The sequence below is a fragment of the Peromyscus leucopus genome, unplaced genomic scaffold (genome assembly GCF_004664715.2).
Source record: "Peromyscus leucopus breed LL Stock unplaced genomic scaffold, UCI_PerLeu_2.1 scaffold_510, whole genome shotgun sequence".
Classification (NCBI taxonomy): Eukaryota; Metazoa; Chordata; class Mammalia; order Rodentia; family Cricetidae; genus Peromyscus; species Peromyscus leucopus.
This window is the reverse complement of record NW_023505410.1, coordinates 9,651-153,829: the sequence shown is the minus strand read 5'-3', so window position 1 is coordinate 153,829 and position 144,179 is coordinate 9,651. Positions and strand designations below refer to the sequence as shown.

General features: G+C 36.0%; 1 non-coding gene across 1 annotated transcript; it reads left to right on the top strand.

Moving 5' to 3' along the window:
- The first annotated feature begins 57,934 nt into the window (after nt 1–57,934).
- On the top strand, nt 57,935–58,101 carry LOC114701185. Its single transcript, XR_003735794.1, has one exon. It is a non-coding gene; the product is annotated as a U1 spliceosomal RNA (small nuclear RNA).
- Nucleotides 58,102–144,179: the final 86,078 nt, after the last annotated feature.

Genomic DNA, 144,179 nt, shown 5'->3' with positions numbered 1-144,179 from the left:
ACCATCATGAACTTCTCCCACTTCTAGCTCAGCTGCCCTAGAGGCTCCTAATACCTCCATCTTAAGTGAAATTACAGAAAGTTGCATGAATCTGTTGAAGCCAGAGTTTCCAAAGTCTGGCAAAGGTCCTACATGTTGATTGGAAACTATAGTGTGCCTATCAGCCACGAAGCTCAAAACAGATAAAAAAAACCTATATAGGACTTTAAAGAAAACTTTAATTAAATATATCCTTGAGGCTGCTGAAAATTGGGCCACTCCCTACCATTTTCCACCCTGAGGACTGGGTGCACCCTAAGTCAGGAAGGCTTCACACTATTTGAAATTTTGTTTGGGATGCTTCACCTGCTCCTCCCTTAACTAAGAGTTGTCCCTAAGGTGGAAATTACTAACCATTCCCTCCTCAAGTCCTTAGAGATCCAGCAATAGCTCAGAGAACTATTCATCAAATGGTTCAAGAGCTTGCATCTTATCTGTGTCTGAGCCTGCCTACAAATTCCAGCCTGGCTGGAGAGATGGCTCAGCCGTTAAAGGCTAGGCTCACAACCAAAAATTCCAGCCTGATGACCTTGTTTGGGTAAAGAGGATCCTGACCTTGAACTGAAGCCAATGTGGAAAGGCCCATATCCTGTGGTCTTCACTACTGCTATGACAGTGACGGTTGTCAGTGTCACCCTGTGGGTTCACCACACTCAGCTGAAGGAGGCTACAAAGGACAGGGATAGATGGGTCAAGGCCAGGTCCTATGACTCACTAAAGATAAAATTGATACAGTCTCCATGACTATAATTGCCCTATTTTGTCCTCTTTGTTTCACATTGGGAAAGGCCCATGACCTCCATATTATGCTGGGATTAGAATTAATCAATCAATAACCTCCATTTCTAATTCTGACAACTGAAAATGGGACCAATCTAAGCTCACCCTGGGGACCTGCAAGGAAAGGGTTCCTGCTTCATGTCATTAAGATACCTCAATAGTTCCCCTGTGCAAATTTATGTAGCCATATACAGCAGATTAACTCCAGGAATAGTGGTTGAGAATATTTCCAGAGACTATCCACCTTGTTTGTACTAACAGCTTAACCAAGTATACCTCTTCTGAATTGTGTTCACTGGAGGAGAGCTCATTCCTTTGCATCCTCTGTATGTCCATTCATAGGTGTTTATCCATAATAGAGAAGACAGTAGGCCCCACCTAAATCTAGATTCTGGATTTCCCTGTGCATGAAGAACCATGCCCATTCTGATTCCACAATGATGGGGCAGGTATCACTGACTCCACTGTAGTTGAGGTCTCCACAATGATGGGGGCAGGTATCACTGACTCCACTGTAGTTGAGGGTCTCAGCCCTAATTGTAGGGGATTAAAAACTTTAGGGAATTCAAGGAGACATAGACCTGAGATTTCTGTAAAAACTCTATTACCTGTCTGGAGAGTCAGATAGACTCCTGGAAGAAGTTGGTCTTCATAATGTAAAGGACTTGATCTCCTCTTAATGAAACAAGGAGATCTCTGTATGGCATTGGGAGAAACTTGTTTCTTCTAGGCCAAACAGTCAGGGGTAATTAGAGAAAGTATAGCCATAGTTAGAAATAATCTTCAGGAAAGAGAAAAGTGATACCAATAATATGACAACTGGTACTAATCCTTGTTCCCCTGGTCCTGCTGGTTAACAACTCTATTTATGGCCACTGGAGGACCATTAATCTTTTACTCCTAGCCCTTACTATAGAACCCTGCTTATTCAACTGTCTACTTAAGTATGTAAAATGGAGAGTAAATTCTATTAAATTGTTACTGCTAAGAGGACAATATAATCCCCCAGCCCAAGATGAGTCCATGATATGACTCATGCCATGGAACCAATGGAGGATGTGACAGGCCCTCAGACATTAGCACAACTGACATCCACCACGTTATAGGCAGCATTCTGACCTTAAAACCAGCATACAGACCCCTAACAGTTGCCAAAACAAGAGCAAAGACCTGATCTATCAAGGACCAGTCTATAGTTCTAGGAAAGCCCCTAAAATGTACTAACTTGTTTTTCAGCTTCTGTAGTTCTGCTTCTGGTAACTGATATGTGACAAACAGGCTGTGTTTTTTGCACATAAAGACAAAGTTCTGCAAAACTTGGAGTTGCATGATTGGGCAAGTTCTTATGCAGCTGCTGCTGGCAATAAAGACTTTCTTTTTGGCTGTAAAAGTTTCTGTGTGGTGGTATCTAGTGGGATTGCCTCAAAACAACAGGACTAATTATGGCAATAAAATTAAGCTTTCTAGAGTGAAAAATAAGGAAGACAAGAATTTTGCTATTGATTTGAATTAGGTATATTTATAAAGCTTGTTGAGGACAGTCTTTTCAGTGGATAAAATGAGGGCAATAATTCTAACTGGACAAGTTTAAGTTCTTTATTTTCTTCGTGAGTATAGTGATGAGTGCCTTCAGGTTGCCTCTCTTCAACTTCTGTATTTGTAAAAATGGGCATACTAAAAGTATCTATTTCATATGCTATAAGCAAGAGGCAACCAAAAATTTCCCAATTTTAGATAACACATTATAACTACATTGAATCTTAGAGAATCACTCAGTTAATGCATTTTCATCCACATGTTGGTACAAGAAGAAAATGCAAAAGTGTAGAAAGATTTACTTATGATTCACATTACAGCTTATACATGTGGGAGCTAAGCTTCAATCAATTCTCACGTACTTTCTGCAGATCCCAGTGCCCTGTGTGAGATGAATGTGCCCCTGGCCTCTCCTGTCTTATTTTATAGTCTTGATTTATGTTTTTATGCTTTATTGTGAGTTATATGTTTACAGAGAGTCAGAAAATTACAGCATTGAAGAAAAGAACAGAAGGGAGGTGGTTAGGTGTATAAAGCCAAATGTTTATGTCAATTTAGTCCAACACTTCTCGCATACTCTATCATCAAGCCTGAGAAAAACCACTCTCAGCTAACAGCTGAAATCCAAGGGACTTCCAATTTATTTCAGTTTTCAAATAGATTTTTATTGGACTTTATGTAAATGCAGACAATATTGTTACATAAACAAATAGGCAGAGCAGATTTAAAAGAAAACAACCACGGTTCTTGGAAGCATGGAAATAAAATTAAGTAAATTCTCCTTAAAAATTCTTTTGCAGTTTCAAATTCAGATTTCATAGAGAGCTTTATTTGCCAACATTCTTCACGCTGTTGCTTTCCAAAGCGATAGCTTGTTCTATTCATTATAGACAGAGAAACACCATTAAGCTTTAGAAAGCTAAATGCAGTTGCAAAGCCGCTGATCCCAGCCCTAGAGGATGTACTTTACACTTCTTGAAGGACTGACCCAGAAATCCCAACTGGGACACCATGCTGCTAGAATAGCTTAAAAGATTAAGCCGAAAGAAAGGACTTGTGAACTTCTGTTCTGCCCGTATTTATGGTGTTTTAGGTGAACACATCCAAGAGAATCAACTGCAAAGTAATTAATAAAAATATACCCAGATCTGTTCACTTGGCTGCTAAGAATAGTTCATATTCCATGACTTTTTTGTTTATTTTTCACTTAACTTGTCAAATGCCATGAACACTAACTCACATAAGCTTTGGTAGCCTAACAATTTTGCTAATCAGGAAAAAAATAAATAAAATCCACAGAACCTAAAAACACTTTAACTTTGAGATGTTTCAGAGACTACAAAAATTTATTTATCATGACAGCTAGGGTGTTCGGCCATCCGATCCCCAGGGTAGGTCAGCTCAGGCACTCTCTTGACCATTGCCAGTAGTCTACAGTGGAGGTATCTTTGTGGATTTCTGGGGGCCTCTCTAGCACTCTGCTTATTCCCATTTGGGGGGTGGGAGGAGGAAGGACAGGGGAATCTGTAGCTGATATGTAAAATTAAATTAATTATAAAATAAAAATATTTATAAAAATTATTTCAAATGCACGCAGCAAATATTTTGTCTTTGAAAAAAGAATCATTTCAATAAATAATCAATTACTTTGTTAAGTAAAATTGATCAAATCACCATTACTACTCTCTTGGATAGTTTTCTGAAAGGAGTAAGTTGTGATTACTTTTAAAGAATATTTCAACTGACTTTGTTGTATTACAGCACCCCGGCCAGGGAACCAGGTAGGCTAACTACATCTTCAGCTTCCCTCCTAGCTCCTCCAAGTCCAAACCCCGAGGCTCATGCCAGCTCTGTAACAGACCATCTGCTGCAGCCTCCCCTTCCTCTCTGTTCCCATCTCCAGTTCATCACACAGACCTTTCTACCCAACTTCCATCCTGAAATTCATTGCTTTATCCCAGCCCAGGCACTCTCTAGGAGCCCACTGGCTAGTCAGCCAGAGAAGCAGATAGGCTAACTGTAGGTCTTCACCTCTCCCTCAGCTCCTGTGAGGAAATATGAACAGTTTTGCTGCTCTGTGCCAGGAGACTGGACAAAGACTAGATGTAGTTTTCATCAGATCACATATGCTCATTTTATGTTTATCTAATGTCATAATTGATCTAGAGATTTTACTTTATTATTATGCCAAGTATATTTAACTTTATAATTATATTATACAGATAAAGGAGGAGTTTTAGTTGTAGCGACTTTTTTCCAAGGTAATAAATTACTCATGGGAAGGTTCATAAGCTCTTTCATACACGGGGATCTCTCCATTTGAGAAGCTTGTAATTATTGCGTTATGCTAAAGGTGGTTGAGAGGTAAGCAAATTGCAGGCCAAAAGAGCTCAGCTGGAAGAACATTAAACTGGAGATTAGCAAACTATAAGATCAAAGAATACCAAGTGTTCAAGAGCTGGATCTCCAAAGCATCCTTTGTGTCATCTCTGGAGCCAGAGGAACCTTAAGTGAGACAAAGCAACTGTGGGTGAACCTTTTGGGATGCTGAGGCTGTGGACATACAGTGGAAGCTTAGTGTTACTGCTGACCTGAGAAGAGCTACCCACACCATGTTCTGAGCTGTTGTATTGCTAACTGAACTGGGATTGCTGAGTCAGTCCCTCAGAGCCTTTCATGTAGGCAATTGTTTTGTCCTCTGGTCTTGTCAGAAATCTCAGTTCAGTGTTTTCCTCATTGTTGTGGCTTATTCTCAGCTACATTTTATTAGATTTTCATTTGCCTGATATAAGGTCCTAAATCCATCTGTGACTTAGAACTTGGTTGATGGTCTTAGTTCTACATTAGAATCAATATGTAAGGCTTCAGATATGCCAATGCCAGAGTCCACCTACCCTCTAGGTTCTTCATTCTGATCCCTGAAAATGAGTGTGTAGTATTTGCATGTATGTGTTTTAAGAACTCCTGGTTATATTAACATATGTCATTTCACTGGACTGACAAAGTCAAACTTCACACACAATAGTGAAGATAAAAGTTTTTATAGAAATTTGAGTTAATTTGCTTATTATTGCAAGGCACTAGACTAATTTTAATGCAGCTACTCAGGCCAACATTGCTCAGTGAATGACTAGCAACGGTACTTGTCTGAAACTTCTGGTTCTCTCCTTCCCTTCTTTTTGCCCACAGCTCTTCTCTAACAGTTCTCATTGAAGAGAAGTTCTGACTGATGTATGAGGCCCTTTCACACTCTAAGAAGGTTCCCCAACACCCCTACCATTTTGGCCTAGAGGAGAAAGGGTCTCTTGTTCTTGTCATCTGCATGACTAGGTGCTCACAGGCATTCTACATGAAAGGGGTCAAAGCTGTGATAATAAGAATAACAAAAGACAAAAGTAAATGATGTAAAAGCTAGAAATATTAGAAGAGCTGTGTGATAAGGAGGTCCAATGGTAATAAAGAAAATGCTAACACAAATTTTGCAACAGTAGATCCATGAGACTTGGTGGGGCCGTGGTTTCCATGGGGTAGATAAAAACATTTAAAATCATTTGTTTCTCCCCCTACTCCAAGTTTTACTCTCTGGAGGATGGAAAACTACCTTTCCTTTCTATCATTGATATAGTCCTTTTCTGTTAGAATGGTTATTATGTAGGAATATGAAACCTGTTTTAACAGATTTTGTCTTGTACATGGCTTTTGAGCAAATTAGTACCAATTATCAAGAGCCTTTAAACAACCATCTTGCATCAAAAGCTTAACATGCATGTGGACTATAAAAAAAGCATACTTTATTTCCAATTTCTTTTTAGTCATAGAACTATAGCTGAAAGTAATCCATCAACCAGGGTGTGGTTGGGAGGACTTAGATGATACATGCCAGAAACGAAAATCCCAAAAGAAAAAAAGCTGAAACAAATGATTACTTTCAAAACACATTTCTTGGGAATTTCAACCCTCTCCAACGACTCACTGTATTTCACAGCAGCCAGTCCCCCAAATGACTCAAACAAGTTCGGGATAGATCAGATTCTGAATTGGTTCCCAAGAAGACGAAGGAGGGACCAGTGGGATGGCTCCACAAGGAAAAGGGCTTTAGCTTTAGCTTGACTACCTAAGTTTGGTCCCTGCAAGCCATGCCTCACAAAGGCAGAAGGACTTCCTGCAAGTTGTCCTCTGATCTACACACACACACACACACACACACACACACACACACACACAGAGAGAGAGAGAGAGAGACAGACAGACAGACAGAAATAGAGAGAGAAAAAGAAATAAGTACACAAATACACAATGAATTAATAAATTTAATAAAATTTGAAAATGGGAAGATGGTGGCCGCTGCAGCAGGCCTGAAGTTGGGTAGTTGTGGAAAGGAGCAAAGGCCAGAGGATGGAACCAAATGAGGCGGTGGGAGCCAACTTTCCAGGCGCCAAACGTATGGCTTCACTACTGAGCACCTGGCTGCGGAGGGCATGGTATCTGACATGTACCCCTGGCTGATATTTGATTCCTGTACTATACCTGTTGCAGAACTGGGTGAGGGTGACTATTTGGTTAAGTACCCACCATCTCAAGTTACTTGCTATGAGAGGCAAGTTCACCCAATTGTGAACCCATTGGCTAGATTGTAGCCCATCAAGGCCTACAGGAAGCCTAGAAGGCTCTGTAGACCAATGAGTGGACTATCACACCAGATCTGTTGTAACATCATGCCATTACTTGCCATATGCTCTTCACAAAGAGAATAACTCATCTGGCCTCTAGCCTCAAGCTGGATCATGCTTGGGCTGGTATGCTCAGCTACAGCTGACAGCATCTTCAGGTTGCAAAGTGAGCCCATGGCACAAGAAGCATGGGTGCCAGTCATAAGTGTTCACACTAGGATTTCAGGGACCCTTGGGTGTACTGGAGGCAGATTTCAATGCAGGCTTTAAATGCTTCCTCACTTGTAAATATGTCTAGGGCATCTATTGAGCCAACCTCTGGTCCTTTTGTTTTCTTCATGAGGTTCATTTCCAGCTTGGAGCAATACCATGGCTTCCACATGCAGTCACAGTAGCAGCAAAGGGATAAAGCTAGTAGGTAATCAGCAAGGCTACTGGAAACAAATATGGGGTTCAATCTAGATTAATAGCAACCTTGATTTTCTAGAAAAGGAAACAAAGGAGTGTTTGGCCTTTGCACAGTCAGTGCAGAAAACCTTGGTTGGAACATTGATTTGATTGATATTGTCTCAGTTCTGGTTCTCCCTGGTGATGCTTCTGTTCTTGAAGGATGCAATCTGGTTCCAGTGACATGATTACACCTGTTCCAGCACACAGCTTCAACATTATGGAAGAGGTCCTTATTTGGATGGTAATTCCATTATAAGGTGGTCAGTCTGTCCTGAGGGCTCCCTGTTGCTTGTGGTAGTTTTGATCCTTTGTCACAAAGATGCTTATCAACGAATCCTGTTGTTTCTGGAATTTAATGTAACAGTATAAGAGAGTAACTCCAGAGGGGGAAAAATGTTAAAGGGACAAAAGAGAGACAAAGGGAGGCCATGTAGGTGGAGCTAGTTCAGCCAGTGCTTCCCTACTTCTAGGTCTTAGATGTGTAGAGTTGAGCTCATCTAGTTAGGAGGCACATTGGGTTTGAGCTTGGGTATGCTATAGCCTTGCTTGGGTACCACAGATTTAAACTTTCTCAGGAGATATTTTTAAGGATGGCAGCTGCTTTTTCAGAGGACTTTCCCTGTGTTTCTTCTCACCCTCATTCTTTAGTTAATCTCTGTGAAAAAGGTTAACACTTGTAGCTGACATCTCATCTCTCTGTGTATTTATCTTTCTCCCCTTAGATTTTAGGCCTTCTGATTGTCCTACTCAACTCTCAGGTAGATTCCAAAATTGTTGATAACTTGTTGTTCATCTAGACTCACATTATGACACCCACTTAATTTATCAATGTGTGTACTTGAAATCACCCAATAGGTAAAGAAAAAAATAAAAACTAGTTGTAATTTAGTCATAATAGAAAAATAATACTTTCTCCTATCATCATATCTGAAGGTGCAATCAATATTGGAAAATAAACGAATCAGGAATCAAGTCATTTTATTCCTAGAGTCAGTCATTTGTGGATGTGAGAACTCAAGGCTTCATCATTTTTTTTGACTAAAATTAGATGGGGGTGACAATTTTTGATTATTGTAGACTGTTTGGGAGGTAGGTTCTTCTCCTGCCACAGGGTTTGATCAAACATTCACTTGTAATTGAGGCACAGTTCATATGACATGGGTAATATGAGAAAGTATCAAGTTTGTTTCTACACATTTCCTGTGCATATTTGAGGCTGTATTAATGATTATGTAACTTTTTAATATAATATTCTCATTTTATGGCAGTTGGTGTGCTCAAATTTTTGCAATCTATCCTTTATTGTATTCCTAATGTATTATGGAATATTTCATTGTGGATATAAGGAACAAGACCTGATGTTTCAACAAAAATGTTTGATGTAACACTAAGAAGAGATATAAGTAATGTTAACCTATTCATAAAATCTTCTTGTCTCAGCATTCTTACCCTGTGAGATAGACTTTTGCATCCCAACCATTAGTATTTTCCCTTCTGTGATCAGCTTCCAGATTTGTGAACCTGTAAATTTCTATTCATTATAAATCACTCAGTCTATGGTATTCTGTTGTAGTGGCATAAAACAGATTAAGACAGGTATCCATTACATTAAGGATAATATGTAGTCTTATATCTCAGCCTCAATTTAGCTCCCATCAGTCAAAGAGACTAGAGTTTCAGAGACCGCATCGACCTGTCTCTCCCATAGGCTCACACAGGGTGTCTCTATTCCACAAAAATCCCCACTTATCTAATGTGTGCTTTCTTATTTATGTTTATGTGCTTCCTCCTTGGGGAACACATCTTGCTCCATCATTCGTACCTTTCTCATGATCTCCACTATCTCTGACCTGCTGTGACATTTTATTCTTCTAGTGCATTCTTTGACTCTTGATTTTATCCTGTCTTACATAGTTCTCCAAAACATTTCATGGATCACGTCTTTGCAAAATTACTTGATTCCCTAAAGGGAGAATGCTGCTGCTAGGCTTCTTTTGTTTTCCCAGGCTCCCTTGCATGGTGTCAGACATAGAGCAAGCATGTGACAATACAATTTGCATTCTTACCACAGGGAGAGAGTCAAGAGAAAGTCTGATGCTTGTATTAAGTGTGGTTATTCTCTGAATGTCTGTGTCCTCCAAAACCCTTTGAAATGTAATGGGCACTGTAACAAAATTAAGAGACTGGACTTCTGTGGGGTGATTTGGTCAGGGAGGCTCTACTCTCATGGATGAGACTAAGAGTGCTACCCTGGATTGCTTCCTCCTTTTCCTCCTCCCTGCACCCCTTCCCCGCTCAGCCCCTCCCACCACATGGTGTGACAAGCAAGATGACATGTTAGATGCCAGACCTTTGGCGTAAGACTTCTCAGTTTCGAGATGCGAGGCTCTGAATTTCTGTTCATTGTAAGTTGCCCAGTCTGCGGTATGTTGTTATTACATAACTAAACAGAACAAGACAGGTACCAATTACCTATGAAGAAGGGAAGAGCTTGCTGAGCGCCAGCCTACAGATTGCGAGTCAGTTGGCTGAAATTCCTCCAGCATTCCCCGCCTCTGACTCTGAGCTTCAGTCACCTGCCCGCCCTTCTCTTCGCTGGAAGGCGAGGTTGTCACTGCACATTAGTGAGACCGTTTCAATGCCTCTCCTCCCGTTCCTCCTCTCTTTGTTGTTGCAGACATTACACCTTCTCATGGAAGAGCTTCCACATGTTCATTTCTGTTTCCCATCTATCATCAGTTACCCTTTGATGCCACAGACACCTGTCCCGGTGTATGGGTAGGGAGCAGAATCAGCTTCACTAAGGGTACTTGCATTGCCAGGTTTCCAGAATGACTTTGTTGGAGACTGCTCTTTGTTGCTAAGTATGACTCATAAGTGACATGATACACTGTTCAAAGTGACAAATGGGGCATCTGGAGCAAAGCCCACCACACAGCTGCTGGTGTCATCTCAGCTTTGGGCATTCATGCAGCCACACCGTACTGACACCTTATTATGCCCAGCTCTTCAACAGTGCCCTCTCTCTGTCTGGTTTACTGAATCATATTTCAATCAGCAGATTGTTAGACACCGTGTCCCTGTGATGACACAAGCTGATGACAGCGTTTGCCACCCTCCTGCTAGGGAACATATGTTGAATAATACAAGATGCGTGTAATGTAAATTGCTACATGACCTCAGGCTTCTGCATGTTGATGGTTGTTCCCAGTATGATTCTCCCAGTAAAGTGGCTCAAAATTGCTGTCCGGGTACCTGGAGCCACAGTTCCTGTGTAACCTAGCAGCTGAGCACGTAGCCCAAGACAATGAAGAATTTGAGGAAAACTGTCACTCAACAGCAGCATTCTATGCTTTGTGGGTTTTTTGGTGATTATCTTTCTTTCTTTATAATTTTTTTTTTTTTTTTTTTTTTTTTTTTTTTTTTTTTTTTTTTTGCTGGTGGCGTTTAGCACACACCTTCAATCTGAGTCTGAGACTAGCCTGGTCTGCATAGTGAGTTCCAGGACAGCAATAGCTACACAGAGAAACTCTGCCTCAAAACAAACAAACAAACAAACAAGTAAATAAATAAATAGGTCTAGATCCAGTGTATACTTGTCCTCAAGTGCTAGCCAGAACATGATCAAGTATGTTTTGACCAATAATGCCACAAATTCTTTTCAGATTATCACTGGCACAAAGTTATACAAAACAAATCAGAAGAAAACATAAAACTGCCTAGTTGTAGCTACTCCCGTTAACACCTACTACTTTTTATTAAAAGATGGGAAATTTAGCCAACTGAAAAATCTGTGTGCATATGTATTGAAAACAACAATTATTTCTGGTAAGAAATTTGGATGTTGGGTGGGGGTGGGGAACCAAGAAAACAATAAGTTTGAATATTTTACTTTTTGAACTGAAACATAATTAAAATATGACAACTTCCTTTGCTATTTAAAGAGTCATTTGTTGTGCTATTTTAAATAAATGCCTAAAAATTCCTATTTAAAAATGGAGACACAATTAAAAATAGCTTCCCCCGAGGAAAATGTCAATAAAGCAAATCTTTGAAATCAATAACATATGGTACTTTTGAGCAACTGTATTTGTCAGCATGTAAAAGTAATTGATGAGTTTTATCAAAGCAATTTAAAATGTACTATTTTGGCACTGATATGCACATCTAGGAACTCTCACAATTGGGGAATAAATGATTGTCACTTTATAGCCTTGGGGTATTGATAACTCTGCTCTGCTGTGCTTTTAGCCATTGCTGTTATTTTTCTCTTTGGTGATGACTGGGAATCCAGCAGAGCCAGTCCTTTATCTTAGGTATCTGTGTCTTCTATGCTAACCACTTTCTTATAATGATTTCTCATCTCATGTCTTCTTCTCTCTTCTTCCATTCCTTATAGTCATGCTTCTTTCTCCTATTCCCTACCCTTTCTTCTTTTCTCTCCACTCCTCTTCTGTCCCCTCCCTCTCTCCCCTCTCCTTCTCTCTCTCACTCCCTCTCTCTCTTCTTTCCTCTTCTTTCTAGCATCCTTTCACACATGTACACACACACACATATTTATTACTTATGTATACATGGGCTCACTTCAAATATTCATGATTGAGCAGATAATTTCATTCATTTTAGAATGCTCTAAGCCTTGCTATAATCTGTCCTTCTATGAATGTTACGTTCTTTCACTCACTATGTGGGCTAGTACTCCATTGAATAGATGTACATAATTTGCTTATTGGCATTTTTATATGATACACTTCTTTAAATTTTAAATGTAATGGCTACTTGTGGGAAGAAGAATGCCAGATGGTCCAGAGAGAAGTGGTAGTGACAAGTAGTATGAACAGTTTTTAAACTGTGTGGTAAGCATTATAAACAGTGATACCTGTTTACTTGTTCGCCCATTTTTCAAGTTTACACGGTTATCTTTTCCCCTCCAACCTCTTTGTTACAATGAGAGTTTTAATGCCCACAAGACATCCGACTTCATCTGCTTTTGATTTATCTGCTTCTGTTTTTATCATCATTATTACTAATTATCATACTTGTAAATTTAGGGCTGGCTTTCATGATTTCAAACGACCCACTTAAATCTCTCACCCTTGACTCAGATTATCCAGTCTTTTTATATAAAGACAAGTCTAAATTTCATTAGAGACAATTCCCAAATCTCAGCAGGTTAACCCCATCAAAAGTTTACCCTTCACTTCCATTGTTGTTCTGTCCTGGCTCCAAACAATGCTAGCAACAGTATCTTTCTCTCTAACTATCTTCTGCTTTTCTGCTTTGTATCACAGTGTTGGAAATCTACGATGATTTCCAGTATTCCCATTATGATTTCTCTGTGCATCTGTTTTTCTTGCATCATTTTTACTTTTTCTTGTGTCTTCAACTAACTTTAGTATTTATACATTTTCTAATTTATGTGGTCTTATTTTTCTACATTTGGACTACTCAAGTGTCCTTGTAAAAATCCAGTAGATCCTTCAGAATTCCTTGTTGCAAGGAAGGAGGAATGCTAAGTCTTCCCTGTTCACCTGTACACCGGCCTCCACTTTTCTCTCTAGTTGTAAACTAGCTCTTTGTGGGTTTTATCTATGTGGCATAAAATGACATATCCGCACTTTCTCCAAACAGAAGCAGAAGCATCAATCAGAAATATGTCAACACAATCAACCCTTTGGTAGATAAGGTGGGAATGGGAAAGTAGAGAAACCCCATAAACCTGGGAGACCTTGCTTATTAGTTTTATTTTCCATATGGAAATGGACTCACTTTTTTTTTTTAACAAGGAAGGAGGGTAGAAAAAGGGGGCCAGACAGTACCATCAGAATCTATCCCTGGTGCATGAGCAGACTTTTTGGAGTCCGATGCCTATGATGGGGACACTGCACAACCTTGAGGCAGGAGGAGGGGCTTGGACCTGCCTCTACTAAATGTACCTCCTCCTGGGAGGCTTTACCTTCTGGTAGGAGGGAATAGGAGGTGGGTTGGAGGGGAAGTCTGGAGGAGCAGGAGGAGGGAAGAGGGGGATCTTTGATTGGTATGTAAATGAATAAAAAAAAATCTTAAAAGGGAGGGCAGAAACAGATGTGATTTTTTTTTTTCAATCTGGAGGAAGGAGAGTCATCCATGGTAGGTTGAAATGTTATATATGTGGTAGGGTTAAACATGTTTTAGAATTCAGACTGAGGCTAACCACCCATTTATGTTCAATAAAGGGACTGGTATCATCCTTACATGTTTCCATATCAGTATAGCTAGGACATTCAGTGTATCTTCTGCCTTCCAGATGCATAAATACAGCTTTTAAATAAACCCAGCATCCTTACATGAACAACACAGAGGACATGTCTAGTTAGTTTGTCTTTTTTAGAACTTTTTTTTTTTTGACAAACTGGCTCATTGCAAGTTGTACAAGAGGATACATAAAATCACATTAAGCAACATTTTGTATCTCTTTATAGATATCTTTAACCCTTAGCTTCTGAAGAAAATCAGAATTATTTTTTAAATGAGATGGCTTCTGAGTAAATGGGTTTTGAGATACTGATTTTACAAGTTGCAATTACACAATAATAAATGTGCTTATTTATCTATGGTGAAACTTAGTTTAAATTAGCCCTTGTTTTTACAAATCTATTGATTCTGATGTAGTCATTGATGGCAGCAAGTAGCTCAAACTTGACTCGACAGTTCACCACTTTTTAACAAGCTATTTAAAGTTTATCTTCTACCATGGTGAGGAGCATTTTCAATGCTTTAGGGTTTCTTCTCTTTCCTCTTTTTTCCCTTTAATTTGCAATGGACATCCTAAATAAAATGAAACTTAAAAATCAATTTGAAGAAATAAAGGGAAATTATTTATGATCCTATCTTCTACCTCTTCCTACTTTATTCCTTTGATTTCTTCCTTCAAATGAACTCTTTGAAGATTTTTTTCCCTCTGGTCTTTTGATTCTGGGTCTTGCTTCACAGTCCAGTACTTACAGTGGGTCCAGTCTATTGTCATCAAACTTGTGATCCTCCTTATTAACTTTCAAAATTCTGGAGTTACAGGCATGCACCACAATGCTGCCATGCCTAACATCTCAAGGATGTTAAAATGTATCTATTATGATGATACCTTTTCCTTATCTTCAGAGTTTCCTCCTTTTAAATATCTCCAACAGTAATAGTCTAAGAACAATCTCTCTCCAAGCTCCCTTACAGATAGATGATAAATATTCAACAGCTTTCCATCTCTTTCAGTATCACTGTGATCACTGACGGAGAAAACATTCCCCCATTCAATGTGGCTGTTGAAAATCACTGTTCGACGAATAGTGTTCATTGTTTTTTATTAATGTTCCCTAAAGCTGTACTGTTCCCTCTTTGGGATGAACATTTGATTGCAAAACAGGAGACCTGCATTTTCCTCCTGGCTTTACAAATGATTTATTTTTTTTCTGCTTGAGAACTTTGTATTAATGATTGCAAAATGATTAAGAATGGAGAGATGTAACTTAGTAACAGAGCATATTTCTACCATGCATGAGGTCTTAGGTAAGACGCCTGGGTGCTGAAACTCTATTTGTTATTTTGTAACTTCCTCTTGGTTAGGATCTCAGTTGTCTTCTGTTTCTTAAAAATTGTGACTGGAAATGTTGGATTTCTTTTTCTTCTTCCAGTTATGGGTTGAGTTGCAAGGTTTCCTCACATCATGCAATGCAACTTTTCTCTGACTTCAGCTGCTCATTGCATACAGAGAGGGAGGACACAAGCTGACTTTCCTGTAAGCAGTACTAAATGGATTCTGCTGGATGTGTGTGTGTGTGTGTGTGTGTAATTTATAAAAGAATATATATATATAATCTTATATATAATTATTTGATTCAATTATCATTGAATAATTGAAGAAAAAGGAACACTGAATTTGAGAGGGCACAATGGAGACATGGAAAGAGTTTGGCAAGTTTGTAAATACATTTCTCTTACATGATTTTCAGATAGTATACCCAGGACTTGTTTGTGATTATTTTTACTACCCTACTTGGCATTCTCTGAGTTTCCTGGACCTGGGGCTTGGTATTTGACAATCATTTGGCATGCAATCTCAAGCAGTATTATCTAAAATACTTACTTTTTAAATTTCTCCTTGTATTTCTATTACTTGTTATAACTTCTGTAGTTGTTACACAGTTTCCATATTTGTTTTTAACTGGTCATTATTTTCTTTGTTGTTCAATTTTAGAGGTTTCAAATAAAATTTTCTCTAGCTTTGCAATTCTTTCCTGGGTTTCAAGTCTCTTGGCAAGCCTGTCGATGTTATTATTCATTTTATTACCTTATTTATTTGAGCTCTTGGGATACTTGTCATAATTTAAAAATTCTCAATCTGATATTTTAACATTCATGACATTTTTTGGTTCTGATATTTGCCCTTTCCTTTCAAACTATGTTTGCTTTTTCCCTTGCATTATTTCTTGTCAGCTTATTGATAATCATACATGCTGCCCTGGGGAAAAGAGACTCATGAAAATATGTCTTAATAAAATAATGATATTGTTCAAGGAGAGAAGAAATCTTCTAATGTTTTATGATTATGTTCCCATGGTGTTAGTGAGTATAAGCTTCTGGACTATACATTTCAAAATTGCCTCTAAATATTTCTTCCTCCCATGAGTGGACAGAAAACCTCCATGTGCGGCAATGAGATGGCCCTTTCTCCTACTTGGCAGCATGGTGTGGGTTGGAGTTAAGGATATCTCTTCCTTCAGGAGATAAGGAAATCCCAACAAGTCAGGCTCCTGTTGACTAATTTCTTTTAGCAAAAAAACACAGTGTTATGCCCATCCCCAAACTGTTTCCAGCTCACACCCTCTGCTGCAAGCATGGGAGTAATATCTCCCGATATTCCATGAAAAGCCTAGTCTTCCTCCATGAGGAACAACCAGCAGAATTTTGGGAATTCCTCATATCGAACGTTTAGCATCCAGGTGTGCTCTCATCTACCACTCAACAATTCCTTAGTTATGGTTCTGGTTCCTTTCCCTGGAAGTACTTCCTGCAAGCAGTCTTGCTCCAGCGTGCCTTGCTTCTTTGCTTCTATCATCTCTCCCTAATTTGACCTATGATCTCATTCCCTTTATAGATCTGAGTGTAGTTAATGACTTTTCAATTTAGCTCAAGTATTTACTTGTTGGAATAGAGTGGCAACAGCCAAACCATTTTCCCACAGAATAATGAAGTACATAAATTCAGAGTTTAGTCCTTTTCTCACATTATCTATTTTCCATTTGACTTTTCTTTATATTATCTTATGGAAATTTAGCATTGATGGATTCTTAATCTGTTTTTGTTTTGAGATATTTTGCTTGTTTGTTTTTGTTTTTGGAACAAGGTTTCTCTGTGTAGCCCTGGCTGTCCTGGAACTCACCCTGTGGACCAGACTGGCCTTGAACTCAGAGATTCTCCTTCTTGTGCCTTCCAGTACTGGGATTAAAGGCATGCACCACACCAACCAGCTGGAATATTTTAATCTTATGTCACTTCCCATTATGCTTTCTTTGTTTTATCAAAATATTTAATGATGGTTGGAGGAAAGGTGGAGAGAGAGAGAGAGAGAGAGAGAGAGAGAGAGAGAGAGAGAGAGAGAGAGAGAGAAACTATCAGGAGCACATATAAAGAGGGATGAAGCTGGGTTGTGATTCAAACCTTTATCTCAGCATTCTGGAGGCAGGTACTTGTGAGTTTGGTCTAACAGTGAGTTCCAGGCCAGCCAGGGTTACATGGTGAGATCATATATGAAAATAAATACAAAGATACATACAAAAAATAGGGATGAACTGGCAAGGTGGGAAGTCCATGAGTGGCCAGTGGTCAGTTTTGTTCTTTATAAAAGTTTCTCATCAGAGTCAGGAACCCACAAGATCTACACTAAGGCCTTATGATGCCAATGCCCTTACCACTTTCTATTAAGCACTGAGTGTTAAAGATTCTTCTGTGTCCAATATCACCATACCTGACAACAAACAAAACCTTTAGGGTACATACTCAAACTATATCTAAACTAAAGTGTCTACCATCAGGAGCCTGGTTTTGTCAAAAGAGCTATCAATATAATTTATTTTATTTTCATCTTCACTAAAGAACCCAATTCAAAGTCAGAGGCTCTTATATTTAATTTTAAAAATCTGTTTTGTTTTCTTTAATCTAGAATATCTCTATATGATTGTTTGTTATGACTTTGGTTCAATAAACTAGAATGTTCTTATTAATTTGCTCAATAGTTTTCCACAATAAGATTAAGGTTACAAGTTCCTGATCCTATCAGGATCTAAGAGCTAAGTTCATATGCTGTCTCTCCTAAATGATATTAGTTTTGATCATGTCATTGAAATATATTTGAGATTTTAATAAATTTAATCATTTATTAAAAAACCCTCAGTATAAATAATAGAGAATAAACCTGAGATCTACTGAGTAAGCGCAACACAATCCTGCCCCTCTCTACTTCCTTAATTGAAAGGATCCCATAACCCCTTGGATCCTCCTCTTCTTTTCCCATGTGTCCTTCTGTCTCCCTCTGAGTCTGCCAGAAAACTCTTGGTCATTCTGAAACTCTCTCGCCAGTTGAATGTGGACTCTGCTCTCTGAACTGAGGTTGGACTCTATTGGTGGTCTTGGAGCAATCAACATAAACAGATCTCCTCCAACATTTCCCCCTTTTTTTTCTAAATAAACAGGAAGTTTTAACTCTACCATAGTAAAACTATATAAAATAAGAACAATTATCAGGTACTGGCCAAATAGAAAGGAAAGGTATTAAGTTTAAACACATTGAACTATATATTAAAAGAATAATTATCAATTAAGAATTACATTCACAATGTCCAGTCCATTTGTATTTGGCAAATTCAGAAAAAATACTTTATTATCTATCCTCTCTTGATGAGCCCAAAGTTTTTGTACCTAATTTACCTTCTATCATGACTAAGGAAAACTCTAACTATCTAGTTTTCAATCTCATCAAAGACCCAAGAAGAATATACAATACCTGAGTAAACAGGAAATGCAGGACAAGCAACTTCCAAAACTTTAAGAAATGACAGACACAACTGGCATGTCTACTAGAGGAATATTATATTTTCTAATGACGCTAATAATCAACCTATGTTTTTTGAAAACACTGGGTTTTGGAAATGAGTTGGGGGCAAAAAATAAAAAGAAACAGAGTTAAAATTTAGTCACTAGAACTAAAAAGGGGATTTTTTTTTGTTCTATAGCTATAATAATAGATATAAATGTGATTATTTGTTGGTCTTTGAAGAAAAACACAATTCTGAATGGTGTGTGTAAGGCGGCATCTTTTTTGTCAGTTATTAACTAATTTACATTGAGTCTATCTGAACCAATTGGAGACTGACTTTAGCACTAAATGCAATCATGGCCATAAAGGAAGCATTTGAAAGAATTAGAGACTACTAGTGTTAATGGATGACTTACAGATTTGCCCTCTGTCTTAGATCTTGCTCTTTCTTCTTCTGTTTATCCAGTCATTAAAGTAAGATAAAAAGAAGATATTTAGTTCTACTTGATTCTGTTGAATTTTTTGTTCTCTGACAGCCAAGTGCCTCTTATGCTATAGTGTTTGGCTCTTGTTGCCTCTGTGTAGCTCTTACTTCTTCCCAGAGCTTCCTGCCATGTGCATCCAAGCTACAAATTAAAAAAAGTAATGGAGATGCAAAATGGCCCTTTTATTTATTTATTTATTTTTTTTTTTTTTTTGGTTTTTCGAGACAGGTTTCTCTGTGTAGCTTTGCACCTTTCCTGGGACTCACTTGGTAGTCCAGGCTGGCCTCGAACTCACAGAGATCCGCCTGCCTCTGCCTCCCGAGTGCTGGGATTAAAGGCGTGCGCACACCACGCCCGGCAAAATGGCCCTTTTAAAGAATATTCTAACACAATATCTCAATTTGAAAATGTTTGATGCCAGAATTCTTTTAATGCCAAAGTAAAAGATTATACCAAAAAATTGTCAAAATAACCTTTGAGATTACTTAGCTAAAATATCTTAATAGAGTCTCTGAGAGTTACTGTATAGGAGTCCATATTCTGCCTGTGGTTATAGCTTAACAAAGAAAAATAAATTCTCTCTTAAGAAAGAGGACAGCAAAACATATGAGAGACCAGCCTGATGTACTGTAATCTCAGGAAAGAAGTTCCTTTCTCTAATAATAGGAAGTGGTACCTTCCCATCATGTCAAGCTGTATTTTGTCTCCTTTCCTAGAGACAACATTTGTTTATACATAAGATTTGGAGTTATTCTGAGTCCAAAAGTTGTGCTGTGCTTCTGACACGTGTATTTTTAAATTGCACATGATGACATGGGAAGAAGAGCTGAAGATAAATTCTGTTTTTTATGCATCTATTAGATGCTATAGAGTGGTATCAGTAGTGGTAGGCTAAGCCACGGTCCTGTGTCAGGGGAGTATCTTAAACAAATAAGCTGTGTCTCCAGAGCAGTGACATTGGTGCTCTAGCAAGGATCATATACTACCTCTATCTAGTGAGCATATTTGTGAAAAATGGATATTCAGTACATAAGCCAGAGCAAGAAGGCAATAGACGATGACCAGAAGAAATGATACCAAAAGTCCTAGGGACTCCAACAAATACAGCTGGATGTTTGCAATATAATCAGTACAATACAGACATGACTATTGGATGTCACTTTGTCTGCTACAGTGAATTCTCCCTCACTTGTTCCTTAGATAATTGCTTAGACTTTCTTTTTCAATGTGAAAGCCTGGCCAATATTAGGATCAGTGAGAGAATCATTAAGATAACTGACTTCATGTCTACATGCATCATGCATATACTTTTAAAAAATAGTTTAATGATTTAGCCGAGTTATAACTGAGTTATTAAAAGAATTCTTAGAAGCCATATAGAAAATTATAACAAACATGGAAGAAATTTGGAGAATAAGCAGAGAAAATTAATAGAACAGAAATTAGAGGAGAAGAGGGCAGCTTGGTGCCATGTTTGAGGACCAGACAAAGATAAGACCTAAAGTTGTAGTAAGAAGAAACTGTATATTTTGAAACATTGAAGCAAAATATAAAGAAACACTTATATTTTGTCTCTGGCCAATTATATACACTATTAGTTTTTGAGAAAGCTCACAAACTTTACCTGAAAACAAACTAGCTTACAGACAAGAAATCAAACATCCGACTGTGAATCTTACAATATTTCACAGCAACGACATAGACCAAACTCAAAAGCTTTGGAATGCCCCTAGAGAAATGGCCACACCAATGGAGGGCAGGGGTCAAAGTGACGCTGATGCTTATGACAGCGAGGTGATACTGATGGGCTATTTGAAAGTGATTGCCTGGCTGGTTCTAATCTCTGCTAGCCATAATTTAAAGGGACAGAAGCCATTAGTTTGCAGTGCTGCTCCGTTTATACCAATAACACTTTCATTTGATTTCTGTGCAAGTCTCATTGCTGGGTAACTGAATGTCAGCCAGTGAGTGAGACCTGTCTTAGTGACATTGGCAACCACAGATCTCAGCCAAGTAAATATGATACACCTGCAGCTGGTCTTCTGAAAATTAATCAAGTTGGGCTGTGTCCAGGTTGTGCCTTTCTTCTCAGTTTTGATAGAGAAGGGCAAAATACAAATGCTCTTTTATAATCCAGGATGTGTGCGGCACCTGTTTTCTAATCAGAGCAATCAAAGTTTTAGCACAGAAAGGAAACCGGAGTTGCAGCCTCTAGTCTAACTGAATCCATGCTTGATAATCAGATCAAAATCCAATCAAAGCAAATCTTCTGATTCGGTGGGATGTGATCTTGCAGTCAACTGTTAAATCCTTGCCCTTTGTAAAGGAACTAAATCAAGTTTGAAGCAGGCATTTGCAGAGCTAGGGTAGGTCTAAAGCTCCTGTTATGATTTCTGGGGTTACTATGAGCTTATGTTCACAAGGCCCATTTTCCTGACCCTGGCATACACATGTACTGCATTCTACCCTACTCCAATGAAAAAAGTTAATTTACAAACCCACTTTCAATAAGCATCCAGTGAAATTAGCATACTTTACTAAAAGTAGTGATTCTCTATAAACCTGTCGCTAAACGTGTGCTTCATTTTCTGTCCACTCAGTTGTGTCTGAAGGCCTGTTGGGAATGCTCCATTTCCTTTCTGCTTCTGGCAAAGAACAATTAATTTTTTTTCTTGATAATGATACACAGAGTCTACCAATAGCCTTTTAAAAAAATCTCAACTTTTTTTTTTTTTTTTTTTTTTTTTTCAAGACAGGGTTTCTCTGTGTAGCTTTGCGCCTTTCCTGGAACTCACTTGGCAGCCCAGGCTGGCCTCGAACTCACAGAGATCCGCCTGGCTCTGCCTCCCGAGTGCTGGGATTAAAGGCGTGCGCCACCAACGCCCGGCTATTAAAATCTCAACATTTATGTAAGATCTCACAATCTCTGCTTTTATTTTTTTTCTTAAGATGTTGTAAAAAGCCAGGTAGAAAAAAAATTGATTTCATTGTTATTTATGTATTAAGTCACTACCATTGAGTAACCAACATTATAAGCTTTGCTTGTGTTTGTAGCCTTATCTTGTTATCTAATTAATTATCAAGGTCATTCTTGTGGAAAGTACTACTTTACACTTGAAGAAAAAACTTACGTATTAACATCATTGAAATCGGGTGTAAAGCAGCCATTTCTACGGGACAGACTGGACTTGCTGTATTAGGTGCACTTTCTACATTCTCTGCTCTTTGTCTATACAGCTCTACCTTACCTGTTGTCATGGACGCTGCCACAGGGCAACATATTTGGGGTACCTGACTATTTTGAGTGTGACCAAATCCTTCTTAGGTTTTCCTTTAGGAGGTGAAAACATATTATTTCTTAAACTTGGACTGATCTTGCCACCCTCTTTGATAAGTTATGTGTATGTTTCATGACTTATAAATACCAGTAAAAGAAGACATGCAACTTCCTACCTCATTTTCCTGGAGTGCTTCTGATGGTTTGTAGAGAAGCCTAAAATAAGAGGCCATGTTTAAATAGAGGGCCGACTCTTTCAGCCATCCCAGTATCCACAAAAAGGCTTAAAAGTAGGACGGCAGCCAGAGACCCTTCTCCTTCAGCTAAGTGCCTGTTGATCACAGATGCAGGAATGAGAGCTCAGGAGGGCCAGCTTTGGAAATGTTCAGTTGACTCATAGACTCAATAGAAATTAAACAATAACAACAGCAACAAGATGTTGTTTTGAATGTTTTGCTATATAGCAATAGATATACAACTAATACGCATACATACATATACATACATACATATATATATAAACTAATGCAGAAAGAATTATTTCATTTAAGATTCATTATAACAAAATAAAAGTACTCGTATTCATATGGCTGCAAAGAAAGGTTCAGAAAGGTTATTTCATATGTTCAGGCTTTATTATTTCTATTTCCAGGGTACTGTATGAAGCATATTATGGATCACAGTTTTAATAAGGTCAAAAAGAACACATAACTCCACTATTAAAAACCAAAATAAATTTTATACTGAGATAGGATCTCAGTTGAATTTCAAGAATTCTAAGTCCTATAAAATGTTATATTTTCAGTAGAACTTAGCATAGCTATTTCATCATTTTGAACTTTTTACATTTTTAAGAGATTAAAACTAACAAGAAAAGAGTTGATAAATGGACTTTATCTTCCCTAAAATTTCAAACTTGATGCCGTTAACTGCTTTTGGGAGGATCTCAGAACCTATCAGATCTGGATTCATGTAAAGACCTTACTCACAAGTTGATGCTTGAATAAAGTGTAAGTTCATTAACACAGATCCAAACCAATGAGATTTATTTTTTATTTCATGTAGATCATATTTAAGAATGTCTGTTTCCTTTGTCTTAAGAATAAAAACACTTCCCCAAACCAGTCTTGGTGGAGAGATCCAGTAACAGAGAATACATTCCCTCCTCTGGCTTAAACTAACTTCTATAAATTTTCCTGGTTTTCCAAGTAAATAATAAAAGCACTTTCACATAATATCTATTTGATTTCATCTTTTTCTAAGTGTCAAACTTACTATTTATCTGTTTTCGGTTAGGTTATAGATTTGTGATTTTTGTACATTAATTTAGCTCAGGTCTTTTAATATGAATTATGATGAGGAAAAAGCTAGGTACCTAAGTCTTCTGGAAAAGGGATTACCAGAATTATAGAATTGAGCAGAAGTTACAGGCAGTGTTTCACAATTGGTAAGATGTGCTATGATATGACAGTAGGAAAGAGAGGTAGGATGATGCCCATGGTTAAAAAAAAACAAAAAACAAAAACAGGCCCATAATACTTAATGTGACTGTCAGCTTGGTTGGATAAAGAAGTGCTTGGGGACATTAATGTAGCATCCTTTGGGGTATGCCTTTGAGGACTTTCCAGAGATGATTGACTGAGTGGGATGACACCGAGCACTGCAGTCTCCGGATGGAGAAAAGGAGAAAAGGACAAAAGACAGCTGTGTTTGAATTCCCTTTTCTCTACTTTCTAATCTACTGAGATGTGAGCAAGAAGTTGTCATATGCTCCTGCCACCACAGAGCCATATACCATTGTGCCTTCACTGGAATGACAGACTGTATCCTCTTATGCTGGAGCCAAAGTAAACCCTTTTCCCCTTAAATTACTTCTTGGCTTTATAAACAGTGATACAGCAACTAATGCAAGTCAGTCTTGGGAAATAAATCAGGCTGGCCCCAAAATGGCTCTGTGGTATAAGATTGTGGTATCATTGGTCTCTAAAGGCAGTCCAGAGATCAGTGCAGTGTTAAAGAGTGCTTGCTCCTTTACACTCCACAGAGCACTAGACAAAATCTTAGCAACACCTAGGCTGCAACCACAGACATTCTGATTCATTAGACAGAAGTGGATTGTGAAACCTGAATTTTAAATGTGCCTCAGAATTTATTTGTGCAGACTGTTTGAAAACCAATGTGGTCTACAAGGCAATGGTTGAGGACTAGACAATAATTATAATGGATTTTAAAATGCATTATACTTTAAGTTAGGAGGCAATCCCTATGTATTTCTGAATTTTAAAGTATAAGTTCTAGTAATGGATTATTATTTCTTGGTTATAGTTTTATATTTTCTTCCTTTTTTGGAAGCAACTGTGTGTGAAATAAGTGAATTATTTGTGTGGCACATTTTAGTTTTATTCACAGTGACTTAAAAGCATATCATAGCAATTAGATCAGCACATAGTGATGAGTTGAACAAGTAGTCTGGTCTCACCTTGAGCTGAGGTCATCCTTATTCGAGAATCAGGAGAGTCTGAAATTGGCATCAAGACATTCTAAGTCACTTTCTACTTGTCTAAAGCTTCCTCATATGTGAAATGGTGCTACATCAGCACGTGAGTATCTTCCATCACCATTAAAAACCACTCATGGGGGACGTAAGCTGCTGCCCAAACCTATGGTACAAGTTGGCTGTGGTAGGAACACAATACCTAAATACCCTGCCAACAAGTTATACATCATTCTTTTTCTTTTCCTGGTCTATAACATGACTACTTGATTATTTTATGGAATTTAGTACCTATTCATCCTATCTTAAATTTCCATTGGGATCCTAATATATAACATGTAATAATGTCAAATAGCACCAAGTATATCATCAAGTGTTTCAGGGTGATTTTTTCATGGGGTCTCTGCATAGCCTTGGATAATCTCTTAAGGAATGCTTTCTGTAAAGCATTAAAGGCATTTTCCTTTGTCGTCTGCAAGTACGAGGTAGTCTACACAGCATAAGCTTTTTTCTCACAGGAAAGATCCTTCTACTCTTGCATTAGGACAGTCTGGAGACTTGTGCAGGGATAAGGTCACCAATCTGAAGTTCTTTCTCTTCAGTTTCTCAAGAGAAGTGGAACTGTCGAGAGTTAGTTCTGCTTGGGATGAAATTTCCCTAGGGAACAAGGAAGCTCATCTGCCCATTCTTGTCTTCCTCTGAGTAGGGGGTGGCACTTAACGATTTCTAAAGTTTCCCCTTTTTCTTTATTCACTGTTAGAGAGCCATGAACACATGCATGCCAAAGGTACATCACTTTAACTCTAGATGTATTAGAAATAGTAGTTGTACCTCACTAATCCATGCTCTTGAAATGTACAGAAAATGCTAACAAGTAGAAAATTACTCTTCCACCCGAATACGCTCTTGCTTCTTGTCTTTCTTTCTCCTAAATTGCCCTATAGTCTTTGTTCAACTCATTCTCAAGTTATGGCAATCCTCAAAGTGTCTAGCCTTTCCCCCAGAAAAAAGTCACAGTAACAGAGCACTTGAGCTTGCTTCGTATTAGCTAACACTAGCCACTTGCACTTCATCTAGGTGCACATTAATGTTTTCTACCTACAAAGTGGGCCAAGAAAGCTCTTCCAGGAGTGGTTTGTAATTAAAAATTTTTCCCATTCCTATTGCACTTATCTGCCACTGAGCACTACCATTGGTTTCTTTCCAAGTTACCTAAGAGCTTTTATTCTCCACAATGGCGATTATTCTCTAAAACAGAACAGAAATGATGGGGAATATGTATTTGGTCTCTGCCTCTGGTTCCTGGCACACATTCAAAAGTTCATGGACTGTCCATAGTACAGTAGTTCTCAAACTTCCTAATGATGCAGCCCTTTAATACAGTTCTTCATGCTGTATTGATCCCAACCATACAACTATTTTCTTTTGCTGCTTCATAACTGTAAAGTTTGCTACTGTTATGAATTGTAATGTAGATTTCTGATATACAGGATAGCTGATATGAGACCCCTGTGAAACGGTAACTCTACCTCCAAGGGGGTCACAATCCATAGTGTGAGGACCACTGGGATAGTAGTGAGTACATCTTCTTTAAGGTAGTGAGGTGACTGGTAACTAACTAGTGGGCCCTAGTTCACTCCAGAAGCGGCTCCTCACCAGAGAAGTGAAACACACATGAGAATGCTGGAGCTTTCAATTGAATTCCCTTCATTTCAAGGAAAAGAAAAGAAGGTGTGGGTTGCTGACCCATAATCTATCTAATCAGATCTGTATATTGAAATCTTCATATAACCTCAAAGGACAGGGTTCTGGGAACTTCCAGTGTGCTGAGCACATGGTATTCCTCAGAGTAAGGTGTGGCTGAAAGATGGGTGTCTCCAGTCCTTCTCCACGCCTCATCCTGTGGATGACTACTGTTATGGTTTGAAGGTGATATGTCCCCCACAGGCACACGTGTTTGAGAGCTTGTGAAAGCTTTGGCACATGGCAAATGGCAAATCCCTAACTGACAGAGATAGGATGTAGGGGCAGGATTCTCTGCTTACAGCCTCACCTTTGTTTGACCCCAGCCTCTGATTCCTGAGCCGCTGAGATGTGAGCAAGCCACTTCATGCTTCTGCCACAGACAGGAGCTGCCTGATCCCACTCCTTCCTGGCCAAGATGAACCTTAAACTAGGAGACAAAAGAGGTGACATTAGCTCCGTTTATGTATTTCAGTGAGAGAATGGTGCTGGCGGTACCTCTGCAGAGTCTGTGACCTTGAGCCGCCACATCAGTCAGCCACCTGATCACATCTGGGCAGCAGCACGCTCTTGTGTGGTCTATGTTTGACCAGGATGTTGGGTTTTGTATGGATGTTGAATGCATTTTCTGGCTTCTGTATTTTCAGCCCATCGCAAGTTGAAGAGTGTCTGCATGGTCAAGCAAGAGATTTTCTTAGATGGCTCCACATTCTGACACAGTGACATGCAAACTGGAAACACTCATAAATGTAAATATACTACTGTTCTTTCTTCTTTTAGGAGTCATCATAAATTTTAGATGTCTCTCCTTTTTCCTCTTGACAATACACTATAAAAATCATTTTTTTTGACCAACACATATATCTTTAACTGACTGTGGTTTTATGCTGATATAAATTAGTGAAGTATATTAGTCACAAAAATTCCTCTGTAAATGGCATGTGCCTTATTTTCAGGTTGTTTATTCCCTGAGGCTGGTCTTGAATCCAAGATCCTTCTGATTCAGCTTCAGGAGCAGCTGAGATTATAGATACATCATGATGCTCCACTATTTCCAGGCTTTTAACATTACAGGGGATGCTGACTTGAGCATTTTTACACACAAATCTTTAAAGCCGAGATTTTTCTTTGTGACAGAATTCAAGAAGTGGGGATATTAAATCACAAGTGTCTATTTGAAATTTTAATCGACATGAAATGATCACTAGTAATCACTAATAACTCTAAGTTAGGTAATGCCATGTACATTCCTCAAAGCTGAGATTGCCTTTGATTTTTCTCACAGAAATATGACTTCCTTTTCTATTTAAGGCTGGTTCATATAATGAGTATGATTGCACTTAAATATTCTTCCAAACTTTTGCTAGGAAGTGGAATTTTCTGTTTTGTGAATCCTTACTTTTATCATTTTCATTTCCATAAGATTATATAACATTATTCTTTTTTGATATAAAATATGACAAGAAATTTTTTTACTCTAGTGACTTCTATATCCCAGGATGTAAAACTAATACATTCAGTGAAAGTACTCTCTAGACAACAGAATTTTTAATTTTATTTTACAAATCCTACATTGTTCTTGTGTGCTAAATTTTATCAAGAAGCAACTAGGAAACCTGATGAAGGAATGTTATTAATAATAGGAAAGAAGTTGGAAACCCTGTTTTAAAAATGCAGAAATAAAACACAAGTATTTCAAAATAGTGACCTAGAAATGATGTCATGAATAGGAAGTTGCCAACTAACTTGTTCTGTATTCATGACTATGAAACAGGTATTAAGCCAGGCAGTGATAGTGCATGTCTTTAATCCCAGCACTCAGGAGGCAGAGCCTGGTGGATCTCTGTGAGTTCAAGGCCAGCCTGGTCTACAGAGAGAGAGGTCCAGGACAGGCACCAAAACTACATACAGAAAACCTGTCTCAAAGTCCCCCCCAAAAAATAAACAAATAAACAAAGAAAGAAACAGATATTAAATATTTTTGTCTAATTATAAGTCTAGCAACTTCTTTAATGATATTATTTCTCCTAGATCTTTTTTCCTTCCTACAGCACACAGAATCTTCTTGCTTGAGTGAATTCCTGGTGACAAAGTGCATCCCGGCATATCGAAAAGAAAGAAAGGGGAATTGTTGCTGACCTTATGGCCAACTATCTGTGAAGAAGCCATTTACAGTCAGGAAAACTGACTTGCTAAATGTTGCATATGTTCTTCAATAATAACTGGTTTGTATAAACAGAGGGACTGAGGACAATCATAATGCACTGTGGGAGACTCACATCATTTTCTCCCCAAGTACCAAATTGTACTCCAACTTTGTGTGTGTGTGTGTGTGTGTGTGTGTATGTGTGTGCATGTATGTATAAAGGTCTCACTGTACAGCTCTGGATATGAACCCCCTGCTTCAGTTTCCCTGAGACCTGAGATTACAGGTGTGTTTCTCCCTACCCCACAATAGTCCTTACAGATGGTTTCCATGAGGAGATTAAAGTTCGGGCTATGAGACTATCTGGATATGTGATACCTACACATTTCTAAAGAAACATACTTAAAAAAATAGTTATTTGGCTCAAGTTTTTAGCTTATGATCCTTAACTCATGACTGATTAGGATAATACTTCTTTATTGGAAAAACTGACCCTAGAATCCATTTGGACACAAAAGAATACAAGTCATGTCCCCACAAAGACAATGGCTTGCTCTGTCGCATCCCTGAGAACTCAGTGGCTTTGGAATGAAGCAGAAGTTTCTGCTTTCCCACAATATTGTGTTCTGCAGTAACCTGTCCTACTGGATGTTGGGGTGTGTGTGGACCTAAGTAGATTCTCAGTAAATGTTTCTTAATGAGTCAACGAACAAACTGTCACATTGCATTGTTAACTGAGTGAAAAGTTGAGCTTCCTGCAGACTAAATTGTGTATAAAAGAGAAGTCCGAGAGACAAGCGTGCTCAGATATCATAATGTTGCTGAAACCTCTTCAGAAATCACTTTTGCATTTTGGTTTACACTTTTCTAGATTTATAGTTTTTGTGTTCACTTCCTGCTACTGGAAATATAGTGTACTGAAGTCTTTAGTTGCCCCCCCCCATAAAATAATACTGTTTATTCCCTGTACTAGCTCTGCTTATAAAGCCTTATCCATTTATTGTTTTTCTTTATATTATTGGGCATTTTTTAACCATTCGATACATCACAATAAGTACAATTATAAAATTAGAATTTTTTTCTCCACGTATTTTTTCTTTTACTGGAAATAGATTATTTTTTGATCTTAGCCATCCTAACGAGTAAGACAAAATCTCAAAGTAATTTTCATTTGCGTTCTCTCTGATGACCAAAATTGTGAAAATTTCTTTAAGTGTTTCTCAGACATGTCTGTTTCCTCTTTTGAGAATTCCCTGTTTAGAACTGGACCTCATTTTTTAATCGGGTTTTGTTTTCTTGATTTTTTTAGTTCTTTATATATTTTAGATAATAAAATCAAATTAGAAACATGCCTTCAATTAAATTTTGTTGCATCCTATGTCATAGATAAACATAACTAAATATTATGAAGATGTTTTATTTGCAGTATTAACCTATTCTTATATTACTACTTTCAATTTTCAGTTTTATACTGAAAACTTTTAAATATGTAAAAAGGACTGGGTATTAAAGTATATCACAGATTTCTGTCACAGTTTTGTGTGTGTGTGTGTTGTGTGTATGTGTGTGTGTGATTAAACACTATCACTCAAAACAACTTGGGAAGGAAAGTATTTATTTCACCTTACAGTTGTAGTTGGTCACAAGGGGAAACAAGAGCAAGAACTCAAGGCAGGAACTCAGAGGCAGGAACTGAAGCAGAGTTCAATGAGGAATTCTCCCTGTTGGCTTGCTCAGCCTGCTTTCTTATACTTTCTAGGACGACCTACCCCAGGGTGGTACCTCCCACAGGGCTGGTCCCTCTTAAATTAATCCTTAATCAAGAAATTGCCCCAAAGACTTGCCTGAAGGCCAATCTTATGGAGACATTTTTTCAAAGGCCCACTTCCCAGATGACTGTAGCTTGAGTCAAGCTAGCAAAAGTACTAGACAGCAGAAATCTCAGGATACCTTCATATCCCTCCTATGAAATCTGGAAAATGAATTTTTTCCATTGAGAATTTACTTTATTGATACATTTACATATTGTGTGTGAGTATAGGGGGTATGTCAGCATGTGTGCTGAGATTACAGGACCACCTGTAGCGGTCCATTCTCTCCTTCATATATGTGCGATTCACGCACCATCTCGGGTTGCCAGGCTTTTCAAGTCCGTGTCTTTACTGGCTGAATCATCTTCCAGACTTGACTGGATTTTTTTCTGTTTTATTTATTTTTTGTGCAAAAGCACATCAAGAGTAGAACAATAATAAATAAATAAAACAAAACACATATTATCCATTATGTAGTGCAAATCTCTAAAAATAATAACCATATTTTATAATTTGTTGCTCAAAACTGCCAGGGAATACAATTTGAGGTGATGATAGAGCTCATTTCTCTAAGTTTAATTATTTTATCTTAGCCAATTTTGGAATGCCAAAAAAATTCCTATTAAAATCATATCTATTCATTATGATTCCTAGATCATCTGTTCCCATAGGAATTTTATGATCCAGTTATAAAATGTTGGTCTTTCTTACTCATGGTCCTTGAGGACTCAAAAGCAGTCATTTCAAGAAACTAATAGCAAAATCTTAACTGCACTTGACTCAATACATTTTAGATCAGAATGTTTCCCAGAGGCAGAAAAAGCAACTAATGAAAATCCCAATGAGCCAAGGCAGACAGTTATTTGAATTCATCCACTTAGCTTCCCATTCTCTGAGTGAGCCTTTTACTGAGTCCAATTCATAAATTGAACATTTTGGTTGAGTCAGCCCAAATAAATCAAACTGACTACACTTGTAACTAGGTTCACTTGAAAAAAGGAGACAAGAGTTCTGTGTTACAATGACTTTGCCATACCATAGGTGATCCACTTTTTTTTTCAAATAGGGTTTTAAAACAGTATGTGTCTCTATATCTATGTGTGTTTCCTTTTGCTTTTTTTTTGGCTTCTTTTCCTCTGTTTGTTGTCCTATTTTGTCTGTTTTTTTGTTTTATTGTATCTTAAATATTAAAAACATGTTAGACTTTAGCTGGGTAGTATTGTCACAGGCCTTTAATCTCAACATTCAGGAGGCAGAGGCAGGCATATCTCTGTGAGTTCAAGTCCAGCCTGGTTTGCAGAGCAAGTTCCAGGATAACAAGGACAGCTAAAGCTATATAGAGAAACCCTGTCTCGAAAAACCAAACCAACCAACCAACCAACAAACAAAAAAACCACATTAGATTTTTAATTCTGGTCTCTCTCTAAGCCTGGAGCTAACCAGTTTGGTGATGTAACCCACCTACATATGAGTTACCAATCACTACTTTGTATATGGCCATTAGGGATCCAAACTAAGATCCTGATGCTTTCATGGCAACTACTTTACTGACTATACCATCTCCCAACCCTTTAACTATCTTGAAATATTTTTAATCTAACATGTTGTTAATAGCATGTGCTACTAACAATTTCTTATCTTCAAAACATTTATAACTTAAAATCTTTTTTTCTAATACAAAGAAAATAAGTTTCCTTACTTAAGAAATAAAATAAGACACGATATTAGAAACTCTACGTTCAAATCCAAAAGGGCAGAGTTAAAGAAACTAACACTAGTAAGAGAAGATAATATTTCTTGTTATATAATAAATATTTTAAATAACAATATGCCATGGAGGGAACTTAATGTAGCACTTCTATTACTCTTGACATTTTTCACAGAAACCAAAGTTAGTCCTAAAATACTCAATGACAAGTAATTCCAGCCTTTGTCAGGAATTCTTTCTACACAAGTATCAAATATTCATGGGATAAGTCAGAAAGTCTTGACCACATCGACAAGGCCAAAATGAACATTACATTGCAGCTGTGTTACACTGCTCAACTGCCGTGGGTTTGCAGGCCTTCAAAAGAGATTCTTCCCTTTAACTCTCCGTAGGTCTTGGAGTTGCCCTGGACTGTTTACCCTAAGGAACACAGAATCTTGTCTTTGAGCTACATTATCATCCTGGCGTTGCTTTTCAGTACTTCAAGGGGGGCCCTTGCCTTTCCGTCTCACTAGTAACATTTAACTGCAGAAATCCTTGAATAGCAAGAACTACATTTAGGCTTGCTCTCTACTGCTTTCTTCTTTTCTTTTTCTCTCCTCATTTCTTTCTCTGATTCTTAAGTAGATTATGCATTCATATGCTAAAATAATTGAAAGGCTTCCCATGATAAAATTGGATCACTTCCTTGACATCTGTATTTCAATTTATTTCCAGAGACAAGGAAAAATTCTTTTTGTTTATTTTAATTTTTCCAAATCTACCTCATACTAAATGGATAGCTGAATATATTCATATGTTTCTTTTAAAAGTATGTTTTATTCTTTGACATTATCATACTTGTGTAGAGTTTATTAAGATCATATTCTCCTCAAAGTTAGTTATTCTGTATATGATTATTTTCACTATGACCACTATGAACTGTATAATCATTGTTTTTATTTTGGGTGATTGCATAATATACTTTAAAGAATAAAACTCCATGGGCCTGATGATGTCATCATTATTCATGTGGGTGTAGAAACACATTAGAAGATATGCATGTAGTTGTTGCCAAATTGTTGTCTGTAGGGATAATACTAGTTTCTATTCATGTCCATAATATATGAAATTGGTACTCACCACAAATTCAAGACAGAGAATTAATGAACATTTGCTGTTTGCTAATCTATTTTGACTTGGCTTTATGTAATAAGCAATGAGGCTTTTCATATGTCTTCATCCGTGTGCATACTCATATCTCTTACTCAGAATTATGGGACAGATATTCTCAATAATCCTATGAGAATCATTGGACATCAGTTCAAATACAGAAGTCTTTTTCCTGTTTTTTGAAATGAAATAAATGCATTAGTGATTATGGTTTGTTATGATCAGTTTTCTACTTTATATGATTTATTGCTGGCCATTTTCTTATCTCAGGCCACAGAGTATTTCTCTAATTAAATCCTGTAATCACTCTAAGCAATACTCCATTTCTGTGAAAACACTATATCTTACAAGCACAAATGCCATTGATAATAGAAAGAGAATTTAGAAGAAAGAAGAGTAGAAAGGAAAACTATGATGTGAACTCAGTTGTCAGCAAAAGGATACACTCAAATACAGAGATTAAATGATCTTCCCAGAATACTCTGTTAGTTGAAAGCAAAGTGGAGCAAAAGGAGGTGTCTTATATGTGCATGTTATGGTTGCATGGTGATTTACATCACAATGAATAAAGAAAATAACACTTCCCTAGAAGCAAAGCATGTAAAATGTGGATGAAAACATAGGCACTAGGAAGAGTACTTCTCTGGATTTACTCTCTCCATGTCATATGTGATCTTTCATAGCCTACAAAGACCTTTCAAAGGTCACACTTATTTTTATCTATAATTAAATGAAATATAGTAATTACTCTGCTATCTACTGATTAATCTGAATTAATCAGAGTTGGAACTAAAAGCTGATTGTATTGAAAATAAGAGAGCACACGTCAATACCTTAAATACCTATTTTTAAAGGATCACAAAACTAAAATTAGTAAAATATTTTTTTAAAAATCTCATTTTACATCTCAGAAGAGATCTTACACTCCACATTTTGTTGATGATACTTCTTGGAATAATCAATAGTGCCCATAGAACTCAATCTGGAAAATGTCATGATTGGGAATGCCTTTTATCTTAGCTCAAAAAGTGAAAAACATTCAACTAATAAGGATCATTAGTAGAGTAACCTTATCAACATTAAATACAATCCCCATTGTAACAGAAGGCTTTGTACTTAACATTTCCACTAGCCAATTAATAGATTAGAATACAAATCATTAATAATAAAATAATAAATATAATAATTTGTGGTTTGCATTGCTAAGTTTTTCTCTTATTTTTCTTAGTTCTTTGAGAATGTCATACAATGTGTTTTGTCATATTCGCCCCTTTCCCCAACTCTTCCCAAATTCATTCCCCTTTCTCTACCCACACAACTTTTTGTCCTTTTTCTTTTTAATCCCATCTGGTCTATTTGTGCTGTGCACAAAAACCTTGGACTTGTGGTCTTCCATAGTAGTTGATTTACCAGGGGCTAAACTACAATCTCTTTTGTCTCGTTCTCCCTCCCTTTCTCTCTCTCTCCCTGCCCTTCCCTTCTCTTTCCCCCTCATTTCTCCCTCTTTCTCTTTCTCTCTCCAGCAGCTATCAATTGCCAATTGTTTCTCAGCTAAGGGTGGGACTTTGTGCACACCTTCACTCATCGTACTTGGATTTGGTCTGACTTGAGCTTGCAAAGGTCTTGTGCATGCTATAACTAACTCTGTGTGTTTATTTGGTCAGTTGCCCTGCTGTGTCCTGAAAACAATTTCCTTGAAGTCATCCACTACTTCTGGATCTTAACAATCTCACCATCTCTCTTTCTGTAGTGACTCTTGAGCCCTGGGAGGAGAATATATATGATTCAGATGTCCCATTCAGTGTTTAGCATGCCATTGTTTCTCTTTATTTACACCTTGACCAGTTGTGATTTCCAGTGTTAATCAGTATTTACTGTAAATAAAATCTCCTCTGATGAAGGGTAAGGGATGTATTAATATTTGGATAATATGATAAGACAATACTTTAACTCTATACCCATTTAGCATAATATAGTGACAGGTTTTCCTTAATGCCTATCTAGCTACAGATTCTTGGCCTGACATTGGTGCCAGGTACAGGCTTCATCCATGAAGTATGCCTAAAACCCATTCAGGCCGGTTGTTATTGTAGCTCACAGTATTAAAGCTGGGAACTACTGATCGTTAGTTTACTTTTCTCCTCTGTGAGTGTGTGTAATAAGCTACTGGTGGAACAGAAACTTTCTGGTGAGGGTCAGCTTGATTTCTGTCAGAAAAGATTTTTACACTTGAAAAAGAATTGTTTTGGAGCAGCTCAATCAACATACATTTCAGTTATCTGATGCTCTTTGATCCTTCATGTTTTTAAGTATGTTCCTTCTTAGGTCTACTTCTTTCTTTTGGTAAAAACAAAACCCTAATTCTTACTGTTTAAAACTGTTGGTGTTGAAAATGAAACTTAAAGAGCTATGAAATAAGACATTTTCTTTTCCTTCAACAACTACAGAAAGAGTACTGTGCAACATATACTAACAATTAGTTGGCATTGTCCCTAATTATGGTTTGATAAGTATGAAAATGTATGCTCATCTAAACATTATTATTATTTATAATACTGTTTAATCTCTTTGAAGTTATAACTACATCATTTCCCAATTCCCTTTCTTCCTTTCAAATCCTTTTATGTATTTCTGTCACCTGTTCTCTCTCAGAAACATAACCCCTTATTCTTTGTTGTTACATATGTACACAAACTCACAATACGTACATATAACATTTATATATGTATGTATATAATGTTGTATACACACAATATTTATACATAATATGTTATATATGTGCATATATCTATATAAATGTTGTATACACATATACACACAAATGCACACAGAAATACACACACACACACACACACAACTTGTTCATTCTGTATAAATGGTAATTTTCTGTATAGGATTTCAGTGCTGCCCACTTGGTATTATATAACCAATGGGAGCTCTTCTCTGAGGAAAACTACTTCTGAGTTGCTCGTAGCTCTTTGTCTAAGATGTGGCCTCATGTTAGCACACTTCCCCTTCCCACACTAGCGTATCTTTTGGTGCTGTCTGTTTAGGTCTTGTTTAGGCAGTCATGTTGACAAGACTTCATGGGTGTAGCTTCTCTGACATATCTAGAAGCAAATCCAACAGCAAACTTCTTGTCCCTCTGGCTCTGAGAATTGTCCTTCCTTCCTTTTCACAATGATCCCGAGCTATCAGTGAAGGAGTTGTCCTGTAGATGTATCAGTTGGGAATGGGTACCACATGATTTCTCTGTATATTATTTTTGTATTATACACTGGTCTTAGTAAATACAGCAAAGATTTATATTAGGAACACAAAAGTGCTAGATTTTAGTAAAGTAGATATATTTGAAAAGTTATTTTTCCTGTATCTTACAAATATGCATATTATACAAAGATATTCATATTGTATGTGAATATATACATATATTTATTATATATGAATATACTCAAATGTTCATTATATATTCATATAAATATTTATATATAATAAAAGTATAGGGTTGATTCAAAAAAATAAATCCTTTAAAATGTTAAAATTCACATGTATCTTAGAAAACTATTATTTTACCATTCAAATTAGCAATGTGGTATAATGTGTAGTTATGAGCAGTTTCTGTAAATATATGAACTGAGTAAATGTTTTTTATTATAATAAAGTTTTTTGATGGATGGCTAGGCTTTAGAGAAACCATATTGTTGTCTTTAAAAGCAATGAATGGAAAATGTTGCAACTCTAAGGAAGAGAAATTTGTGGCTCATGTACGAATTTAGATTCTTTTTCTTTAGATCTGATAGATGAAGCTGTTAGGTTTGATCCTGGTCTGTACTAACGTAGGTCCTAGCTGTTAAAGCAAATGGTTTGATTACTATGATAACTCTAGTGAAGTCTGGTCTGAATTCTAAGTATTATTTTAGCTCATAGAATTGTATTTGAAGATTAATGCTACAGTAGATTATTGGAACTCAAGTACACATTTCCATGCCAATGGAAGTATATCTGTTAATTTCTTTTTTTTCTTCCAAATATATATATTTTTAATTTTATTTTACAATACTATTCAGTTCTACATAATAGCCACAGATTCCCTTCTTCTCCCCTTCCTGGCCCCCTCCCCTTCCCCAAGCCCATCCCCCATTCCCACCTCCTCCAGATCAAGGTCTCCCCGAGGACTGGGATCGACCTGGTAGACTCAGTCCAGGCAGGTCCAGTCCCCTCTCCCAGATTGAGCCAAGCATCCCTGCATAAGTCCCAGGTTTCAAACAGCCAACTCATGCAAGGAGCCCAGACCTGGTACCACTGCCTAGATGCTCCCAAACAGATCAAGTCAATCAACTGTCTCACCTATTCAGAGGGCCTGATCCAGTTGGGGGCCCCTCAGCCTTTGGTTCATAGTTCATGTGTTTCCATTCATTTGGTTATTTGTTCCTGTGCTTTATCCAACCTTGGTTTCAACAATTCTCACTCATATAAACCCTCCTCTTTCTCACTAATTAGACTCCCAGTGCTCCACCGGGGGCCTAACTGTATCAAGAAAAGAGAGGGAGAACAAGGAATAGGAGACCATGTAAATGAAGACCACATGAGAAAAGGAAGAAACAAAGAGCTAAAGAGGTCCACAGAAATCCACAAAGATACCCCCATGTAGCTAGAGTTTTCTTGCCTTGCCCACAGTCAGGACAAATCTTTGTCACCCTCCAGTCCCACAGCCGCTCAGACCCAACCAAGTAAACACAGAGACTTATATTGCTTACAAACTGTATGGCCGTGGCAGGCTTCTTGCTAACTGTTCTTATAGCTTAAATTAATCCATTTCCATAAATCTATACCTTGCCACGTGGCTGGTGGCTTACCGGTGTCTTCACATGTTGCTGGTCATGGAGGCAGCTGGCAGTGTCTCTCTGCCTCAGCCTTCTGCTTCCCAGAATTCTCCTCTCTCCTTGTCCCACCTACTTCCTGCCTGGCCACTGGTCAATCAGTGTTTTATTTATTGACCAATCAGAACAATTTGACATACAGACCATCCCACAGCACTTCCCCTTTTCTTTTTTTAAAAAAGGAAGGTTTTAACTTTTACACATCTGCAAAGCCAGCTTGGTATATTGGGAATTTGGGCGTAGCCCCCACAAAAGACTGATGGCAATGGTCGAGAGACAGCTGGGACTGACCTACTCTGGTGATGGGATGGCCAAACACCCTAATAGTTGTGCCATAAACCCCATCCAAGGACTGAGGAATCTGGATGCAGACATCTAATTTCAATCCTTTCATTCGAGTAAGTTAAAGTTACTGACTTGATCATATGTAGAAACACTAGAATTTTAATAACGTAATAAAATGCTTTATTATAGTATAAATTTGGAATAGACACATTATTTTCAGTCCCATCCTAACAATGTTTAGTATGTCTGTACCTATATGTTCAATTTAGAAAACTATGGGTATTTAGCTAATTATTTAACTTACCTTACTTCTCACCTGCAAGGTGATAAAAGCACTTGTGTTTTTGTATGAGGATGAATTCAATCATAATATTTAGATGGGTGACTGGCACATAAGAAGACCTCTGTGAAGATGGAGTTTCATGATTATTTATAAGATGGCCAGTGTTCTCCAATCCATAGTGAGGGAGGGCTTCTCAGTGAGCTTTTGCATTCATTTCATACGAGCATTTCAGTTCTTAAAACTGCTTTACATGTGGGAGGAAATAGCTGTCTGCCTTAGATGGTGAGCTTTCATCACAGTCAATGACTTCTTTCATTGTAAGGAAGTAATGCAAGTTATCACATGGGAAAATTTAGCATGACCTGAAGATCTAGCATGCCTTGTTGCATTTTCTCAGATGCACTTAATGAAGGGGAATATGATAATGTGAAAGACATTTCATGCCTTGTAAACATCTGAAAGTGGATTTCACATGGAGCCGGCATGTTAAATCAAAGACAGTATGAGAATCAATAACCACTCAGTGAAGCATTCTATGTGGAAAAATCATTTAGAGGGAAGGCTCTGCTATTACTAATGTGGGGAACTAATGTGAGAATGAAGTATTCTACACTACATATGTTTCAAAAAGGTGTTAACATCATGCTAGAAGGTGTGGATATTTTCCTAACTGTTCTGTGCTGAAAGCAACTTGGCCATATTCAACTGGATATACCACATTATAGTCAGTTCGTGAATTGTAGTGTGAGGGCCAAATTTGTTTTCTTTTCTGAAACTCTTTTGAAAAGTATGGCCTGATGAAGTTGTAATTTATATTCCATAAAATTTACCGGTGTGTAATTCAAAAGTTCTTTTAGAAAGTATAGTTCAGAGGCTTCAGTACACTTAAGGCATTATGCAGTCATCACCAAAAAATCTGATTGTATAATGTTTAATTGGTCCATAGAGATGATAACAGTCACATGAGTATTACCTCTCACTCTGCCCAGCTCCTTCAGCACCCAGATCAGAGTAATTTGATTTGTGTTTTATGGACTTATGTATTCTGAGACTATATACATATAATATATAATCATTTATATACATAAATAATATATCACAATACATATTTTGTATTCCATATTTTGTTTCTTCATGTGTTAGTTGATAGACAGTTGGGTTGTTTTCTTTGTTTATCTGTTATAAATAATTTTGAAGGACTAGGGAGAATCACTCACTTGGTAAAGTGCCCACTGAACACATGAGGGCATAGTGGTGGCCATACATACCAACCCATGTTGAGGGAATGCAGACAAGTTGATTCCCTGAGGCTTGCTGTTCATTGAATCTATCCAACAAAGAAGATCCAGATTTGATGAGAGACCTAATCTGTCTTTAAAAACTTAGGTGGAGCTAGCAAGAGGGTAAAGCAGGTAAAAACAAAATCCCAAACTCAAAAAGCCATTTGCCCTGAGCCGAATGAAGCTTCATGACCTGAATTTGAAGCCTGGGACCCAAATGGTAGAAAGAAACAAACTTTGTGAATTGTTTTCTGACCTCTGCACATAGTGTGGCATGAGTGTGTATACACATACACAAAAACTCTCTTGCCCCATAAGCAAAATAAGTAAATGAATGTAATAAAACAATTTTAAAAATAAAACAAAGTGGAGAGGAGTCTAGAAAAATACCAGAAGTTGACCTTTGGCCTTAAACCCTGTACTTATACACCTGCTTTCACATGTACACAGACATGAATACATAAGCCCGTCTTTCACACAATAATTCTGATTTGTGTGTGTGTGTGTGTGTGTGTTTTGTGTTCAACACAGATTTTTTGAGGGAACATCTCTAAAATTAAATTGATGGGATTTCCCATCCATTTCTCTGTCATTGGGTGATCCCCGTGTCTTTCTTGGGACCTGTTTTCCAGGTAGCCTCTCTGGATGTGAGTAGCAGTCCAGTCATCCTTGTTCCACATCTAGCATCCTCCTATGAGTGAGTACATACCATATTTGTCTTTCTGAGTCTGGGTTTCCTCACTCAGGATGATTTTTTCTAGATCCATCCATTTGCCTGTAAACCTCATGATGTCATTGTTTTTCTCTGCTGAGTAGTATTCCATTGTGTATATGTGCCACAATTTATTTATCCATTCTTCAGTTGAAGGGCATCTATGTTGTTTCCAGGTTTTGGCTATTACAAACAATGCTGATATAAACATAGCTGAGCAAGTGCTCTTGTGGTATGATTGAGCATTTCTTGGGTATATGCCCAAGAGTGGTATAGCTGGATCTTGGGGGAGATTGATTCCCAATTTTCTAAGAACTCACCATATTGATTTCCAAAGTGGTTGTACAAGCTTGCATTCCCATAAGCAGTGGAGGAGAGTTCCCCTAGTTCCACATCCTCTCCAGCATAAAGTGTCTTCAGTGTTTTTGATCTTAGCCATTCTGACAGGCGTAAGGTGGTATCTCAGAGTTGTTTTGATTTGCATTTCCCTGATGATTAGGGATGTTGAGCAATTCCTTAAATGTCTTTCAGCCATTTGAGTTTCCTCTGTTGAGAATTCTCTGTTTAGTTCTATAGCTCATTTCTTAATTGGACTGTTAGTCGTTTTGATGTCTAATTCTTGAGTTCCTTATATATTCTGGATATCAGTCCTCTGTCAGGCTAGGCCTGGGTGAGTGCTGGGAGTCTAATTAGCAAGAAAGAGGAGGGGTTATATGAGCAAGAATTGTTGAAACCAAGGTTGGATAAAGCACAGGGACAAATAGCCAAAGGAATGGAAACATTACAACTGGAAAGGCGGCCCCAACTGGATCAGGCCTCTGAATAGGTGAGACAGTTGATTGGCTTGATCTGTTTGGGAGGCATCTAGGCAGTGATACCAGGTCCTGGGCTCCTTGCATGAGTTAGCTGTTTGAAACCTGAGATTTATGCAGGGACACTTGGCTCAATCTGGGAGGAGGGACTGGACCTGCCTGGACTGAGTCTATCAGGTTGATCTCAGTCCTCGGGGGAGGCCTTGATCTAGAGGAGGTGGAATAGGGGGTGGGCTGGGGGAAGGGGAGGGGGCAGGAAGGGGGAGGAGAAGGGAATCTGTGGCTGTTATGTAGAACTGAATAGTATTGTAAAATAAAATAAAATAAAGAAATAAAAAAGGAAAAATAAATTGATGGGATTTATGAAATTTTATGTAATTTTCAAAGGAGCTACCTATGCTTTTCAGTCTCACTCCATCCTCTCCAATGGTTGTACATTTTCTAAATGATGGCATTTCCAATGTGAGTGAACTAATATGTTTGTGTGTGTGTGTGTGTGTGTGTGTGTGTGTTTGATTTTCATCCTCTGATTACTAAAAAGATGAGAATCTTATGTATCATGTTTAGAGAAGTATCTACAGAAAATGCTTTGTCTGTTTTGGTACATAGATTTATCTTTCATTATTGAAAGTGGAAAATTCTTGTGTGTTGATAGTCATTCTTTAAAATCAGATATATGCTTTTTAAAAATTACCAGCGTTCAGTGTCTGTGCCATGTGTTTCCATCATCTTGACCTCATATTGAAATGATGGAAATAACAGAGGACATGCATATTAAAACAATCACAAAACATTATTCAGTGTGAAGTGATACTATAGACCAGAAATACACTGTTAAGATTGACAGTGGTTCTCATGAATGCAGGTATTTAAAAGCGTCATTATTACCTACAACTTCTTTTTTTTTATATGGTTCAGGAGGAGTTTGGTTGTTAATGGGAATAGCAAAAGTAAATCTTTATTACTGTGCCATAACCTCTTTCTACTGTATATGTCCCATCCTGTATGCCTCTGATTTTCATCACATCCTTTCACAATTATGCGTAAACATACAATGGTAAAAAAAAAACTTCTACTAAAAGTTTGCTTTGAGGATACTTATAACCAGTTCAGACCAATCAGCATCCTACCATCTATCTCCACACACAACTGAGATAGGACTGATAGAATCCAAGTTTAATCATCATTAAGGTAAAAGGAAAAACTCATTCCATAGTTCAGAGTGAAGTGTGGGTGAAGTTTATAGTACAGGTGGGGTCTTACATTACTCCCAGGTCCCTAAGTGCATTGTTGCAGAGTGTGTGTGTGTGTGTGTGTGTGGTGTGTGTGTGTGTGTGTGTGTGTGTGTATGGTGTGTGTGTGGTTGTGTTGTGTATGTGTATGCATAGTACATGCAGTAAGGAATCATAGAAGGTGCATGCACATTGCTTAAAGGAAGTGATGTTCCTGCACCCTAGATTATTCCCTATTTTGTCTGCCTTATTTGAAAATATTTTGTATCATTTTGTGTTTTGTTTTCCGTTAATGGTCTTTTTGAGCACAGACTTCTTAATTTTCTCTGTTTGGGGTTTTGGTTTTAAAGTTAGATTAAAAAAACTAAAATCATATAATCCAAAGTATGAAGGCTTTTTCCTTTCATTACTTTCTCATAAGAGTTTTACAATGCACCTTGGATTTAGCTCTTTTTTAATTTAGAGCTCATTTTTGTATATCAATAAAATGAGTCATTTACATATGACTGTTGATTATTTTCTCAATCTCTTATTAAAAAGTTTCCTTTCTTCAATAGTTGTCTTGGTAGATTTTCCAAGTACCACTTGCTTATAAATACATAGATATATTTTTGGATTTTCAATTCTATTGAATTGAACACATGTCTACCCATTGTGATAGAACTGTGATGTTTAGATTATTATAACTGAATTTCTGAAATTGGACATTGTGTCTGCTAATTTACTCTTTAGAGATTTTTCACCTATTTGATGTCTCTATATTTCAATCTACGTTTATATTTTTTACCTTCTACAAACTCTACTGCTGTTTCCTAAGATTTAACATCTAACTATTCTATCGATTTTCTACTATCATATGAACACAAATATGCCTGAATGTAATTGTGACTGATGTGTAAGGGATGCATTTTTGAAAAATAATACGATCCTTTTTAATTTAATATCATATTCCATTTTCTTTTAATACCTCTGAACTTACAAATGTTGGCTATACAAAAAATATATATTTGTTTAATTTGAGAAGACAGACTCTCACTGTGTAATCCAGTCTGGTCTCAAACTCACAGTGAGTAGTACTATTACAGCCATGCACAACCATTCCTAGAAAAAAATGTCTTTTGAGTTGTTCAACAGTAAGCCTGATGATAGTATGTGTGAAAATCTGAGGCTGTTTGAAAAGCTATTTGATTTTTTTTCACTCTTTGTGGGCTCATCATCCAGCTCCCAAATAATACATGGAGACTTACTCTTACTTACGAATGTCCAGCCTTAGCTTGGGTTGTTTCTAGAGAGCTTCTTAAAGTATCCTGTTTCTCTTTAACTGTGTTGTGCCCCTGGGCTTTTTACTTTTGTTTATTGTATGCATATTTCTTTCCTTCTTACTGTGTGGCTGGGTGGCTGGCTCTTGTGTCCTCCTCTCCTCCTTCTCTTCTTGCTCTTCCCTCTTCTCTAGATTTCTCCTCTTATTTATTCTCTTGCTCACCACCCCTCCTACTTCTCTCTCCTGCCTTGCTATTGGTCATTCAGCTCTTTATTAGACGAATCAGATGTTTTAGACAGGCAAAGTAACACAGCTTTACAGAGTGAAACAAATGCAACATGAAAGACAACAACACATCTTTGTATCATTAAACAAATATTCCACAGCATAAATGAATGTAACGCATCTTAAACTAATATTCCATGACAGGAGAACACTTCTCAGTATTAATCTAATAATGCCTTTGTTCCTGTGCTTAAAAGATCTAGAGCTGAGTTTTTCCAAGTTTGTCTTATTTGTTAGGTGCTTGCCTTTATAATATCATTGTATTTCCATTATTTTGTTCATTTATTAATAGATGGTATTCTTTGCCTCTAATAAGAACTTAAAGCCTAAGATGTTAGGCGTGTAGGTTATGCCATGAAAGATGAAGAGAATATATTCTGTTTCTACTGGGAAAATCAATTAAACAACTTTTAATAAAACAATGCACTAATTCTAGTGAAGTCAATTTATGTGGTCTGAGGAAATAGTTACCATTGTAACATTTACTTGTAAATAACAGCAATCAAAATTTGCTACTATTTAGAGAAAACTAATGTTTTAAGTGTCCTTAAATTCAATAAAAAGTAAAAAAAAATATGAAGAAAAAAAGAAGCTATTCAAATAAATAGCACTAGAATGCTTACTGAAATTCTAAAGTCACTCTTAAAAATAAATCTGGATTGCTATAAAAATAGACATTTCTTGCATAATGAAATGACATGAAATTTAAGCAAAAAACAAAACATCAAGAGCAAATCAAATGCAGTTGAAATATCAAGTTGATAAACTGTACAAATTAAGCTGAAACATTTTTTTCAACGCAGTCATCATGGTAATTATGAACAAAAACCTAAATTCAAGAAGGAATTGTATCTACCCTGATAAAGATTATGAACCAGGAACCCAGGGTGAATTACACATGATAGTCTGATATTTTTCACTTTTTCAAAGCAGAAACAGGCAATGGTACTAATAGTAACATACTACTGAACTAGATGATAGACACAATGCACTGTAACAAAAATAAATAAAAAGGGATGACAAAATTATATTTGTATTAAAAATTATCTAAGTTGAAAATCTTGAGTTAATTCACTAAAAAAATGAAGAACTTCAAGTAAGTGGAAAATACTATATTAGAACATGCTAAATAAATTTCTCCAGTATAGCAAAATTAATTAGAAAACAAGATGAAACATAAATTCCACTCACTAGACTAATCAAGATTTTATTAAGAAATGAGACAGAATTAATGAAAAATGTGTGAGATAAAAGAAAGAAATTATGAACTCTATGAAAACCATCAGAATTGTAAAATGACTAACAAAAGCATGTCTAAATAGTTCAATAGAAACAAATACTTTCTGATTTCAAAAAAGTTGTCGAATTACTACCAATTAAATATAAATATGCTTTAAAAAACACAATTGAAGTCCCCTAAAGATTTTTAAAATAGAAATAAATTGTAATATTCATTCAGAAAAGACAAAAAAAAATCAACAAAGCAATGTTGTTAAATCAGCCCAGTTAGGTGTTATTGAGAATACTAACTATTATAATCCAGCAGTTGAAGCAGTTAACTTGAGGAAGAAAATATAGAAATAGGTCAATGAAGTAAAATTAGAAGCAAAAAAATGCAACATACATAGCATTTTGTGTTTAAAGCTTCATGAGAATGTTTGAAGCCTCTTCTATTGCTGTGCGTAGATATTTCCGAGATCATGAGGTGAAAGTATTTATGATTGGAGCATCATAGAATTAAGAGAGAATGTATTCCAGGCATGACACCTATTGCTACTGACCCTGACTCGGTCATGTATAAGTCATAAGACAGCATGTTATTGCTGTCTTAGTGACTTTCCTATTGTGATAAGACATCATGGCCAAGGCAATCATGACCAAGAAGAAGTTTCTATGATGAGGATGAGAGCTCTCTCTCTCTCCATATGTTTGTGTATACACACACACACACACACACACACACACACACACACACACACACACATATAACACACATACACATATATATGAAGAGTTCAACAAATTGTAACAAATGCTGCTGATATTAGCAGCATGGAGTCAGTGGTAATTTGACAAAAGCTTAGGTAAAAAGGAATCCAACTCACTGATATAAGTATCCTCATGAGAACTAAAAGAAAGACACTTGAAACAGTGTTGTTTTAAAAACATGTAAGCAGAAAAGAAACTAAGGAAATTCTGAACAAAGGGAGATGTGTGCTCATATAATAGAAGGAATTTTCAAGCATTATATGCTGATTGGATGATTAAAAAGAATGTAAACATTAATTTTTGTTTAGACAGTCTCACTGTGTAGCAATTACTAGAGCAACTACTTTGCATGGGCAGGAATTTACCTTCTAGGAGATGATTGAAAATGTTGGCTTAGAGAAAATCATAGTGAATATTGTGATTGCATGCTCTCTTGTGTAGATGAATTCTGTTTCCCCAGGCCAGTAACTGAGCTCTCCTGTAGAAAGAGGAAATGACAGGCCTTTTGAAAATAACAATTATTATCAATCTAATGAATTTGCTTTAAGTTAAACTACCTTCTGGTAAACACACTGCTCTATCCTCTGAATGTCCTGTGGAGAATATCAATAGATATGTATATATGGTTGAATTGCAAATTAGTACAACAAGTACCAGTAAGATAGAAGCTCATAAAAGAAGGTTTCATGATTACAGGATATGGAGTCAAGGTGTTACATGAATCTTAGAGTTTCAGAAACTTCTGTAGGACTTCATGGGTAGAAAATAATCAAACAAGGTCATGAACACAAATAAATCTCTTGTTCATGGATCAGTGGATCAGGAAATCACATTGTTTGATGATAAATCAGAAATCATTGGAGTGTTCTGTCCTTTGGTATGATTCATTTTTCTCTCGATACCAAAATTGATAGTGAAGGTGTACTTGTTCTCATCAAACCTAGTGCCCCATTTTCATTAAGATACAGACTTTTCACCTTCTATTCTGTTCATTGTTTGGGTTTCTGAAGATGAGGAGGTGAAAGTGAATAAAAAATACTTATGGAAACTTAGCTTCCAATTGATCACTGCTTGAGGGCTATTAGGCAATCCTGCTGCTAAGACTTATGTCACCCTACATCATGCAGAGTAAATTATGGTATGGAAATGAAGGAGGAGTGATTATAACCACCAGTAGAGGCTTTCTGAACTAAGAAATATTGAGTACATAGTCAAGGAGCTTTGGAACTGGAACCCTGATGATAAGGAGCACACAGATAGGTGCCTTTCAAGATCTGAGGAAAATATGGATGCTAGGGATCATATGAGACCTCAAGGAGAGATCAATGATGGGAATCAGTAACAGACATTTGACGGGTACAATAAACTATCAAGTGGCTGGGCAAAAATCTGACTTCATGGAAGTATGCATTTAAACTCTAAAAGATGCATCAATCCTTCATTCCCCAAGCAGTTTCAAATACAGAGAACAGGCCAGGAAAGCTATGGAGTAGTTTTCCAAGGGACCCAATCCTCCTCTGAGGAACTCTTTGCACCCACACTTGATGATGACACACAGGATGAACACAGTGCTGGGAAAGAGTAAATGGGGAGAGTGATGTTAGGTTTATCTCTGCTTTTCTTATAACAGATGGTTCTACAAATGTGGGAAGAATAAATGCTTCTTAAAAGCACCCCTGAAACAATATTTAATTTTAAAGAACATATATTACTGAAATTAAGTTGTTAGAATTAAAACCTGTTGGGGTTGGGGATATAGCTCAGTGGTAGAGCACTTACCTAGCAAGCAAGGCCCTGGGTTCGGTCCTCAGCTCTGAAAAAAAAAAAAAAAAAAAAAAAAAAAAGGAATTAAAACAAGTTATAGATCTGTCTAGAAACTGTCATTGTAAGTGGATATAATACTTATTCTTTGTATGTATTAAGGGAAACGCCATTTACTATCTGTCTAAAAACTGTCATTCTACATGGATATGAAGTTTACTTTTAGAAAGTATTAAAGATTAAAGAGCACATACCATTTGTTTTTTGATTATTGTCAACATGATGTATGGCTCATACGTATTATTTAGTTTAGTATTTGATAACCTGAGGAGTTGAATATAAGTATTTCTACTTCACAGAAACTCATTGACGCAACACAACAATTAATATTTGATGAAAGATATACAGCTTTTTATTTAAAATTATTTCTTTTTTAATTAGCAAAATTGTTCATATTTGGGGGACAGGAGAGATGGTTCAGCAATTAAGAGCACATGCTGCTCTTGTAGAGAGCGCAGATCAGGTCCCATCACCAGCATGACTCCTAATAACCACCATAACTCCAGGTCCACAGGATCCAACTCCCTCTCCAGGCCTCCACAGGTATTGCACATATATGTGGTGCATAGATAAACATGCAGGCCAACCACTCATGCATTTAAAAAATTTAATAATTTTTTTTAAAAAATGACACTTATTTGTAAGGATAACATTAGGATTAAAGCATAAAACAGACACTTTCATTTCAGAATTCACGGTCTTAACTGATCTTCTGAGTTTCTATCATTCATAGGGTGAAATACTTTTTAAAAGGCGCCTATAACCTTGTACTATTTACTCACAGCTGTGACTCAATAAGCATTGCATTCACACAACATCCATGTTTTCAGTTTGTGTTAAGAAAATTGCTAATACATTGTCTGATGATTCTTCTACAGCACCGTTAGTAACAATAATACAACAGTCAACTCACTGTAAGACACTAACGAAGCTACCATATCCTACAGGAATATTTTTTTAGGCAGTAGGAAAGTTAAACTTAAATTCCCAGTCTCATGTCACAATCTCCTTAAGTTTTAAAGTAAACAGTCAAGACAAAAATTATATAACACGCACATACTATCTTTTGGTTTGGGCCTATAAGTAAAATAAAATCATGAAATAAATAAATAGATAAATAAATAAATAAATAAATTTATTTTACTATTTTTGAAAGAAATTTTCCAGTCTTCCTTTATTACTAATTTAAAACTTAGAAATATGCATTATTGTGGTGCAGGACATAGGAAGGGAGCCTGTGCAATCACACACACTGGGGCCAGAGGACAGCTTCCTGGAGTCAGTTCTCGTTCCATCATTATGCAGTTCCAGGTATTGAAATCAGGCTGGCGAAGCAAGGCTTTTACCTACTGAGCTATTGTACTGCTCCCCCATATTTATTTATTAATTTATTTTTATTACATTTTTGCTTATATTTTTTACAGCCTTTTGTATGCATGCATATGTATGGCACAATGCCACGGTATGTGGTTGGAAGGTAGAGGACAGCAACTTATAGAAGGTTGGTTCTCTTATGCCCTATTTCTTGGGATCAGACTCAGGTCTTCCAGACTGGAACATGCACCTGTACCTGCTGAGCCATTCATCTGCCCTATGTATTATTTATTTTCTTTTAGCTTCTGGTATGGCATAATATGTCAGCATTGAGGTATCACAGTCAATTGAATGACTGGCCCTCCTAAATAGTTGCTCTGAGTTCTAAGAAGGAATTCTCAATCAACTGTGCCTGTCCTTCAATAAGATTATAATTGAAAGAACGTCTATCTGCCTGAGATGTTATCCATATTTTCAGACATCTCCCCACAAACAAGGCTTTCAAATGGTCATACAACACCACAAGTTTGTATTGTTTATCTTATATTAGGATTAACAAGCTGAGCTAAAAATCTGCTGAGAAGTGTGACTTTCACAGTCAATTCCTCACCTTCAGTTTTATTCCTGAGTCACTTGCAGTGAGGTTAATGTAGGAAGGCATTTGCAATAAACAGTGTAACATACTCCTGAGACCTCAGAGTTATTTCAAATATTGGGACTAATTCCTGGTGAGATGTGAGAAACCAAACAAAAATCTCCCACAATTAAACAATGGGGGTATGAGTCCCTAAAAGATGGAAATGTTCTGTATTAAAAGATGGTGATATTGGCTATGTTCTGTGGAAAAACAAATACATACATGATTTGAATGTACATAGGACATACACTTTGGTCCTGTGCAGGACCACAGCTTCATGAGAAACACATCATGAGATGTCTGAAGAAAACATGAGAGGATGGTGAAGAAATGGTTTCAAGCTCTCTACAATCTATTAATATTAAATGTCCTCTATGAGAGAAAAGTAGGTAGTGATTATAGGGCTGTTAATGGAGAAATTCCACGGAGTCCAATTGCAGGTCCAAGAGTTTATTCAGGGTTTAACACACAACAAGAACAATTGAGTTGATCGAGGATTTCAGGCGGGCGAGGTCCAACGCGGTTCTCTGGAGAACTCTGCCTTGGTCCGCAGCACCAGCATGCAAGACCACGAGGTAGCCAAGGGAGCCTGAGCAAGTATTCATCCCAGGTTTTAAGGGGTCCCAGTCTCGGCCACGCCCCAAGAGGGGCAGGTGCCTAGAAGTTACCTGCTGCCTAATAGGGGCGGTGCTTCAGGATACAGACAACCACCTTTACAGGCTATAGTGACGATGGAGTTTCTTTAAAGGTGACATAATCTGTTGCTTTAGGTTGGAAATTTTGCTTTGCAGGTGTTCACTTGGCACTATAACAGAAAGAAGTTATGAGAGGACCGAAGACTCATCCTTTTGGAGACTCTCACAGCTTTGGAGAATGGGCTGCTTCTCAGTGTTAGTACTTTTCACTCTTCACAATTTCGTTGTGCTACCCGTGTGCTTAAGTTGTATAAAAAATCACCTGTATTTAATAAGCATTATTTACTAGCTTATTTACTCTATCAGGTCTTTCTTCTTTTTATATAGATTTGTTCTGTCGTCTTTGCTCATATCTTCCTAATTTCTTTCCAGACAATTTCATTTTCACTGAGAGCCTAGAAATACAGATTTTTAAATTACCCAGGCAATTAAAATGGTGACATGCAATATACTCTCAGTAAGAGTAACAGTTACTGTTTTATTGTCATTAATTCTCTAAATGATGTGATGAAAATGTCCTTCCTCATCTATTAGGGCTATACATATCTAGTGGAAAATAAGGTCTTACAAAATTATGCTTTGCTTCTGTTAATTTTATGTTTATTTATTTATGGAGTTGTGTGTGTTGTGTGTGTGTGTGTGTGTGCCTGTGCCCACAAGCTTAGCATTGCATCCATGTGGAAGTCAGAGGACAATTTGTGGGTGTCTGAAACTACTTTTACCACGTGGATTCCAGGGACCTAGCTCAGGCAGCCAGGCTTGGCATCAAGCACCTTTACCTGCTGACCCATCATACCTCAAATACACAGGCTTCAAATGTCCAAGTCAGCGGTTATTGATAAATATACTGACTAATGAAATCAGTGTCATAATCCAGATGCAGAACATTTTTACCCCCCAAAAGATTCTGGCACATGTCAGCTTCTCAATACTCTTGCCCAAAGGCTACTTCCACCTCTACTGTGACAGATTGTGTTGATTATCCATCTTTCCTTCAATTATCACCAACAGCTTAAGGCAGTCCTTTAAAATTCATTTTTTCATTGCATTTTTCTCAATTTTATTTTTATTTTATTATTTCTGAATCCCATATTTCTGGATTTTGTTAATTATTATCACAAAATGAGAATTGCTAGGAAACAAACTTCAGGCTGGATAACAGAGGTGTAGCGTACTTCTTAAGAGAGCTGGGTGACAATTTTAGGAACATAAATACCATTTTTGGCAACATTGAAAAGAAAATGTAAAGATAAGTGGTTATAAGACTCAGATATTCTTGTTGCTGTGACAAAATATCTGATGGAAAAATCCTGAAGGACAAAGGATCTCCTTGGCTGGCTGTATCAGTGTGTACAGTCCATGGTAGAGATGGCCAGGTGATGGGACAGGCTTAGTCCACAATGTCAAGGGCTGTGCTTGCTTCTCACATTTTAGCAGACCAGGAGCTCTAACACACGTCTGCTAGCTGAGTCCCATTTTCAAAAAGTTGTACAGTTTCCTCATCTGGTGAACAATATATATTCACCCATGGAAACATTTCATATTCACGCCATAACAACCTGGTGGGTGTAGATAAACAAGACAGCAACAGTCTGGACACATTAAACAGAAGTAGATAGTTATTGACCTGGGAAAGACAAGTGGAAATATTTAGATTATGTAGTAGGTGTAAAGATCTGTTCCAATATCAAAGTGCCAAGAAATAATATTATCTTATTGTTTCTACTTAATGGAAGAACTTTGAAATATAATATATTCAATTTAACAGACTTTAAAGCATGCATATATTTATTCATTTCGGAGTCCCAGTATGGATGCAGATACTGAATTCTTTCTTCATATCTTAGCAGTATGTATTTGTTTGACTAGTAAATTTTCAAGGTACATGAGCATGATAATTAAGTACCTAAGTCAAGTTGTAAATTACTTCTTTCCATAAGAAAGAGAACATTTATATTCCCCTTCCCCCGTGAAATACTTATATAATAGCTGTTCTAATCATACAGCATATAACTTTTCAAAAGGCTTCTTCTTTTTATTCCCATGGCACATTCTAATGAAAGAAACATGTACATTTTAGTATATTATCTAAATAATGTTACTTTTTAAAAACCATCAGTGCCAAGTCAGAATCTTTGTCAATATTCTGAGAGTGAAATACACACACACACACACACACACACACACACACACACACACACTTCCAGAATTTAAGAAAATGCTTTTTTTCCAGAGTTAAAAACCTATCTAGAAAGCCTTCCATGGTTTGTTTTAGAAGGAAATTACAAAGTCTAAAGTTCTTTCTTTTTCTAAGCTTAGAGAACATATGTGCAGAGCATTTATTGCCTTTTTTGATATGACTCAGCTCGTGCTTTTTTTTCTTTCAGATGTAATCTGCAGTTTTTAACTCAAAATCTCATGTTCTTTCCTTTCTGCCCTTTGGTGCAGTATTGATGTCCAGTGAGTATTGGTGATGGATATGTAATGTCCACTGTACCTTATGTTGGGTAAAGATTTCTTCATGATTAATGCAATCATTCCATATAAAACCTCCTACTGGTTTTGTATAGGTTAAAAACTATTATGAGAAAGGATACTGGATTAACCACCCAGAACTGACACATCTTCTTAGGACACCACACATCATGAGGAATACTGATATTCCTCTCACAAATTTTATGGCTCAGCCAATGCCCCCAATTGCTAGGGAATCTGCTGCTGTACCCACATGTAGCTATTCTTGGCAGAGCAATCTCTATAAATAGTAGCAGTTATCAACAATAAACAAAGCAATAAGAAGTCAATCTTTCTAAAAACAATAGATCTTTCATTTAAAAATAGAATCAATATTGTAACAACTACATGAGTAGTGAGACCTATTAGGATTTTAAGCTCATTTAATTATTTATAATTCTTTAGAAATATGTAGCATACATGATAAGAACTGTTCTTGACATGAAAAGAAAATCTAGCATAAAATATTTTTAGAAATATCCTTTATGAGAATATGGATTGTTGCAAATTACTCAGGGGTTTACACAAAGATGATTGTTGTAGAATAATTGCATACATTTCTTAGTATATTTTATTTCTATTATGCTTGGCTTACACATTCACATCATTATAATAACTCTTAAAGATAAGTAATGAAAATAGGACTGTCTGTTATAAAGATGGAAGCATCTAAGCTTTAAAATAAGTGATTAATTTAAGATCCTATTTTAAAAAATCCTATAATAAAAATGATTGGCATAAAGACACACCAAAAGTCTCATGATGTGATTTTCACAATTTCATTTTAATTTTAATAGCCATCATTTACTTAAGGAACTGTGTTTTGTCAAGATAATTTCTCTATCTAGATTTAGGAAAAATACTAGGACAAGTGCCTTGTGGAAATTTTGTGTGTGTATATGTGTGTAAAGAAACCAGAAGTCAATGTTTGATGCTGTCTTAGAGTTACTATTGCTGTGAAGGGACACTATGACCATGGCAGCTCTTATGAATGAAGGTATTTAACTGGGGCTGGCTTACAGGTAGAGGTTTAGCCCATGGCAAGAAGCATGGCTAACACACAGGGAGACATGGTGCTACTGAGACAGCTGGGAGGTCTACATCTGGGTCCAAAGGCAGCAGGAAGAGGGTAAGCTGCCTGGCTTGAGCTTCTGAAAACTCAAAGTGTGCCCTTCAGTGACACACTTCATCTAACAAGGCCACACCTACTCCAACAAGGTCACATCTCCTAATAGTGCCATTCCCTATTGGTTTATGGGTTCCATTTTCTTTCTTTCTTTTTATTTATTTATTTATTTATTTTTTTTGTTTTTCGAGACAGGGTTTCTCTGTGTAGCTTTGTGCCTTTCCTGGGACTCACTTGGTAGCCCAGGCTGGCCTCGAACTCACAGAGATCCGCCTGGCTCTGCCTCCCGAGTGCTGGGATTAAAGGCGTGCACCACCACTGCCTGGGTTCCATTTTCATTCAAACCACCGAAGGTGCCCTTTTCAGCATTTTGACCTCATGTTTTGAGGAAGTGACTTTCACTGATTCAGCTAGACTGGCTAGCCAGCAAATTTCAAAGATCCTTTTGTCTCTACCTCCCCAGGGCTGAAATTGTAAGAGACAGTCACTCACTACTGCACCTAGATTTATATCTGGATCCTGGATATCTGAAATCAATTTGCCATGCTTCTGTGGCAAGCATCTCATTGACGAGTCTCCTTCGAGCTCTCACCATGGAGTTTATATTTCATCTGTCACTCTACTTGTGTAGTTATACAGGTTGAAAAATGCTTTAAAAGACTTACAAGACAAATTTAAAGCATTAAGTGGGATGATATTTAATCAATAATATATCTAAAATAATTTCTAAGACAATTTCCAGTGGTGTTTTATCTTAGACTTTCCAAATTATGTTTAAGTGTATTTTAATTTTTTTCATTTTGATTTTTTGTTTAATTATTTCTTGAGAATTTCAATCATGAGTGCTATATTTACATGAGTTGTCCCTGCTCTTTCCTTCTTCCAACTCCTCCCACACCCTCCACATCAACTCTTCTAAAAAAATTGGCCTCTTTTTCTTTAATTGTTATTATTATACATTACATATAATTGTAGTGGGTAGCCATTCCAGCTCTTGATCTGGAAGTTCCAACCTTCATTGAGGCTTTGGTAACTGTCATGCCTACAAGGCGGGGTCAAGAGAAGACCCGAAGACCCGAGATCTGGATGCGCAGCTCTGTTGGTTCCTGGAACCTGGACACTGGAGGTAGACTGATCAGAGTTCTCCAGAGAACACCACCAGACTGCGCTACACCTTTCGCAGACCCTGTTACCTATCCTTTCACTTGTGAGTTACCCACAAAATAAACCTCCCTTTTAACTACGTGGAGTTGCCTTAATAATTTCACCAATATATAACCTATTCAATGTTGCTCATATATATATATATATATATATATATATATATATATATATATATATATCATACATATATGTATATATATATATATAACATACATATATGTAAGACATATACACATAAACGCACGTGTACACACACAATATATGCTGTTATGTAGAAGTCGATCCTTCTGCGACCTTCCCCATCTACTCAGACATGTCAACTGGTGCTGTCATTTCAATTTTTGTTTTTCAAAGACTATTTAAAAAGTAACCTGCAAGCCCTGATAACTTCCATCAATTACATTTAGCATACTACAGACACTAGCCATTTCTGATGTCAGCATTTTTTAAACCACATTTGAGGCTATGTTTTTGCTTTGTATTGTTTCTATGCCATCAAAGTTCAGGTATGCAGATGGAGAGTGAACACATGTTTTCAGCTAAGTTTAGCCAAGTGTGAATAGATTAAGCTACATAATATCTAAAGTCAGTTGAACATAATCTTTATATAAATTATCATTAAAATGTTTATATATGAATCAATCTATAATTTAGCACCTTTCTTAGCTAATGTTAACTCTAATTAGCTAAATACTCTTCAAACATAAAACCTACATAACTAATTTGGGAAAATATGTGTGATAGATTATCAAATTGATTTCACTTAGTAGAAATATTTTAAACAAATTTTGGGGTATCAGAAAGAATATTTGCCCAAGCAACATGAATTCTTGGTCTTAATTGAACTCACTTGTTACATAATTAATTGATAAAAATTAAATGCATTTCAAAAAGCATCAGGTCTTACTTAGTGAGCCAGAGTTACCTAATATGTCTAATGAGAAATGAATCTTAGCCAAGCATGGGTTGGAGGATCACATGAAGACTCAAGCTATGGACAGTTTATTCCAAACAATCAGACTTTTTATACTCTTAAATGAAACAGAATAGAAAGGCAGTTGCCAGCATCAATACAACAGTACTTGCCAGTTCCTAATATATTAGTGAGCTATACAGAGTATATAAGATTAGTGTCTAAGACTAATAATCCAGCCAACCTTCTATATGCTTCTTTGACTTCTAGAGCACACAGAGAAACACAAGGTGACCTGAATCCTTCACTCCCTGGGGTGGTGGTGCCTCTGTTTCTCAGGAGCTGAAAAGCATGCAATGCCCCAGGAGCCATGCAATCTAACCTAAAAAACTATGATTATATGTTCAAGTTTTATCAACATTGATTATAAACATATCATCTCTGTATTGCTTTTCTAAGTTGATATCTTACAAACTTATGAGTACTTGAAACAGATTTGGGTAAAAATGCATCTTTTATTTTCATGTGAAATATCTCAAAGCCAATTAAAAATCTCTGGAGTCTTCTGACTAAAGAAACATTTGGAAAACACAAACTTGACCTTCCAACATGATTACCTATGGCAGATTTTGATTTGTTACTTGTTCTTTTCAACCAGAATGTAGATGGGCGTACTTGAGGAAAGACTTAGCTCAGGCAGTTATGAAACTAAGTCATCTTGTACGATCATTCATTGGAAGAGGAACTCTATGTTTCCCTCATACAGATGAGGAATGAATAAAAACATTTAAGGATAGAATTATTTCTTTATATCCTTTAAAAGTCTTTTAGAACAAAAGACAGAGAATTTAGTGTATGGCAGTATCTTAACGCCAAGCCACCTGCGTCCTCCAAGAAGCAGGAAGTTCTACAATCTATCAAATGGTCTGGTTCTCTTTGCTGACATTTGATAATGGTACAATTTTCCCTCCACCGCCTTCCACTCCACTCACCTACTTTCCTCAATTTCATCAGAGGTTTGGGAGTTCTGTAATCATTTTCCAGATAGTGCATTCTGGTTTCCCAGAATGATGCACAAAGCTGAGCACAGTTGTCTAAATGAGTTCCCACAAAGGCAAGCACTCTGTCATCACTGCAAATGGGAGTCATTATGTGGGGAATAGGATCCAAATGAAACGACCATTAGCAGATATATCTTGAGTAACACAGTGATTTCCTAGCTTGTGGACCTTCTCTGTGGTCTCCTTCCACAGTTAAAAGTGCAGTTTCAGAGTTCTAATTCTTTCGGTTTACATGTTAAATAAAACTTTTATAACTATGTTGTTATTTTCTCATTCACTATGTGCCAAGATATGATCAAAGAAGATAAAAATGTTCACATACCTGGCAGAGGGATACCATGGCCATGAAGGTTGTTTTCCAAGGATAAGTTTCTTCCATGGCATTAGAGATGCATTGACGATCCTTATGATTTTTCACAAATAGAGGAAACTTGACAAAATAATTTGTAGTAATGGAGGACTGTATTTGCCTTTTCCCCTAAGTTAAAACAGGGGAGAAAACATTCAGATTTTGACTCAGGCTGGCATAAATCCCACACTCCATACTTTTAGCATTAATTAGCCCACGCAACTGTCATAGTTACACATAGTTTAATCAGAAGGTTATTCATTAATCATTGAAAAATATTTAGCTTGGATTTGCTCTCTGCTAAAACATTTATAATTTTTTTCATTAATGTGAAAACAAATAACTCAGAGTAAAATTTATATTTCAGTGAGGTTAGCAAGTAAATGCTATATGTACTAAATGCAATAGTCTATCTATTGCATTGAGCTTGCCTACCAGTTTGCTAGCCCTGGTGAAGGAGAAAGAGGACGGTTTAATACAACATAGTCTTACTTAATACCTTATTCAAGTCATGATAACTCTGTCTTCTTCACTATTGTACTTTATATGATTTTCTGAAATATATATAAAAATCATTATGAGCCTGCTGTTGTTTGTGTTTCTTCTTTTGGGGACCCACCACCCAGCTCCCAAATAAATCACACATGGAGGCTTATTCTTATTTATAAATGCCCAGCCTTAGCTTGGCTTCTTTCTTGCCAGCTTTAAGCTTTCCTTAACTTAAATTAAGCCATCTACCTTTTGCCTCTGGGCTCTTCCTTTTTCTTACTACTGTGAATCTTACTTTTACCCCATGCCGTGCTGTGTAGTTGGGTGCCTGGCTCCAGGTGTCTTCCTCCTTCTCTGACTACTTCCTTTTCTCTCCTCTCTCAGATTTCTCCTTCTATTTATCCTCTCTGTCTGTCAGCCCTGGCTATCCTTTCTCCTGCCTTGCTATTGGCCATTCAGTTCTTTATTAGACCATCAGGTGCTTTAGACAGGCACAGTCATACAACTTCACAGAGTTAAATGCAATATAAACAAAAGTAACACACCTAAAAATAATATTCTACAATATAAACCTTCCTTATTTGTTCTTCTGGTTTAAATATCTAGGCAACTTCTTTATTTTCTCTTATACATAATCATCTTTATCCATATCTTATGGTAACACTGAGTAAGATATTTAAAAACGTGTGAATCTACCCTGCTGGACATCATAAATCCATCTTGCTCCTATTTGAAAATACACACTGAAAATTCCCTCAGTTTTCCAGTTCATTTTCTCCCATTCTCTATGGCTTCTTCGTCATTTTCTCCTCCCTCAAACCTCACACCCTTGTGTTTATCTCATCTAGTTAATTTATTTGTAACATAGAATCCAGGAGCTAGAAAGGCTTTGCAACTGGAAAACATACACTTCTCTGAATCAGGACTCATCTCTTCATAGTTCTCTTCCGTTCAAATGGTAGAGGAGTCCCCTGCCCTCTATTTCAGGTCATTTTTATCACTTAATTCTGGATTCACTATTCTTCCTACTTTGGTCTTCCTTATATTTTCAATCTTTTCCTGCTGGTTTTTCAATGAAACAAACTCATCTGCCCATGTGGTGTTCTTGCAGGAAACAGTTACCACCCTGTCTTCTTGAACACCTAGCAGACATTTTTTCTGTGATACATACAATATGTTTCTACAGCATGATGCCATGAAAAGTGCAGCACCATGGCCATTAGTGACCTGCCTGTGTGAAACCCAGTTGAAAGTTATCATTCACCTTTCTACTAATAGTAACTTTTACTAAATCTCATCTTTTTAAGACAATCTCATACTTTGATACCCAAGTCACCTGTGCGTATTTCTTTTCTCCTAACAAGTCCCCTTCTTCCCAATATGCTTTACTTCTTATTCAAAACATTTACATCACTAATGAATGAGTCTTTTTTTCTCTTTTAAGTATTGTAACTAATGTTTTTGTGTGTATTTTCATTTGCTCACATAATAATCTCAAACTTAGTATGCTCAGTATTGTTTTTTTATCATTAGCTGTGCTTCTGTCCTTCATGCATACACAACCCATATAATTGTTTCCTCTTTTTGTGTTCTGATTCTGTTAAAGATACCACCATTATTCAATTAGAATTCTTGAGAAATTTCTACTTGTACTATTGCTTCTTCCAAACAAGCATATATCCTGCTGGCTGTACATTATAGACACTTTGAATATTTTATAAGAACATCTCAGTCCTCTCCATCATCTTCTAATATCTTACCTTGCTTGTTTGTCTGCAATGATGCTGAGGCTTTGTGTGAAATCTAGGTCTGATTGTGCCTCTATCTTCTCTAACTTTTTTGTGAATCTCCATTATAGGTTAGACAGAATTCAAATACTATGGCATAGACTTGAGTAGCAGAAATTAGAGTGGAGTGTCTTTCCAATGTGGCATATTACAAAACTTAGACAGTTCTGTTTACTTACCATTATATTTTCTGGACACATAACTAAACAGTATTATAAAATAATCTTATATTAATTAACTGTACACTGAAGTAGCTTAAATCCATCTTGTATCTTTCCTTCAAATGATGTTTCTAAGGCATCTCTATTATGACATGACACGAGAGTGCTCTTTTTGTCATGGACTTCCTTTCCACATTTTTGACATCACATTACTTTGCGTTGTTGATTTGTAAATGGGAAGTGGAGAAATTTCATCTCTTCATTGCATGAGCCTGTACTATTAGGTATGTAACTCCAATATCTAAAAGCCTTTTAAGTCATAAAAGGTTGCAATAAGTTTTGGGTAAGTTATGCTAATGAAATTTATTCTGATTTGACATTAAGCTAGTCTTCATCTCCATTTCTTCCATTCCAGTGAATGATCTTATTATTCACTGCAATAAATATTAATGTATTTGATTATGGGGTACTACCCCAGACCCTGGGGTATAACTTACATACATGGCATTTGCACAGGATTAACTTTCTAAAATATGCAAAGCTTAAAATCTAAAAGCCATTTTTTCCACAAGGGATTTGGATTAGGAATTCTGAACTTGTGGTAACCTTAATAAAGTGAATTGAAGTCTATTAAGCTCTTTCTTGAAAATGGGAACCACTGAAAGAATGTATTTGAAAGAAAATTTACTTTTACATAGTAAATTGATATCTTCACTTTCTAGAATATCTGTTGCATGGAGTTGGGTTGCCTTAAAGTTTCAGCATTCTCCATATTATATTAACCTGGCTATTGTAATTCAGACAACTAATAACAGATTCACAGTCTCTGTCAATAAAACCCTTGTAAGTTTTAGGGCTGCTTTAGGCCTCCATTGGGCACCTAGTGATTCTACACAATGATCTTCTACAGCTACCTAATTACCAAAGATCAACTATTTTGCAGTCTAGACATTTCAGGTTTATGGAGGTAAATGGAAAAATGCTGGAACAGATAGACTATTCTTGATCCCCAGCTGGAAATAACAAAGCCTTTAAAAAAGTTCATCACCCCTCTGTGTGTGTGTGTGTGTGTGTGTGTGTGTGTGTGTGTGTTGTGTGTGTATGCGTCTGTGTGTGGTCCTTCAGGCAGCAGTAGATCTGTCATATTCACAGTTGTTGCATTTCACTCATTACTGACACAAATGTATACACTGGCTCAGCTTCACCTAACTGGTGCTTTATTCTGCCTCCATGCCTACACAGCAATTAGAAATTCTCAAGGTGATTCCTTCTAGTTTTCTTGACAGTGCTGCTATCCTGGACTTCAGTTTACATTGGCTTGCATTCAAGGGTCTTCAAAATAGTCATTGAGATGCCCTCTGTAAATAGCATAGTTCTCCAGTTTATTAAATTAATCTTTAGTAACCAAGAGCCTCAAGCAATTTTATGCATATTAATAAAATATTTTCTGGCTATTCCTGAGTAGATTTTAAAAATACTTCAGTATAAAGGCTGTTAGCATGTAATACTTTATGGTGTTTATTTGCAACAAGAAAAAGAAGAAAAATTAGAAGGTCAAACATATATACTAGCTGTGATTTCTGGTTACATTCTTGTTAAATAAGATTTTATGTTGTAAAGGTTCACTGATTTCTTTAAATGTAATTAAGATTCCTGTTAAAGAAATAGAAATATTAAATTATGTAATTAATTGTCTTATTTCTCAAATTTCCAAAATAAAGCACATTTTTAAAATCTATGCAAACACAGAGAAAATAAAATTTTGGCTCTTATGTATGAGTCTAGACTTAACTATTATTACCTAAATACAAGTTCCTTTTACCAAGGCCTTTTAATGATATTTATTTATTATACATAAAGCAATGACTGTTTAGGGCTATGATTGAAGTAGTATTAATTTGTATTTCAGGTTTTTGTAAATGCTTATTGTTTTATGAAAGAATTCAAGTCCTAAAAAAGGAATGCTTTGTCTCTAAAATAGCATCTTCAGCTTTTAACTTTAATGAAAACTAATTTATATTAGTAGAAAATATGGTATAAATATCAGAAATTTAATATCTTTACCCAACAACATTTTATGACTACTGGCATGACCTCTGTTGCTACCACCACTGAACGTGTTGAGTCAGAGCTATTCTTCTTATACACCTCACACTTTGCTTTCCAAAATTTTAAGAGGCCTAAGCTAAAATAAGTTTTTAAAGCAAAAATCTATATTTATTCTTCAACAGGGAAGGTAATGTGGAGGTAATAGTCAGGGTCCTTGTATGACTTTCAGGAGCATCTAGTTAATGTCCTAGGGGGCTCATCCAAGAAGCAACTCATCAGTTGTGTTGGCAGTCATTTCCTACTAATTATGTATCAGGTCTTAGCTCACAATAGGTTACTTAAAGTAAATTTAAAACAAATAACTAATTGTAAAAGAAAAAATTTAGAACATGTTTCTATTGTGAAATAGACATAAAATGCAAGTGGGATTACATAATGCAACACTATACATTTCTCATTGTAGCGATTAAATAATTAAGATCAACCAAATTTACATGACAGCTATATTTAATAGCCAAACAAAGTGACATAATTAACATGATGTAAGGCATGTTGTTAAATATTTTGAGAACAATTTTCATTTTTCAGCAATAAGGGTTAAAAAGTATTAATTGATGAAATGATAATTGATGAGATTAAATGATACAAATTCACAGAACATTTCCAGTGTTTGCTCATAGTCTTCAAACATCTTATTCAAGGCTTTTAGGAATCATAGCATGAAGATGGTAGAATGATTTCAAAAAGGTTTCCAGTGTGCTGAAATTATGTCATTGGTAGATTTATAATAATTAAATTAAAAAACTCATAGCTGTGCTTCTTCCACTGACTAACTTAACCAAACAAATATTAATGCATGAAATTCTCCAAGACAGCATAACCTCATCTCATAGAGCTGCAGATACATTAATGAGTCAGGGGACCAGTCTGTAGTCTCTCTCTTTGTTTTTTAGTTAAGTTTTTATTTGGGACCCTTTGAGTATCACTGGAAGAAACCTAGTTGATATGGATTGGTAAAAGTGGAGTGAATGTGAGTAGGTGCTTACATTATTAGCCGTAGACACAAATAGAAGTCATATAATGTGTATTGCTAACAAATTTGACTTAAAAAACTTAACAACAAAGAAATTATGTAGAAAAGTCCATAGTAATGAATCTCAGATAGAAATATAAGGCCCAGGTTCTTTACCTTTTAGGTTGTTTGGCTTTGTAATCAGTAGTTTTAGGGATAGTTATCAGAATAATAATATTATTCATGGCTAGGGGGCGTGATTCAGAAGTTAAGAGCACTTGCTGTTCTTGCCAAGGACTAGATTTCATTTCTCAGAATCCATATGATAGCTCATAACTGCCCAGTTCTAGGACATCTGACTCCCTCTTCTGACCTCCATGAGCTTCTGCAGAATGAGATGTACAGATATATACTCAAGCCTATGCATACACACATAAAATAAAAATTAATCTTTTAAAATGAGTAATGCTATACAAAGAAAACTTTTGTAAAAAATCCATTATGAAGTCAAATCTTCATTCCCTAAGAGCTGATAGCCAATTATCAATGACTAAGTAAGTGTCAAGGGTTAAAAAACAATTTATGAAAGGGTGTTTCCTCTAAATTCTCTGCACCATTTAACAAAGTAGACTTATTTTTCTGAACAAATAATGTATGGGCCTTTTTAATTTGATGAATTTTACATAATTGAGATATTAGAATCCAAAATAAGTAGAAGTATGAGAAGAGCTAGATATATTGACAGATTATTTCTCATAAAAAGATACTGAAGCACAAACAAGAATTCAAGGAGGAGATATCTTTAATTCAATAAATTAGAGCTGTTTCTTTTGATCTATGAGAAAAATTTACACTAAAGATCAAAAATGAAGGATCTCAAAATTGATACTGCTGAGTAGCCGGGCATAAATATCTTCTAAGATGAGTCACAAACTCAAAACTGAACTCCAAACTAAAATTATATAAATTAAATGAACATACCAAAGGCCACTTAAATTTCATTGAATTACATTTACAGTTTTACTATTCTGAAAAAAATTCATTACTTCCTATTAGGATGTGTGATATAAAATATAAGCAATGAAATATTCATCAATATGTCTACCAACTATCCACCAGAGCATGCTTGCTATCAATTCAGATTCCAGTGTCCTTGCTCTCTAAGAACAAACATGTGATTCAGAAAACAAGATATTTTTTGATAATCAAAGAAATATCTGATTAAAAATGGTATCAATCAAAAAAATATAGCATAGCCTAAGCTTGAATAAAGTTGAGCCATTTGCTTTAGAAAGACAGACATAGAGGTCAGGATAAGGTTCCTTCCAAAACAAAGATTCATCTGATCAATGAGAGGTCAGAGAACAAAGAGAAGAGCCTAAGATTCCAAGAAAAACAGAACAGAACAAACAAAAATCCTCCTAATATTTATTTGGAATTCTGAGGGGAGGAAGAGTGCTAATAGACCTTAACAACATTACTTTATGGAGGAAGAATATTGAAACAACATAAACTATTTTAGATTAAAATACTATATACATAATTTATGACTGTATACCCACACATAGAACATTTCTAGAATGTGTACTAAATCAAGTTTGACACTGGGAAGACTAGCATGACATGTGCATAAGCATATTATGGAAATCCCTGATGTTTTATATTTTGGAATGATGATATTGTAAACTCATTGTTTATCAAGAAGAATAAGAAGAGGAAGAGAAAGAAATTATCAATTATTCAACAATTATCATAATAAAGATTGAATAATAACATTCTGAACTAAGAATAATAACATGTTTATATGATCTCAGATATCCCTTTAAATCTTAAATTAAAAAAGACTTTATTTTCTTTTCTTTGTGTATGTGTTCATTTGTGTGTGTGTGTGTGTGTGTGTGTGTGTGTGGTGTGTGTGTGTGTGTGTTATAGTCTGTAGAGTGTATTTTAGGATGTGTTGACTTAGTATAAGAATAGACTTCAGGGAGTCTGAAAAACAGGTTAATTAAAATGTGTGACAGATTCTCAAATGTTAAATTTAAATGGCCTTTAACAAATTTTCTCATACAATTTTATGATCTAGACTATAGATTTGGTTGAGTTGGCACATTTCTTTCCAGGTATAGCTAAAAAGAAGATAAAAATTTAACCCTAAGAAACATGATCCAACAGCTGTCAAAAAAATTTTGTGGAGAAACATAAAAACCTTTGTTTTTTATCATAGGATTAACAGATTTAGTCTAATATATTTTTAAGTTAGTCAAAAAAGAAACACATAGCTTATGTAAAAGATGCATTTTAAAAATGGACTGTTCATTGGGTGTCAGTCATCTAACTGCCACATATAAAGCTATTTGCCCATGTAATATTTTTCTGTCTTCACAGTTATATAAGGCTGAGGAATCTTCCCCACTTTATACATTAAGCCAACTGAATAGTTAATTGTCAAATTGATTTGATTGAATTATGATTGAAGCAAGAGTAAATATTTTCCAGAGAATTATACTGTGAAGTCTTTGACCCAATTAATACATTAGTCTCTTGATGAATTCATAATATGATGGTATTATTGTGAGGTAGTGAAGAGTAGGACTTGGAGACTACAGAGTAAGTGATTGGGAACATATTTATAAGGCTATACATTGGCTTTTTGCTGGATAACATGATGTGAACTTCTCTGCTTTGCTGTATTTCCCACTATGATAGATTCACAGTCTGAAATCATGAACCAAAATGGATACTTTCACCCTTAGTTTGCTTATGTCAGTGTGGACAGTCAGCTCCCACCTCTTAAAATGGTTCCTATAAAAAGGAGAGAGGGATAAGAAGGTTTTAGATAGAAAGATAAGAGAAAGGAGACAGACAGAAACACAGGATAGCTTCAGGGGTACCGGATCAAAATCCACCAGCACCTTCTGTCTCTTCAAAGGGGCTTTGTATAACAATGCCAAGGAGTGGGGCAAAAAACCTCCCCCTTGCTAAATTAAAGCATACTGCACAGCCAAGACTAGACTCTTCCAAATACCTGGTAACTACACCCATGGTCTAATAATTTCCCTATGTAGCTCTGCTGAGTAAAGTAAGGTCAGATCTCACTAGGAAACCTTTGTGGGTCTCCATATGTCAGCATTCTATCACAATGACAAAGGTAACTAACACAACAACTGGGGGTTAACATGGGAAGAGGTCCATTGTTGTCATCCTTGTTCAGCTCACGTCTGGACCATTACATTGGTGAAACTCTGTGGGTATAGTTTCTCATGTTGCTAAGAGACACAATCTCACAGTAAAGTCCCTGATTCTCTAGTCTTTCCGCCACTTCATCGGTAGTGCTCTCTAGACCTTAGGTTATGAAGTGTTTTGTAGATATACCCATTGAGATTGGCCTCCACAACTCTTCATTGTGACTGCTTGCAGTTTTCTTTAATGGTCTCCGTCTGTTGCTAAGAGAAGATGCCTTGATGAGAGGTAAAGACTTCACTTATCTGTGAGTATAAGGACAAACGTTTATAGATTGCTATTAGGGATTGTGATGGTTAATTATAGTAATGATATCTTATCGATATATACTAAACATATATAATATATATTTTAAATATTATAAATACACATGAAAATGATAAATTAGAGGGTTTAGACTCTCCTTCAATAACCATGACTTCACTAGCACATGACAACCTGCATGGGGAGAATTCTATATAACCTCAACCCTACAGGAAGAAGTATAGACAACTTAGGAAAGTGGAGAAAAAGAGAGAGGTCTTCTCCAGGGAAGAACACACCAACTGGTTGTCAAGTGGGAAACGGTCTGCCCTGAAAACATCCATGCAAAGTAACACTATATAGATTGAACTGGTTATGTTGAAGAATATATATGTATATACATACATACGTACATACATACATACACACAAACATATACACACATATATAGGTGAAATAACAAAAATTGCTAAGAAAAGACACCATGAAGTTGAAAGAAAGTAGGGAGGTGGGGTTTTAGAGGGAGGAAAGAGAAGGGAGAATGGTTGGAATTAAATTATAATCTCAAAAATTTTAAAAAAACACTAAAAAGGGAAGAAGTTTGACTGAAGGGACATAGTTAATGACAAATACAGTTGTACTACACAGATCTAATTTTTATACTATAACATAGCATTAGGAATAGGAAAACTTGAGTAGTTCTAGTACTAACTACATTCCAACAGAAGGCAGTACATCTACAAAATGCAACAGGTTTATTTGAATGCAGCTGTAGATGCAATTGGCTTGACAGACATTAGTTAAGTATTTCAGACATTTCTTTCATTAATCCCCTTTATAAACTAAACGATGTTAGCAGAATCAAAAAATATTCTTAACTTTTACATTTTGTTTGTTTGTTGTATCTAATATACTCTTATGTCTGATACGTAGATCATTAACTAACCTAAGTTACTGTAAGTAATTTTTTTTTTTAAGTAGAACTAGAGATGACTCCAACATGGAACCTGAACTGTAGGGCTGGAAATCAGAGGCTGTTTTATCACTGCATGTAGACCCCTGCCCCCTGCCTGGGGAATGGGTAAACTCTAGGGAATCCTTATTCCTCAGATCTTTCTGGTTCTTTATTCTCTCTGTTTTCTCCATCTCTTTGTAGATAACATCATTTTCAGGCTCATCAGGACTTCCATTTTGCTTTGGGATGTCTTTTTGTATGCCATGAGTATGTGCTGCTTCCATTGGTTAACAAATAAAGCTGCATTGGCCTATGGCAGGGCATAATGGAGCCAGGTGGAAATCCAAGAGAGAGAGGAAGAAAAAAGGCAGAGTCATGGAAACGCTGCAAGCTCATTCCAGAAGGAGCAACAAGATGCTGGCAGACCTCCGGTAATGCCACTGCCACGGAGCAACATATAGATAAATAGGAATGGGCTAATTTAAGATGAAAGATCTAGCTAGCAAGAAGCTGAAGCAAAAGGCCATACAGTTTGTAATTAATATAAGCCTCTGTGTAATTATTTTATAAGCAGCAGTTGGACCACGGGTGGGAAAGATTCATCCCAACCAGGGTCGGGCAGAACACAGAAAAACTTCTCTACACCATTTGCTTCCACAAAATTTAAAATGGCTCATGGCTAGGATTATATCTGGCACCACATGTCAAACTCTTATGAGTGAGACATTGCTGTAGCATAACTTCTTCATGTCTGCCAAACCAGGATAGTCACAAGACGCCCTCTAGCTACTCAACAACCCAAGTCACTGTATTTCTAATGTTGAATTCATCTCGGTCTCAGGTAATGGTGCTCATTGTCTTTTAAAACTTGAGTTAAAAGAAATTAAAAGACTCAGATTGCAGATAAGACGTCTCTGCCCTTTTATTCTGCATGATTTTGTCACTCACTCCACCTCATAAATTTCAGTTTCTCTTCTGCACTCACTATAGCAAGATTCCTATTACCCACAAATGACCTTAAGACACCTTGCATTGTGCCATTGGCCAGTAAGTAGACTTCAGGAATCCTCCTTGTGGGTTAAAACAATCAAATAATGGTGACATCAAGTAGGTGTTCAGGTGTAATGTGTCATTTGTTGTTAAATCTATTAAAATTCCAGTCAACTGAGATTTTGTAATAATATTATAATCTAGCTAGGAGAAGCTTTAAAATCATAGAATCAGCATCTACAATCTACAGGTTAAAATTTTAACCTTTAAGAGTTGGTAGTGGGAAGTGAATATTGTGAAAATTCTTGTGGTCTTATGAAGGATTGGTCTTATGAGAACATTTATCTGTGAAAACTAAATCCTATTTAACTTCCCAAAGAAACTATCCCCAGGGACCACTGAGTCCAATCACAGCGATTAAGTATACCTTTTATAGCCTAGTCAAAGGTGCCAAAATCCCCACTGTGCCAGAGAAACTCAGATGAGAAACCAGATGTCCTTGAAGAAAGAAAGCAGTGTAGGAGGACCCAGGATCCTAAGAGTTTAGGAAAGTATTTGCAGACCTGCATTTTTGGGTGAACTATTTTCTCTCATTTTCAATGGAATCTGAATTGGGGGAAAAAAGATTCCTCTTTAAAAAGTGGTATTCACATAAAAGAAAAATCTTTGGTAGCTGAATGCAGGTCCCCCACTGTGATTTATTATAACTGTAATGGTGAATTCTATGGTTGTTTTTTTAAACTTTATACATACTCTGGCTTCAAAGCTCTGTCTTCCTAGCCAAAAAAAAAAAAAAAAAAAAAAAAAAAAAAAAAAAAAAAGAAGAAGAAAGAAAAAAGAAAATAAATCTTACAAGTTTCACTCTGTTTTGTATTTGATTTTTGAAAGAGTGAAAAAAATATATAAGGCTTTGTTTTAAAATGCCTTAAAAGCAAAAAGGGAAAGCAATACAGCATTCCTTAAAGCATCTGTTGTATGAACTAGCATAATAACATCTCCAAATTTGTCTCTTATCATGACTAATAAACTTTAAAAAATTCCTTAGAAAACTTTAAATGATCAATGTGCCTATTATTTTCCTAAAAATGTCATTTGTAAATACTGATGGGGCATGTATAATTTAAAATTTACCATCAATGCACATCATTTCGTAAATAATAAAATATGGCTTCTTTTTATCTCAAAATTAGATTAAACCAGGTGAGTAGAATCGGGACAGATGTTTCTTGTCAATGATGTCTTTCTGGGCTTTTGAAAATCTGTCAAGTTTCCCATGAGAACAGAGCTTTACTGGAGGTTGCAATTTGGCAACTCTCATCAAAGTCAAGACTTCCAGATACCAGGAATTGCTACTTTGCCTTCAGATGTTGAACTAGATACTGTCATAGTCTGTGTTTATACTGGTCCATTTTGTGTCAGGTAAACTGAAAAATGTAATGATTAATGAGTTTCAGAAGGGAGGCTAGAAAAAAGAAGAAGGATCACCCAACTTGCTCCAAGAATGTAAGAAAAAGAATTTTGTAATTTTAGGAACTATGTCATTTTTAATAAGTTTACAAATGTAACATATGAGATGGAATATTTTCTAAAGATGTAACTTAATATTCCATCCTTTGTTCATATGACATTCCAGGGAAATATTATTTCTTTGAAAATTGTTTTGTACTTTTCTACACATATAATTTTTTTTTTACATAACTAGCTAGAACTGTCTTGATGTTCTTTTATTTAGAAATGCACACACACATGTAACAAAAATTAAACAAAAAGGTTATGACTGAAATAGGGTATATGGGAGCGTTTGGAGAGAGGAAAGGGAAGAAGGAATTGATATAATTACATTATAATCTCATAAGAAAAAGAGACAAACTTGTGCAGAATTGTTTAAATAAAGTTACTTGTATAGAATATATGTATATATATATATATATATATATATATATAACTTATGTATACCATGAGATACATGCTAAGCCAATGAAAATGTTCTGTCAGAGCTGGTGAATGTTACAAGTTAATTACAAAGGAAAGACATTTTTTCTTACAAAATACCAAGACATTCATCATATAAATTAAATGCATTCTAAAATATTTCATGCAGATTTCTAAGTTTATTATTTAAGAATAAAATAAATTTGGATGGCAAAAAGAGTTGCCTTGAAGTATCTGTAATTGTGCAAACACTGAGATTACATCTCAAAATTCTAAATATAATATATTATGCAAAATGAGCTGCTGAAGTGTCAACATAGGATACTATTTGCACAGTGGACATTTAGTCTAGTGACATTGGACATTAGAGCTTTATAATCATGATATTAAACAGAAAAAATATTTTGCTACCTAAGAATTACTTAGATAAGAAAATTGAGGTGGTTATTTTTTAAAACAATAAATATTTGTGAGACTTGAACTACTCTGTAAAGAAATTCTAGCTTAATACATATTAAGAAATGAAGTATTTACTCAAATAATTTTCTGTATTTAAATAGAATCTAAGCATTTTAAAAGAGGAAAAATTGGATTTAAATTTCTATTTACAAATTAATTTTATGTACACATGTAGTTATGTAAATTTAGAAATTGTCATGCATTAAGACCTGCTCAGTGCATGAAATTGTCTATAATGATGAATAAAGAAATAATAATTTTTGAAAACAGTGTGCAATATCAATATTTTATTAACAAGGTTACCCCAAAAGTTCTTTTTTCCCCTCAGGCTCTACATCTTTTTGAATTACATTAACTGCTAAATTCCTGAAATTGCAAAGTACAAATGAATTTCATTAAAAGCTATTTATCTCTCTCTGGAGTAACAGCAAACCTCAAGTAAATGGGTTAATTAGACTGAATACAGTTTCTTTCTACAAACACAGATGTTGGAAGATCTCCTGACTGTGAGGATTCAAACTGCAGAGCTTCTTATTTGCCTATTTACTGAAAGTGTAATTGCAGAAAGTAAACATGCTACATTCAATCACTAATGAATCACTTTTCTTTGAGTCAGAAAAATATGTACCGTTCTTAGATATCACTTGAACTGAATTGAAGTATACAGATAAATGTGGTTTTAACTTAATTAAAAAGAATATGAAATAAGTGCACTCTATAATATTTTTATTAACTACATTAAGCACACTGTTCATAAACTCTTAAGCTTTATAAAAATATGTATATTTACCAAAAGAGATAATTCAATCACACTGATAAAAGATGGTTCAAAATATCTTTTTCATCGAACTATCCCCTAGGAAGATGGCATTTTATATGATGTGATACATATGTGAATTTCTGTCAAGCACTATTTATAAACAAAGTAATCACTTGGTATCATACTAAATGTCAAATTTAAAGCTTAAAAAATTTCAGTGTGCTAAAATAGAGAAGAGTAAGATTTTATGCAGGGAAATGTTCTAAAATTGGAAATAACATATTAATATGTTTAAATATCATAAAGCAAAAAGTAATGCTTATCTGAAATTAGACTTTTGAGAAAATAAGAAATTTGGGTTTCACATATATAGGAATCCTATTTACTTAGCTGTTAGTCTAAACTCCTTGAAAAACAGCAGGTACACAACAGACAAATAATGAATATTGAATGATTGGCAGGCAATAAATAGTAAATGAATGGATACATGGATGAAAAAAATGGTAGTCAAGAAATGATGGTACCTGCTTTGGTACGTTTTTTCAAATGACCTAAATATAATTTTATTTTAAAAAATTACTCATAGCTCATCTTCATTCATGATTTTCTACAAATAAACTATACACATCTGTCCTATAAAGTGTGTGAACTATTTAAAGTGTTAGGTGCTCATATGTGTAAGAGAGAGAGGAAGAAAGAAAGAGTAAGTCTACATTCGGAGCAGAGTTGACAAAAGACTACCATTAACACTTATATACTTTACTTAGAAAATACATATTTTTTTACATTTGCATCATATTAATTTTTATTTTGAAGTCAGCCAAGTCAAATATTTCCCAGATAACAACAAAGTTAAAATGACTTAAATGTAAATTTACCTAAAAAAATCACTCATAACTTATCTTCATCATGACAGTAATATAATTTCAATAACAAAATACATATTGGATTGATTTTCACCAATCTAAATACATATTATGTATGGTATTATATATATTTACATTAGTTTTTTAAGCATTTATGTGGATTATGAAATTGTCATACAAGACTTGCTCACTATATGAAATCATCTTTAATGATGGATAAAGAAATAGTAATTTTTGCAAACAGTGTTTAAGGTATATTACCCATGCAGCTCCTTTAATAACATAATGTAAATTTCTAGCCCTTGAAAGTTATTATTACAAACTATTAAGATAATTAGAAAATACAGATTAGTAGTTAGTCGTAATTTATGACCATGTTAGGTATGTTTTCATGGTCTAACAGAGATATATTTTAGATAGATGATTTTCAAACACTTCAGAAGCCTACAGAATAGAACATTTATGATATTTTAATAACACAAGGCTTTTCATTACAGTGAAACATGTCTGCTTATGACAGCACCAATCTACTTCAAAGAAGGATGATGGGAATTGAAGAACATCCATATGGAGTTTGCTTTCTTCTTCTTTAAATATTTTTATTTTATAATTAGCTTAATTTCACATATCAGCCATGGATTCCCCCCATCCTCCCTCTTCCCACACCCATCCCTCCCCCGCAATTCACCCCCCATTCCCACCTACTCCAAAGCAAGGTCTTCCCTGGGGACTCAGTCCATCCTGGGAGTTTGCTTTCAATGGCAAAGCTAGGCGTTTGGGCAAGAAACTTCATTTGCCTCGACTACTGACAGTATACTTTCCAAATTGGACAAGCAGGACCCAAAAGAAGGCAACTACTGAATTTTGCAAGACAAAGTAGTACAGTCCTTTAAAATTTCTTGCTTCACAAAAAACAAAATCTGTCAGATATTCTAGGCCTATAGGCTGAAAATCGATAAGCCAATGTTGCAGAGGAACCTTGGGTGACTGTCTAGGCAGCCAAATGTCTCTGTTGTTTCTGTAGCTTTGAAAGTCGTTTGCTCTGCACTCCATGTTTACTCAAGTAATATTTTATTCTTCTTGGGTCTCTGACGGGTATTGAAGAACAGATATACAAGTTTCCTTGTTACCAAATTCAGAAAAACATCTGTGTAAAAGGTGTAAAGTTTATAAAGTTGAGAAACAAGAATGCTCAAGTTGTTTAAGAAGATGTTATAATGTCTAAACAGATATTTTTAGAATGTAATTCAAGATATGATAAAAAATGGTTTAGGTATAAAACTTTGGCCTCATCAAGATAAGATAGATAGTAATGTCTCCAAATTTACCAATACACATAGTCTGAACATTGTGAATGTAATTCTTACTTGATAATTGTTCTTATTGTATATAATTTTACAGTATTAGAGTTAAAAACCTTTTCTTTTTATTTAGATAAATAGGGGAAATGTTGTGGGACATTTGTACATTGTGTGAAGATGTATTGCGGTGTAATAAGAAGCTGAACAGCGAATAGCTAGGCAGGAGGTATAGTCAGGACTTCCAGGCAAAGAGAGAACTCTAGCAAGAAGAGCGATGGAGTCACCAGCAAAATGCGGAGGAAGCAGGATGGGCAGTACGGAGGTGGGGTAATGAACCACATGACAGAACATAGACTAAAAATATGGGTTAATTTAAGTTATAAGAATGAGTTAGGAATAAGCCTAAGCTAAGGCTGGGCATTCATAATTATTAATAAGTCACCCTATAATTATTTGTGAGCTTGCTGTTCTGATGAGAAAGTACTGCGACTTCTCTGTGTTATGACCAGTTGTGGGGCCAGTCTGAAAAGGGAAGCTTCTTTGATGAGGAATGAGAGCTAGACTCACCTGTGGGTACTAGAATACTAAGAATGCAATTAGTAAGCTCATTGGTTGAAGAAAGTGGCAGTAGTAGGTTCTTCTCTAGGAACCATGACCTCACCAGCTATGAGTGGTTTGCATTATCAGACATAATTCACTTTCTATTGAGTAAGCCTAAATCCAGTTAGACATATGTTGTCCCCAGGATGAAAGTACCACTATTACATCACTGGGGATACATTGCCGAGCTGGTCATGGTTGTAGTTCACAGGATTTACATTTGAATGAGATTATTAACTGCTTTCCTCTCTTGCCAGTTTGTGTAACACCTTCTATGAGAGCTAGTCTTCAGGGAAAAGGCTTCCATGCCAGTTCCAGGCCCACACCATACAGTTCAGACACAATGATGTTTCTTTTCTCTTATCTAGTTGTATTGATTAGTATATGTTGATGAGTGTTGAATCTAGGTGCTAAGAACAAATTCTTCATATCACTCTGAATTTTCACAAGAAGGCTTTAATTTTTCAAAGGAATGTGATAATGTCTTCAAGACTAATAAATATTTTTTGAAAGATTACAAAAACATTAGCTTTAATATTAATAGTAAGTTTTTAAAAATTGTGATGGTGGATGGGAGAGAGGTCTTGGCAGTTAGGAATGCTGCTGCTGTGTAGACAACCTGATTTCTGTTTTCAACATCTATCTAGGACAACTCACAACTGCATGTTGTGAGCTCTAGGGCTATCAGTACCCTCTTCTGACTTCCACAATTTCCTGTACTTACATACACATACACAGACATCCACACATACACATAGTTAAGCATAGAACTGATCTTTTAAATGAATTATGAAATCATGAATATGGAATGAATTGTATCAAGTCCTCCTTTCCTGCATCCATATGAACAAATCTTCAGATTAATGTGTTGATTTGTATAGATTCTACTTCAGACACATTATTTTATCCTTCTAGAATTAACTTAATTTGAACATATCTTATTCTATTATCCATAATTATATTTATCCAGTTGAGAACTTTAGGTTTTTTTTAATGTATGTTTATGTGAGTCAGTACTTTCTACTTCACTTCTTGTAATACCTTCAACAGACTTGGATATCAAAGTTATAAATACTAAGAATTAATTCTGAGTCTGTTCTCTGGAAGAGTTGTCTGAATTTGTACTGTTTCTTGCTAAACATTTGAGAAATTTCTCCAAAGTGGATCACAGGACATTGCCTTTTGATAATATTTTCTTCTTTATTAGAAGTTTCTTTATTAGAATTTTCATCCTTAAGATTATTTTTTCTTGTCTAAATCTCAGGCAAATATATTTTTAAAAGAATCTTCTCATTTTATCCACTGTCAAGTAAATAAATGATATAATTGCTCATAAAATCACCTTTTAGTGCTAATAATATCTGAAGGATCTCCATTTCTCATATTTTTTTAAAATTTTATTTTACAATACTATTCAGTTCTACATAACAGCCACAGATTCCCTTGTTCTCTCCCTTCCTGCCCCCTCCCCTTCCCCCCCACTCCCCATTCCTACCACCTCTAGAACAAGGCCTCCCCCGAAGACTGAGATCAACCTGATAGACTCAATCCAGGCAGGTCCAGTCCCCTCCTCCCAGATTGAGCCAAGCGTCCCTGTATAAGTCCCAGGTTTCAAACAGCCAACTCATGCAACTAGCCCAGGACCTGGTACCACTGCCTAGATGCCTCCCAAACAGATGAAGCCAATCGACTGTCTCACCTATTCAGAGGGCCTGATCCCGTTGGGGCCCCTCAGCCTTTGGTTCATAGTTCATGTGTTTCCATTCATTTGGCTATTTGTCCCTGTGCTTTATCCAACATTGGCTTCAACAATTCTCGCTCATATAAATCCTCCTCTTTCTTGCTAATTAGACTCCCGGCGTTCCACCTGGGGCCTAGCAGTGGATGTCTGCATCCAGATTCCTCAGTCCTTGGATGGGGTTTCTGGCACAACTATTAGGGTGTTTGGCCATCCCATCACCAGAGAAGGTCAGTCCCAGCTGTCTCACGGCCATTACCAGCAGTCTTTTGTGGGGGTATCTTTGTGGATTCCTGTGGGCCTCTTTAGCTCTTTGTTTCTTCCTTTTCTCATGTGGTCTTCATTTACCATGGTCTCCTATTCCTTGTTCTCCCTCTCTGTTCTTGATCCAGCTGGGATCTCTCCCTCCCACAGGGTCTCTTTCCTTTGACCCTCGCCCTTCATTGCTCCCACTCATGTCCAGGCTGTTCATGTAGATCTCATCCATTTCTCCATCATTGGGTGATCCCCATGTCTTTCTTGGGGTCCTGTTTTCCAGGTAGCTTCACTGGTGATGTGAGTAGCAGTCCAGTCATCCTTGTTCCACAACTAGTATCCTCCTATGAGTGAGTACATATCATATTTGTCTTTCTGAGTCTGGGTTACCTCACTCAGGATGATTTTTTCTAGATCCATCCATTTGCCTGAAAACCTCATGATGTCATTGTTTTTCTCTGCCGAGTAGTATTCCATTGTGTATATGTAACACAATTTATTTATCCATTCTTCAGTTGAAGGGCATCTATGTTGTTTCCAGGTTTTGGCTATTACAAACAATGCTGATATAAACATAGCTGAGCAAGTGCTCTTGTGGTATGATTGAGCATTTCTTGGGTATATGCCCAATAGTGGTATAGGTTTTTTGTTTTTCCATATGAAGTTGAGTATTATTCTTTCCAGGCCTGTGAAGAATTGTGTTGGTATTTTGATGGGGATTGCATTGAATCTGTAGATTGCTTTTGGTAAGATTGCCATTTTTACTATGTTGATCCTGCTTATCCATGAGCATGGGAGATCTTTCTATTTTCTGACATCTTCTTCAATTTCTTTTTTCAGGGACTTAAAGTTCTTGTCATATAGGTCCTTCACTTGCTTGGTTAGTGTTACCCCAAGGTATTTTATGTCATTTGTGGCTATTGTAAAGTGTGATGTATCTCTAATTGCCTTCTCAGCTTCTTTGTCCATTGTATATAGGAGGGCTACTGATTTTTTTGAGTTGATCTTGTATCCTGCTATGTTGCTGAAGGTGTTTATAAGCTTTATCAGTTCCTGGGTGGAATCTTTGGGGTTACTCAAGTATACTATCATGTCATCTGCAAATAGGGAAAGCTTGACTTCTTCCTTTCCAATTCCTATCCCCTTAATCTCCTTATGTTGTCTTATTGCTCTGGCTAGAACTTCAAGTACTATATTGAATAAGTATGGGGAGAGTGGACAGCCTTGCCTCATTCCTGATTTTAGTGGAATTGCTTTGAGTTTCTCTCCATTTAATTTGATGTTGACTGTTGGCTTGCTGTAAATTGCCTTTATTATGTTTAGGTATGTTCCCTGTATTCCTGATCACTCCAAGACTTTTATCATGAAGGGGTGTTGGATTTTGTCAAATGCCTTTTCTGCATCTAGTGAGATGATCATGTGGTTTTTTTTCTTTCAGCTTGTTTATATGGTGTATTACATTGACGGACTTTCATATGTTGACCCACCCTTGCATCCCTGGGATGAAGCCTACTTGGTCATGGTGGATAATTGTTTTGATGTGTTCTTGGAGTCTGTTTGCCAGTATTTTATTGAGTATTTTTGCATCAATGTTCATGAGGGAGTTCGGTCTGTAGTTCTCTTTCTTTGTTGTATCCTTGTTTGGTTTGGGAATCAGGGTTATTGTAGCCTCATAGAAGGAGTTTGGTAATGTTCCTTCTGTTTCTATTATGTGGAAAAATTTAGAGAGTATTGGTATTAACTCTTCTTTGAAGATCTGGTAGAATTCTGTGCTGAAACCATCTGGTCCTGGGCTTTTTTTGGTTGGGAGACTTTTAATGACTGTTTCTATTTCCTTAGGGGTTATTTGACTATTTAAATAGTTTATCTGGTCTTGATTTAACTTAGGTATGTGGTACCTATCCAGAAAAATTGTCCATTTCTTTTAGGTTTTCCAGTTTTGTGGAGTAGAGGTTTTTGAAATATGACCTAATAATTCTCTGGATTTCCTCAATGTCTGTTGTTATATCGTCCATTTCATTTCTGATTTTGTTGATTTGGATTCTCTCTCTCTCTGTCTTTTGGTTAGTTTGGATAAAGGGCTTGTCTATCTTGTTGATTTTCTCAAAGAATCAACTCTTTGTTTCATTAATTTTTTTGTATTATTCTCTTAGTTTCTATTTTATTAATTTCACCTCTCACTTTGATAATTTCCTGGAGTCTATTCTTGCTGGGAGACTTTGCTTCTTCTTGTTCTAGAGCTTTCAGGTGTGCTGTTAATTCACTAGTGTGGGATTTATCCAACTTCTTTATGTGGGCCTTTAGTGCTATGAATTTCCCTCTTAGCACTGGTTTCATAGTTTCCCATAAGTTTGGGTATGTGGTGTCTTCATTTTCGTTGATCTCTAGGAAGTCTTTAATTTCTTTCTTTATTTCTTCCTTAACCCATTGGTGATTCAGTTGAGCATTATTCAGTTTCCATGAGATTGTAGGTTTTCTGTAGTTTTTGATGTTGAAATCTAACTTTAACCCATGGTGGTCTTATAGAACACAGGAGGTTATTCTGATTGTTTTGTATCTGTTGAGATTTGCTTTGTGGTCAAGTATGTGGTTGATTTTAGAGAAAGTTCCATGGGGTGCTGAGAAGAAGGTATATTCTTTCTTGTTAGGATGGAATGTTCTGTAGATATCTATTAGGTCCAATTGGGTCATGACATCAGTTAAGTCTTTTATTTCTCTGTTAAGTTTCAATTTGGGAGATCTGTCCAGTGGTGGAAGTGGGGTGTTGAGATCTCCCACTATTAATGTGTGGGGTTTTATATGTGGTTTAAGCTTTAGTAATGTTTCTTTTACATATGTGGGTGCCCTTGTGTTTGGGGCATAAATGTTCAGAATTGAAACTTCATCTTGGTGGATCTTTCCTGTGATGAGGATGTGATGCCCTTCTTGATCTCTTTTGATTGATTTTAGTTTGAAGTCTATTTTGTTAGATATCAGGATGGCTACACCTGCTTGTTTCTTAAGACCATTTGATTGGAAAGTCTTTTCCTAGCCTTTTATTCTTAGGTAGTGTCTGTCTTTGAATTTGAGATGTGTTTCTTGTATGCAGCAGAAAGATGGGTCCTGCTTTCGTATACATTCTGCAAGCCTATTTCTTTTTATAGGAGAATTAAGTCCATTGATATTAAGGGATATTCATGACCAGTGATTGTTTATCCCTGTTGTTTTTGGTGGTAGCGTGTGTGTACTTCTCTTTTTGGGTTTACTGCTGTGGCTTTATCTATTGCCTGTGTTTTCGAGTGTGTATCTGACTTCCTTCGGTTGGAATTTTCCTTCTAGTGCTTTTTGTAGGGCTGGGTTTGTGGATAAGTATTGTTTAAATCTGGCTTTTTCTTGGAATGTTTGTCCATTCCATCTATGATGATTGAAAGTTTTGCTGGGTATATTAGTCTGGGCTGACATCCATGGTCTCTTAGTGTCTGCATTACATCTGTCCAGGTCCTTCTGGTTTTCAAAGTCTCCATTGAGAAATCGGGTGTTATTCTGATGGGCTTGCCTTTATGGGTCACTTGGCTTTTTTCCTTTGCTGCTCTTAATATTCTTTCTTTATTTTGTACATTTAGTTGTTTAATTATTATGTGTCGAGGGACTTTTTGGGGGGGTCTAGTCTGTTTGGTGTTCTATTGGCTTCTTATATCTTCATGGGCATTTCCTTCTTTAAGTTGGGAAAGTTTTCTTCTATGATTTTGTTGAATATATTTTCTGTGCCTTTGAGTTGGTATTCTTCACCTTCTTCTATCCCTATAATTCGTAGGTTTGGTCTTTTCATGGTGTCCCAAATTTCTTGGACATTTTGGTTCATGACTTTGTTGGCTTTAGTGTTTTCTTTGACTGATGAAACTATTTCTTCTACTGTATCTTCAATGCCAGAGATCCTCTCTACCATCTCTTGCATTCTGTTAGTTATACTTGCATCTGAAGTTCTAGATCTTTTACTCAGATTTTCTATTTCCAGCATTCCCTCTGTTTGTGTCTTCTTCATTTTTTCTATTTCCCTTTTCAGGTCTTGGACTGTTTCCTTTATTTGTTTCATTGCTTTTTCATGATTTTCTTTCAGTACTTTATTGTTTTCTTTGAGTACTTTATTGTTTTCTTCTAATTTGTTTGCCCTTTCCTTTAGTTGTTTACAGCGTTCTTCCCATTTTTTTGTCTTTTCCTCTACACAAGCCTCTACCTTCTTCATGATATTATTCATAAGGCTGTTTTCTTCTGCTTCTTCCAATTTTTGATGTTCAGGTCTAGATGTTGGAGGTGGGCTAGGTTCTGGTGATGCTGTACTGCTCTTCATTTTGTCATATGTACTTCTGCCTTGACGTCTGCCCATCTCCTTGTGGTTCATTCTTGGCCTTATCAGTGCACTTGGTTCAGACAGAGCTGACAGATTCAGCAAGTCTGGGGCAGGATGGGAGCTTTTGTCCAGACAGGAAGTCAGTGGTAGGATGGGTGCTCTTGTCCAGAAGGAAAGTCTGGTGCAGGATGTGTGCTCTCTGGTCCAGAAGGGAAGTCGGGGGCAGGATCCATTTCTCATATTTTTAATCTTGGTATTATGTTTCTATTTAGACAACTCTGATCCTTTTTAGGTATATTTTTCAGAGGGTTCTTAATTGATCTACTAAAAGAGCCAATTGTTCTCATGTTGAATATGTCAACTGTATCCTTTTTAAAAATATTCAACATTTACTTTAATGATTATTTTTATTTTAGGTGCATGGGCTTCTGAGAAGTACATGTATCCAGCAGTGTTTGAATAGAATGGTCCATAATGTCTACTTAGTTCATTTGATCTGTAACATCATTTAATTAAAATGTTTATTTTTTTGACAGGACAGACTGTCAGTTGGTGAGAGTAGGATATTAAAGTCACTCCTTATTATCGTTCTGGGATTAATATGTGACTTTATCTAGCTATGTTTGTTTTATAAAATTGTGGCACCATGTCCATGTTCTGTGCATCTATATTGAGAAATGTAATGTCCTGTTTATAGATTGTTCCATTAATTAGTCTGAAGTAACTTACTTGAAAGGATAAGTTAGCTGACTGTTGCTTTAGGACACTTTTAATAATAGATGTGTTTTTTAGTGTTTTGACAATGTGTTAAAAATATTTGCTTATCTAGACACAAAATAAAGTATTGTTATTTTTGCTTTTGAATGAGGGTGATCCTGATATCAGTGCAAATAAATACTGAAAAAGCAAAGTCTTCTTGAATATTTTCACTTGAAAATAAGAAAAACATGAAGGAATTCTAGAGAGGCCTTACTAAGGAAGATATGTGGCCATTGGGGGGGTATTACGGCTTGGGGTTAGAATCACAAGAGAAAATGTAATTTTGTATAGAATAGAGAGAGGTGTGTAGCAGCTGTGCATTGGGGAAAAGATTTGTCATTAAGAGAAATGGCTGAAGAAATGTTTTCAACTATTGGTTGCTTGATATATAGTATGCTTGTTGCCTTCTTAATGTGAAATTCTTGAGAGAAATATATTTTTATATTGTCATTATATTATAGTGTCAGGAGTTATATTCATATTTATTTACATATGGAGTGTCCTCACCGTGGGACTAATTACAGTGTCATCCTTAAACTCCAGTTAGTTGTTATGCAGATGGCTTCACTGCACAGATTTATCAGTGATAGAGGTGGGTCATTAGGGAGGCTTCATGGGGGACTAGGGCCTGGCCTGACTTTTGAAGCTATTTTCTGCTTCCTGATAGGCCAAAATATGAAGAAGCTACACCCAAGCCTCATGAATGGAGGAGTCTGTGTTCTCAGTCTTTCTAGCCTGCATCAACTGTAAAGCTTGCCAGCCCCTACGGTGTAAGCCCAACTGTTAAATCTCCTTGAAATATATGTTAATTCTATCACTTCTGTTTTCTACTTTTTAAAATTATTTTTAGAATTTCATACACAAATACTGTACTTATATTGTTTCCATCTCTCTTTCTCCCCAGCTCCCCCGTGTCTTCACTTCCTTTAAAAATCATGACCTCCTTTTCTTTATTATTGCTACACACACACACACACACACACACACACACACACATGCATATACATGCTACATGCACACATAAATAAATCAATACAATTCATGGAATCCGTTTAGTCTTACATATATATATATATATATATATATATATATATATATATATATACATATATTTAAGGTTGATCATTTGGAATTGGATGACATATTGGGAGCTAGATCCTGGGGAAGACTGCTTCTCTCTCTCATCTGCCACTAATTGCCTGTAGCTCTTCACGTACATGTGGTACCACGTGGATTTTCCCCCCTTCACGTTAACATGTCAGCTGATATTGCCACTGTGCTGGTCTTGTTTAGGGTACTATATTGTTGAGATTTTGAGGGTGCAGCTTTCCTGTCACATACAGAGGATATGGTCTTTCAAGAGGTGCCTTAGTCCTCTGACTTTTACAGTCTTTCTACCACCCCCTTTTTATGATGTTCCCTGAGTCTAAGTTGTGGGTATTGTGCTGTAGTTGTATAAATTAGACACACACATCCCATAGAATTTTCTGCATTTTCCACAGTTATCGATTTTTTTGTGATGGTCTCTGTATGATGCAAAAAAGCAACTCCTTCAAGAAGAAATGAGGGCTATGCTTATCTGTAGATATAAGGATATTTACTTATAGTACAGTCAGAAATTGTACTGACTTAGGAAAGTGGATGAAATGTGTTCTCCTTTATTATATATAGTATTTCCATCATTCCAATTTCTTTTCACATAATCTTTTCAACCTAGATCAGGTCAGTATCTATCAAACTCATCACAGGAGGAGTGTCCTGTACATTTTAACAGGCAAATAGGTTTCAGGAAATATAATTTATCATAAGTTAAAATATTTTTAGTTTAGAAAACTAAAACACACATATTCAGTGAATAAAATTTACAAAGAAGTCACTTAATGAAGGAAACGCAGGAATACAAGTTGTTGTATAGCTGTGGCATTTCTAGTGATGCTAGATGTAGCTGTTAGAACTCTTACTCTGGCAGGTGGAATGGCTGAACATTATCTGAGGTGATTCCTGTGCTTTTGCCCCCACGAGCAACATCATTACTTATTTACAGATCAGCCCTAGCACTTTTCACTGCAGACCACAAACACTTTACAAACTTTGATGTTGATGTGAACTAGATTGGCAGATTTTCTACCAAGCTTGCAGTAAATCATATACTATAATATTTGATCAGGAGACTTTAAAAAAAAAAAAAAAAGGACAGATGTTCCATTTAAGGGAATGAAACATTTGCCTCAGAAACTCACTGGTCTGTCTACTAATTAGGTAGTTGTGCAAGATTATGATAAACATATTATGGACCCTTGTGATTCAAAGGTTGTGGAAAATAGTCCTTCAGGAGTAAGCACATTAGCTCCAATGATAAAGCTTTAATAGAGGAGAAGCTGCATGTATTATTAAAAGCTTACTTTACATTTGAGGTCTACTGGCTCTACATTTTTACTTGAAATATTTTGCCTTTTCAAGACAAAGACAAGTTTATAACTCTACCCAAATCTAGAATGCTTTTTATTACTATTCTTATACATAAAAAAAATAGAAGCATGGTGGCATATTCATTTAATCCCAACACTCAGAAGAGAGACAGACAGCTCTCTGTGAGTTATAGGCCTTCTTGGACTACATAGCAAGATGCAGACTATGCAGGGATACAGGAAGGGTCTTTCTCAAAAGAAAGAAAGAAAGAAACAAACAAACAAAGAGAAAAAAGGAAACAGACCATGACCGCAAGTTACATTTTCCTTCTTATATATTAATTTAGATATTACTTTTAAGTATTAATATTACTTAGATGAAGCGAAAACAAGAGTTTGAAAAGTGAAGTATCCTTTATTGTACTTGTTTTGCATAATCTTTTCAACCTAGATCAGATAAGTTTCTGTCTTTCTCATCACAGGAGGAGGATTCTGTACATTTCAATATGCTAGACAATATAGTTGACTCATCCCATTTTGTTTGTTTGTTTTTCAAAACAAGGTTTCTCTGTGTAGTGCTGGCTGTCCTGGAACTTACTCTGCAGACCAGGCTGTCCTTGAACTCGGAGATCCACCTGCCTCTTCCTGCTGAGTGCTGGAATTAAGGGCATGTGCACCACAACCTGGGCATCACATTTTTTTTTTTTAATTCAGAAATATATTGGAAAAACAGAAGAAAGCTAGGAGCAGGAAAAATTTAACTTCAGTGAGGCCATATCCTCATTTAGATTGGTAGTATATTGTGAGGAGCAAATGACGTCCTGAGTAATTGTGTATTTTTGACATAAGTGCAGTCATATCAAGGACCCCAATACCTCAGACTCATAAGAATGGCAAAGCCTTTCTTTCCCAGGCTAGGCTAAGGGAAATAGAAAAGTTTTTCCCTGGTCTAAGCACAAATGTTGAGGAACCACTGACCTTTAGCTGAAATCAGTGTGCAGTAATTGTCAACCACAGTTTCCTTCTCCCAGAGGATTGTAACCTGAGATTGCCCTTTACAGAGACCTATAGAGAATTAACTAAACCATCTTTCTCCTTAGTGTTTTATATAAGAAACATGCTGAGTTTTCAGGGAGGAAAACCTGTCTAATCACAGCTTTTCTGTATGTGCATCTGTTGTTTCTTTATTCTTCTATAGGTCTTGTCTGGCTTGTGACAAGTGGTATCCAAACAGGGATCCAGACTATGGAGACCTCAGATTTGTCAGAGGAAAAGCTCTTGACAGGATACACAAATGGTCATGGTAAGTGGGGAAGCACACATCTCTATGGGTTGACTGTGAAACACAGGATGAATAGAATCTAGAGCAGTGTTGTCCTAAGCAGTGTTGGCCTAAATTTTCCATAATATAGTAAGGAGTCTAAGTATGCAAAATACCTGGGGAATTCATGATCAAGAAGGAAGTGTATCTCCAAGAAATAATTAATAGTTATCAAAACTATGTTCATAGAATTTAAACAGCCAGTTCAAAATGGAAAATATGAAGTGAAGAGTTTTTTAAAAGATAAGAAAATTTGATGAAGGTAATTCCAGTTGGCTTCACCAAGCAATAGGATTGTGTTGAGCAGAAGGTACAGGGAGACAGTGACCACTGTGTCACCCCTCTGTCTTTTGAGGCATATCTGAATGGTATTTAAGATGGGTACCAGCATGAGGGATCCCTCCTTTTATACAACTTGGGCAAAGTAGTTATACCGTTTATTGACCTAGTGTGGTCATAAAGTTCAAAACCTGTCAGTATGGTTTTAGTTAAGTCCAAGTGTCTCCATGTTCCCAACTTAATTTGATGTATTTGGAGGTGGTAATCTTTTATTTGCATAAATGTTATTTGAGACCTATCACCTCATGATTTGTAGAGGATTTGTGGGCTTTTATTTGTACAAACCAAATGTAGAGATTTTCTGCTCTGAAAATTGCACTGAGAAAGGAGCCAACTGTTACTTTATAAAAGGAGCCACTCAGCAAAGGCTGGCCTGAAGGTGAATGTGCTTCGGAATAGAAAGTAGCTCAGAGTAGGACCCAGGGGTGATTTCCACCATGTGCTTTTCTGCTTTAGGAAAGGAAGATGGTCATTTTGCTTTTTTTTGTTTTTAAATTTGTTGTTTATGTTCGAAGCAATAATACATTTTTAAAATTGTATTTACTTATTTACTGTTTATTTATTTATTTATTTCCATGCCTATAGATGGACTTCATGGTTTTATAGATGCTAGATGGGCACAGAACTACATCCGCAGCCCTGCTTGTATTTTCGAGGCATGATCTCACTCTAAACCAAAGTTTGCCCCCCAAATCTTGGCAATCCTTTCTCAGCCTCTTGTGCATTAGAATTATGAGTGTCCATATTTTAATGGCGGGGACACAAGTTAATGTGATTATAGTTTCAGAAAGTAAAGTTGTGTATGGCATTTTAGAAAGAATTAGAGGCCATAACTTCAAATTCATCAGTGAATTTTACATGCATACCTCATTATGTTACATGATTGAAAACTTACTCTGATTCTTTGATATATGTAAAGATTAACAACATAATTAAAAGGAAAGTATTTAACCCACTGAAAGATGTATAGAACAATTAAATTCTTTATCTCAGGAGCTCTGGGGCATAGTAATTCAATTAACTGTATTAAAAGCAAAGAAGATGGGGAGAATTTTGTTGGTTCAAACGAGATTAGGTTAAGAAAAACCTTACATTTCTTATTTATCTTCTCAGACCAATTTACTCTCTTGAGTCCACACTTCAGGCTTTTGGTTCAGAAGGCTCTGCCTTTCAAGGGAATGCATCGAATCTGAAAGTAACATTAACTGTGCTGGGTGACATATAAGACCAGGTCTTCATTGCAAGGAAAGGACCAGCCTAGGAAATTAACTTGACAGTACAGAACCATGACCTCATTTTTCTGCTCCTCTGCCTCCCTGTTTCCTCTTCTCTATCCTTTCCTCAAGCTTAACTCATAAAGGAAGAAAATCAGAATTTCCCGGGTTCCTCCTAAATCCAGATGCTTTGTTGGCTCTCTGTTTCCAGTCTTTCATGCTGTTTCAGCATACCTGGACTAAGGTAGTATTTGTTTATGTTTGGAGAAAGGTAACAGTTGCTCCGCGTCTACTTGACTGACAAGGAACTTTCACATGTGCCCACTACTAATCACTTTGAATTGCAATATATAATCAGACAGAACTAAAAGCTTTTCTGGTGTTTTAATTGTTCAGAAGAAAAAGAGTTTATTCCCTTAGTTAAATATATTCTTTGAAGCTAATTTCTTATTAGGGTCCAGTTTGTTTGTTTGATTATTTTTGGTGTTGTTTTTAACATATTAGTGATGTCTTCATTTTTATTTCTTTCTTGTCCTTGAAAGAGATGGTAAAAACCAACAAGCCAGGTCATCATTTTCAGATGTCAGGCACTACCTGCGGGGTACTTCCCATTCCGGCACTTCCCAGAGGCTGAGGCAGGCTCTGCATCTCACCTTTCCTTGCAATCCCCACAGCATGTTTCCTGGTCATTGTCTGCCTGGAAACCATTCCTAGCTGTTCAACCTGCTTACAGATACCGCAAATACCTTATTCCCCACAGGGCTCGCAGGGAGAGGTACAGAATAACAAATCTCAAAATAAATTTCTGATCCTGGGTTTTTAAAAAATTTGCACTGATTCTGGAAGTCTTAAAAGCTCTTTGTTCTGAATATAGAGAATGGCTCTAATCCAAAATAGCTGTACATTTTCTCTCTTAAGGGGCATTGGTTAATGATAAGTACTAAGAACCTTCTTTTGAAAAACTGTCTTTGATGGAAAATGTACTAGATTTTCTATTCATAGCTGAGGTGAAAATGAATTATAATAACTTTAGTATTGATTTTCTTTGGTGCTGAATGTAGTTTTTGAGAAATTATGTATCATATGACTTTTATTTGAAATGATGCCCAAGCATGAGATAGACTTGAATTCCCACTGTGAGAAAAGTTTTGTTGCAGAATATTTCTTTATAGATGGGTTGCTATGATTGGTTTAATAAAGAGCTGAATGGCCAATAGCTAGGCAGAAGAGAATAGGTGGCATTTCTGGGGACAGAGAGGACTCTGGGAAGAAGAGAGGCAGGGAGACTCCAGGAGAATCTGAAGAAGTTGGACATATGGTACAGAACAGAGGTAACCAAGCCACATGGCAGAATATAGATCAATAGAGACTAGTCAATTTAAGTTATAAGCTAGTTGGGGAAAAGCCTAAGCTAAGGCCAAGCTTTCATAATTAATAATGAGTCTCCATGCCATTATTTGGGTGCTAGTGAAGCTTGCTACAAGTTTTCATACATTTCTTTCAGAACTTTATATTTGATTGTTGAGAAAGCAGAAAGATCATGCCAATTGAATATGTTACTTCTAAAATCTTGACTGACTCACAAATTATGAACACAAGACACAGAGGAAATGATGTGACTAAAACTTACTCTGGAGGACATATGAAACTTGTTTATGTTGAATGTTAGCTACATATACCAAAGCCTTTTCCAGACAGACTGTTGCTTTTCTGGCTTGACTAAGCCAGTACTATTTTTCAAATAGAACTTACTTTTATACTTAACTCATTCTACATTCTGCTTCTAGGAGGGCTTCTGGGAATCACAAAAAGTAAAAATCACAAAGATCTTTTAATTATATGGCACCTTCCTATCATTTGCAAAATGCATTTATAAGATAGCCAGAGTCATTTCCCAGATGAGTCTCTATAATTTAGGTAATCTTGTGGTTGGTATTCATATGAAATGTTTTTGAAGAATACAAAGTTCTTTAGGAAATACAACTCTGTAAAGACTGTACTCAAAATCTGTGAATGTTTCTTCCAAGAATATCATCCACAGACCCTCATATTTCTGTTTATATTTTAGAATTCTTATGATGGGAAGAATTCATGGGAAATAGATTATACACAATGGTTGTAAGCTCTATCCTCTGAGCCAAACTGCCACCATCTCTATGAATTTAACAATGCCTTGTTTAAAATCTATCACAATCTGGCCATGGAATGTGGACATTACATCATATAAGGAAAGATTAGGAATGTTCATTATGAACTCATCTGAGTATTCAACCACTCATCTCTACATTTCTATGTATTTATCTAATTGCTGGTATCCTCAGAGGTCTAGAAAAGACCTAGATTTTTAGAGTGGATAAATGATAAATGGGAAGGAGGCTTCCATCTGTGTTGTTGTAAGAAAAGTCATCATACATACTGAAGGAAGATATTCCAGTGCTGCTACTATGGAGTCAACCATGTTACTGTTATTAACTCTTCACACGTACTCTGTAGGTATAGTGGTTTAAATAACCATGGCCCTCATATACTCATATATTTGAATGTTTAGTAATATGGAAGTAGCACCATTTGAGAAGGATTGGAGATGTGGCCTTGTTGGAGTAGGTGTGTCCTTGTAGGACTTAGCTTGCCCAGTTTGCTCTCTCTCTCTCTCTTGACCTGTGAATCAGGAAGTAGTTCATAGCTACTGCTTCAGTGCCATACACACTGCCATGATTCCTTCCCTAATAATAATGGACTAAACCCTGAAACTGTAAGAAAGTCCCAATTAAATGTTTCTTTTATAAGAGATATCTTGGACATGGTGTCTCTTCACAGCAATAGAACAGTGACTAAGACAATAGATATGGCCAATAAAGTCATAGGGTCTTCAAACTGAACTGTGGTAGAATACTATTTTGGTTTGTCATTGGGACCTTACATAGTTGTCCATATACTCCCAACATAAGGACTTTCAGTGACCTCATCCAGAAAGGTCCAGACTCTTTTGAATGACCATCACCTTCTGTCTCACTCCAGTCATAACATCTGAGATAGCATCATTCCTTTATGCATTTCCATGAAAATAGTGAAATAATTTGCTTTCTGCTTAAGTTTTCTATGTAAAGTTTCTACTTAAAATGACAACAAACAGTTCTCAGTTTGGTTAGCAGCCACACAGTTCTATCAACAGTATTCACAGCAGCCATCTCAAATGCCATGGTTAAATGAACAGTTTTCACATGCCTAGTTTATGTGAGCTCAATTATGGCAATGGGATAATTGAGGTCGAAGAAATGGCACACACTCAGATCTGGTTCTGATTATCCAGTTTTCTCGAATATATTTTTATGTTCAGCTCATGCCTGTAACTTTACCTGTGTTTGTCTAACCTTTAGCTCATGTACATAGAGTTTCAATTCCCCCAAATGTTCTTATGCTTGTACTTTATAACTTGTAGCCTCATGTTACAGTCTCTGCTATTCCTTACCACACTATCTAAAGCAGCTCACATTCAAGATTCCCCTCTCTATAGGTACTTCAGTTATAAACTGAATTAAAGCAAGAACCCTTGTGGATCTTCCCAAATAGAGGCAAATCTTGGTATTGAACTTCCACTTCTTTTCAAGTAAAAGTGACTTGGAATTAACACCAGCCTTCAATATGAACTTGTGGGTAATTTTTTTTATACATGTGATTAGTTTATTCCCATCTATAATTAATGCATGATGATATTTAAATAGATGCCAATTGTATGACAGTTTATTGTTTAGCAGGAGAATGATCTCTTTTACAAATGTGCATTTTCCTATGCAACAGGATTCCCATTTTTGTCAGGAGTGCATTTTAAAGTTACTATTTTGTACTTGTGGAGCTAAATTTTTTTAAAGCTTCTTGTTGAGGGATTGTAATATTTTAAAATTACAACACATAATGTTTACTGTAGCCTTCTCAAGTCATAGCTCTTTTGCAGGAGGATATTTAAAATTACAAGAGTTGGAAATAAGATAAGTACAAGCACAGAAAATTACTAGTTGTAATTTTGGGAGATGTAAAGATGTAAATTCCACCAACTGACAGATTTAGACAAATCTTTTTGGAGGATTTTTCACACAGTATAAAAGAATTTTGAAAAACAAGGCATTGATATCAGAAACTGTTATGAAGGCAATAAGATAATCACCTCATAAGTAGCATAGAGATAATTATTATGTGTCCTAGAAAATATCATTGAACTAGGTAACTTAGGAAAACACAATCATCTTTACATTCAAGCTCCTCTTTGTCAAATTACTAATCTAATGTCTTTGTGAAAACATAACTCACTCTCTTCTTTCTAGTCAAATATGCACTTTAAATATGCTGCATGTGTACATGTGTGTATTTTGTGTGTATTCATTCACAGACATCTCCACTATGGCTGAAATAAAATTTCCAGCAGTGTTTGTAAGAAGCAGACTATAAGATGAAAGTAATAAAAAAGAGTCTCTCTGTCCTATCTTTGAAAAACCTTAGGTAAATTTCTGCTAGTTTCAATCACAAGCAACCTTAGAAAGACTAACTCCTTAACTCCTTTATGTCAATAAACTGTAGGCAATGATAACTATGACTGAGTTGGCTAGTTTTATGTCAGCTTGACACAAGCTAGTCATCTGAGAGGAGGAAACTTCAGTTAAGAAAAATAACTACATAAAAATCAGGTTGTAACAAGTCTGTAGGGCATTTTCTTAACTAGTGATTTATGTGGAAGGGCCCAGCCCAATGGGTAGTGACATCCCTGGTTGCTGGTTCTGGATTCTATAAGAAAGCTGGTGGAGCAAGCCATGTGGAGAAAGCCAGTAAGCAGCACCCTCTGTGCCCTCTACATCAGCTCCTGCCTCCAGGTTTCTGCCCTATGAGAGTTCCTGTCCTCACTGTATTCTATGATGAACAGTTATAAAGAACTCTGAGTGAAAAGAACCCTTTCTTGCTCAAGTTGTTTTTGGCCAAGTGTTTCATCACAGCAATAGAAACCCTAAGTAAGACAATGACCAATGAATACACTGTGAGAATATTGATTCTCACACAGATAAGGCACTTTTAACATCTCTCTCTCTTTCCCTCCCATCTGTCCTTTGATCTCTCTGTCTCATTGATCCTTTGATCTCTCTCTCTAATCTATCAACTATCTATCATCATCTATCATCTCTTTGTCTATTCATATCTACATACCTTTTCTTTTCTTTAGTAACGAAGCCTTAGAAATCTAATATTTTAAAAATGTCACTGATTAAAGCCACATTTGTGAACTTGTTACTTACTTTTGTGTACATCCATCTCAAAGGATGTGCACCGATGCCACATCCTTCTTCCAACTTTAGATCACTAACAAGTCAAAAGATACTCTTGGAAAGAAAATGTAGTAACTAGCTGAAAAGATGGATATCCTCCATGACCAAAAATTTCCAGTTTAAGTATAGGCAGATGGAAGCAATGTAGAGTGTCAGTGAGTCAACGGTTTCTCATCAAATCTTTTTCAGAAAGTATTCTTATACAAAGCTTACAAAACCTCTCTGACAAACCAATTATTAAAACTCATGATGGAGCTGGCACTATATCTCACTGGTAAAGGAACTTTCAGCAAGGCTGATGACCTGAGTTCAATTCCTAGGACCAACATGGTGGAAGGAGGAAAGACTACTATTGTTGTTGTACTCTGACATCTACAAGAACACTGTGGATGCTTGGTTACACACACACACACACACACACACACACACACTCATAAAAACACAAAATAATCTCTTTCCAGCTATGAAAAAATCACTTTAAGATGTTTTCTTCTCTCTTTTCCATGTTTAATCCTGTCTCTAAACCAGGCCAAAAGATATCTTTTTATATCATTCTTCTCTGATATTATTGATGGTGTTGAAGAACGTCTTTTCTTTTTTTACCTTTTTTTTTAAAGAAAGAAACTAGTCTTGGTGAATTTTTAAATTACAGATCCAGAATTTCAAGATGCTCAAATATTTGAGTGTAAGATGTGAAGAAGGAAAAGAAAATGAGATAGAGAGTTAATAATTCCTCAGAAATATAAAAACACATTGTACTTAAGCATGCATTTTATTTAGGATATTCTTCCTTTTTAATTTATGATAGACTGATTTAAATGGTTATGAAACTAGTGTACCCTTAAATGTCACTCTTTTTTTTTTTTCTTTTGGTTTTTCGAGAGAGGGTTTCTCTGTGTTGTGTCAGGGACAAGGACAGAATCTCTAGTTAGTGGAAAAATACAGACCCCTGAAATGACAGGGAACTAGATCATCTTACAGTCAGGTTGCCTAGCAAGGACATTGAGTCAGAGCCCTTGACCCTTTCACCCTGTAAACATCCTATACAAACATCCTATTAGCTTGCCCCACCTTATGCAGATGACAGCTTCTTGCTCCCCCCACCCTGCAGGAACTATATAAACCCTTCTGGAAGAAAATAAAGTTGCACCTCCATCAGAATCTAGACTTGGTGTATTTTCCTTTGTATCTCCTGTCCCTACATTCCCTCCTTAGGGTGTTCGTGTTCCCGTTGTAGGCCTGCAGGCGGGACAGTGTAGTTTTGCGCCTTTCCTGGAACTTGCTTTGGAGACCAGGCTGGCCTCGAACTCACAGAGATCTGCCTGTCTCTGCCTCCCGAGTGCTGGGATTAAAGGCGTGCGCCACCACTGCCCAGCTTAAATGTCATTCTTAACTATGATACTTATTTTCAGAGAAATTAGTTATTGTTTCCCAAAGACATAATTTAACTATCTTTTCATAAATATATTCAAACATATTTTTCATGATTTTATAAAGTCCTTTAATGTGTCCTGAGAGGTTTAGATATAAAAAAGACCTTGTAATGTACAGCCCCTGAAATAATCCAAGGTGTTCAATGAAAAAGGAAGTCCTTGAAAATTAAAAAAAAAAAAAAAGCCTTTGGATATAAAAGGTTATTTGCAGCTTAGAGTGTAAGATTAGTGATAAATAACATATTATAAATTCTTTACACATAACTTCCTTGACAATATTCATAAATTGACATTTGTTTTGAGTTTTATGATATGTATATAATGCCCATATTATCTCTAATTGAGTCTTGTGACATTTCCTGCTAATTGTCATCCTGACAGGGTTTGGATTCACCAAGGAGACAAGCCTCCAGACACACTTATGAGGGACCGGTTAGTCTCTGGCGTGCTTCTAGGAATTATGTTGCTTGTGCAAATTGAGGTGAGAAGACACATGCTCAAGGGGCCTGGCACCATGCCCTGGGCAGGGGTTCTAAATACCATAACGAGAAGAAAGGAAGCTGAGCACAAGCATTCACCATGCTCTGCAGCTCTGCTGCCTGATTGTGATGCAGTGACAACGTGCCTGACTTCTTGGCATTGATGAACTGTACTCTTGAACTATCACCTGAAATAAACCCTTTCTCCACTGAGTAGCTTATGTCAGAGTATTTTATCATAGCACAGGAAAAGAAACTAAGCCGCTCTGGGAGGTGGTAGCACATATTTTTAATCCCAAAGCTCAGAAGGCAGAGGCAGGAGGATCACTGAGTTTGAGGCCAGCCTGGTTTACAGACAGAGTTCCAAGACAGCCAGGGCTACACTGAGAAACCTGTATGGAAACAAGAAAGTAAACAAACAAACAAACAAACAAAAAAACTACCTATGTTTATGGGACTGAAGAGATGGCTCAGTGTTTAAGAAACTAAACCAAATCCCTTTCATTCAAATAGTTTTATAGCTGTAACGTAACACATCAAGTTTTACATACTGATTAGTCTCATATAACTCATTTTCTGTGATTAAGCAAGCCTTTTGCTAAACATTTAATTTTATTATGTAATGTATATACAAATCCTTTATTTCCATATTATCTCTAAGCATCCATAAATTTCCAAAAGTCATTTTATAGTGGTCAGTATTCCCACCAATTTGAATTTTGGTTTTAGAATTTTTACCTTGACAATAAACAGAGATAAAAAATACCTTTTCATGTTATCTCTGTAACTGAATATATCCATAAAATAATGATTCACGTCTTGATTATTCGCATTATCCCTAGACATTGAAAATACTGTGTGTGCTATCTATTCTTTAAAACACCTACAAATTCTCTCCCAACTCATATACAGACTCTTTCTTCAGTATATTGGTAGGAGATTCCAACAACATGTATATACCTCTACACTGATGTTTTAGTTCTCAGTGACCACTATAATTAACCATAACTTAGTGAAATGGCTCACACCAATCACTCTAGCAGTCATAACACAGACAGGAAATCTTTGGGGATACACTCTGGGGCTCTAGACAAGTGTCCACTTCAGTGTCTTTTTACCCACTCTAGCCTGACTGCCTTCAATGACAGTGCCTTCACACCACTCAAACCCTGCCTTCATTATGAAGACATTTGCCCATACTGGACTCACTCTGAATCCAGGATCAATCCTCTTCTCAAAATTTTAATTGCATATGGCAAGTCATTTTTTGCATGTAAAGTAACATATTGAAAGAACTCAAGTATAAGAATTTAGTCCCAATTTGTATAAATCTTTGAAAAACTCTTTATGCACAATACAGAATTTTAGACACCTGACAAAAAACTATATGTTTCTATGCAATATCTTTATTTGACTAATTAATCCATACTTGCCACTCAGAAGACATAGATGAAGACATTGCAAAAGTTACTATAGGATCCAGGGATTACTTCCTTGCTGTGTTATGGAGGTTTTCTGTGTCTCAGTTTTATTGACTAGAATTTCCTAGAACTGTACCATTTCCTGATCCCCCTAGTGGTGATGTTATGTGTGCTGAATCCTTGAACAGCCAGCAGAAACACAGAAGCTGTTCCTACACAAGTTGAATGAGTTAGCTTGCTTTGCTGAATTGATATGAAAAAAAGAGATATCAGTTTAGCAGGTGATCATGGCTTTCATCTACTTTCAGGATGATTGTCAGATGTAAGGGATTTTGTAGCTTCTTAAGATTTATCTGCTATGAATTGATTTAACATCCAAATGTGAGTATATCATACATATAAGAAAAAATTCTCAACATAGACATAAATAGGAAGAATTTCACAATAGCTTCCTGAGGGGAAAATGGAAAAAAAAATCTTTTTAAATTTCCTGCTGATTCTTTCTTTAGAAGCAATCATATAACATTGTTTTTCTATGTCTTTCTCAATTCCTAAGTATCTTTAAATAGATAACATAGTCTAAAATAGTCTTAGACATATTTATTATGTGTCTTTTTTGAATGCTTAGAATGCTAAGGTAAATTTTAAAATTAACTTTTATCTGAAATATTTACCAAAAAGCCAAAAACTTGTCTGGTGGCACCCTATTCTAAGTTCATGTTTGCCCCCGACCCCAGTCAGTAAAAAACTCTTTGTTAATTTAGTGTACAGATTCTCCTGTACAGTACCTGCAAAAATTTTCTAATTCTAAGAAGTCCTGATATTTTCTGAGATTGATGGTCTCCATATAGAATTAGACATTAGTATAATTATAGTTATCTACTTTTTAAAAATAAAAATAGAATGTCTTTGAATTGCAAGAGATGTTTCATTTCAAAACAAAAATATATTAGCCTGGAGCCACAGATTTACTACAAATCTTAGCTTTGCTGCAGTTGGTGTAACATAGAGAGAAGGTGAAAATAAAGAGCAGAGGTGCCTTTGCTGAGCTGGTGTGCTGCGGAGAGGAGCTGAAGCCACAGGAATGTTTGGTCTCAGTCTAAATAAATACTAGAAGGAGTGGGCATGGCAGTGAAGAGGATTTTAAACCCACGGACTACATTCCTGGACACTGGAATCCTTCCTGGTGCCTTTCTTAGATATTCTAGTCAATGGCCTTTTTTTAGTTTCTTGGTCTTTACTTTATTGTCTTAGACTTGTATGTTCACCTTTAACATTTATACTCTAAAATCCACATTCGAGGTAACACACAACATTATTTTTTCTGAGCCTGTTATACCTCATTTAAAGTAATGTTTCCTAGTTCCATTCATTTTCCTTCAAATTTAATTTTTCTTTAAACCCAAATAAAATTCACACAAATTATATTTTTATTATCTGTTCTCTGGTGTACATGCAAGCTGATTTCATTTGTTCCATTGTGAACAGAGCAGAAGTGAAATGAGTGTGGGAGTATCTCTGTAGTATTACAAAATCTTTGGGTACAGCCAGGTCACATGATTGTTCTATTTTTAGTCCTTTTAGAAGCCTCCATATTGATTTCCATAGTGACCAGTTTACACTCCCACCAGCATTAGAGAATGGTGCTGCTTTCCCCACATTCTCTTTTTATTAATAAAGAAATTTTTTATTCATTTTACATAACAATCACAGATCCCCCTCTTCCCTCCTCCCACCTCTCCAGCCTTTTCCCCCAACTCACTCCCCCATTCCCTCCTACAAAAGGCAAGGCCTCCAATGGGGAGTCAGCAGAGCCTGGTATATTCAGTAGAGGCAGGTCCCAGGTCCAAGCCCCTCCCCCGGCCTCAAGGCTGTTTGAGGTGTCCCACTGTAGGTAGTGGGTTCCAAAAAGCCAGCTCATGAAACAGGGATGCATCCTGAGCCTACTGCCAGGACACTTCTTAAGCAGATCAAGCTACACAACTGTCTCGCTTATGCAGGGCCTAGTCCAGTCCTGTGGAGGTTCCACAGGTGTTGGTCTAAAGTTAACGAGTTCCCACAAGTTTGCTTTGGTTGACTCTGTAGGTTTCCCCATCATGATCTTGATGCCCCTTGCTCACAGAATCCTTCATTCTTTTAGGCATTTTGTTATACAGCAATTAAATATTTGCTTGTCTAGGTATATGAATACATAAATATATTGAGGTAGAATAATTTTTCATTATTTACATTACAATTTGTGAGGATACATTATAGAAAAGCAGTAATATACTTTGAAACTTTGCAGATATAACTAATAACTCCATACTTTCTCACTTACTATTGACATAGTTAATATGGATTGATGGAAGGACATCCAGACAATTATATGTACCATGTAAAAACAAAATGGCAAGCAGGAATAATTTAATATAAATGTTAAAGAAATGTCACACAACTGTAAATCTAGAGAGAATGAATTTCAACAAGGGTTAATCTCGCTCCTTTCAAGGGGTTATTTGTCACTGGGGAGACACATTTCTGTGTTATGGTTAATAACCAAAGAAAACACATATCTTACTATGATGCATAAGAATGTCCTTTATTACAAATAATTATTTCTTCTAAAGTTTAAGTAATTTCAAGGCTGAGAAAGCTTGACACAAAGACTAGCAGTACATTGAAAATAATCCAAGTACTTTCTCTATGTCCTTTCTAGAGAGAAACAATATTCATTAGGAATAAACATTTATTTAAGTGTTTTTAAAACTGTGATGAATGTTATAAATGATCTTGCTAAAACTAGTTATTAGATTATAACAGAAAAAGAATCTAGTGATGTTTGCAAATTAAAAGAGGGTTTTTTTTTATATAATTTAATTTTACATATCAGCACTGGTTCCCCTCTCCTCCCTCCTCCCACTCCCCCCTTCTTCCCAGCCCACCCCCCCCCATTCCCATCTCCTCCAACGCAAGGACTTCCCTGGGGATTCAGCTCAGCCTGGTAGATTCAGTGGAGGCAGGTCCAGTCATACACACTGCTTCATAAGTTTTCTCTTAGAAAACCACTGTGTGTTTGAGCTGTATTTTTGCTGCTACAATGGAGGGCCTGTTTCTAAACTGATTTTGTCTAGTAGTCAAGGAAACAACAAAGTAAAACACAACATATTTTCAAAATCAAGTGCTATTGCTTATCTGCTTCATTCAAAGAAGCATAATTTGAAATTCATTGTTGGCCTAGTCCCGATGTAGATTCTCCAGTGTCGTGAGGTTCTGTGAAGAAGGCAATGCGTGTTTTCATTATGCTTATTAACAAATCCATAGCTGTAGTGTTATCACCCGGTTGGCAGTGTTGTTGCTGATCAGTCAGTGTAGTATTAATGAGAGGCTGAAAATGCATGTTAATGTAAATGTTAAAGGCTGCATGTAAGTCTCGAGTATGAAAGACCAAACTTTAAAGAAATACAAAATAAAACAAGAAACAGATTAAATCTAGAGAATAATATGTAGACAAGAGCAGAAAGAATGAAAGCAGGATTCAGAAGGACTATTTCAGGCCTCAAGAAGTACATTAAGGTTGAAAATTTGGATGATTTTTTTTTTCAAATGTAGAGAAACAATTTTTTTCACTCTACTCAGTACTTGGAAACAATGTGAAATATGGAAGTGAGTGTTTTCCAGGGATGCTGAGGGGACTTGCTGCATATGCCTAAACCCAATGGCCTGTTTTTACACACCTATCCATCTTCAATGAGAGCTTCAGTGCCTCTGGGTCAGCACTTGCTCTTAAAAGTACAGAATGGACTGACTCATTCCTGTCATAAGGAGAATTCTAATGAAAGACAATGAATGGTACCATCATTTCATCCCAATGAAGACTCTAGATAATGAATGAAGAAAAGCATGCATTTACATGTGTAACTATTGTCTCTCTCTCTCTGTTTCATCTATCATCTCAACACACACACATATGTGTATCCCCTTTATAACATATTTACACAATAGTTGCCTTTCTCTTGCTGTCACAATCCATGATAGAAACAAATTAAGGAAGTAGTTAGCATGGTTAAAGTGTAAGCAGTAGTTCACAACCTTTGGATCACGACCCCTCTGGGGTTGAACAACCCTTTCACAGGGGTCACCTAAGCCCATCAGAAAACACAGAGAGCTCCATTATGATATATACAAGTAGCAAAATGAGAGTTAAAAACAATTGTATGGTTGGGGGTCACTGCAGCATGGGGAACTCTATTAAAAAAGGGGAAAGCACAGCAGGGAGATTCCCTGACAACAATGCTGTGAAGTGAGTGTCTGTTACATCCTGGAGAATCAGAAATGTGTGGAAATCTGGCTAGAATTGTCACTAAGAAATATGCTTAAGACCAAGTCCCTAGCAACTCACTCTCCAGCTGGGCCCAACTTCCCATGGGTAAACAATACCACCAGTTGGAGGCCAAGTATTTAAACACATGAGCCTGTGGTAAATATTTCACATTCAAGCCCTAATACTAGCTATCACATATACACACATATTATTGATCTTCAGCATACATGTAAACTTTAAAAAAATAGTATCTGTTGGTTGTTTCCTAATTTTCAATAAATGTATTTTTAATTATATTTTTGTGAAAAATGTATTGGTGTAATTCTCCTTTGAAAACTGAAATATAAATCTCCTAAAGCACAAAAAAGACCTCAAGAAATAGATTTTATTACATTTAATTTCTAGATTCTAATTCAATATCCATGCTGAGCTTCAGAACATTTTAGTGAATTTTTCTTTGATTAAAGCTATTAATTGGAATTGCATGTAGAAAATTATTTGTGCATTACATTTCACCTTTAGGGAGAACTAACTGATACTATTTGAAATAAGAATAATTCAAGCAGCAAACGGAAACAACCCACAGAGCACCTTAATATCAAACGGCACTTCATTAAGTTTTAACACAATTACTTAGAATGTATTGGACAGAGCATTTGCTACAAATCATTGCTAATGCAGGATATTAAATAACTTCAATGTTAGCTGGTACACTTCTATTAAACTGTCTTAATGAACATTTAAGAGGGAAATACTCCTACATTTATGTTTAGTTTCTTCTTTCTTTACATTGTCATTGCATTGTTGATTATTTTCAAGACTAAGTTGAGCACTAGAGGACCAGTGACTACAGGATCTTGTGTCTAGAGAATTTCTGTCACTCTGAGGTTCAGCACTGAGGCTGTAGTATTTACAATTGTTGGTTTTCATCCCCTTTGTTAAGTGAATTTTTATGCAACTTCAAATCCCTTCTATACTTTTAGGAGGGGCTGGTGATGGCTCCTATAGCACAGATTTTACTTCATCCACAATGCCCAGTTTCCTAGGGAAGGACATAAACACGGCAAAAATCTCTTTTCAGTGTTTGGAAGACTTTTGAATCTCTGCTTCATGTGTGTGGGTGAATTGTGATCAGCCAGCACCTGACTGCAAGGCCGGCCGTTGCTCTTGCTGCGATGCCTTCCCTGACATGATGGACTGTAACTCCACTGAAGCAGGAAGCCAATGCGAACTCTTTCTCCCCTAAGTTGCTGCTTTGCCTGCAGTCTATCCTACTAACAGAAAAGTAACTAAGGTACTTTTCACTAGGGATTGCAAATTAAACAGCTTTCTTAAAAAAAATGCATCAGGAAAGAAAAATTAGGACATTTTAAAGACCATAAACAAACATTTAACTTAATAGCCAATGTATGGGAAGAAATGTGTTCTAGTTGTTTCTGAGAATAAAAAATGACTCTCAATAAGAAATTCAGCCACATCTAAATTGCCGCAGTCCCTTCTCCCTTGGGGTTTTAATACTGATGACCAATACAATGTCTTTTAGAATGTTTTTGGTACTGATACTTTGTAGACCCATTTTAAATCTCTAGGCTTCTCAAATTTTACATGTCAGTGCTGGTCTTTATTCCTTTTGTCTAAAGCATTATCATTTTCCCTACCTGTGTCTCCTGTTACTTTTACTTGACCCCAACAATCACTTAGAAGTTAATATTCCTAATTCCATACTTCTAGACCAGAATGTTTTGCTGACATTTGTATCTCCTAACATGATTTTCATCTTTATTTGCATGATTTCTTAGCTTTAATATTTCAAGTCCATTCTTGACTCTATCATGCATAGACAGTTCTGTGCATCTGACTGAAAACTTTGGAAAGCTTTTCTTGTATATGACTACTAATTTAAAATACCATTTAAGAGATACAAACACATTTGTTCTGTGCATCCTATTTGAAAACCCACTCTTCCCCATTTTCCTACCTGCTCATAGACTATTTGTAACACATAAATTTGTGTATTTAATCTTATTCCCACTCTGTAAGCCTCCCTTTCTAAAGGTATCCAAATTTTGTCATACCTTTTTAATTTTTGCCATATATAAACTTCTCCAAGCCAAATAATATTTCTTGCAATGATGTAATGTTGGTTGTGCTTGGTGATTCGAATGACAATATCCCCAAAAGGTTCACATTTTTAAGTATTGGCTCTCAATCAGTGGAAGTGTTTGGGAAGGATTAGGAGGTATAGTCTTGTTGAAGAGATTTGTCACTTGTGCAGGCTTTGGGGTTATAAAAGACTCCTCCTGGATTTACAATGTTTTTTTTTGTTTTTTTTTTCTTTATTTTCTTTCCCTCTCTCTCTCTTTGACTCATGCTTGCGGATCTCTGTGAGCTCTCTGCTGTTTCTTTGCTCCTCCATCATAGACCCTACCCTCTGAAACCTTAAGTCAAATTAAATGCTTTCTTTTATACATTGCCTTAGTCATAGTGTTTTACCATAATAGAAAAGTAACAAAGACAGTTGATCACTTGGCAATATGTGTTAATGAGTACTGATCCTGTGTCCTCTTCTGCCTGCTTACCAATAATTTCATCTGACCACCTTTATATTTCTTTCAAATTCAGTAGAAGTGTCAAAGCCACCCAGAAGTCTTTGCTCTGTGGTGGGTATTTGCCTCTGCTTTTTCCTCTATCTTCTGCAACATTCTGGTCCAACTGCTTTCACAACACTGACTTTTTGTTGTTTCTGAATTTATTCTTCTCTTCTGGCACTCAGGCCATTGTCTTAGTAAGATTAGTGAACACAGAGCACTCTGTTTGGTCTTCACCATTAACACATGAAGAAGCTACCCTACCATCATGTCTCTTTCATAGTTGAACAGACAGAGAGATCAAAATAGGAAACAGATAATGAACCAAAGCCACCCAGTGAATGAGTCCCAGATGTAGAATTCAAAACAGAAGAATTCATATCCCAACACTCATGCGCTTTGCGTTTATAGCATCTTTATATCATCAATCTCGTGTGCCCCATTTGGTATATAGTGTCCCTATATAAATGCTGACTAAATAGTTGAACTCTCAGTAGTGCCCTTTATCTAGAACAATACTGAAATTAAAACATTATTTGAATAACACAGTATGTAGAAGTCAACCACATGGAACAGTACCTACTCCTCATGAACATCCATTCAATAAATTCTGTAAGAGCTCATTGTTTCCTCTCCTAGCCCTGCAGCTTCAATACAAGGCTTTCATTGTTCTTGTCATTGGTGTGTCTGATCCCCTAAAGAACACTATTCCTAACCTAAAATGCTCCCCAATAATTATGTCTCTGATTAGAAAACACACAATAACTATTAGATGTCTTTTTTTCACCTTTGAATCAACTAATAAGGTCATCATACTCGAATAGTAATCTGCTCCTGCAGAAAATGAGAATTGTTCCAAGAAAGGCACTTCTTATTTTTGTATATTACTTGCTCACTTGGGAATGAAGAAAGATTTAGAAGAGAAACACTCGCCTAACACTTCAAAAAGCTTTGGGGACAGTGGGTAATGAAATAATGATTTCTAAAGCACCAGCAGATTTGAAGATAAAAGTTGCTGTGAGATGCAAAGATGATAAGAATTTCAGGCAAGCAGCTCATTTAATAGTCATTTACAAGAGAGGTCTAATTCTAAGAAGTGCTTCGATTTAGTCTTAAAGTCTAAGTGATTATTTTAAGACTTAAAAAAAAATGCAACTTGGGTAGAAAACAAATAAATGGGTCATAAATATGTCACACTTACTAAAAATCAAATTCCGCTTCCTAAATTTAAAAATCTAGTAAGATTGGTTATTCTGTAAGGAAATAAACAAAACAAAATATGCCAAGGAAAGCAGAAGTAAGCCTGTTTCATAAAGATGGAGAGTGTAGTTACAGAATCATAAAAATAGCATCATGAAACATGTCTTTCTGCCCAGATACTTCGACATTGCTTTTTGGGTCTAAACAACATAAGAGTAGGAGATATGTGTTTCTATGTAAAGCGCCAGGGAAAGAAAATAAGAACTATGAAGAATGTGAAAATACTATTGTTTGCTTTTAATCATATTAGCAAAATATTACAATCAGCTTATGTCTAACTTCTGAATAGTTTTGGGTGCTTTTTAAGAACTATGATATTATTTCAGACAATTCTTTAGAGAATTAGTTATATTGCTTAAATGAAATTATACAAAATGTAACCTCCCTACAAAACATTAACATTCCTATTATCTGGCTAAGTAAATAACAGTTTCATTTTTTTCCAACTCACTCTATTTACCCACATCCAATTAAGGTGGAAACAACATGCTTGTTTGATTTATAACTTTTTGGTATGAGATAATTGAAGACTCAAAAAAGTATAAAAACATGGTAGACATAGCTCCCATGCATCACGCAATCAGCTTTTACTCATAATGGTTTTCAATCTAATGCATTGTCTGAACCAGAGTATAAAGCTAGTGTATCAATATCTACTCACTTATGTAGCGACAAATTAGTTTTTAGTGTTTTGAGTTTGAAAATAATATACAAACATTGTTTGTGTATGCATACATTCTTGTCTTAGAAGCTTGCTTTTTCTTTATTGTTCTACAAGAGCAGCAAACATTCTTAGCTATGAGCCATTTCTCTAGTCCATTTCTTCCAACTCCTGATAAGCATTCTATTCTACTTACTCTCCCAAGGCTATTATTCTTATCAGCATTAGCCATGCTATTTTTGGTCATAACCCAGACACCATTCTTCCTTCCAACTCCTTGTTGAATATCCATCTGTTCTTTCTGGTAATTTTATATCCTGCATTATTTCTAACTAGCTCAGGCTTCTTCATCCTGAGAACAATTCTAGCTTGCTCTCTTACTATACAAATGAGCCATTTTTTATTATATCTCAATGATGCAGCACTAAAGTAAAAACTAAATAAATGCAATATTTGTTTATTTTATTTGTCATGGAAGTCTTCTAAATACTATTATATATAATATATATATATATATTATGTATATTTCTGAGAATGAATTAAAATGTGAATACAAATTTCTTCCTTCTTCCCTTCCTGTGGTGATATCTATTTGTATGTTAATGAAATAAAGTTTGCCTGGAGATCATAGTCATAGTCAGCATAAACAGAAGTCAGGCCATAGTAGCACATGCTCTTAAATCCAATCACATGGTAGCAGAAGTCTCTATGTGTTCAAGGACACAGCCAAGCATGATGACACACACCTTTAATACCACTACCAACCACAGAACCTGGAGGTCTGTAGACAGGCAATAATGAAGAGTGATGTGGCTGGACTTAGAGCCAATGAGAAGGCAGAACAGGAAGGCATAAAGGTGCAGGTTGGACAGGAAGAGGCTCTCTTGGGAAGCTACAATGACGTGGTAAGCTATGGTTAGTTGGGCTATTGCTCTGATCCTATGGCTTGTATCCCTGTATTGGCTCTGTGTTTCTTATTTAAAAAAGACTGTTTAGAAATTTGCTACACTTCCCTTTTCTTTCCCCCCTTTCATTTCTTCCCCTCCTCCCTTCCTTTCTTCTGCACCTTCTTAGCATTGGGGTAGCCCACATTCATGTAATTACTGGCAACTTTATCCCCCCTCACCCCGCACTGAGCTACAATTCCTAGTCTTAGTCATTACTTAAAATTTCATTTCTAATTCCCATATGTACACCACAAATCTGTATAATGCAAGACCTAAAAGTGCTATGAATGTAGATCCCCCTTCAGTATTGATTGTAAATAGAACACACATGGGAGAACATATTTTGAAGCAGATATTTAATCAAAAGTATCTTAAACAGCCCACATTTATTTAGGAAATATTTTCTTATTGATAATGATTTGAGAGCAAAAAAGAAAGGGATAGAAAGTCAACAAAGTTGTAATTAAAGTTATCAGAAAATCAATTTAAAACAATACTAAGGTTCTAAAGAAAATTAAAATCCAAATTAATGATCCCTGAAACTAATGCACAAATTATAGAACTTATTGGAAACACAAAAGCTCTTGGAGCATTCTTCCTAAGAGTGCTGATATGCATGCAAGAAGTTCAACTACTCAAATGTCATTGAAGTGTTCACCTATAGGTGCTTTTGTGCATAGGCCCACTGAGCTCAGACTACTAACTCCCAGTCGGGGCAGCTAACAGATTAACAGTTTTCCTGGGCCTCTTAGAAGAATATTTGCATCAGATGAATATTCTTCAATGGGTCACTGTCAACACAATGTATCACAAAAAAAAACTGCTTTACTATTTCATACTGAATATTGCAAGGGCAGAAATTGTACTGTTTAAAGTCACTACATTATGACAACAGTGGACATCTGTTTGAACATGGAATAACAATGCAGAAAACTCTTGTATAACTATGACTTATTCCTTTAATGTAGTAACGATTGAATAGAAATATATGCATATGTATTCTGTTTCCATAAATAGTCTTTAAAATGTATAAAAGTTACCATTTGATGAAAAGAGAATCATCTTTGGTGAGGGATGTGAGCCACACATATCTGTGGGTGTAAGGATACACTTAGAATGTAGTTAGCTGGTCTAATAAAGTAATGATAAAGCTTACCTCTAAAATCCATGAACTCACTAGCCCCAGGTAGTGTTAGGTTTCTAGTACCAGGAATGATTTTCCTAGATCCAACAAATCTGCTGTGAGACTCTGTCTTTTAGAAATGGGTGCTTAAAGAGGACATGAACAATTAGAATATCAGAAGACATACTAGTGAGAGGGGGAAATATCAGGGGAGACCAGCCTTGAGACAAAGAATTAGAGGCACTGTGACTACTGAGAGAAAATTAGCATCTCTTGGGGATAAGCCCCCTCACTGATTAACAATTGCAAAGTTGTCAGCTCTGAGATCAAATAACATACATACAAATGACAAAAGGGACTTACCAGATATATATACATATCCTTTTGTGTAAGTCCATATATGATAATAATGATTAATAATGTTTATATACAATTATATATATATATAATATATATATATATATATATATATATATAATCAAAGCAAAGAAGCCATCAATTTATCAATTTAAGTCAGTGAGGACATGGGAGGAGTCGAACAGAGGGGACATAAGAGGTGTTAGAGGGAGAAAGGGAAGAGGAAGTGATGTAAGTATATTGTAGTTTTAATAGTATATAAAATATTTTTTAAAAACTTGGGGAGAAAGGTTTTATTTGGCTTATGTGTTCTAATCACAGTCCATCAATGAGTGACGTCAATGCAGGAACTCAAGCAGAGGAAGCTCCAGGAAGGAGGCAGGAACTGAAGCAGAGGATGTAGGGTAATGCTACTTACTGGCTTGCTCTTCATGGCTAGATCAATCAGCTTTTTTATATAACCTAGGACCACCTGTCCAGTGGGTTGATACTTCCATACCCACATTAAACAAGAAAATGCCCAAATATATTGTCCATAGGTCAATCTGATGACCTCAGCTGAGGTTCCCTCTATCTAGATGACTCTAGCTTGTGTCACATTAACAGTCAGCACACACACACACACAACACACACACACACTCACTCATTCACTCACACAAAACATGACAGAATTGTGACATGTGAGAGTATACCTATACACATGCATATGTGAATATCCCTAAAATTGTAGTATATTAAATAAATACTGAAAAATTATCAAAGTACATTAAATCAGAAATGTTGCTTGTAGTATTTGGTTTCATCAAATTAATTATTATTACTGTGTGTGTTAGGCATATATGCCATGTCCACAAGTGGAGGTGTTGCATAACAGTTTCCTCTGAGCTTGAAAATATTCATCCTACAGGGAAGTTCATTAAGACACGAAGTAAACAACTCAAAATAGCTTCAGGTAGTTCCTGAAACTGATGAGATTCACTAGGCTCCTCCCTCTCCAAGTAAAAACAGTAAAGACTGCTGAGAACTACTTTCAGATGAGCCAAGCTACAAAAACGACTCTAACACAAACCTAGCATACAGGAAGAAGGAGATACCAACCAAGCAACTTGGATGCAAGAGAGACCAGTTGAGTTGCCTGGGAGAACAAAGACATGAGATGAACTGCCTGAAAGAGGCTCATAACAACTGAGAGACCCAGAGAGACACTCCTACCTGTTGAGTGGTCTACAGTTGTGTAGTGGGCTCCAGGATTCTAGCTTTTGTGCACTGTCATACATGCTGGTGTGGACTTTGGTGATATTCACACTTTGGTCTGTCATAGCTGCATTTCTGGGTGAATAGACGTGTCTGTTTGCTATATCTGTCCAGGAAAATATATCATATAAACAGGAGGTCTGTGGCCAACTTTGTGTAGACAATTGACTCCATCCATTTTCCATGCCTTCTAGGGATCAAACTTGAGTAGTCAGGCTCATAGGGCAAACACCTTTACTGACAGAAGTACTCACATTCACTATATTAAAAACAACTTGCCAGCTCATTCACAATATTAAAAACAGACAAATGCAATAACACAATACACTTTAAAATATAATGTCTATGTATTGGATCTTGTGTTTGAAGGTAAAATATTTTCCAAGGGCTTATGATTCTGAGCACCTGGTCTTCAGATTACAGGGCTTTTTCTGAGTTGTGGGGCTTTGCTGGAAGGGATACCGAAGTGGGGTGGACTTTGATGATTATTGCCTAGCTGCCTTCTCTGGCCCTTGACCTTCAGGATGTGAAGAGCTGCCGTCTTACACTGTCATTCCTACATTCAAGCCACTCTAACCATCATGATTTCCTCTCTGTCTTGTCCTGTATTAAAAAGAAGCCTGAATCAAAAAACAAAAACAAAAACAAAAACCTCTCCATATGTATGTTTTCTTTCACACACTGATAGCAGTGAAAATAATATAATGAGAAATCCAAGGAAATGTCATTAATATTGAGAAATAGATTTTGATAAAGTGGGCTTTTAGAATAGGTCATAGTATACATTCTCACTGAATGGAAGAGGACTCATGCTTATGGCTATATAACACACTGGTATTCAAATTCATACTTTAGCAAGCACATTTTACCTTTAATTGCACATATGCCACTACCAAAAGTTCATTAATCTGCGTTGTAGCTTATATTTAGCTATCTCCCAGCTTATATCTAGCTGTAAACCTACCTAGATAATCTTAATAATTTAAACTCTTGTGGTTTGAATAAAAATGCTCTCCAGAAGCTTATGTTTGATTACTTTTTTTTTGGAAGGAAGGGGAGTGTGTCTGTGTTGGAGGAAGGAGTGTTCATGGGGTCTGGCTTTTCAGGTTTTAAAGAGACTCAATTCATTCCCCGTGTAGCTCTTCCCTCTGCTTTCAGATCAAGATGTGGGCTCTCAGCTGTTCTTTCAATCCTTCTTCTCTCTGCCATCATAGATTCTAATCCTCTGAATCTATATCCCAACTAAAGTTTTCTTTTCTAGGTTGATTTAGTCATGGTGTTTTGTCATAGCAGTAGAATGGTAAGTAATTAAACTCTCAGAAACCTATAATTGAAATATCTTTAAATAGCACTCATTGCTTTCATATATTTTGTTTGTTGTAGTTGAGTTACCTCCAGTCTACAAGTCATGGCTTTGTTAGCAATTATTCACTACTGAGTAAATGGAATAGCTGAACATTCACATGGTATTGAGTGGCTAAAATCAGTAGTTCCTGGTATGTGCTGCTTGTAAAATTATCTGGGAGTTTCTAAAGTATTTCAAAATAGTCAGAATCTCCAGTAATCAACTAGTTTTAGAATATCAGATGGACTTTGGGTTCCTACACTGATTATTGGGAAGCTCCAGTTTGATTAGTATTGTACTACAGTATTGGCTTCCTCATCAGGTACTTCTTCCTTAAATGTGAAAATATCCCACAAGTGGTCTTCTCATATTCCATCTCATTTTCTAGATATGGTTCATACTTCTAATCCTGGAAACTTGTGAAACTGAAACAGGAGGGTTGTCCATTAGTTAAAATTAGTCTAGATGACATAATGAGTTCTAGGTTTTTTTCCTTGCCTATAGAGTGAGACCTGCACACAACAACACCAACAGGGGACCACTACCCTCAAAAAATCTAGGAGAAAAACAATAAAACCTATTTGCCCTTAATTTTTTTCTTTGTTTTCTGAGACAAAGTCTTAATTTGCTCAAACTGGCCTTCAACTCACTATGTAGCTAAAGATGGCTTCAACTCCAGATCTTTGCCCAGTTCTTCCTGTTTGTGGTTTGTGTGTTAAAAAAAAGTATTATTGCCGGGTGGTGGTGGCACACGACTTTAATCCAGAACTTGGGAGGCAGAGGCAGGCGGATCTCTGTGAGTTCGAGGTCAACCTGGGTACAGCATGAGTTTCAGGAAAGGCTCCAAAAGCTACACAGAGAACCCTGTCTCAAAAAACCAAAAAAAAAAAAAAAGTATTATTATTTAATGTTTCAGTCATCACATTATGACATGTCCTAACCCTCCATCAAGTCACCAGATGGAGCATCAAGTTAGCCAGCTAAGGTCCCAGCTTCAATAACTTTGATTCTGATTTAATTCAGTTTGCCAACAGCCTATGAATATATTCTTCCTCCAAAATTAGCAGAAATGTCTGTCTTCTTAGTCTGTATTTTAAACTAAATAGAAAAAAAATCAAGAATTCATTTTATTACATTGTATTTTGAAGAGAAATGGAGAAAAGTAACTCAAACTAAGGTTGTGGGTATTGGTAAGTTGTGGAAAACCTTTTTTTTTTAACATGAAACTACATATAGTGAGGCTGGGAGCATTATGAGAGATAAAAAATGTTTTTGTACATTATGATGTACGCATGTAATAATAATGTATCTTGCAGGACCCATCTTCTGACACTTCACAACAATTCTCTGAAACCATAGATCATTAGAACAACCCGTTTCACATTCTAGGATCACAAAGAATACTTAAGAACCTGGATATTGTATGAAAGGAACAAATATTATTCACATGTTGGGATGTAATGTATTCCCTTGATATGAAATAATAAACTACAATTGGAAAGGTCTAGTTCTGGCCCTTCTTTTTTGAGCACATGGGGCCAGAAATGAAGTGTTAAGCTTGAATATCTGTGTAGTTTTTCTGCTATCACTCATGGTCTATAGTAGAAATATAAAGTTATGAATCTATATTATGTGTGATTCTATTTCTCCAAAAGTTCCTCTTATTAGCAGTCTTGATTAGTAAGAAGAGTACCAATAAAGAAATCATTTCACTGCATTAAATAATATTATTTGCCTACTATACTACTTTACATTTTCGATTCCCAATATATTGGCAAGTTTATTTTTATTTTCTTGTAGTCAAGTATCATGATTAAGCATACATCTCATTGAACTCTCATTTTTACAATGGAAAAGTTAATCACTACATATGTATAATAATTTGTACATATTTTATTACACTAGTTTACAATGTAGATTTAAATAAAGTTACTGAAATGACTTTAAACAATGTAATGATTAGGACAATGGAGCCTCTTAATTTTAATGGTGTAAATCATGTCAACTTAACAAATGTAACAATTTTGAGTCAAATAGTTTTTTCTAGTGGAAGAAAGTTTTCAATAATATTAGTAAAATTTTATAATAAAATGCAGTATCCTTTACAGAAAAACTCACCTTTTCAAGACAAGTGTACTATTATTCTATATGAATAATAAAATTACTTTAAAATAAATCAATGTTTTCTGCATTATATATAATGGCTAATTCCTTTTTGCTTGAGGCCATTTTGTGACGTGGCCTTCAGTGCTCCAAATTAAGGAATCATTATTACGTTTGTGGAGCTTCGATTTCTCTCTTTATTGTTCCTGTAGTATTGGGTGAATGACAGGAAATGTATTATATAAAACTGTGTTGAAAGCTACAATACAAATCTGTGTAATGATCACTTTCTTTATAAACTAACCAATGTCGTGGATTAGAACAGGCACACCACTATCCATTTACTCTGTCAAATTCCATGGAGTGAGTGAAAGTATCATATCAAAAATTTTATCAAATATACAGCAAAACCACTAAATATTATGATTATGACTTTTGGTCATCACTTGATTGAGTTAAAAACTAGATTGGTAAAACACATTTCTGGGTAGGTTTATGGGGATACTGTCAGACAAAATTAACTAAACAGGAAGGCTTCCACTAGTCACAAAATATGAGTCACACCCATAGTCTGAGATGGAAGTGAGGAAGAAAAATGAGAAAGTCTGCTAATACTCAGCATTTGTTTCTCTTTTCTGCTCTCTGGCTGTCAAGTTGTGCTCTCTGATCACCATATCTTCCTCAAAACCCTGTAGTTGATAAAAACCATGTTAGTCATGAACAAAAGCAACCATTCTCCCTCCAAATTATCAAATATTTAGTAATAGCAACACATGAAACTAGCATACAGTATCTAAAAAAAAAAAAAATTACATAGGTCTTTGGAACATAATATTCAGGGACCAAATCTACAGAGACCAAAAGAGAAAAAAATAATGTATGCCCATGAGAATGTTGAAAAAAAATGCTTTAAGATTGAATGTTGGAAAGAATCAATGAACAGAAGCACTTAGAAGAGCCCCAGAACATCTCTCAGAATTGCATGGGAAGGGACTTATTAGATGTGTATTCATTAGAACTACTTGAAGAAATTGTACAGGTAGAAACTTGTGCTACACAGCAACATGATGCAGATATAAATATGGGACATTAGGCAGGAATCCTGGGGCTGATCTGCAGATAATAGCTGATCGCTGAGCAGGAGAACGTCTTTCATCACTCCTATAGTTAGACTGCCAATTTGACATAAACAAACCCAACCAGAAGATAAAAAGAGTTCTCAAATAGAATTGTAGCAGATAATTCCAAATCCCCAACACTGGAAGGAAATCAACCACAGAGCAGAAGTTGCTAATTGGAACAGAATAACTAATACACAGTGCAAGAAAAAATTGAAGAAAATGTATATGCTGACTAAACTTCAACTCTACATGAAAAAGTCCAGTTTCTTCTAACTGAAATTTTGGTAGAAAAAATTAGAAATAATTAGGGAGGAAAAGCATGAGAAAACAATAAGAGAAATGCAAACAAAGAAGGGTTTGAGTTCAGCTAGTAGTGTGCTCTATTTTTTTTTCTAAATTAATAACAGGTTTGACAAGTTCAGAAAATTTCATTTACTTTTCTTGTCCAATTTGTTACATTAAAAGCTTTAATGAGTATCACTGTATAATTGATAGTAAAATTCAGCATCCTTATTTACCGTCAATTGACATTGTACCTATTGTCACAGAGAACAAAGTTGTGGAAAAATTTGTTCTGTTTAGTCAATGTAGAGGTTGTCATCAATTTTCTTCCTATATTATGTTTCGCAAATCTGAATTAGTAAAATCATAATGAAAAATGTGGAGTAATTGACATCCCATTGAACAAATATGCAGATTACTCTAAATGTGAACATTCACAGGCTGACAAGAGTTGAGACTTTGCCCATTGTCTGGTTGAGATCTCTATTGCTGTTGTGAAACACCACGACAAAAACCAGCTTAGGAGGAAAGGATTTATTTGACTTGTGCCACATCAATGCTCATGATCAAAGGCTTCAGGACAGGAAACTAAAGCAAGACAGGAATCTGGAGGCAAGAGCTGACACAGAGGTTATGGAGGAATACTGCTTAGTGGATTGTTCTTCATGGCTTGCTCAGTCTGTTTTCTTATAGAACCCAAGACCACCAACCAGAGTGGACTCTCTTCTATCAATCACTGATTAAGAAAATGTCCTACAGGTATGCCTACAACCTCATAATTATGGAGTTATTATCTCCATTGAGGTTCCCTCCTTTCAGAACTCTAGCTTGTGACAAGTTAACAACAACTAGCAAGTACACTCATTCTAACATTTTATTTGCTTCCACAAAATGCAACCTTATATCATCATAACATTATCAAATTGCTGTTTGGCATAGTAGGCATTTTTTGTGACTCTTAAAAGAGTTTTAAATATATGTGAATAATAAACCTCAGGTTTGCCTTCCCTATAGCAACAATAAATAATTCCTCATGCTTTTCCCAAATTACTGGAATTATGTCTTATTTCATGACATGGTGGCAACTACTCCATATGGCAGATGAGCCTCATTCCTGTATATTCATGTTGTGAGAACTAGAAACGTCATTTAAGACTGCAAACTAGCATTTACAGCACAATCAAGATTATTAAAATGGCTCCACAGAGCAACACTGCACAAAAAATTATGAACTGTAAAACTGCTATAAAGGTCATTTGAGATGCAAAAGTTTATTTGGAATATCATGTTAGGGTACAGAATTGCTTTCACTTACTGCTTGTTAAAATAAATGGTTTAGAATATTTGTCTCAGTCTGCAAAGTTTATTAACTTCAACAAAAATAATTCTACATTGTCTGATATTTTACAAAGCTTTGATATCTTTAATTGTTATTCAACAATCTAACCTCATCTCAGGCATAAAATAACAAATAAAATAGTTACAAATTTGATATTGATTTCAAAATACACTGTTGTTTGATAAAAGACTTTTACATCATTACCTGTGTAAATGACAACATTTACTATTTCATATTATTATTCATTCTTTCTTCTTTGCATGCCAAGAAAGAAGAAATAGAGAGCTTTTATGAAGATACAAGGGAAGTGTACAAGATATTAAATATTTCTAACAAGAGCATTTGCTTATGGATATTTTTTAAAATATAGGATGTATACCTTTTCTATATCTAATAATTTATTAGATCTTATTTTTGACCAGACCATGACAACAAAGTTTTGTTTTCTATAAAGAAAGCCAAACAAAATGGACGTATTGAACCTCAAATGCTTACATATTTGCCAATCTCAAACAGCTTCATTAGGCAAAACTATTAAGCTTATTTCACAAATTAAGAAAATAAAACTTTAATTCTCCTCTTGCTTAATTTCTAGGTTAAGTGAAATAGCTGAGTTTATAATGTCTGCATGGATCTGGAGAGATGGCTCAGCAAAATAAGTTTTGCTTCCAAGCCTGATAAACTGAATTTGATCTCTGGGATTATATGATCGAAGAGCAAACCAGCTTTCATTAAGTGAAGTTCACATACACACTGTGGCATATTATACTACACACACATACACACACACACACACACACACACACACACACACACACACACACACACACCATAATAGAACCTCAGTATGTCTGGTTTCAGACATGCTTTGATTTCTATTCTCTGCTATTTCCAATTGTAAAGCACTGTAAAGACACTTATTAGTGCCCCAAAAACACTGATGATCCTTGAATGCCAACATACATACAATTTAATTGATATCATTATTTAAGTCATCTATTACCATGAGTTTCTAGGGATAAGAATCAGGTATTTGCTGCCTATCATGAAGAAAGGCATCCTTAAAATTCTGTGAGTTCGAGGCCAGCCTGGTCTCCAAAGCCAGTTCCAGGAAAGGTGCAAAGCTACACAGAGAAACCCTGTCTTAAAAAAACAAAAAACAAAAACAAAAACAAAACTTTGTTGAGAATTTGTGCCAAAATATAGCAACAATGTTTAGGTAAGACATAGCATAAAGAAACAACAGAGGGGGATAAAATTGTATTGAGAAATGAACTGAACTTGCCACCAATTTTATTAAAAAATAATTTCATTTAATTATGAAAAAAATAATATTTTCATAATGACAGCCTTACACATTCATGGTGTGTACTTAATGCCCTTTGATTTAATTTCATCATCTGAAATATGCATGTTCACTCAGCACTTTTTATGTGCTAAGAATCTTTAAAAGGAGCTTCAAATAAACATGATTTTATAACCTTTAGGAAAAGGGGAAAAAGCCTAGAAAACAGAGCAATGAGAAGATTAGGACATAACCACCGGAAAGCTATTTCAGAAAAAAAAATCTGCAGAATACAGAAAGAGGGAGTAAACACTTCCTTCTGTAATAGAGAGCAATTAGAGCTTTCTTTGGAAAGGGTGCAACGCGAGGTCATCTGCTCTGCAGATAGCTGGGATGCAGTTTGTCAGCCTCTAAGATAGAGAAAATCAACAAACACAGAGCAAAAGAAACTGTCAGGAGCTGAAAACAACACAAGCACAAAGGAAGAGGAATATCAGAGAAGCAGAAATGTTTTAAGACCAAAATGTGATTGGTTCATGCTTTTTTAAATCGATATCCAAGATGTAATGTCTATTTGATTTGCATCATAAAGACTATGAAGACAAAAATGATTCATATATATCATCAGAGATACTGTACAAATAAACTTCCAAGACTCTACCTTAAAACAGTTCTTAATGTCCCTAACTAAACCAAACCAAGCAAGAAAATAGAAAAACATAAAAGGAAAAGTTTTATGAAGCAATCATAAATGTTGGAATATTTATGATGAGTTTGAAATTATATAAGCTTCTGAGGGTGAAGTGGGTGGGAGGCACAAACTGAATGTGATAGAGATCAGCAAGAGAATTCTCAGGGCGCAATATCTGGATTCTAGGCAAGTGTTGGACACAGCCTTACTTTCCCTCCAGGCAAGTTACTTAAATATAGAATTCTATACTTATCTATACTGTCTTTTACTTTATTAAATCTATCTATCCATCTATTCATTCATCTATCTGTCATCTATCCATTTATTGTTGTTGTTTTTTTTTTTTTTTTTTTGTGTGTGTGTGTGTGTGTGTCTGTGCAAAGGAGCACAGGTGTATATTAGAGGATAACTTGTGAGGATTGACTCTTTTCTTCATGTGGGCTCAGGAGTCCAACTCAGACCATCAGACTTGCATTTTCCCTGCTGAGCCATTTCACTGGCCCTGCATTATATTTTAACTATAATGGTGGCAAGGAAATATTTTTAAGTATATTAGGACTAAAAATACATTAAAACGCCTCTGTTATCCATATAGAGTATTACTTAAAAGAATTATTGAGACAAGTAGATTTCCTGAATGAGAAAGCCCAATATAGAAATACGTTTAACCTGAAGCTGGTCTTGAATAGAGTGGGTAATACAGGAGGTCTATTTCTAGGAAATACAAAGTGTAGGAGCATGCTTGTGATACAAAAATATGTTGAGAGTATATTGATGATGATTTGTTTAGGGAATATTAATAAGTATGTGGAAATTTAACAACTAAATGCATTTAAAGCTTAGTTTTACTTTATTTAATAAAATAAAAAAGTAAAATTAAGTTTTTAAAGATGCTCAATAATCATGGCATATTAGTACGAACACTGATCATGAAGCCATTTTTTTTAACTTATTAACATTGAGGTAAGCTAAGTTATGAAATGACATTTTAACAAAGATACTTTTTCCAAAAGAATTTAGTCAGGAGTATGTAAGTTGATGATTAGTGCTTTCAGCATATTTTAGGTATATGGATTTATGCATCTTGAAACACCAAAACTCTTTAAATACTTTTTAAAACAATGTGCATGACTTACTTATTGCCCTGCCACTGGGAATACAAAAAATTTTGCACAAAGAAATCAATTCTAACGCATTTTCACAGTTATATGAAAATCAACACATTTTCTTTTTCTCCTTGAGTTGCCACTCAATGATACAGCTGAATTTCAGAGGAAATCATTTCTTGAAATTTTTCCTCTGGTCAGTTCTTTGCTAACAATGATTGAATACATGGTCATACAAACCCGATCCACTGGTCCATGCATTGCCAAAATAGTTCTTTCCATTTCCTCAGTCCTTGTTGTGAAGGGCATAAAAATGAACTCTCATTACAGCGTAATAGTTTCATTGTACAGTCCCTGTGTGCTGTCAGTAACCAAGGAGACTCTTACAAAGAGGATTATTACTCACTATTAGACATACTAATAGATAGGTCTTTCCAAAATATTTGTCTAATGACTATAAAAATGGTAAAAATTTAGTTAATTATAAGATACAATGTGTGAGTTTCTGATTGATTTAAGAAAAGCATTCATTTAGTAATACCTGAAAACGTATTTTGATAAGAATGTTTTATATTTATTAAAACTTATCATAAAGTAAATTGCTCAAATCTGTCATTTGAAATGTTTCACCAACAATTATTTCTAATTGGAGAGATCAGAATTTGTAGAAATGTAACTGAAAAATTGTATTACCTTCAGTAATACCGATAACCATTTAGTTTTTAATGCAGATTATGATTTAGTTTTTAATATCATAATAAATATTAAGAGAGTTTATATATTTTATATTTCTTTCTTCAGAATTAGCTATATATTTAGCTTAAATAATGAAGTCAGAAATATGTGATCTAAGTTCCTCTTCATTTTCAGGCTTTTTAATGGAAAAATCTGTTTGTTGCTTCTCTTGTGTATTAATTATGAGTCTCTAAATGAAGAGAGCTTATATAATTAATATATACATTAAAGGGGGATTTATTAGAGTGGCTTTAAAAATGTCATCCAGGTAGTCTAACAATAGCTGTTTCACACTGGAAAGGCTAAAAATCTAATAGTTAAGTGCATGGTGCTGATGTCTCAGCAGTTCCAGTACGGTGCTGGAGCCTTCAAAGATTCCTGAAAGGCTGCTCATCATCAACATACATTGTAGTCTCAAAGACCTTGGTTCTAACACCAGTAAGGAATGCCTCAGTGGCTGAATACATGAACTTGCCAGAGAGAGTCAGGAAAGGTGACAAAAAGCAAAGTTTCTGTCCTCAAGGTCCTTGTATGGGTGTGGTCCAGATAAAGGGTTAGTCTTCCTGCTTCAAATAATTGGATTAAAAATTCCTCACAGGAGTCCTAGCACATTGCGTTTCATCTGATTTTATACAAAGTCAAGTTGACAACTATGATTAACCATCACCCATTGATTTTATACATTTTAATTTATTCAGAGTTGTTTATGATATTTCTTTCATTCCATAGGGCATGGAGATCTCTTGCGTAGTTACCTCATGTGGGCAAAACTCTCTTTCCACTTTCTGAAACTTAAGATCCCAGGGCTGGATGGCTCGAATAAAATGGGTGAGGACAAAAGATCCACCAATTCATTTAGCCTTCATTTAGTTTCATAAGAATAAAGTGGCTTGCATTTTATTACATGTTGGTTGGGTATTCTCCTTTAAAGAGATGCTGTATCTGAAGAATGAAAATAGTTGATGAAGCATATTGATTATTAGTAATCCAACAATGACACATATCGTCTTCAAAATTGCATATTTAAGAAATAGGCTTCAAAAACATGATATGAGAACATTACACATTGCCTTTCATTTTTAATGCTTATCTTACAATAAGCATTAAATAAAAATAAGTACAATTCTGGAGTATTCAAATTAGAGTCATAATTAAAGAATGAAGAGTAATAATTCAGAAAGTGCTATCAAGTTTGTTTGAAGCCTGATTTCTCAGGTTCAAGATCAGCTGCAAATTTCATGATAATTTCTTTGTTTTTGTTTTCTTCTCTTGCTGTGATCTTTCCTGTTTAGGTACCATAGTGAAAATGACTACCAAGCAAAGAGTACCGAGTAACACAAGATGGTAATAGGGACTTAAAAATGAATAGTACCTAAGAAGAGCCAGTCTGCTACCTATCCCTATGAACTAACAATTCTCAACAATGTCAGTGTTAAATATATCTTCAGTTAAGGCTGGTCCAAGCCTCTTCCCATGCATCAAGGCTGTGCAAGGTGTCCCACCATAGTAATGGGTTCCAAAAAGCCAGTTCATACAGCAGGGATGGATCCTAGTCCACTGCCCGGGGACCCCTTTAACAGACCAAGCTACACAACTGTCTCATTTATGCAGAGGGCCTAGTCCAATCCCATGCAGGCTCCACAGCTATTGGTCTGAAGTTCATGAGTTCTCACTAGTTTGGCTTGGTTATATCTGTAAGTTTCTGAATCATGTTTTGCTGACTCTCCATGGAGGCCTTACCTTTTTGGTGGAGGGGACGGGGGATGGGATACGGGAAGGCTAGGAGGAGCTGGAGCTAGGCAAGGGTCGTCGAGGGAAAGAGAGCTTAGGGGAGCAGGAGATACCAGCTGGATCAAGAACAGTGAAGGAGAACAAGGAAAAAGAGACCATGATAAATGAAGACCCCATTGGGAATAAAAAAAACAAAGTGCTAGAGAGGTCCCCAGAAATCCACAAAGATACCTCCACAACAGACTACTGGCAATGGTCAAGAGAAAGCCTGAACTGACTACTCTGGTGATCAGGATGGCCAAACACTTAACTGTCATGCTAGAACTCTCATTCAATGACTGATGGAAGTAGATGCAGAGATCCATGGTCAGGCCCCAGGTGGAGCTCTAGGAGTCCAATCAGCGAGAAGGAGGGGATTATATGAGTGAGAATTGTTGAGACCATGATTGGAAAAAGCACAGGACAAAGCCAAACTAGTGGAAACACATGAACTGTAAACCAATAGCTGAGGAGCCCCCAACTGGATCAGGTCCTCTAGATAAGTGAGACAGTTGATTAGCTTGAACTGTTTGGGAGGCATCCAGGCAGGCAGTGGGACCGGGACTATACTTAGTGCATGAACTGACTGTTTGGAACCTGGGACCTATGCAAGGACACTTTGCTAAGCCTGAGAGGGAGGGACTTGTAGTGGGTAGCCAATCCAGTTTTGATTTGGAAGTTCCAACCCACATTGAGACTTTTGGCAACTGTCATGCCTACAAGGCAGGGCCAAGGGAGGCACCTGGAGACCCGAGATCTGGATGGGCCAGCGCTCTCTCTGTTCTGGGACACTGAACAGTGATGGACTGAGCAGAGCTCCAGAGAACACTTGCTGAGCTTTCTCAGACCCTGCTTAATTTGATAAGCTGGTTTCTTCAACTTGCCTGATAAGGTGGACCTTAAGGACTGGACCTGCCTGGACTGAAAAATACCAGGTTGAGCTGAATTCCCAGGAGAGTCCTTGCCCTGGAGGAGATGGGATGGGGGGTGGGCTGGGGAGAAGTGGGAGTGGGACGAGGGAGGACAGGGGAATCCATGGCTGATATGTAAAATTAAATTAAATTATAAAATAAATTTTAAAAAAAGAAAGAAAAAACAAATAATATTTAAAAACTTTAAAAAATCCTTGAATGCTAGCATCTTATAAAGAAGCCATGGATTGTTAACCCTGTTTAAATTGTATTTGTTTTGCTATCTCAGGCAGTTTCCCCTGGAAATATTCTTTTTTTTTTTTTTTTTTTTTGGTTTTTCGAGACAGGGTTTCTCTGTGTAGCTTTGCGCCTTTTCCTGGAACTCACTTGGTAGCCCAGGCTGGCCTCGAACTCACAGAGATCCGCCTGGCTCTGCCTCCCCGAGTGCTGGGATTAAAGGCGTGCGCCACCACCGCCCGCTCCCCTGGAAATATTCTGGCACTTAGATACCCAAGAGACTGAGGTCAGGGAACTGAAGATTTGAAGGTGACTTGGGACACATACCAAACTCTGTGTGAAAAATAAAAGAGAATTCCCCACAGCTAAAACAAACAAACAAACAAACAAACAACAAAACCTTGCCAAGGGGATTATTCTCACATTGCCCTGCTTATAAACAAACTGCTGATAGATGACAAAAAAAAAAATCAGAGCCAATGTGTTCAAAGTAACTTGAGTATCAACTTCTTTTAAAGGAATGGGAAATATCACATTTAAATTCTCACATATTAAACATTCAAAAATCTTTGTTGCTTGACCACTATGCCAGTGTTGAGCTTAACACTGAAGATACAAAGAAAAACTAGGACTCTTATTCTTAAATTTCCTTCACAAGTAAAAATGAACAAGTAAACATGTTTTGTATGGAAGATGGCATTTAAGCCTAGAAAAAATATTTAAAATATAGCCAATAAAGACTACACAAAATGATTTAACAATAATAATGTATATGTGATGATTTAGAGATCATCACATATTATTTTATATAATATGTTAAATTTTATATAAATTTGTGGATAAACATCTGATGATCATAGACAAGAGGAAATTTGGAAACAAACCTGAAATAACTGAGGAGTCATATAGTCACATGAAAACTAGAGAAAGAGCTTTTTAGACAGAGAGAAGACAAAGGGCACAAAAACTGATATGTGGACATTTGAGACATTCAACGCAGGCTTAAGGAAGAGACTGCTGTAAGAGGGCAAGTGACAGTAGAGAAAATAAAAACAAGGAGGGAGACAGAGCGGGAGGAAGAGAGGGAAAAAGAGATAGAGGGAGAAATGGGAAGGTAGAAAACACCAAAACAATTGATGGTAGTAAGTTAGACAAATGTTTTGTAAACATTGTAGTCAGAGGGTTTCTCTGGTCCTGTCTAGCTTCTGCAGTCCCATGGCCTGCTTATAAAATAATCACTCAGAAGCTTATACCTATTCATAACTGCTTGGCATTATTAGTGACTAGCTCTTACACTTAAATTAACCCATAATTCTTATCTATATTTAACCATGTGGCTTGGTAACTTTTCTCACTTCTGCCTGGTCATTTTGCTTCCTCTGTGTCTGGCTGGCAACTCCTGACTCAGCCCTTCCTCTTCCCAGAATTGTCCTTGTCTACTTGTCCTGCCTATACTTCTGCCTGGCTACTGGTCAATCAGTGTTTTATTAAACCAGTGTACAAAAGCTTTATCCAACAGCATTCTCCCTTTTCTGACTAACCAAAAAGGAAGGTTTTAATTTAACGTAGTAAAATTACCTGTAACAAAACAGTTATCAAGCAAGAATCACAGTTACAATATTGAGCCTATTTGTATTTGGCAAAATTAAAGAAAATATTTATCATCTATCCCATATTTGTGAGTCTAAGTTTCATATCTAATTTATCTTTTATCATAACCAAGGAAAATTGTAACTATCTAGTCTTCAACTATATCAAAGCCCTAGAAGTATGTAATATTACCTAAGTAAACAGGAAATGCATTGTAAGCAACTTCCAAAATTCTGGAAATTACAGAGACAGCTGCCTGACTGGACAGTCATCCAAAGTTCCTTTGCAACATTGGGGCATCCATCTTCAGCCTATAGGCCTAGAGTTTCTCAGTTGCTTCTTCCTGTGTCCTGTAGAATGTCTGGCAGTCTCCTTTGTAAAGCAAGAACCTGAAGGACCATTTTGCCTTGCAAAGTTCAGTGGTCACCTTCCTATGGGTCCTGAATGTCCAGTCAATACACATTTTATCAAGCAGTCCAGGCAAGAACAGTTTCTTGTTCAAATGGCTATTTTTATCAAGAAGAAGATAAATTCCACATGGAGTGTATTTGATGCCGGTCCTCCTCTCTGAAGTAAATCAGTGCTACCAGGAGCAAATGTGTCTCATTGTCCAGAAAGTTTAAGTTTTTAAAACATTTTAAATGCATTATTCTGTAAGTCTTTGAAGTGTTTGAAGATTACCTACATAATTGAAATCTATGTATACCTAGAAAACTTAACTAACATGACTATAAGTTTGATTATCATAGATGACTAATTATTAATCTGTATCTCTCAACTGTACACTACAATTTCAAATGAGTTGTACAAACAAAATACTTTAAACAAGAGTAGAAATATACATACAGTATAACAAAAATTAACTTTAAATTGTATCAATAAACTATAGTAATAGCAATGTAAAACATTTTTAAGCAAGTTGTTGCTCTTTAAAAGTAGATTCAGTAATCTACCCTTTCATCCTATCATACCTATATCCTATTTTTTCCATATCATATCTCCCTTTCTTCTTTTAGAAAGAGATTGACTATGACCAATAACAATTTGTAACCAACAACCTAAACAAAGACAAACATCCATAATCCATTTTTTGGAAATATAGGTGTAATTTTCTAGGCTACTTCTTGCTGATAAAGAGCACCGGTAGTCTTGTGGGGATCCTGAAAAAATTAAGAATTACAAAGCCAGGCGGTGGTGGCGTACGCCTTTAATCCCAGCACTCGGGAGGCAGAGCCAGGCGGATTTCTGTGAGTTCGAGGCCAGCCTGGTCTCCAAGAGAGTTCCAGGAAAGATGCAAAGCTACACAGAGAAACGCTGTCTCGAAAACCAAAAAAAAAAAAAAAAAAAAAAAAAAAGAATTACGGTCAAGTTCTTTCAGACTGAATAGTCTGTGATGCTGTATTCTCTGAACTAGTTGCCTTGAAGCTGTTCTCAATGTTGAATCATCTGGAGACCTCTCAGGGGGTCTTTCTTGATCAAACCATATTAGCCTAGAAGCAATCCATAGGTTCTCATCTTCTGTGGAAGCAAAAGCACAACCTCTTTCCAAAGCAATGTATCCTTAGACATAATTTTTGAAATCAAAATATCTTCAAATTACATATTGATTTTACTCTGCATTTTTTACAATCAAATGTCTCTCGGCAGTTAAAAATCCCAAAGACAATATAATCCAGACTCTCTGTGTGATTTCCATCTTTGTGTGTCTTATTTTTTATATTACTTTAAAGTTTTAATTTATATTTTTATGTAACTGTCTATCCTCCTTTTCCTCTCTCTTCCAAGCCTATGTGCATTTTTACACATAATGTAAACCATATAGAGGTTTATTTCATCTGAATCTGTCTTTTTGTGAATCTATTATTTTAAACTGCAAAATGACTAGGACTGAAATGGCAGCTTTGGCTGCTGGCTCTGCCTTCCAACATCGCGGAACTACGTTTACGCCAGCGCTAGGGGAACCATGCTCATAGCTGACTCTGTGAAGCAGTGGGTCTATGCTTCCATCCAGAAGCATATAGCCCAAAACCCTTTCTCTCTTTTTCTTTTTTTTTTTTTTTTTTTTTTTTTTTTTTTTTTGTAGTAGCAAAAGCTTTATCCACCATACACAATGTTACTCGGCTTGCAGATGCCATTGGGTGCAGCAGCAGGAATCCACCATGCTTCATTCAAGCCATACTGTAGCTCAAGTCCACACGCCATGGCATCTCTGTGCCTTTGCATCTCTATATCTCAATCCACATGAGAAATAAAATAGAAAGCTGTTTTTGGCTCCATTATTGTGTGTTGAGAAGCACTTTTTAAACTCTTTTAGCCTTATGGAAATTTGAGAGTCCCGCTTGGTACTCCAAATGTAGTTGGAAGTTGGACAACAGAGAAACATCTGACTACAAAGCATTTCTACTAAATTTATTTCTAGATGAGAGCAGAAAGAATTGAATGGCTTAAATTCAAGAGAATCATACAATGTTCATGTTTTATAAGAAACTTAAAAACACCATTTAAAGGTTATATTAGGATGTTTGCTGGTCAATTTAAGAGCAAGCTAAAAGGATACTGTGGGAGCAGTTGTTTGTTTTGGTGCTGTCTATATTGAGAGCTGATATGTAAAATTGTAATGTGAAAAAGGACAAAGTATCTCAAACATCTTTAAAAACATACTTAAAAATTGGGATACAGAGATGCACAGGAGTTAAAAGTGCTCCAAAAGTGTTCATACCAAGGACCTGGATTTGTTCCCTAACACTCACATAGTTGCTTATAATTATACGTAATTCCAGTTCCAAAGGATCTTACACATTCCTCTGGCATTTGCAGGCTCTGGGCATGCATATAATACACAAACATACATATATGCAAAGCACCTACACATTTAAAATAAATAAAATTTTTAAATATATATTTTGAATTACATAAAATGTATTGAGAAATTAAACTGACTTATTTGTTACTTCTTTTTAATGCATCTTTGGAAAATTCTACAATACACACAAAATGTGCAATACATTTCCTTTAGGTGTCATGTCTGTTGGAATATTATTAGATTATGGATACTTACAAATCTCAAAATGAACTGCATACAAGATTTAAAATCACAGAGACTGAGATGGATGCAAAGTGTTCTGTCTTAAGTGACTTGGTTGACATTTTAAAGCTAAGATGGGAAAATTAACGGTAAAAATTTGAAGCAAAAGATGAAAGTTAAGTTTTAGACTATAGAATTTTGTATGTAAAAGTCTGAAAGGTCAGGATTATATTTCATATTCACCTACAAGTCCTTTAGAAATGTGCCCACTAAATAAGGAAAATTTGAAGACTTAGTCTTCATGAGTATAGGCAAAAAGCATATTTCCCCTGTATCTTGTTGTAGGGATAGCTTATAATATATCAAGTGTACTTGAAGTCTTGATGCTCTGAACAAAATATGGCCTCATCACCTACTGTGTTATAGACAAAAGGAGATTGTGACAATTTTGAAGAGCTACATGTATCATAGTCTCATAGTAGGTCTTATGAAATCTTTTCTACAGTACACAGTTTTAATTCTCTTATTGGAATTCAAAATTGCAATATCAGAAAAACAGGGCAAAATATTTTGTGTTCTCATCTGTGATGATCCATCTATATAACCACAAGAGAGAACAAAGGGGAGGTTTAGGGAGACAGAGTATTGTACTCAGAACCCACAGAAAGAAAATATTGCAGATTACACTAGGTCCTATAGAAGAGTCAGGAAACTCAAAGGAGTAACTTGAGAAAAGTTGAATCTACAGCATTCAATTGGGTTTTCATGGTAAAACCAAAAGAAATCATCAATACACCTGATTTTCTAGTACCTACCTTCCCTGATAACTAAGGAAAGAAGACTACTGCCTCCTGAGTTTTTACAACACCTAAGATGAAGGGCAAGAAAAAGGACTTAAAGTTCTGGATTGGAAAATGGTGTGAGTTTTTGAACATGCTGTGTTGAGTTCATGTGTACAGGTGCCATGTTTTGTCCAGAAGATAATGTTTACTTCTAGTCATCTACCACCTCCATCTCTTACATTTTTTTGCCCTATCTCCTCTTATACAAGGGTCACCAAGTTTTGGCTGAGGTCCATCCGGTATTGTTAAGGTCAAACTGCAGTTTCGTAACCTTTGCACCTCGGTCAGTTGTAGGTAACTGTGTTAAGTCACAATCTACTATAAATGTGGGTTTCTCGGATGAGGGAAGAGGGATACATTAATCTTTGAGAATAACAACGAGTCATTAATAGTCAGTTTTTATACTATGACCATTTAGCAGCTTAATAGTAGTAGGTTCTACCTTAAGAACTTTTTAAAAGATATTGAAATTAAACATAAAAATCCAAATTGCTAAGCTATTATCGAAATATTTCCTTTAATTTATGCCCTTAGTCCTAAATAGAATGCCTGTCTTCCAGCCCCACCTCCACTCCCATGTATATCAACGAGGAATGGGTGGCATGGCTGGCAGCATGGATAATAGACATTTTATTTTTTAAGTTCTTCCCTTCTCCAGTGTTTTGTTCTCAAAATACATAAGGTGAACTATATTTATTTCCTAAAAGCCAAATTTGTTGAATGAGTACGAGGCTGGTAATTTAAGAGGCTATTCCTAATGTCTCAAAAACAAATGCTGTGTGTGTGTGTGTGTGTGTGTGTGTGTGTGTGTGTGTGTGTGTATGTCTATATTTTAAACCGCATTTATTTGTGGTTTTTTAAAAATACATTACCTTAATTTTAATTTTTGTTAAGCAGTATCATTAAGTTATTTGTGACTATTAAGAACTGTTTATCTCACAGCACTTTAGAAATCAAAATATTCGAATCATATTTCCAACAGACTTTAAATATAGCAGGATGTGTTATAATTGAAGTTCTGACTTAGCGTCCCTGTCAACTCTGATTTAATGGTAAGAAAGCCTGCCAGCTTTGGCTTAGCATGGAGATTAACTTACCTGGCAGCTATTTTCCAGTTGCAGGAATTAAAATGCAAATAATGGCCTGAATATGAGTTCATCAGGAACAATAACGTGTAAATACTCACTCTTCAGTTTCTGTGACATCTTAGCTTATTTGAAATGTAATTTAAAAGAAATTGGCCAAAACATTTAATGTTTTGGCTTCACTTGATTTGTATTGATGTCGTGCAATTCTCCTTTATTTCTAAGTCATTATTTGCTCACTACAATTGTTGAGAATATTTTTGGTTTATACTTTGTTTACTTTCTTTTTAATTGAGAAGACTTTACATTTTTAAAAGTTTTGAGATCAGAGTGAAATTTGAGAATCTGTGAATTTTTGATAATCTGTCTATTCCCCCGTATAGAGCCTCTCCCTAGCCAATGCCATCAGACAAGACAAAGAAATGTAGTACATCCCCATTGGTTAGCAGAACGTTGAGTTACGACTATGTGATGAGAAAATAAAATTATATCCAGAAAGTCCTAGATAGAGCTGAAGACTGCTTGTTTGAGCTGTTACTTTAACAAAGGTAACATTTTATTTAATTCATTTTGATGCCTCCATATCCTGGTTACAGAAAATGTAACTTGTTTTGGCTGGGAGTGAGACCAGAGTAGAACATGCCATTGAATTCTATTCCCACACTGCCCTGAAATGCATTCATTTTCATCCAGGGTTTGCTCATTGCTCAAGGGAAGGCCCACCACGTTTTTGTTTATTTGCTATATTTTTTTTGTTTTGTTTTGTTTTGTTTTACATCATAGAGACAGTCTCTGAATCATTGGATCTTCATGTATCCTCTTTGAACCCTATACTATTTAATTTCTTCAATTGTTAGAGCATCCTTGCCCTTCGGAGCAATCCTAGACCCATCATTCTGGACATTTTATTCCTTTTGAGTCAATACTTTGCTGACAGCTAAAGAAACTGGACATTCTGATAACTCCATCTTTGGATTTCTAAGCCTAGTGATAAGATATAAACACATCACATTTTCTATTTGTCCATATGTCTGGTTTCTGTCTTTATTCATTCTCTTGAATATTAATACTGTATATTATACATTAATAAACTCAGATTTTATGTATTTATTCTTAAATTAGTTATTATTGTGTCTATATCTTGGACAGAACTTACAAATTCCCTTTAGCAAAATTGCCTAGATGCTATAAATAAACTTATTTAACCTATACTTTATACTTCTAAATTATTGATGCATGGCAAGGCAGATGTTTGCTATAAGTAGAACTGCTTTGCCAAGATTTTTGAGTTTAAAATGATGTGAAGTCCTTGAATTTTTTGTTAGCTAAATTTTCTCTTGGAGATATAAATTTATAAGTGTACACACTCACATGAGTGCTATGAATGAAGGAACAATTTAGGGAAAGAGATGGGAAGGGAGTTTGAGGTGGACCTTCCCCCAGACTCCTAAACATTCCAGATTCTTTGGGTATAGGATGCCAGGGTGCCAGGGATTGAGTGGAGCTCCCACCCAAACAGGAGGAAAATGAATCATTATATCACAATTCAAAACTCCAGCCTACATTGCAATGGAACGGACGATGTGGTGGTACTATGTCATGAATTTCCACTATCTTCAGTAAAATTCTTCTTCCAAGGACATAACACCAATAATACACAATATGACCTTACATCTGTGACAACCTTGGAGTTCCTGACTCACCATTAGACCATGAGAAGTCAATTTTGTCATAAAGTCCGTATGAAAATCTTGAGGCTATAGGTGTGGGCCATCTCCACTCACACATAAAGACTAGTAAGAGTTTCACTAAAGCCCTAGTGTATATTATTTTACTATTATCAATACTTTTCAATACCTAGAAGTATATAACATTTATCAATGAGATATAAGAATAAATATGAGGTGAAGATGACTTCCCAATTGCAATGTATATGTGTGTTATCAAAGTTATTTTTATGCCTTGCTTGGTATTCTTGTCCTAGAATAGATAAGATATTCCTCAGTGTTCATAATCTAGCAATAAAATATTAATGATTATATAGCCAATAATTAAACTTTAATCAGAAATATAATTATGTGTTAATATGGAATTTCTCTTAGCAAATCACAGACTATGTTAGGAATAGATATACAATTAAGTTGTTTACTTATGTATGGCCTTTACTATCTGTTACCTGATCGATCACTCAATGTCTGTAGAACCCTGTCTATTTAGCTATTATCTTTTCCCTTTTATAAATGTTATAAAGTGAAAGTGAAGAATTTTTCCTGGCTGGGGTTGTAGACAGTAATACAGCGCTTGCCTCACATGTATGCATTCCAGGCCATCCAAAAGTAAAAAAAAAAAAAAAAAAAAAAAAGAAAAGAAAAAATTTCATATCTCTTATGGATGCTGCCTTAAAAATGCAGTTGCCAGTTGCCATCATCACGTTCAATGGTAATGTCTAGATAATTTCCCTTAACCAAGAATGTAAAATAAAACTCAAGCATTCACATTTACTGTAATGAACCAATAACATGATAAAACTAAATAAGTAACTACAAGAAATTAAGTTTGAAAATAGAAACATTTGTCATTATTTTTGGTGGCATAGTAGACACCTTTGAAACTCAAATAACCATTTAATAAACATATATCTTCTAAAGAAGTATAGAGGCTAGGGAGAAGACTCGGCAATTAAGACTGCTTTCTCATCTTCCAGAAGACTCAGCTTCAACTACCATTAGCCACATCTGGAGCCTCACAACTCAGATTCCAGGAATCAGCACTCTCTTCTGGTCCCATAGGCACCTGCACACTCGCACATGGTATATATATACATACTTAGTGACTCCCCCCCCGAATGAAATAAACAAATAACCCTTTAGAACTAAAATAATATATAATGCAAAGTAAATACACATAATCAGAAACTTTCTACCCACCAGCAGTAAAATATACTAATAAACAGATTCCATTTAAAGCAGTACAAGGACCATGCTTATTATGGTTGCTCACTCATTGGAAGATACCTAAATTTAAAAAATTAATATCTCTAGAGAAAACTGAATAATTATGGAAAATGAAAATGCATGCTCATTTCTTACTATCATTCCACTCATATTAACTATATGAATGCAAATTCTGAATTTAAAATGTTCTTTGAATTACTTTGAATGCGGATGTACTCATTACATGCATTTTATAAAATGACAAGAATATGAAATAGTACAAAAGCAATCAAAAAAAATTGAAGTCATGTTATTGAAATAATACCAGGAAGATCCTGGATCGATCCATGACATGTAGATGGCATCACCCTATAACAACATAGATGGTTCCTTTACAAGATTTTTAATATGTGAAAAACATGCTATATTGAAGAATTAGGAAAAGTTAGACAATTCAGAATTTGGGAGAAAGCAAATTATGCTAAGATATTACTCCAGGAAACACAACTATTAACAGCTAGAATAAATGTTGGAATAGGATAACAATAGAATAAATAGTCCTTTTAAGGACTATTTTAATACTTAATTGTGCATGAAAAATCCAGAGACACAGTGACTTTTTCCAGCATCAAAAAACGAAATTAACAAATATTAAAAGATTTAAGGTCTATGGATTTAGAGCTTGTGAACTGAAAACAGAAATGAAGATTATGTTCTGAAGACTTAGAGTAGAAAAATTGTCCTCTGTTCTTCTTGATAAGTACACAAACCACCATGGCAATAGTTTATAACATAGATATAAGTCAGTGCTAGGTCCTGTGAATCCATGCTTTGGTTTTATATCTCAGTGTTTTGTGGACTCCTAACAATGAGAGTTGGGTGTCTCTGACTCTTTTGTCTGCTCTTGAGACCTTTTTCTTCCTATTGTTTTACTTATCCAGACTTGATTGAGGGTCTGTGTCTGTCTTATTTCAAGTTTTTATGCCATGTTTGGTTGATATCCCTGGAGGTCTGTTCTTTTCTGAAGGGAAACAGAGGCACAGGGGATCTAGGTGAGAGGGGAGTTGGGGTGGTGTGTTGGGGAAGGAAGGCTGTGGTTGATATGTCATAGATGAGAGAAGAATAAATAAAAGAAGAGATGACTGACGTCTGGGGAGACTAGTTAGGATCTTTGAGGTTTGAAGGGCCACAAAGCAGTGATGCCACTGGAGCATTTGTCTCTCATTTGCTTTTTTCCAGTTACCTCCTAATCACTATAGATTCCTGCTTTGATTTGTTGGTTAAAAAAACCTGAGACACTTCCTTCTCTTATAAAAATTATCACAACTTTTGTAAAACAGCAAACAAATAACGAAATGCATGGGAACTCTGTAAAGAGAATTTCAATGCTCAAAAAACAAACAAACAACAGCAAAAAACAATTTGTAACTATCACACATTTTTTTCATGTTTTCAACTCTAATAAATGACATTTAGTAATTATTAATTAAATGCTTAGATACTACCATATAAGCACATTATACAGTTGACACTACAACTACAGACATGCCAAGGAAAGCAGATTCAAGTGCTATTTTAAATCATTTTGTATAACTATACCTCTCAAACCTTGTTCATGTAAAGAGATTTTCATGACTTAACTATGGATTTAAATGTTGCCCAGCAGAGGATAGCCTCCACTGAAGAACAGATGTTTTTAGAGGCACACTTGATTATCAAAATTGTGTTGCTATCAGTGGAGAAATTGTTACAGTTCATTCACTAAATACATGGGTGATACTGTTATCAAGGGGGAAGAACACTAATCTCAGAAGTCAAAACCTTGAAAAAACCTTGGAAGTCTGTGATTTACAATGAACAATCACAGCTGTAAATACGGTTCCCTCAAAATTATGCTTTCATTCAATAAAACATATTAAAGAGATGATAACATGCATTCAGAACACACTGTAAGAACAATATTCCCCTTCATAAACAGATCAAAAAAATCTTGAACTTGGACTAGATCAGAATGAAGTATTAATGTACATGGTGACAATAATGTTTATTGTTAAAGACAATAACTAAATCACTAAACCTGTGATAATTAATTATGAAGATTTATTTGCATTTCAAATGTTCAGATATTTGCATTTTATGGATTCTATTTAGTGAGAACCACATATCAGACCCCAAGAGCATAAACCATAGCATCTGCTTTTGACTATGCACATTTACCTCAGGGAACATGGAACACAGGCAATTATCTGAAAAAATGGCCAGACAAAACACATTTGTGATTTATTTATTCAGCCATTCTTATATTCAACAGTGCATTTTATAAACTATTGCTTTATTTTTCCCAGGGTAAAAACTGACTGTTTTATGTATTAAAATTCTGAAACAAGTAAGATTATATATTTTCTCTGGTCATTTAGTTTCACACATGGTATTTTAGAACAATCTTTTCAAATAAAAAAAATGACAGAAATGTTTAGTTATACCAAAATAACTCCTGCAATCAAAGACAGTATACTATCAAAAATGAAATAATATAATTTTGAGAGGAAGATGTAGATAAAATATAAAAGAGAAAATATGTTGGTTTATTTTTTATTTTATTTTGGTGTTTCAAGACAGGGTTTCTCTGTGTATCTTTGTGCTGTCCTGGAACTCACTCTGTAGACAAGGCTGGCCTTGAACTCACAGAGATCCGCCTGCCTCTGCCTCCCAAGTGCTGGGATTAAAGGCGTGTGCCACCACCACCTGGCTGTTTTTTTTTTTTTTTTTTTTTTAAAGTAGGAGTATTTAGTGTACAATTTCTGAAGCCATGGCAAGATAAACAGATAAGAGAAAATCTTTTTGTTCAAATTAGTTTCGATGTAAATGGATCGATAACTGTTTCTAACATCAGTGAATTTGGAAGCAAAGAACTCAGTCATGTTAGTGTGCTTCAGAGAAAATTTGTCTTCTGTCAGACTATGTTTTAGTTTAATACTGAAGTTTAGGTATGAAAATAATTAAGTTTTATGTTCCTGTCTTTTTTGTTTGTTTTCTTTAGTAAAGAGTAAAGAATAGTTAATGTGACTCATTTCTAATGTTTCCTGTTAAATCAAATCTTGGTATTTTTGAAACTGTTAAAAATATTTTAATTATATTATAGTTGCTTGAAAGCACTTTTCCATCAAACACCTTCATCTAGACCAGTGGTTCTAAACCCCCTTGGAGGTTGAACCACTTTTTCATAGGGGTCACATATCAGATACCATGCATACCGGGTGTACACTGCAATTCATAACAGTAGCAAAATTACAGTTATGAAGTAGTGACAAAAATAATTTTATGGTTGAGGGTCACCACAACAGGATAAACTGCAGCATTAGGATAGTTGAGAACCACTAAGCCAGACCATATACTAGCTCTCAGGATTTTCTGAGAGAGATTTTTGTATTTTTAAGTCTTGGATTCTACATTAAAGATAATTAGCCACCTACTTGATCTCTAGTACATTTATTTTTAACAAAATACCAAAGCAAGCAGACCAAGCCATCTGTGTTCTTCCTGTTTGTAATAAAAAGGACATTTGTCTGATGATGACATACTTTTCTGAGTGCACAAAGTACTTTACTTTATGATGGTATTTATGCAGCTTCCGCTGAATGAAATAATGCAAGATGTTTATTAGTTTAGCATCTGCTTCCATATTCTCTTAGCCACTTCACCAGCAATTCACATTACTTTGAAGGGAAAAAAATAGTCATTTGAACACTCTTCTTATGTTTCCTTCTCAGCATATTGTTCACTTTCTGTCCAATAAACATTGTAAAAGAAAAGGCAGATTTCATGAGGCATTGAGGAAAAATACAATACTTGCAGAAAAGTTTATAACCAAGTTCCAAACCCTTTGCTTGATATCATTGATATAGTTAACATCACTTCTCATTTCGAAGATTCTACTGTGACTTTTGGGATCCTCTCTCATGTCATTGAGAATGGATTTTTTAAAAGTCCATGTTCCCAGTGATTTTTGACAGTTGTTCTATTGTTTTAAAATCAAAATTGTTTCAGAATCAAAAACACTGAAACCAGAGGTCTTTCCAGTGTTCATGCACTAGAAAAGTGCATAGTGATGAGCATAGTGTGTAATGACTTGCAGACCCTACCTCTACATTATCTACTACAATGATGAATTTTCAGTGTTACTCATAAACACTTTCTTTGACTTGAACATCTTCTATAATACTCTGGGAAGTTCTCTTCTGTGTTCCTCAGTCATATATATATATGAAATCAATATATATATATATATATATATATATATATATATATATTGATTTCAGAGCTGTGGGAGAATTCATTGATTATTGAAGCTAAGCACAAGAAGGAGAAGTAAGGAAAATGTTGATATTATGCAACCTACTCTAAAAACTCAAAACAAGATAATAAAAAAATGCCACCTGAAAAGATGAAATATCATATATTTCACAGGTTGGCATGACACTGAGTTAACATGAATGTTCCCATGTCTACCTGCACTTTTATGGATTCTAGATGATAAGAACCATATCAAAAGGAGTATAGTCTCACTATTTTAGAAACAATATCAAATGGAGATTTTTGGAATAGAGCTTTGATTGTTTTCTGCTTGGGGTTTTAATGGGATCTAAAGATTGAGAATAGTAGGTAATGGTGATTTAGTCTTAAAAGAAGAATAATTGATTTTTTTTAATGTTTAAGTTAAATTTTGTTTGGATAGAGGGGAAGACAGTTGAGTCTGTCTTCAATACTAGGTATTGAACTCAGGGCTTCTCACATGCTGTATTCTAACTGCATTCTATCTCTGAGCTACCCACAACTCCTTTATCTCTCTCTCCCTCTCTCTTTTTGGACAGGATCTCACTAAATCACTTGAGTTGAATAGACTGGTGTAGCAGGAATCTTAAAAGTTCTTATTAGTAAAATCAAACCCGAGGCCAGTTATCGGGGTCAATGCTGGTAGATCAAAGAGACAGAACAAGCCACAGCTATCTCACCTTGCCAATTCCTCAGCTGGTCCTGTTTCCTCAGACTGGAGGCTTCTGAGTCCTCATTCCAATAGCTCTCAGCTGAACTGCTGCTTAAAAGCCTGAATGCTTAATCAGCCACATGCTTAACCAGCCAAATGCTTCTAGTTTCTAGTCCTCACGCCTTATATATCTTTCTGCTTTCTACCACCACTCCCTGGGATTAAAGGCTGGCTTTCTGGGATTAAAGGTGTGTGTCACCATGCTTGGCTATTTCCAATGTGGCCTTGAACTCACAGAGATCCAGAGGGATTTCTATCTCTGGAAAGCTAGGATTAAAGGTGTGAGTGCCACCATTTTCTAGCCTTTGTATTTAGTGGCTGTCTGTTCTCTGACCCCAGATAAATTTATTAGAGTACACAATATTTTGGGAACACAATACTACCACAGACTGGTTTTGTGCTTGCTCTCATCCTAGATGGACATGGAACTTAAGAGCCTCCACCCTCAGCCTCTCAAGTAGGGAGGAGAGAAGTCTGTAGCCCCGGGTCTGACTTCAGTCTGATAGCCTGACTCTCTTGTTGGACCATCTGCTTAGTAAAACTTTGTGTCCTGTCCTGGCTTCTAAGGGTTTCCCTTTCTGAGTGGGAAAAAAATTAAACATTAACATCTTAAGGAAATAATGTTTTATATTATACCGTGCTAATTCACATTCCACTTACCTCTTATTTTTAGTGAAACAGACTTTTCCATATTAATTGGATATTTCTCTATCCCTAAATAATTTGAATGGAAAAAAGGTTTTTAGGAAAGTTGATGAGGATTAACTTGGAACAAATTGAGATAAAGAGTTGGACTTGGGGCCTGATGAAATTTAGGCATTACATAAGCTGTACTCTGTTACTGATTGGTCAGAAGGACTAAACTTACATGGACTAAATATTATCATCTGTAACAACTATGGCCTTTGTTTAATCAGAAAACTCTATGGTACTTGAATTCAATAAAACATAAAAGCTAACTTTACCATTGTAAAATGTGTGGAAAAACAAATGAGCCCATGACCATCCTATTATGCTCATCATTCTGAAATGATTGACATATGAAGCCCATCCCACATATCTAAATTGTTCCTCAGATTGACATTAGATCAGAACAAGCCAACATTTGAAGCAGCTTTGAGGAAAATTTCTTGATTCTGTCAGGTCAGGGAAATCTATTGCAATTTACAATTTATTTTGCTAATTCCCATGGGCTCCTAATAGAAAATCCCTTGCTGTTACAGTGTGTGAGCCAGGCTTATTCAGTTGCTAAAGAGTGCATTAAAACGAAGCTGACAGGAATTTCCAGTGGCCCTTCCAGCTAATTTAAAATATGGAAAAGGAAATAAAGAAAGCTAATTTAGGTAATAGATCAAGTTTATCCAAACTCACAAGCTGTGTGCTTGTGTTCCTATTCCATTTCATTGGTAATGGAAAAAAAGGCTTGGGCAAGTACACAAGGCAATGCATATGTTTCATTCTTATAGTCCACAGCTACATTCATTTAACCCCTCTATCCAAACTAAATTTAACCTAAACTTTAAAAATCAATTATTCTCCTTTCAGGACTAAATCACCATTACCTACTATTCTCAATCTTTAGATCCCATTAAAACCCAAGTAGAAAACCATCAAAGCTCTATTCCTAAAATCTCCATTTGAAATTGTTTCTAAAATAGCAGGACTATACTCCTTAAGTATAAACAGAGAGTCAGTTCTGAGAAATCCGCTTTGCAGTTTTCTGCGACTTTCTTCACAGCTGCCTTGCCCTCTTGCCCCCAGTGAGGATCAACAACAAGGAAATGAAGGAAGAAAAAAAATAAAGAAATGGGTAAACATAAAACTTTCTAAATTCTTTTTTTCATGTATATGTTTAGCAATCTTGAGAGCAAAGAAAAAATCCTTTTATGTCATTCACTACCAACCCATGAAATGAAAAGCTGTTATTAGTGACAGGTTAAAACTGAAAATAACCCGTAATTAGTTTAGCAGCATGATGATGAGTACTGCCCATGTCTACTCACTAACAATCTTAACACATAACAAAAGCTACTATTTTAAGTAAGCCATTCACCTTTTCTTATACAGAGAGGGGACTGAAAATTGTTCAGATTCCTAACTATACTTGAAAATGTTGACTTCACTTTCTATTGAGGTGATAAAACACTCTGTTGAGACATGGCTTCTAGTTAGTTTTTATGAGATTCCCAAGTGTGCAAACTGGTGGATTTCAGACTCTCATGCATTCTCTTGGACTGTTTTTCTTCTATTGGATTGTCCTGTCCAAATTCAATGTGGTATTTATTTATTTTATTTGTTATAGTTTTTAAAAAAATTAATGAATGGATGAATGAATGAATGAAAACCTTGTCATTAGGGTAAAGGTTAACAACTGAACTGTCTTTTATACCGGCTGGGAGAGGAAAAATCAGTTTTCTCCAATGGAGTAACATGATACATCAACCACTCACAGGTAGGCCTAATGTTCTGGAGCAGTTGACTGACATACAGCAGAATTCACAGTTTTGTTTTGTTGTTTTCTCTCTCTCTATCTCTCTGTCTCTCTGTCTCTGTCTCTATCTCTCTGTCTCTGTCTCTCTCTCTGTGTTTATTTGGTTGCAGATTGGTAGATTGGTAGGTTTTTAGTCTTTTTCTGTTTGGATGTTTTATTTGTTTTCTTGGTTTTGGGGGTTAGTTGTTTTGATTGGGGATTTTTTTTATAAAGAACTTAAAGCTGGGTGGGTAGGGATGGGGAAGATCTGAAAGGACTCGGTAAAGGTAACAATAGGATCAAATATATTTAAATTACATTTTCTTTTTTTTTTTTTTTTTTTTTTTTTTGGTTTTTTCGAGACAGGGTTTCTCTGCGTAGTTTTGCGCCTTTCTTGGAGCTCACTTGGTAGCCCAGGCTGGCCTCGAACTCACAGAGATCCGCCTGCCTCTGCCTCCCGAGTGCTGGGATTAAAGGCGTGCGCCACCACCGCCCGGCTAAATTACATTTTCTTAATAAAAATATAATAAAAAACATACTTGATTGAAATTCATTTTCTTCACCTCCATGCTTCAGACTAATAAAGAGAAAAACTTTCTCAAAAACTCATATTAAAAATCTCCAGAGACAAAGAACGGAAGACGTCCGTCCATTTTAGCTCAAATATACCAAAGTATAGGAAGTAGTCTCACATGTTTCTAAGTGATATTCCCACAGAGAGCACCTTACTCATTCAGGGACAACTTCTTAGTTCTGACTTTGACACTGATACGTTTACTGAGATATGCTTTCACAACTCTGGATGCATTGGTATGCTTTCTGGATAACTATGTTCTGTAAGTACTAAGGATTACATTTCATGACCATTCATGGAAATTGCTTTTGTTTTTGTTTTTCTTTGGAGCACAGTCTATTCTTGTTTACTTCAACAAATAACTACTTCTTGTATGTTTCTGTATTTCTGACAGTTATAAACATAATTATAGTCTTTCATCACAAAGCAGGTATTAATTTTAATCACATCTTATGAGAACCCTTTCACTGAAGCTTTTCTTATGTTTAATAATAATAGTATTTTCTAGCCCAGCGGTGGTGGCACGCCTTTAATCCTAGTACTCCAGAGGCAGAACCAGGAGGATCTCTGTGAGTTCGAGGCCAGCCTGGGCTACCAAGTGAGTTCCAGGAAAGGCACAAAGCTACACAGAGAAACCCTGTCTCAAAAAACCAAAAAAAAAAAAAAAAAAAAAAATAGTGTTTTCTAAATTAAAAATAAGTTCTATGATATTATAGTATTTTATACAAGTGATAAGTAGAGAATACTTTGAAATCATGTTTAGATTGAGAGGGTTTTTTCTAAATATGGCACATGGACACTTTGTCAGTATTTGATTGATTTTAAAATGTATTATTTTGCATAATATGTCTATTTTAGAGTTACATGCTCTCTTTTGCTCATTGTTTGACTTCAGTAAGTACGGTGCTATCTTTATACCAGGCCCCTGCAGTATTCTCTACTACCTGGTATATGCCTCTACTATTACTTTATGTTTCTGAAATAGAATTCTAGTTATTGTTGCCTGAACATTGGTATAAATATTCTAAATATTTTATTTAGATATTATAAAATTTTGTTCATTGCTCCCAATCAATATAATTTTGTTTGGATTTTATTTATATGTTGATTTGAAATCAATGGAAAGTTTCAACAATATTTATCACTCCTTTCCAGAGTAATGTTTTTGTTCTATATAAAAAAAACTTGTTTAAATGGATAATTTAAATTAATTAAATAAATAAATTTAAATTAAAAAAATCTCCCCAAGGTTTAAGTGCTGCTAATGATTTTAACTAAACTATTCGAGTTTTACACTCACCTGGTCCTTTGCCTTCAAACTCCTTCTTCATTTTTGTATTACCTAACAGCTGTGGTCTTCTCTTGAATACCCACAGTTATGGCATTCATTATTTGATGGCTAGACTCCTTTGTACTTAGTTGATTTTTAACTTGATCTAATAATGTCTATGACAATATTGCTGCACAGATAATGTCCAAATAGGAATAATAATTGGGTTTGGCTCTCATGTCTCTTTAACTTGCTTTAACTTACCTGTTATATCATTGTTCTTGAATACTAAATCTCTTTTTAAACAGGAAATTCCATTTTCATTTGCTAAATAGTGGTTTTTATTAGTATAAGTAAGAGGAAACTATTCCAGTTTCAATTATTGAATGCATGATCTTGCACACTTCACAGTGTATCACAACTGGAAGCCCATTATCTCCCCACATCTTTCATTGAAGATGCTAATTTTATTGTTTAGTAAATGTATTATAGCTTCTGCCTCCTATTTAATTACTATTTGACCTTTCTTCAGGCCACCTACTAGGAGAAGAAGGAAGATAATTTAAGGCAAACACAAATATTCTTCTCATTAAAATCTCTCCTTCCTTATATCCACTGATGAGTCTAGTCTTGATGAGTCTAGTCTTGGTTAATCATTGGTTTTAATGTCTAAGGATGGCAAAAAATTTTAATTACAGAGAAGTAACCCAAGAGCTATTTGAAAATGGTTGAACTATTGATATTTTACACTATTATTGATGTTATGTTACTATAAATATTTGCAATTGTAAAAGATCATGTAATGGTATATCAAAAAGTCAGTTTTACTCTATGAAAATGAAAAGATTTTTTAATTATAATTTCTTAATGGCTGGATACAAATATCTCACCTTCCTTTTTTTGTAATTCTGAGGAATAATGACAGAATGGGCTGGGATTTCCGCATACTGAAACAAGAGATATTTAATCAGGATGACATGGGTTCTGCATCAGTTAGGCTTCCATTACTACAGAAAGTGGGTTCCATTATATGTCAGGTAAATCCAGGGTGGATTGCTTCCCAGTATCTTACAGTTGTGATATAAGTGAAGAAAACACAAACAACACTCTGTCTACCCTAGAAGCTTCCTGAATCATAGGAGACACTCAGAATTCATTGAGGACTGCAACTTCATATAACGTCTTATGTACATGGGCATTTGCTACACTGGACTCAACCAAGTCCATTTCCAGTTCACAGTACCCTACTTGACAGAAGCTGTATCAGGCAGCTCATTCAATTTTATTGTGGTGAAAAGCTATCATGTTCAATTGAAAAGAAATAGATTCTGATTCAGAATATGAAGTTATTTTTTACTTTGTGGTTATAAGAAAATAGTATGGTCTGGGCAGCTTGTACAGAACAGAAGTAGATTGCTCAAAGTTCTTTAAGTCTGGTGTCAAGATGCCAGCATGGTCAAGTTCTAAAGACAGATGTAGCAGGATTCTTAAAAGTTCTTATTAATAAAATCAAACCTGAGGCGAGTTATTGGGGTCCATGCTGGTAGATCAGAGAGACAGAACAAGCCACAGCTATCTCACCTCGCCGGATCCTCAGCTGGTCTTGTTTCCTCAGACTGGAGGCTTCTGAGTCCTCATCCCAATGGCTCTCAGCTGAACTGCTGCTAGAAAGCCTGAATGCTTAACCAGCCAAATGCTTTAACCAACCAAAAGCCTTCTAGTTTCTGGTCCTCACGCCTTATATATCTTTTTGCTTTCTACCACCACTCCCTGGGATTAAAGGCTGGCTTTCTGGGATTAAAGGCGTGTCACCATGCTTGGCTATTTCCAATGTGGCCTTGAACTCACAGAGATCCAGAGGGATTTCTATCTCTGGAATGCTAGGATTAAAGGTGTGAGTGCCACCATTTTCTAGCCTTTGTATTTAGTGGCTGTCTGTTCTCTGACCCCAGATAAATTTATTAGAGTACACAATATTTTGGAGAACACAATACCACCACATCTCCTCTCTTTTTGTCTAAAATTAAAAAAAGCTTATACCTAATACAAGAAAAAAACTATCCAATAAGTATATACAATATATACAGCCAAAAATTACATTAATGATGTCTAGTCCATTAACATTTGACAGATTCAGATAAAAACTCCATTATATATATTAACAATGTCCAGTCCAGTAACGTCTGATAAACTTAGACCAAAAAATTTTCATTACTTATCTTGTTTAAAACAAGTAGTTCCTTTTAAAAAGTAGATTCCATAATCTCCCTTTTTTATCTTATTATATCCTTTTTTTTTTTTTTTTCAAAAGAGAAAGCCGAGAGGTCAGAGCTCAGAGCTAAAATCTCACCCTTCCGCCTGCGGTGTCCCAGCTTCCGAATGAGGGCTCTCTTTTCTGTCTGTTCGTCTATTTAAAGTATTTTGTTCTGCCTTCTCATTGGTTGTAAACCCAAACACGTGACTGCCTCGTCACTGTCTGAATGTACAGCCCCCTAGGTCTTAAAGGCATATGTCTCCAGTGCTGGCTATATCCCTGAACACACAGATATCTATGGGATTAAAGGCGTGTGCCACCACCGCCACACTCTTGCTATGGCTCTAATAGCTCTGACCCCCGGGCAACTTTATTTATTAACATACAATCAAAATCACATTTCAGTACAATTAGATTACCACCACAGACAGCCCCTTCTGTTTGGAGATGACTAAATTCTCATTGTAGCTTCATAAACCAGAGAACACTGTGTATCATGACTTACTCCTTTCCTTTTCTTCTCTTTCTTTTATTTTCTTTGTTTTTTAAAATTTTTAGAGCAGCATCTTACTTTATAGCCCTGGCTGGTCTTGACTTTGTGAATTTTGGCCTTAGCCTCTTAGTGTTGGGATTCCAGGTATGTGCCACCATGCCAAACTTTATTGTTATGTATATTTGTCCACTAACTTCATTCAATATGATATCATCCTCATAATGTCTGTCATCTAGTCCTAACTACCTTTTTAAAGCCTCCATTATTCAAAGCTCTGAGAGCTCTCTAATTTGACTTGAGGGTCTCTCAACAAAAGAGAAACCAAATCTGGTACTGAAATAAGCTACCTAACTGGGGATAGAGAAGTCATGGATCTTGAGAAATACCTACAACCACCAGAAACCTGTGATTCATAACTACATTATAAATACTTATCTTTATATCCACAAATAAGTGCAGTTCCACCCCTCTTCAAAGAAACAGATGGAGATCATTACAGAAAAGCACAGCTGATCCAAATGCACAGAACAAGATATCCCGTGGTGCCCAGTCCGGCTCACACATCTACAGCACAATTCCTGCACCTGAGGTTTGAGGGTCATTGTAGAAGAGCATGCAGAAAGACTGTAAGAGCCAGAAGAACAGGAAATTTGCTGTGAGATTGTATTTACTTAGAAATGTAAGAGAAACTACACCCTTGAAGTCTCACCAATATGGCTGCCTAAATAGGACCAGAACCATGGCAACAATAATTGAAGGAACCAGTGGACATCCTAACAGGGAAGGGAGAAAAGCTCACTGGGCCCCAACCCTCAACAAGGAACTTTAAGCAGCCAGGGAATGCTGAGAATGGAGAAATGGGCTTCCCCAAGGAAGAATCCTTCATTTGTTTATCCAACACCATCTGGTCAACCCTGAGATTAGACACACCTTCTGAAAAAGGCCTGCTGGAATTTTGTTGTTTTCACTTTGAAATAGTGACAGTTACCTTAGTAAATTTGTATATACTTCTGAAAAGTGACAGAGTGTCAAACTGGATGTAAAATAAATTTCAAAGACTTAAGAAAAATACTTACTTTTGAAATATTTTATTTTTTTCCTAGAAAGGAAATTAAAGTAAGTAGTGAGCTCTTCATACTCTTTAGTCTTGATTATGATGGTTATTGCGTTTCTCTACAAATTTATAAGATTTTTAAATTATAAAGTTTAAGTATGTGATTTTGCTTCCTTTTGTGACACTTTCTCTCACTGCTGTTCAGGCTGGCCTAGAAATCACTTTCTAATGAGGCTATCCTTTAACTCATGGCAATCATTCTGCTTCAAATGTCAGGGTGCTGGGATTACAAGTGTAAGTGGCCATACTA